The following is a 118,487-nucleotide window of genomic DNA, read 5'->3' as shown; positions in this document are numbered from 1 at the left end:
TTTACTGCTTTTGAAGCTTGTGGCAATCTATACCAATTTACCAGAATACCGTTTGGAGTTACAAATGGAGTAGCAGCATTCCAACGAGCTTTACATTTTATTATTAAAACTGAACGTTTAAAAGGTACATTTTGCTATTTAGATGATGTCTGTGGAACAGTATGTGGAATGAATAAAAGTGACCATGAACAAAACCTAAATTGTTTTATGGCTGCTGTTAAAAAGTATAATTTAACCTTAAATGAACAAAAATCTACATATGGTGTGAATTCTATTAATCTTCTTGGATACCATATCAAAGACAATACAGTCAAGCCGGATTTTGATAGATTAAAACCTTTATTAGACCTGCCACCTCCAAAGAATAACAATGAATTAAAACGAACACTTGGTTTATTTGCTCACTACGCAAAATGGATCAATAATTTTTCACAAAAAAATAAAACCATTGGTTGGCATTAAATCTTTCCCAATTAATGATACTAAAAAAACTAGCTTTGAGTCATTAAAGTCAGAAATAGAAAAATCAACTCTAACCGTTATTAATGATAATGAGATTCTTACTGTTGACACTGACGCATCAGAATTTGCGATTGCTGCATCTCTGTCTCAAAAGGGGCGACCTATATCTTTTTTTTCTAGAACACTTTCAGATTCAGAACAACGACAATCATCAATTGAAAAAGAAGCGTGCGCTATTGTCGAGAGTCTTCGCAAATGGCGGCATTATTTAATTGGTAAACATTTTTTTACTTTTAACAGATCAACGCTCTGTTACATTTCTGTTTAACCAAAAGTATTTTAGTAAAATAAAAAATGAGAAGCTTGAACGATGGCGTCTCGAATTACCTTGTTTTAAATACGAGATAATTTATCGACCGGGAAAAGAAAACATAGTCGCTGATGCTTTGTCAAGAGTGTGTGCTCATTTGAATATCGATAAATTACGGGACCTGCACAACTCCCTTTGTCACCCTGGCATTGTAAGAATGATGCATTGGGTGCGTATGAAAAATTTACCGTATTCGGTGAATGATATAAAATCAATTATACAGTCTTGCCAAATATGTGCCGAAATTAAGACTCGTTTTATGAAATCTAAAGGTCAATTAATAAAAGCAACAGCACCTTTTGAGCGACTAAACATTGACTTTAAAGGACCTTTACCATCGAATACACAAAATAAGTATTTATTGACAATAATCGATGAATACAGTAGATTTCCTTTTGCATACGCCTGTAAGGAAATAACAACTGCAACTGTTATAAGATGTTTAAAAGATTTATTTTACACTTTTGGAACGCCGCTTTATATTCATAGTGATAGAGGATCTGCTTTTATTTCTAAAGAGTTTACAGATTTTTTAAGTTCCTTGGGAATTTCATGTAGCAGAACAACGCCTTATAATCCACGTGGTAATGGTCAAGTCGAACGTCTCAATGGTACTTTGTGGAAAACATTACAACTTGCTCTTCGTACAAGAGAAATGTCAATTGAAAGCTGGGAGCATTTACTACCAATTTCCTTACACGCAATTCGTTCACTTCTTTGTATACCAATTAACACAACTCCACACGAACGACTATTTAATCATCCTCGTAGATCACCTCATGGAGAATCGTTACCCTATTGGTTAGTTCCTGGACCTGTGCTAATGAAAAAAAATATACGCAATAAAAACGATCCATATGTTGAAGAAGTTGAACTATTACAAAGTAATCCTTATTACTCTTTTGTGAAGGATAAAAATGGGAGGGAATCCTCTGTTTCAAATCGAAATTTAGCTCCACTCCCCACTCCAATGGAATATTACGGTGATCAAAATTTAGAAGAACAATTAAGTAATTCAACTTCAAAAACATACCAAAAACAAGAAGAGATTGTAGACGTTTTTTATGACTCAGAAGATCGAGCGATAAATGCTGAAAATAATGATGTACAAGATATACAATCTGCTACGCCAAGTACGTCTGCGGATCAAAACGTTAGGAGATCCCAAAGGACAAAACGAACTCCATATTATTTAAAGGATTATAGTTGCGTGATGAAAAAGTTAGAGGGGGTGAATGACGTATAATTTAAGAAGAAATTACAGTAATCTATTTTCTTGTCAAATATTATGCATTGTCACTTTAATATGTACAATTCTTTAAGTTAATTAAAGCCAAGTTTTCTTATGGTTTTGTCATTTATGTATCACTCACATATCACAAAATTTCGCAGTATCGGATTAGATGCAATAAATATCTAAATATAATAAATATGAGAATAAATCACAGCATTACAAAATTATTATGCAAATCTTAAAAGTCAAAGAACAATTTAATATTCTATTTGACAATCCATTTCTGTATTAATCTTCTATAGACCGGGAGATGACAATGACAAAATATTTGGTGTTGTCTTAAATTTTCGCGATTATTACACATTTAAATAAAACTAGTTATTACGGATTTTAATCGCGTATATTAATTATTTTGGACATCCCGACGTTTCGAGCACTTTACAGCGTTCGTGGTCACGGGTAGACGGGATGTCCAAAATAATTAATATACGCGATTAAAATCCGTAATAACTAGTTTTATTTAAAATATTTGGTCATTTGTACCAGTATAGCAGTTCTTCAGGGGTCTAATTACGTAAAGGCAAAAAAGAAAATGGTGGTCATAGAGCTCGCACCGGCGGCCCAATCGCGTTGGCATTAATCGAATGCGTAAGAAAAATAACGTGTCGAACGATTTGTTCCACAAAAATGCTTGTGTTTTCAGATATTCACGTGAAAATTAAAGCGTGGGAAGAAATTAGTACCCAGTATTCTCTTCGCTTTCTTTTTCTGCCGAGTCTCAAGAGTTCGCAGAGAACCACCGTCACTTTGAGTCGCAAATGGCACTTCGATTTCGAAAATGTTTTGTCACTGTCTCTATTAATGAGCGCATTCCACTTTGGAAACGTGACGTGACAGTGACAAACACTTTAAAGTCACCGTGACAAAAATCAGCAGTGCACGCTAGTTCGTAGAGTTACCATCGCCGTATTTTGTACTACAATACTGTACACCTTTTCAAAGTTTACAATACTGTAGTACTTTTTGGTCTTACTCGTAGGGTTTAGCCAGCGTTTGCAATTTAAACGCAAAAACTTATTTATTTACGACATCACTTTAATACCTCTAACATTATCAGTGTTTCTCTATTATTTGTATTGTAAATGTATTTGTAGTAATATTGAACCTTTTTACTTTATATTATTTTATAATTAATGTCATTATGTCACACTAAGAACTATGTACTATTTTATGTAGAATAAAGCCATTTATACGGTGTTGTCTTATTACAATTTATTCTACATAAAATTTTAAATGTATTTACAAAATGGATAAATACTTGAGACCTGATCGTTTGGATATTGATCCCTCCAATAGTTCCGCAGCGCAACATTGGGGACATTGGAAAAGAACATTTGAGAGCTTTCTTACGGCTTCTGATTTATCTCACGTGTCAGAAAAGGTACTTACATATAAAAAACTTGATTTACTTATAAATCATATATCTTCTAATGTATATACATATATCAGCGAATGTTCGACGTATGAAACAGCAATAGCTACATTGGATAAAATATTTATAAAACCTAAAAACATTATTTTAATAAGACATGCTCTAGCAACGAGAAAACAAGGAATTGAAGAGTCGATAGACAATTACTTACAGGCATTGAAACAATTAGCAAAAGAATGTAATTTTAGAAATGTTGACGCAGAAACAAATAAAAATGATAATATACGTGATGCATTGATATCTGGAATACAATCTAATAAAATAAGACAACGTCTCGTAGAATTTAGACATGTCACTAGATGACGCTTACAATCAAGCTTTATGTCTAGAAATAGCAGAAATTAGTTCACAGCAGTTTAACATTAGCGTAAATGCTATTCAAAATAATAAATCTAAGAAGAATAATATTTTAGTGTGTCCAGAATCATCTGAATATGAAAGTCATATGAGTACAAAAAGTTATTCAAGAGAATCTTTTAATAAACGGATATGCTTTTTCTGCGGTGATCGCATTCATATTCGCAAAAATTGTCCGGCAATAGACGCTACCTGCCAAATGTGTGGTAAGAAAGGCCATTTTGCTAACGTTTGACGCAGTAAAATAAATAATAATGAAGCAACAACTGAACAACACTAATCATCTGCTTGCATAGTAGCTGCATCTCCAAGCTCGCTAAAAAAAGCAACCCTGCCTGCCTATATAAAGGGAATTCAAGAACACGCGTCAATTGATACTGGAAGTTCTGTGAGCTTTATTAATGATTTTTTTTTAAGGTTTGTGGATTAAAGAGATTGCCTAGTAATCAAACTATTTCTATGGCATCGACTAATTTCACTTCACTAGTTGAAGGGAAAACTATTGTATCAGCAAAAATAGGAAATCACCAATATGACGGCTTAAATTTATTAATTGTAAAAAACCTTTGTGCTGATTTGATTATAGGTCACGATATACTTGACGAACATTCATTTTTGGAATTTTCTTTTGGGGGACCTAAAGAGCCGCTAATAGTTTGTAACGTAGCAAAAGCATCAGTTCCTGCCGTTCCTTTATTCGCAAATATGTCTTCTGACTGTAAGCCAATCGCAATAAAGTCTCGCCGATTTAGCGAAGACGACAAACAATTTATTACTCAAGAAATTAGAAAGCTTTTAGGTGATGGTATCATTGAATAAAGTACTTCGCCCTGGCGAGATCAGATTTTAATAACAAAAAATGAAAATCATAAGAAACGTCTTGTCATAGACTATTCACAAACAATAAATAAATATACGCAATTGGATGCTTATCCGCTTCCCAATATAGGAGAAATAATTTCTCAAATATCGAAATATTCTTTCTTCAGCACAATTGATTTACAAAGTGCTTATCACCAAATACCGATACTTACTAAAGAAAAACAATATACAGCTTTCGAAGCAAATGAGAATCTCTATCAATTCCGACGTATTCCCTTTGGAGTTACTAATGGTGTTTCCAGCTTTCAAAGAACCATTGACTGGGTGTTAAAAGAAGAAAAACTCAAAGACACATTTGCGTACTTAGATGACATAACTATTTGTGGTAAGACATTAACCGAACACAATGAAAATTTAGAAAAAAATATTAGCTGCAGCTAGAAAGTATGGTCTCACTATTAACAAGGACAAAAGTAAGTTCTGTCAAAAAGCTATAAATATTTTAGAATATAATATTAAAGACCAAGTTATAAGACCCGATGCTGATCGCCTTCGACCTCTGACGTCTTTACCACCACCGAAAGATTTACGATCCCAACGTCGGATCGTTGGAATGTTTGCACATTATAGTCGATCGATACCTAATTTTTCTGAAAGAATTCATGCTATATCTCACAATAAAATATTTCCATTTTCTGAAGATTTAGTACAAAGATTTCAATCATTAAAATCAGACATAATTGAATTAGCTGTTTACGCAATTGATTCTAGTCTTCCACTTACTGTCGAGACCGACGCCTCTGACCATTCTATCGCTGCTTTTTCTTTTCTAAAACATTAAATTTAACAGAACAAAATCATGCAGCCATTGAAAAAGAAGCTTATGCCATAGTAGAAGCTTTAAAAAAATGGAAACATTATCTTATTGGTATTTATAACCGATCAAAGATCCGTATCATTTATGTTCAATAATAAATTGACAAATAAAATTAAAAACGAAAAAATACAGAGATGGCGTTTAGAACTGGCACCATTTAAGTATGACATAATTTATAGACCAGGTAAGCAAAATGACGTCGCAGATGCATTGTCACGTATTTGTTCCTCAGCTCAAGCACAACATACAAAATTGATCTCATTACATGAAGCTTTATGTCACCCTGGAGTTACAAGAATGGCTCACTGGATAAAAATAAAGAATTTACCATATACTATAGAGGAAATTAGAAATATGATAAAATCTTGTCATGTTTGTTCAGAAATAAAGCCTAATTACGTACGCAATCCTATTCCTAGCCCAAACATAATCAAAGCTTCAACTCCATTTGAAAGATTAAGTCTAGACTTTAAAGGACCAATTCCTAGTAATACAAAGAACAAATATATACTAACTATAATTGAATTTTTACGTTTCCCATTCGCATTTCCATGTGCCGATGTCTCGTCAAAAACTGTAATTAAATATCAAAACGAAATATTTCTTATATTCGGTATGCCATCTTTCATACATTCTGATCGTGGTACAGCATTTGTCTTCTGATTTGAAAGAATTTCTATATAATCGTGGAATTGCAACGAGTCGAACGACGCCATACAGTCCTAGAGGTAATGGTCAAGTAGAACGCCTTAATGCCACTTTATGGAAAGCTGTACAATTAGCATTACGTTCTAAAAACATGCCCACTGAGAATTGGGAATTCGCTCTGCCTCAAGCATTAAATTCTATCCGCTCTCTTCTTTGTACTGCTACAAATTGCACGCCACACGAAAGAATGTTTATGCACACAAGAATATCTGCAAATGGTGTTTCTGTACCTAGTTGGTTGATAAATTCGGAGCATGCTTTAATGCGAAAATTTAATCGCACAAATAAATATCAACCCCTAATTGAAGAGGTAGAATTGCTTCACGTTAATCCTGATTATTCTCACATACGTCTATCGAATGGTAGAGAAACTACTGTTTCAAACCGAAACTTAGCACCTTTAGGCCAAAGTCAAAGAGAATTTAATGAATTAATTGAAAATGAAATACCGAGTGATGTCGAACAAAATTCACCCAGGGATGATGTATTATCCATCAGATTCTAATTACAAATCTACAGAAGAGCAATTACCTGAAGGAAACTGCTCCACATCTGTGGAAGAGGAAGCCAGTTTGCGTAGGTCAAACAGAGAGCGTAGACTTCCTACACGATTACAAGACTATGTTTTAAATTAAAGTGTGGGTGAATGTAGTAATATTGAACCTTTTTACTTTATATTATTTTATAACTAATGTCATTATGTCACACTAAGAACTATGTACTATTTTTATGTAGAATAAAGCCATTTATACGATGTTGTCTTATTACAGTATTATACATAAAAACGTACCTCTTAAATCAATTTATCTATTGAAAAAAAAATCGATTATGTAATATTAAAGATCTGAGCATACATAGGAACAGATAGCAGTAAGCGTCTTTGTTTTATCCTATGTAATAATAATGATTAACACTAATTTATACATGCAATACGACTAGCCCCAGCGAAGTCCAGCGAAGATCTGCTGATGTTCAGTAACAAAATAAAACTTTAAAACGCAATAATGTATTACACAGACAACTGTGTACAGAGTCGGATTTAAAGGTGTGGAGGCCCCGGGGCCACAAAGCAGTGAGGGCCCTAGACAAACAGAAGCGTGAACACCGTAATAATAATATTATTATAAATTAATTAATTTTTTTATGTTCAATCAGTAAACTATGAATTGTTTCGTATTTGTATCGGTAACTTTTAAAATATTAAATAGTAACATTATTATAATTTGACTATATCTCAGTATTTGTTAACTTGCTGAAAACCCACACACACAGGGGCCACACCCCCTCTCATGTGGAGGCCCCAGGGCAGTTGCCCCGGTTGCCCTCCCCTAAATACGGCCCTGACTGTGAGCCCGTGAATGTCGTCAATTCAAATTAAAAAAAAAGTGGTAAATATTAGCTAGACAAGATGAAGAAATCAAAAGTCGTAATTAAACATATTCCAACTTTATAATTTTGTAGATGCCACGAGTGAACTTTTTTATATGTACGCAGAACCATCAAATGTACAACTTTGTTTACAATGAACTCTTAAACCAACCCAGTACAAAGTCTCCCGCTAATGACTTATGAGTATATCTCAAGGCCTTCATGCTATTTTTCCTTCAATTTTTATACCGTTGTTTTTTTTATTGATTCACTCAAAGACGATACTTAAATAGTCGATAAATTTTTGTGAATAACGTTTTTTATTTATCATACTACAGGAAATATAATGTAATTCAGTTAACAAAAATATTTTATAGTACTTTTCTATTTCTTTTAATAGAAAAGCTGACATCTATCTCACCAGCTGACAGGTATGTCACCAATGAGAATCAATCATGGAACCTTTTCGAATATTGATACTGAGAAAAAAGGCTTTAATGCAATTGAAATATTGTATATATTTATTATATAAATTTGACGACCTCCGTGGTCGAGTGGTGTGTACACCGGTTTTCCTGGGTACGCCCCTCCGAGGTCCTGGGTTCGATTCTCGGTCGAGTCAATGTAGATTATCATTAGTTTTCTATGTTGTCTTGGGTCTGGGTGTTTGTGGTACCGTCGTTGCTTCTGATTTTCCATAACACAAGTGCTTTAGCTACTTATATTGGGATCAGAGTAATGTATGTGATGTTGTCTCAATGAATTGTCAAATTTATCCCACTTTACCTACGCATCAAACCGATATGCTAATATATATCCTAGGTCACGCATTGCGGGCGGCCTTCGGGGCTCACGGAAAAGAAACTGGTGTAGACTGTTTTTGCAATAACCAATAATTCTGCTTTTGATTTTCATACATTTCATAATCATAGTACAATTCTAAGATGCGGTTTTTATGATTGGAGATGGTCCATTTGACAGAGTACGTGGATCTTAAAGTGAGTTATAAAAAAGTTACATATTTTTTTATTACTTCTTATTAATTTTTTTTTTTAACTTGGTACGGAGTCAGTTAGAACAAAATTAATTAAGACAAAACAAAAAAATAAAGCAACAAAATAAATCAAGATTATAAATAAATCATAGACAATAATTGAAAAAATTCATATGAGTTTTATTTAAACTTTGAGAAAATTATAAATAGAAGGATTTAGAATAAAAATTGGTTAATTTATGCAGATTTTTTCGAAACATCGCCTAACATTTTTCTTCTTTGCTTCTGCATGTGACCGAAGAGAACTGGAAACAGCGGGATGTACAATAGCATGTAGAATACTAAGAAATAATAATAGTTAAAGATGAAGTTCCACTTGTTAGGCATAGATATGGTAAATAATTGTTTTTCTGATATTTCATCTAACGAGTGATACATGCATAGGAGTTCTCCGGTTATACCGAGAGGATACAGCACGAGAAACGTTGAATATCTGAAAGAAAGAAAAAACACACAATTTAGTCTATGGTAACCAATTTTTTTATAATAATGTTCCTATTGTGACAACTTGTGATACTAGTACGACGGTATCTAACATTCAGGCTACTTCCAGCATTCCTTGGTGCATATTTTAGTGACATAGGTATATAGGAGTCTTTATATCGTACTTTTCATTTAATAGCCTCAGCTATGGCATAAGATCTATAGCAATAAATTTAACAATTTTTACATATATTGTGGCATAATACGAAATTAATGAAGCTTAACAATTTGCTGTGTTGTTTTCAAACTGATTAGCATAAATTCAATCACGAATAATTAAAGCAAATTAATTAAATCTAATCTAATATTTAAAAGTGCTATATGATGGCGTGCGGCATTGTTTTAAGGAAATGAATCAAGCTTAATTAAATGATCTTTCCTAAAAAAAAGAGAGAGGTTACTTTGTCTTAAACGCCTCGTACAAACACACTAGTATGCCGATACATTGGCTTACTCACACCTAAATATACCAAGATTGGCCACAACCATCATCGTTTAAAGTGTAACCTAGCATTTTAAATTGAATCGTTGAATATTATACAACGTTTTAGTATTTACGATTAAAAATACAGTGATCCCCGATTTAACTTTATGTTAATGCAAGGTTAACTAGATGCAAATCAACAAGCACTTTAGTCTTCCTTCGTTAAACATTCAAAGTGAAAATCAGTATTGAATTTGGAAGCACGACATTCGTCAAAAATCTTTTACAATAACTGTTCAAAATACTCAGAAGTTTCTGGAAGGATGATTTTTTACGCGGCTTAAACTGTGTGTACTGACAGAAATCGTCTCGTAAGAAAAAAGCATTATGCTTCTGGCAACTCTTCGCAAAGCTGATTTTTTTTATTCACATCAGATTTATAATAATAATTTTACTATTTCTTGACATTTAATTATTTTCAATTATCTATTTATTTGATAGTTTCCGTTATTTAGTGGATACATAATTAATCGTTAATAAACGTCAGCATCTTCGTTACAACCATTTTCCGCCATTTCCACGAGTGTTCCGGAATTATCATTTTTTTTTTTCAATAATCTGTTTAATTTGACTTCGAAAACCTTACCCAATACACAATTATATCGTTTGTTAGAAATTATTTATATTAATTTATGACTATAAAAGTAATCTAAGCACACTTACCTGAAGAATAATAGCATTTGCGGTACGATGTTCAACAAATTAAAAGCGTAGTACGCGTAACGTATTATTTCTGTTATGGACCAAGCCAGCACACAGAGTGGCAAGCCGGGGCTGACTGTAGCGCCATTAGTGGCCAGCAACACTCCGAACACGAGGAATACCCGTGAATACACCTGCATCAAGACGACGATCACGCTGGACGGAACCAGTCTGATCGCGGCGTGGAATACCTAAAAAAAAAAATTTGAATGACACAATTGAAAAAGTCCATAAATGTGAAAGTAAATGAATAAAGGGAAAAATCTTAAATATTTTAAATGCATAAGTAAGCATGGCAACTATAGATCAAACTCTTTTAATGAACTCAATTAAGTCTGAACATAATTATAAAAACCACAAATTTCGGACGAATCCTTCTTTGTGAGAATTCAAGTACTATGGGAAAAAAAACTTCATTTAACTGTCTGTTAGCATGTGAATAATATGATTATACTAAGCGCGAGATACAAAATTATTTCGTAACATAATTTAATAAAAGTCATTTTATCATACATTTTAAACACTGGGAGTTATTCCTAGCGACTCCAATAGGTGAACCTATTAACCAGTCTCTAAAACCCAAGTGAAGCAGCGGGCGATAACTGGTAATGAAATAAATCTCAATGTTTATATAAGAGTCGAGATGGCCCAGTGGTCAGAATGCGTGCATCTTAACCGATGATTGCGGGTTCAAACACAGGCAAGCACCGCTGATTCATGTGCTTAATTCGTCTTTATAATTCATCTCGTGCTCAGCGGTGAAGGAAAACATCGTGAGGAAAACTGCATGTGACAAATTTCATAGAAATTCTGCCACATGTGAATTCCACCAACCCGCATTGGAACAGCGTGGTGGAATATGTTCCAAACCTTCTCCTCAAAGGGAGAGGAGGCCTTTAGTCCAGCAGTGAGATATTATGAAACTTGTTGTGCCTTCGTCTTTGTTTCTTTACGTACAGAGACATGCTTATCTGAGTGATAACTTTGAGATATCAAAACAGAAGGGCGATATATAAAAATCCTTTGTACTAATCAAATAAAAATTTATCTTAGTAGGTACACGTGAATATCACGATAAGTATATAATAAAATACTATACTCGACGACCTCCGTGGTCGAGTGGTGTGTACACCGGTTTTCAAGGGTACGCCACTCTGAGGTCCCGGGTTCGATTCCCGGCCGAGTCGATATAGATTATCATTAGTTTTCTATGTTGTCTTGGGTCTTGGTGTTTGTGGTACCTTCGTTACTTCTGATTTTCCAAAACACAAGTGCTTTAGCTACTTACATTGGGATCAGAGTAATGTATGTGATGTTGTCTCATATTCATTTATATTTATTTATACTATTTGAGCAAAAATTTTAATTACCGATAAAAATATATATTAATAACGTAAACCGATATATAGTGATTTATAGGACGATAGTTACACATAAAAAAAAAACAGTTATGGTCTCATTTTGAAGAGCCAGCTATATATAGGCAGAAAATAAAAGAGAATTCTTAGTTGCAATTCACTAAATTGTCATAATTGAACCTAAATTTTATTTTAGAGAGTGGAAACAAGTTACTGGTCGGTCCAGTAAACAGCGCTACGGCTGTAAAAAAAAATAAAAACAATTAAAAACGTGCGAAGCTACTTCGACATACGTTGTTCTTTGTTTTGTGGAATACCTATACGTTATCTGTGGTAAAGAATGAAGGTGTTATAGCCCTACGAGAGATTATGAATAGGTCAATCTATCTCGAAACCTGAAGGTATTATTTTTCGTTGCTGACGTAAAAACTTTATTATGAAAAAAATAATGACTATTAATTGTTATAATAAATCGTTGGAATAATTAATTATATACTAATTAACTATTCCACATACATGCCAAAAAGCGTTTTTATTACAGTCAGTGAAGATGATGTGACACAAAACATGTACACGCAGCGTCCTCAGTAACTTACAAACCTAAATAAATAATTTCTTATCCGGTTTACAAAATAGTCGTTTTTTAACGTACAAGTGTTAGATCTAATATAATACATAAAACTGGTTGGTTGTCGTTTTAAGGTAAATGTACATCTAGAACAGAGGCAAACTTTCGATAAACGCATTCATCGTATGTTGGCTGAAGTACGAACGCGCCTCTGAAACGCATTACACTTAGGCCCAGCACACACGGTGCAACGCAACTGCAACGTAACTGCAACGAAACCCTTCTGAAATTATTAGTTTGAAACTCGTTTCAATCGATTTCCACACACGCAGCAACGTCACGGCTCACAATCAGTTCGGTTTTCTGAGAGAATAGAAGTCTGCAAAATGTCTAGTTCAAGTGATGAAGAGGTTGTGGTTATGTATTTATATCTTCGACAAAGGAGAAGGCGTAAAAGAAAAACTATGTGGATAAGTACATCCCTACATTGATATTAATATCAACTGTCGTATGTTTGTGGATGCCAAAGCATTGCAAGAAACTGATAGAAAATTCATGGATTGTTATCGTATGAGCGAAACTACATACCTTTTTTTCTATCTAGGTAATGTGTTATTATATAAACAAGGATATTTTTCTACTTCTGACACAAATTCAATGCTTTGATTATCATCGTCAGCCATTTTGTTGATGAAAAAGGCGCGAAATCCGAAGAAACGCAAACACGAGTTTCCTGCACGCCGGTTTCAATGCAACTGGTTTGAAACGCGTTTCCAACCAGTTTCATACAGGTTGCGTCGTGTGCGGTCTCTCAAAGGAGTCTATGGCTTAAACTCAAAAGTAACTAGAAGTCGCAGTTTCGTTGCAAATGCGTTGCGCCGTGTGTGCTGGGCCTTAGTCAAACAACAGCAACTGATTCCTAACGCCATGTTGGAACAAAACGCGGGTAAGAACATCGACGTATAGTACGACACAACTTAGATGTCGCATCGGCAAAATTCGTAAAACCGATCACATCCAAATTAAGTACGCTATCCCAAATTATCATTATTTATTTCTCATGCGAATATGATCTTTGCACAAACGTAATTGCTTGTAATATCATATGACCTAATATATTCGTCAATTTGACGTGTCGATTTAAATGCACTTGCTTTCTCTGACGAGTGAATCTATAGCGACGAATAGCGTCGACTGACGCGATAGGGAGCTATTTCTATTGGTTATGTAAATCGGCAGTAATCGGTTTTATTTTCATTCCATTGCATTTTCCGATGCTACATCTAATTTGTCATGCTATACGCTCGTCACAAAAAGCGAAAACGTGTCGCGCGTAGTTCGTCTGTACGCACCTTAAGACAACTATTTCAAACGATATTTTATGTATGATAAATACAAAATACACGTCAATAAATACAAAGTACATAAGCGAAAAAGAGCAAAGGTCATTTTAATTTAACTTTTATGGAAAAAATGTGGAAGTATGTTTATGACACAGAGTGTGTAGTAGGTTTGTCACTTTATTATTATAATTTGTACTATAATAGCGACAAAAACTTCACGACAAGTTCAGAATATCTGGATTAAGAGGTACCTTGATATGCTATTAGAGATCATGTGTGGTAGTCTTTAAATTTTCTAAGCCTTTCTAAGCACTAGCGCACACTGGTAACTTTTGTCACGGTGACTGTTCGTCACTCTTGTCAAATCCGTGAATATGTACAGATGCAGACACAAATGTCACCCAATTGTCACATCGTAAAGTGCGCGCACCTCCATACATATTCATGGACTAGACAAGAGTGACGAAACAGTGACCGTGACAAAAGTTATCAGTGCGCGCTAGTTCTAAGACTTTCAATAAACTCCAATGAAAACTTACACTAAAAGGCTTGTGTTAACAAAAAAAATATAGAGGAGAAATAAACATAGTATCAAATAGATTACATAAATACTGCTTATCATCCTCATAACAGTTAAATCATAGTGATCGATGAGTGTCAGGCGTTAGTTATTTATATTTTATAGCAATTACTTATACGAGTGTTTTGTAAACAAAATGTTACGTGTACATATTCATTATGGAATATATGTAATAACTAAACTTCGTTTATTTTTAGGTCTCGAGAGAATATCAAACGGGCTGAGATCAGGCCAAAGAGCAGTGGACATTAGTTTGCCTACTACGTGTACTCAAGTAAATTATTAAGATGCTTGGTGATTGTCCAGCGTAGCTGTGAGCTCCAGAGTAATAAAGTCGTCTCATTATTAAACTTTTATAATACAACACTCTATCTAGATATAAACAAATAACTATACAGAAACAAACAGACAAATCCAAAATCATTCGGTGTCATTTTGTCCTGTTTGTCAATGATGAATTTACTTGGTGGTAGGGCATTGGGTACCACCCACTCATCAGCTTTTCTACCGCTAAACAATAGTAAGCAGTATTTTTGTGTTCCAGTTTGAAGGGTGAGTGAGCCAGTGTAACTACAGGCACAAGGGACATAGCATCTTAGTTCCTATGGTTGGTGGCGCATTAACGATGTAAGGAATGGTTAATATTTCTTACAGTGTCATTGTCTATCGGTGATGGTGACCACTTACCATCAGGTGGCCCATATGCTTGTCCGCCAATGTATTCCATAAAAAAAATGAATTTATATGCTAGATATGAGAATAGAGAAAAATCTGGACACATACAAATGTATCATAGACAAGAAGTTTTATTTGTATACTGATACTTGAATAATTACATCAGTACCTGAGTAAGAGAAAACAAACTGCATAAACTGTTTGCGACAAATACTCAAGTCATGCCTTATTATGCCTTTAAATCGTATGTATATGTTTAAAAATAAAATTTAAATATGTATTCAAATGTCTGATAATTATTTAAATATATACTTTTTCAAATTCAATTAAATAAATAAGTAACTGACATTGAAACAACATTAATGTTCACTTTAATTCTTCAAAACACAATAGCACCCAAAATTATAAACCTATTTATAAGCATGACTTCAAGCAAGCATGAGCTAGCTCAATATAACTAGTTCTTGTTAGCGGTTTTGTTTCAAACATACGACCTATTCATTAGAAAACAATCTCTAATTTGGTACTGACTAAAACGGCTCTAATTTTTTCATATATTTTCCGAAATGATAATCAACATTATTGTATACAAAATTTCAAACTCCCAAATTGAATATCTCAATCGCTCGTATAGTAAAAAGAGAGAGGAAAAAAGCAAGAAAAAAAAATACTTAAACAGTTATAATAGCGAATTGAAAATACGAAAAAAAGCGTGTGCACTTTCTATTTCCCCTCTCTCTCGTAATCCGATTGAGTGACAATGGATTGCTTCGTCGGCCTAGTGAGTACGTTATAAGTTATGAGTAAGTCATAAGACCGAACGTACCGAGATCTCATCCCGAGATCTGAAAGTTGACCGATAATATTATTGGATTATTAGTTACATATATTTTTCACTAGCAGTCGCCCGCGGTTATATACGTGTTCTAGAGTGTTGATTGTGTGTGTTGGTATGAAGCAAACTTGAACTCCAAAAAAGTAGCCTACGTCCTTTTTTGGAGTTCAAGTTTGCTTCATACCAAATTTCATCAAATTCTGTTCATCAAATGCTCGTAACAGTGACAGATAGAGTTCCTTTCACGTTCGTAATATTAATACAGATCTTTAATATTGAAAATATTTTTTTCACAACATTGTGTATAAAGAGTGAAGAAGATTTAGTGAGTAAAGTAGCTGAGAGTCGTGGAAGACTTTTTAAGCACTTTCTATCTAATAATATATTTTATTCGATCTATTAACGATAATAACTCACGTAGAGTTATCACTTATGGACAATTTAATGAGTAACTAAATTATTATATAAATATACAATTAGTCACAGGCTATAATAGAGAGAGAGAGAGAGAGAGAGAGAGAGAGAGAGAGTTTAGAGTGTGCATCTGAAACGATGACTGCAAACCGACGTGCTTAATTTGTATTTTGTATTTCAATGGTGAAGCAAAACTTCGTGAGGAAACCTGCATGCGTCTACTTCATAGAAATTCTGCCACATATGTATTCCATTTACCCGCATTGGAGCAGCGTGGTTGGATGTTCCAAAACCTTGTCCTCAAAGGAAGAGGAAGCCTTAGCAAAGCAGCGGGATATTTACAGGTTGTTGTTATTTCATTCGCAGACATACCGAGGGACATATCGATGTTACAAGGCCTTTTGTACGAGATTTCGTCTCGAAAAACTACGATTAATTGAGAATTGACGATAAAACCCGATTTGTAAGACAGTACATAGAGTTGTATTATTATGGAAAATTTCTGACGCACGTACGTCCGTATAATCTTGTCAGTTTAATGACGGTACTTTTCTTAATGGAAATATATCAACAATTATTAATTACGTCGATGAATGATATGTCTGTAGTATTGGCTTAAAACAATAATTATTAAAATACCGTCATTCGGTACACAAAAACACAATAGGCTATTTGACTGGTTTTTAAAATCCATTTTATATTATTTAGTAGAAGTTAAGGGACCCGGTAAAAGTTGTATTTTTTATTTCTAGTACATATTTGCTGAAAAATATCATATTAAAAATTCCATATTTAAATAACGCGCAAAAATGCTACTTGGACAATATGGCGCTGCAATGGGGTCGGTGACGTCACTTTTATGTATTTCAATTTGTGGTACATATAGTAGAAAAGCAAAGTTAACAAGAAAGTGATTCATCGTAAGCCCGACCAATCAGGAACGTTTTGTGTCACGTGACAAAAAGTGCATTTTTATTTATGGATTTTTGAATAAATTAAGTATTATTTTCAACTTTCGTTAGTAAATAACCATTTTTAAACTCATAATATACACTAATTACAATAATTCACAATTTATTTTTCGCATTGTCAAATAGCCTATTACGCTTCACCTGTCCATTATCTCATTCGGAGGTTTGTTGTGACACAGGTATACAAAGTCACAAGGTTTATTTAATTTAAGGTCGCCTAATAAGCCGATAGAAAAACGTGGCGTGAAAAAAAAGACCCAACAAATCCACGTGTACATCTTAAACGCCGACTTAACATTGTAAATTATTTATTTCATTTACACATGGAACATTTTCAATACACTTTTATTAACATATAATTTGCTCTTTTTTTATGACCAATTGTTTCGTTTTTTCATTAATTACTTCAAATACTCGAAATAACGTTATCATTTAATGAGAGTCCCGATTATATCAACGAAATTAAAAATGGCTGAATACATATCAACTTAAATAATATATTATGTTAATAAAATACTTATATTTATGGCGGGTTTTAAAATCATTACTTATTACATAGTATAAAATAATGTCGTTTACCGCTGTCTGTACCTATGTATGCTTAGATCTTTAAAATTACGCAACGAATTTTGATGCCTTTTTTTTTTAATAAATAAAGTGATTCAATAGGAAGGTCTTTGTATATAATACATTGACAATATAGTAAAAAAACACTGATAATTGTAGAAGTATCTAATGTGATGTGGTAAATAAACAAATTCCTGTAGCATATAAAGTATTAGCTATGTACCCGTGCGAAGCCATAGCTTACAGCCTTTTTCAATCGAAGGATATTAATTAACCTTGAATTTTCATATTTATTTTCGATTTGCTAATAGCTCAGCTGCATTATTCCACTATTAATTATTTATTAGGTCCAAAGGCAAATTCGACGATATTTAATACGCCATTTTTCGAATTCGAATCCGTAACTAATATCATATATCACTCAAGTTTTCGACCAATTTTGTCAATATTGTTTATGTGTACCTACATATATGCTCCTTGTGAGGTGGTAAAAGCCTATAGATATATTTAGTCGCTATCTTTGATGTGAAATAATTGTATAGTCTTATATAGTATGCATATTGCTGAATAATAAGAATTATAATGCATGTTGAAGTAAAATCAATATGGAGTATCGTCAGTATCGTCATATAATAAAATAAATGTAGATAATGATGGAAGAGCGTGTGCGTGAGCAATATGTGTGCTTGTGTGCGTGTGTGTGTGTGTGTGTGTGTGTGTGTGTGTGTGTGTGTGTGTGTGTGTGTGTGTGTGTGTTTGTAATTATTTTCTTATTTATCTAATTGTCGCACGTACCTCTAACAGTGCCCCCGTCTGGAATATGATTACTGTCCATTTCACTTCTTTCCAGTAATTATCCAATGTACCGCGGTTTAAAAAGTATGTTAACGACTGCAGTAACAAGTAGGACCACCTAAAAGTATAAAATACATTATTAAGCTATAAAAAATAAAACCGTTCTTGATATAAAATTTTAAATCACAGTAACGTCTTTTCCAGGTTCGAGGCTTGGGTCAGAGAAAACATGTACATAACACATCTCTTTTGTTTTTTCAATTTTTTATGCAGTTAGTTTGTGTTTGCCCGATATTGGATCGTAATATTATATTTCATATAATTTTAACCGTTGCTCGAAACATCTTAGTTCGACGTACGTTTCGACGTAACATTTTCGTTCCCAAATTCATGGCACATGGACGATGTAAGGAATAGTTAATATTTCTTACAGCGACATTGTCTATGGGTGATAGTGACCACTTACCATCAGGTGGCTTATATGCTCGTCCGCCGACCTATACAATAAAAAAAAACATTTATTATATTCCGATAGACCAATAAGAAGCATTATCACATTAAATAATTATAAAGGAATTTTGGTCTATGTCAGTTATTAGTTTATCACATGTACTTAGTAATACACTTCAGAACCGGTTTTAATAACGATTACATTTAAATTAGCGTTCGAAATTTGTTTAAGAAATACAAATAAATGTCAGTTTCTAAACTCAGAGTCGGATTTAAAGGTGTGGAGGCCCCGGGGCCACAAAGCAGTGAGGGCCCTAGACAAACAGAAGCGTGAACACCCTAATAATTATATTATTATGAATAAATTAGTTTTTTTTTATGTTCAATCAGTAAGCTATGAATTGTTTCGTATTTGTATCGGTAACTTTTAAAATATTAAATAGTAACATTATTATAATTTGACTATATCTCAGTATTTGTTAAATTGCTGAAAACTGTGGCCCCCTCTCATGTGGAGGCCCCCTCTCATATGGAGGCCCCAGGGCAATTGCCCCGGTTGCTCTCCCCTAAATACGGCCGTCTAAACTACATACATTTTCATGGTTACCTATGTTCTTTTAACAAATAAATGCAGACACTTATCTAATTATAGCCGTTCTAAATTATACGGTGAAAGCAACGTACCGTTTTTGATTTAGGTACGTTTAAGGTGAAATGGTTTTAGAAAATCGTGTTCGCGTACGTTGAAATTGTCTTTGGATTGAATTTTAAAATTACAATTGCTGTCGTGAAAATAATTATATGACAATGAAAAATTAATCATCAAATCCAGCCTTAATGCTTTTATAAAGTCAAATGCCTATAATTGACCTAGTGCTTTAGGAATCAGTTTTACAACACTTTTACACGCTTAGTATGCCTGAAGCGTAAAATAAAAACGTGTGATATAAGCTTAAATTGAGCAAATAAATATGTCTCATATGCCGGACAGTTCATCAAATAGTCTTCGCGACTTTTTTTTTTTTTTCATACGACGGAATCGCCTTACTTTAACATAGTTTAACTAAACACTTGTACTTGATTGGTTCAAAATAATGTTTCAGTATTGCTTTTAATTGAAGATTTGAGGGAAATTATAAAATCATGACAAGACCTGTAGCAATTTTACGATGTATTTATAACTGTTAAGATTTACTTTCTAATATTAGTCGTAAATTACTTGTCGTAGAGTTTTATACAAAAAACGATATAAAAACACAATTAAGAAACGATGACAGTATCGTTAAAATAATATATACCTTTAGAATTTTATTATTACGTTGTTATGAATACTCTAAAATCTTCTAATTGTACATTTTTAACTTGAGCGAAGATCGCTTTACGGTCATTGTCCGAGTTTTAAGATGACGGCTGGCGGTCTGTCCAGTTTTCTCTACCTCTAGACACGGTCAAATTACCATGACTTGGTCAAGTTTAAACTTTTAAAACCAAGTCGTTAAAGCATGACACATAGTAAAATACACTTTCTTTAATTTTTGATACAGCGTTTTTAAGTAGATACATATTCGATCTACTTTAAGGTTTAATATATATAAGACTAATTAAAACAAATATATTTTATATTATTCTTTAAAGTTTACCTAAAAATTCGTTTATATTAAAAAAAAAATTTTTTCACTAATTGTTGCCACTGGTACTTAATTTCTTCTAATTAAAAATAAGGTACAATAATTCATTATCATCACCCTCCTGCCTTATTCCAATTTTATATTTTGGGTCGGCGCAGCATGTGTTCTTAATGACGTAATTAATATAAATATTTGTAAGTAAGCTTAAGCTTTTCAATTATAAGTACATTAATAAATTATTTTATTGTAATAATTATACAGCGTTAAAATTTAAAATCCTTTATATTTTAATAGGTATATTAAACTTAAGAATTTTACTTACATAATTATTATTTTTAATTTTCTCTTAGAAAATATCAAAAAATTATGACTATAATAAACCATATTCATAGTAATTGTACTTACCCCACAGTTTGTATAGCATTGTAAGATATGAGGTAAATCTTCCCCAAAGCCGATGGCTCCGAATTTGTTTTCTTTATAGGTTTAGCGGACATAATTAATTTTTTTTATTTTAAATAATAATAATTATTTAAGTGTAAGCACACACTTAAATTGCTTTCGTCATCTAAATAAACGGCAAAAACAATTTGACGTCATCAATGCGATACCGCAATAATAGATACGGTTATACTACAAGACTGTCAAGTTATAACTGTGGATAATGTGGATTGTGGAATTCATATTACCAATTACCATACAATATAGATTGTATGTAGAATCAAGTTACAATGTAAATGAAAAAACAATCACTCTAATGTAACTCTGCGGTTACAAGAATTGTTTTAATTAAAATAACTCATAGAATTAATAAACATGTAAGACTACTCGTTCATCGTTGTACCTATTACTCTTGTATCTTTAATCTTTATCGTGGTCGCAGCCGTCACGCTGACGGCTATCGGAATGTCAAATTAAAATAATATTTTAGCAAATTTTATCTGTAATATATTTATTATCCCAATAATATTTAATATTTTTATTTTTATGCTTTTTTTTAGAATGAATAATAATAATAAATTTATTATGTTATTATTATTTTCCCTCAAAAAAAAATTATTATATGAATTCATTCGACTTACTTCATTCGTTCAAAGCATAGTTACATTTTTACTTATCTGTGTTCCTACAACAAGTCATTCTTTTTATTCAACCTAACGAAAGGAGAGGTACGTCTCGTGAAGTTTTTATTTATATTATTTTATAAAATTGTCTTAGATTATTAGATATAAATTTTTACAGTTTAAAATAAAATTATATTATCATTTCAGTGGTACTTGTTATCAATCGCCATCAAAATGGTTGCGGCTAAGAAACAAGTAAGTAACACGTGGTTATCTCAGCTCATCAGGACTTCTTGGCTTGATTATTTATTATATTTGTTATAAATAATCTCCAATTCTTAATTTCAAAGTCCTAAATTACGTGTCTCGCGATAGGCTAGCTAATTTAATAATTAGTGTGGTTGAGAATGATACATACATTTTTAGGTTATATCAATTATACTTAATTTTGTTTCAAGATATTGAAGACGTAGAAGTTGACATTTTAATTTAATTTTATGTAACAGAGAAATACAACATTCATTTTTTATTTTAGAAAAAGACCATCGAGTCAATCAACTCTCGGTTGGCTCTGGTGATGAAATCAGGAAAATACTGCCTGGGTTACAAGCAAACTCTCAAGACTTTACGTCAAGGCAAAGCTAAGCTGGTCATCATCGCCAAGAATGCTCCACCTCTAAGGTGAGACTACTGAGAAGTAGAGTTCCCTATTTCTTTTGTTATTGGAAAGCATATGGAGTCTTTGGACAAAGAAGTATGGTTTCCCTGAAAGTGATTCATTAATTTAACAGAGGCCCTAAGGGTAATTGTGCACTGTAACTTTTTTTAAATTAAATAATTGCTCTGAAAAATTAATTACTGAATCACACAATACATGGGAACCCTATGGAGTAGTCTAGATCCATTTGCTACATCTGAGGTGAGATTATAAATCATCCACAAATATTGCCCTTTCACAATTATTGTTGATTTGTTGTTACATACCTACTTCTTTGGCTAGTGAGGAAAAGGGGTTAAGATCTTTGCAATTGACATTTAACGTTAACTTCTACAGGCTTAAGTTAATTTTGTTCTACGTCAGATTTATGATTAAATTTTTTTTTCAAAAATCTCCCAATGTAAGCAATCATGTTTTAAGCTGACATACGTGTATATATTATATATTTTATTTTATAGTATTATACTATATTGATAACAACCAGAAGGATGTTATGCATAGTATAATGCAATGCCATTAATATGAATTAATTATAACTTAATAAATGAAGTAGAGCAACAAGTAAATGACAATTTTTTTTTTCTAGGAAATCTGAAATTGAATACTATGCTCTATTGGCCAAAACTGGAGTCCATCATTACAGTGGTAACAACATTGAATTGGGCACAGCATGCGGAAAGTACTACAGAGTATGCACACTCGCCATTACTGACCCTGGAGACTCTGACATTATCACAACACTGCCTGAGGCGACAGCGTAGATAATTAATAAATAATTTTAACACAAAAAATTATCTTTCCTTTTGGGTTTACCTTAATCACTTGCTGGAATATGATCATATCTACTACACATACCTGTTAGCATTACCCATTTTTTAAATAATTATTCCTTTTATAAATTAATAAATGTCCATAAAATATGACTGAATTTATAAATTTGCTTCTAAAACGAGATTTTAATTTTGTATTAAAAATAACCTATGGTTCTTCTGGTTATTTTTGTAAATTGAGTGGGTTTTTAACTTATTGTATTTCAAAATCACGAATCTAAAAAATTTTATTAATTGTTTCTTTTTTTACATTACAATAGCAGCTTGAGACTACATTAATGAGAAAGTATTATTGACCATAAGTGGAAAAATCCTTAATGATGAACCAAAGTCGCAGGCTATTGTGTTGTATTATACCACAATATTTATAGTAAATCTGATCAAATATAAAATGTATATAGTGATACTATCGGACATCGGTAGCCAGTCATTTTATAACTATAACTTATAAAATGAGAAGTCTAATTAAGTTTGCGCTATGAAAAAGAAATTTTTTTTACAAGCAAACAAATTTTATCTGTGGTACTCGTTAACTGAGCAAATATAAGCATTTTGCTACTGTCGAAATTTTGGTCTTCGATTTATGAAAAACATACACTTTAATGCTATGTTGCAGAACTATCGAAAGTTAACCTCGAAAACTATTCAGGATATCGATAGTATCGTTTTCATCAATACTGTCGATAGTATTGATAGCTGTAAGCAATAATAGTATCGATAGCGGCAATACTACGTTACTATCCATAGTATCGGTAAGTAATACTATTGGTAATAGCGGAACTATCGATAGTCGGAATGAATAACGACGAAGTCAAAATTTTCATTAATGTTTCTTGAATCGAGGATATTGAATATTGTTATTTCTTTGGACATCGACGGTCGTAGGTAATTATGGAATTTTTACACTTCTAAGAGGACACAATTTTGAAACTAGAGTATACTTTGATGATTTTTTATAAATAAAAGTAAGAAGTTCTAAATGTATAAATTCCTTTACTCTTTACTGGCGCAAATTAGTTACGATACTATAGGAGCCTCTATTTATTACGTAAGGAGATTTTGGAGGCGGGATGAGTTGCCCAGGTTATTTTCTTACAAAGGGGGTGCAAAGTAGTGTTGTATATCGATAGTTAACGTTTTAGCGATAGTATTGTCACGTGTGAATACTATCGATAATTGCCCATGCCTATTGATTGCCAGTTATTTTTCGATAGTATTACTCTCTCAAGAAAAGTTATTTAGCAGGCCTATTAAGATATAGTATTGTAATAAGTTAACAGAAGGTCATACCTTCGATGCCCTAAAAAGCGATTCAAAGAAATATCAATATTCAATAATAAAGAAGGGCTACGATCTAAGAAACATTAACGAAAATATTAACTTGTCATTATCCTTTTCTCAAAATTAATTCAAAGAATATCGATAGTATCAATAGTGATTGCTTACAGATATTTTCGATAGTATTGCCACTATAGCATTGGTCACGGAGAGCTATCGATAATATTAATCAAAACGATACTATCGATAATTTAGCAACACTGGTAGTTACCATTTTTAGATGAACTTACTTTTCATGTGAGACTGATCAAGAGTTCCAGTAAGGCGACCAGTATACATCTTTTACAGACTAAAAGTAAAACCATGGACGCTAGTGTCAATTATGAAGGTCGCACAGATTCTCAAAATTTCGCAATGTCGTCAAAGCGCATAAGATGCTTTATGAAGACAATGGCAGTGCTGAAGCTTCATTTTGAGACGAGTTGACCTCTGGATCAAGGACAATCAAAACTTAAATAATTCTAATTGCCACATAAATATGCCACGTATATATCTATTATGATAAAGCGTGAATATAAAGACATTAAGTAAATATATAATTAAAAAAATTCGATCGATTTGTTACTGGTCATCTTATTATTAATAAAGCTGGCGTACCTAATAACTAACCTTTTACACAATAAGTCATCATAGTCAAATCTAAGTTTAGTATTTATTAAGTAACTAACTGTAATTTGGCATATATACAATAGTTAAATTAATTAACTTCATATGAGAGTATAAACATCTGTATTACTTATCTAATTTGGAGACATGTATTAAATACAATGTGAAGAAGGAATAACTAAACAAATCTGGTATTTATTTATTACCAATAAAAAAAAACATCAGACATTTCGTTTGTCATGTCTATCACAACATCAAGTTGCTTTTGCTTACATTATCTAGTTTTACTCTCCACCATCTACATATTTGTTTTAACTATTAAGTGTCATCAGAATTAAGTTATTGATTACATTGTGTCCCAAAACGATTAAAGAATACAGTTTACTCAAAACAAACATAAACAGACAGCCATACTGATTTTACTGTGCTGTACCAAGATTCTTCCTGTCAATTTTTCTTTTGTAAAAATCATTAAAATGTGAATGTTATATACGTAGATACAATACCCATTTTCCTTTTTTGTCACAGCATAGAATATATTATCATGAAAAATATTGAGTATACCATGGAGTATTTTAATGTTCCAATTTATTATGTTAACATTGTTTATAAATAATTAAAACCATATTTTTAAATATTTATTTTAGGAATTATGAGATAACAAATTATATTCTTCGAAACTCTTGCGCCTGGAACCTGAAACAATATTTCCTATGAGTAATTTATACATTTTTCCATATGGTCTTTCAGTCATCTTTCTCAAGGGACTTTGATAAAAATTGTTATGAAGCAAGCTTAGATTAAAAGGAAGGACATATGTTGTTTTTTTCATGCCTAATACCCGACGACCACCCACGCGAGAGAACTGGCAGGCGACAATTAATTTATAATATAATGTTTTATTATGATTATTATTAAAAATCTGATTCGAATAGAAGAAGAAGAACATTAACATTTTCTACGTTAGCTTTAAAGGAAAAAAAGAATAATATTACAAATAAGTAATTTTCTTTATTAGTTTTATTACTACAGTGCAACAATCCTATATAAGATATAAATTTTGACTAAATGCAGAACCAAATTAGTGCTAGTGCGTAAACCTAAATCGTAGACTTGCTGTGCTGTGATTAAATTTCAAGATAAAAAAAATATCAAAACAACGGTTAAATATGTATTATGATAAGAAATACAAAATTAATCTCACCTGTCTGCCAATCTATCAGAACTAGAAGATGTGGAAATTGGTCAACGCATCTTTATCTTAGATGTTTATATAATCTTCATTGAACATTGGTTCAAGATAGTGTTATTTTCAACCTTTTCCTGAAAAATAGAACAAAAATGTAGATAATCATAATTTTATATTTAAAGACTAATCCGTATATATTTTAGTAAACAAATTACATAACATTTTATCTGTATCTTTTTAAATTTCTTAGTTACATATTATTTTTAATGTTACCTTCCTAAATGCCTTGCATAATTAAGGTTTCTGTGACCTTCAAAGAAATTTTTACCTAGTATTTCTGATAAACATTTGTATGTTCATGTCTGTTTCTATGACATTACCTACTTATTAGCTGGATCGTAAATCTATATGTGAATATAGCGATTGGTATGCTTTCTTACAATTGTCAGTCTCATAGACCTTGTTACTTATATAAAACTTCCTCAATACTTATGCTTTCCTTTATTATATAATAATTCATTGTGTGCATTAATTATGAATCATCACTGATTCTATATTTTAACAACTAGTATACATTTTAAATCCTGTTAATATTAATAACGGTAGCTATTTAATAAATTAGAAAATAATGATTACCTGTTATTCACAATATAATATTATCTTCAAACTCGTAGTATATACTACTCTCGTAAATTCTTTCTGGTGCTGCTCATGAAGTTTGTGCTAATTTAATATTACTAATACAAGTAATTATTTAAAGTCATATTTGTTCTATTCAAATTAAAACTTAATTGATTTGCGTTTTACTTTTCAAAACATTTTTATACATAGGGTAGACAGTTCTACTGTTAAGTTATATAACTGGCACCAATCAATAGAATATTTAACGTAAATCCTCTAATAATAATAAGCAATGTACATTACTCTGTACTTTCCTTAAATTACCTTAAATATTAAATTTAGTATAAAAAATAGTAACATCATCATCCTCCTAATGATTTATAGTTATTTTATTTATTTCATTGCTTACTCTTCAGATAATATAAAAAAATAGCAATGTATAATAAATTGAATTAAAATATAATCATTCATGGCTCGTTTTTTATATATTTACATTAACGAAGGTATAAAAGAGAAATAACTAATTATCATAAATAATTAGTTCATAGAATAATTCTACACATTTGAAAGTTACAAATTTATGTTTTCTTCAAATAAATAACCTGAAAATTAGAATTGTTTAAATTTTATTAAAATATTGTAATGAAAGCTACGGTCAATACATATACTCTTTACCTGTTTGTACTTTCATTATAAAAGAATATTTATTTGCTGTGATAAGATTTATGTATTAAAAATAAAGAGCACACATTTCCTCTTTTATAATTTTATTACGAATTATTTCCTTAATTTCTATACATGGTACCTACTGATACCATTGGTTACAAATTTGAATTGCTTTAATACATAATGTATTATTATTAATCTCATTAATTATATTGTGACTTAAAAACAGTATTTTCCAAAAGAGTCAGTAATTCATATGTTCATTATAAAATGTGACTTAAGTCATTTGTAACAATGGCCATATCATATTAATCTGAGTCAATATTTAAATATATCAACATTAAAACTTTTAAGTTTCTCCTAATTTATGACAAAATAAATTAAACCATAATTGATCCAAATTCAAAATAATCTTCAATTAATCGATCCAGCTACTAATATTTAGAGTTGCATATAGATGTTCAAACTTTTCTTAGTCAAACAGATCACCAACTGCCTGTAATACAAACAATAACAAAGATATTGATGCTATGCCAATTTTATCTGAATGTTAATAATTCTTTAGTGCAATAGTGCCCATTAAAACTTTATGTAATTATTTTGTAAGTATGTATTTCTTCTTATATAACTGTGATTTCATTAATAAAACATTTTTTTTTTCATATAGTGTAAGTATTGTAACTTTTTTTTATTGGCTAACTGGATTGAGAAATAATATATAATCCATAAAATAGGACCTCATTTATCCTCTGTAACTTTTTATATGATGTATAATGACATCAAGCTTTCAACGATAGTTCATGTTATAGTATTTTCCTAGGTAAAGTAAATTTAGTTTTTGTTTCAAACACCTATTACACTAAACAATATAGTAAAATAAAATATTAACTAATACACTATTATGTATTTTTTTACATTAGATTTTTAACAAGAGATTCATACATAAAAAATTTTTATTTTCCTTTCATTACCATGGTTTTTACATGCTTAAAAAAATGTAAATTGAAATTTTAACATTATTTTTATCTTAGGTATCTTATGGTTTTAATGCAATCAACTATACATATATTAGCGATAAACAAAACATTGTTCTCATTTTCTTTTGTAAATAAATATATTTAAAATGAATCTCACTAATCACATCCATCCATAGCAGCTGTTGCTATTACTATAAATAATAAATAGGTATAATTCTAAGATTCTGCAACTAACAAGATATTATTTTTGTCTTATTTAATATTGTTATAATAATACATGATAGATTTCAATCATTATTAATTATGACTCTAATACTGTAATTAATACTTTGCTTTATAAATAATAATTTTCTTAACATTGCTTTTAATTTTATACTTGTAATGGTTTTAAAAAGTATCTTTCAGGCCTTGATCTGTGATGATCACCATTTCCATAATTAACTTTGATTATCTTTGTTAAAATCCTAATTCATTTTTCAAATTAAGGTTATTTCTAAATTTATCTTAATGTGTATTTTATGATTACTAAAATAATATGTTGACTACTAACAATCATAATCGTCATTGTGACTAGATTCTTAATTATGAGATATGTTCAAAAAATTTTTTGCTTAACATTTCTTGTACTTACCATAATTGTTATTATATTGTGGTTGCGCTTGTTGGTAGGTGTTGTAAGAGGGCTGGGAATATGAATCATATGCTGGTGCGGGACCTCCATATACAGGCTCGGCAGGCCCATAGCCAGCATCACCGCCACCACCAGGGTTATTGCTATAGCAAATTAAAATAGATTTATTTTAAAAACAATTCCTAAATAAACAAATTTAAAAAGCAATGGCAAAACAGGACATATAAAATGTAACAATAAACTATTGCTGTAAGAAATAAAAATGTATAATAAGAAATGAAGTTATACTGATAAGTTCTAAATAGTTCTTCTAAATTACAAAATACTTTATTTATATTTAGGAGTTTGGTTTATAGGAACTATTATTTTAGTGAAATGAGTTATTTAAGGAAATTTATAATAATTTACTTACCCATACCCATCATTTTCATATCCTTGGCCTCCAGTTGAATATCCGTAATTGGAACCATACCCACTTGAGTTGTAGCCCGAGTTGGCTTGAGGTGGTGCTTGTGAAGAATAGTTGCTTTGATATGAACTAAAACAATGGTGTTTATTTAAAGAAGGAATAAATTTAAAAATATACATTGAAATATTGTAATTTCTCAGAATTTTTTGATTTCTGCATCTAAGTATAAGACGGCAATTCCTATCTTGTCAATGGTTTCATCATTTCGAATTAGCTGAAATTGTCCCCTACATACACAAACAGTAATAATGGAAAGATGATTTACCTTGAAGTATTATATGATTGCGGAGCATATTGATCTACTGCTGGCTGTTCATATGGCTGGTATCCAGTATGTCTAGAAATACAATGAATATGTAAGAAAAAGTACCAAAACATAGATATTTTTATTTTATTTGACAGTTAATTGTTCAGATATATTTTTAGCGTCATGTGTGTATCAGACGGCACATTCCTATCGTGTAAATGGATCATCATTATATTAATATTTTAATTTTAACTGCAACAACATTTTAATTTAAATTGAATATACATACGATGGCGGTCCATAACCATTGGAGGATTGAGTGTTGTGTGACGGTGCTGCTTGTTGATAACCACCGGTTGGTGGAGGTCGACCGCCATTGGATCCTCGTGGTCCTTCAAATCTGTACAATGAAATAACATTATATTAAGAAATAATACATTATTTTATTTTAATGTATACAAAATACTTTTTAAACATAAATACAGTAATAATTATAAGATTACCTTCCACGTTTTGGCGGACCACCAGGCCCACCATGTAGAGGTCCACCGCCGCGTTTAAACGGTGGTCCACCTTGAGGTGCACCTACGGGATGCGGTGCTGGGACAGCTCGTGGTGGAATATTTGGCCCGGATGATAGTGCCGGTCCATGAGGTCCAGGGCCTGGACCGCCAGGGAGCCCACTTGGTGGTGGACCGTGACCACCTCTGCCTCCGCGCCCTTTTAAAAACATAATTTAAATATTTTAAAGCTTGACAATAATAAAGTATATAGTATTTAGTCCAACATACAGCCTTTGTACAGATGAAATGAAAATGCAATTTGTTTGTACTTATATATAATATTTGAATTTATACCTCTCATGGGCATTCCTCGTCCACCTCTGTCATTGCGAGGTCCAAAGTCTCCTCTACCCCTGCCGCCTCTTCCTCTCATACCTCCTGGACCACCACGGTTGTTGTTAAATCCTCCTCCTTTAAAATTACAAATACAATTTAAACATTGAAGTAATAGGATGAAATAGACAAACAAAGTATTTAAATTAAATCCCAAAGTAGTAATTACTTTGAGGTGGACCTCGTGATTCAATTGTTGGCACTGGATGAGGTCCGGGACCTTGGGGACCCGGTGGAAAGCGGCCTCCTCTATCGCCGCCACGCATAGGTGCTCCTCGAAATCCGCGCGGTCCACCACGTGGCGGACCACCACCTCTCATAGGACCGCCGCGACCTCGCATTCCTGGTCCACCGCCCCTAAAAAAGTAAGATTCAAAGTTAGTACATAGTCACTTTTTTATAACCTATAATGTATATACCTACTGCGTGTTAACTAATATGTATAAATTAGAGACGGTATGGCTATTTTGAAAGTAACGTAATAAAATGTTGTGATTATATTGAAATAAAGAATTACCTTCCACGCATTTCAAAGCCGCCACGGCCTCGGAGACCCGGTGGCCCACCGCGTCCTCCACCGCGAAATCCACGATTTGGGCCATCCATTATAACTTACTATTAAGGACGACACAATATACTCGGAATGAAATAATTTCACTCAATATACTCAAAAAACTTATTCCATTTGTTAGTCAACACTTTTAGCTGTATTGAATTAAATTAAAATACAAGCGTTCAGTCACTTGGGTTAGGAAATCAAAATGGCGGGAGCATATGCTTAATGCTACGGGAGTGCGGCGTTACCGGTGACCGCGAACTTGAAGCGGTGAAGCCGCGAAAAATTTACAAGCGAGAGCGACTCAGCGTTGCCAACATACTGACGTCAACAGAAATATTAAATATTGCAATATAAATAAACCAAAAATACTACTATGAAAAAAAAAAAATAATAGAAAGAATGGTTTTTTTATGTTTTATAGAAAAAATGTTAACATTTTGTCATTACGGCTAACGGCCTATGCCTTGTGAAAAAGGTCTAAAAATAGACAAAATTTTTGTCTTAACCAAATTAATTGATTTGGAATTTTTTCATTATTAACATTTCACCTATTCCTATGACAGTTATGAGGTAAGTAAATGGTAACGCACTGTAAATATATATAAATGGTCTCAAAAATTATGAAATCAAAAAAATAAGTAATATCACAATCAGGGATTATTAATTGAGTAAGTTTAGACTTACTTAATAATAGTCCGTGTCCTGGGATCCCTGGTCCATTGAGTTGATTTCTATCAAGCTAATGTTTTATGAGTAGCTTCATTATGCAGAAACGCCCGAAAACTAACCTGTAGGAAAACTTAGCTAACGACCAGGGATCCCGAACTGTAACTAATATTAGGGGAATTACAATTATTTGAATCGATGAAAGAATTAATTTATTTTATTAAGTTAACATGCTTTTTTAAGTTATAATTATAGACTAACCCCTAAAATTGGTTTATTATCACAAACACAATAACTTAATTTCCATCTCCTTTTATTGATATATGTTTTGGTTGAGATTAATTTCTCATGTATTTTATTTCTTTGTGCGATAATTTATTTTTTGTTTTTCGCTAAGAACTCACGGAGCGGTTTTCAGCCCGCGCCCGCCGCGGTGGCGGAATGGAGTTTATTTTCAAAACTCACGAGACCGCAGTTTTGTGCGATAACGCAGCCGCCGCGGTTGCGATTATCACCCGCAAACGTAGCGGTTGATTATCGCAGGACGGGCGGTTGCAAGACGGGCGGTTAAACGATCAGTTCAGTTCCAGACCGTCATGGATACACACCAGAAACGAGCTGTTGCGTTATATTTACTTCACAGAAGAATTAAAAAAAGAAGGCCTAAAAGATTCTGGATACATCCACTAATTGCGGAAAGAAATCGTTATGGATTATTTGTTACTCTTATTAATGAGTTAAAGAAGGATGAGGAGAAGTTCTTTAATTATTTCCGAATGTCCATAAGTAGTTATTTAGAACTTAAAAAAAAAACAGAAACTGCTCTTCAAAAACAACATACTAATATGCGAGATCCCATATCACCAGAGGAAATGTTGGCAGTCACATTAAGGTATGTAAGTTTCTTTTAACAACTCGCACGCACGCACGCACATACGCACTCACACACGCACACACACACACATAAATGTTGTTCTTGGAAATCTTTACACAGCGCCATCTAGTCCCAAACTAAGCACGAGGCTTATACTATAGATACCAGACAACGGATACAACATACTTATATACTTTTTGCGTCAGGTGTTAATGAAACTAGTGGTAATATTTAAAAATTTTTTTTATTGAAAATACACATCATCTGACAAATTAGTATTGACTGAAGAAACTGATGGAATATTTTGTGGACTTTGGGTATTGCTTTCAGAAGTAGAATAGGTACGATAGCCGATATTTTCTTGACTGCCGATATTTTCTTGACTGTAATTATATGGTGGATATTGATAAGAAAATGCTGGAAGATTATTATCAAGATTATCAATAATTTGTAGAACTGCTATTTGAAATCGTCTTGTTTTTGCTTCATCAAAATTTTGCAATGAAGGCAGTATTCCTCGAAAAAATGACAAATGTCTATCTTCGCGTTGAGACAACATCTCTATTAATGCTTTGTCGGCGTCGTCTTTTCTTTTTCTTTTAACACCAGTTTGAGAAGATACTGAGGTGATAGGCGTAGCAAAAGCTTCTGATGTTGATGCAACAGTAGTAGTAGTGTTAGTAGTAGTAGTAGTTTGTTCAGTTGTAGCATCGCTCGTTAAGGTTGAGGAGGTATTTTCAATAGGTATATTTTTCTTCAAAAACTGTAACTGATCATCATAAATGTACTTTTTAGTTTTTTTAGCTCCCGATCCAGATTTTGTTTCCGTTTCAACTTTTTTGTTTGTTTTCATCCAGCAATCTTTAATATTTTTCCATTTTTTTATAATCATGTTACCTAAAAAAAAATATACGTAATTAAGTAAATTTATTTATTTCAGATACCTAGCAAGTGGGACTTCAATGCACGATTTGCACTACATATTCAGAATTGGGCACACAACTATATCAGCAATTATAAGAACGACATGTGAAAAATTATGGGAGGTGTTAATGTCTGAATGTTTTCCGGTAATCACTACAGAACTTTTAGAAGAAATCAGCCAAAAATTTTACAAGTACGCAAATTTTCCCCACTGTGTCGGAGCAATAGACGGCAAACATATAAGAATAACTAAACCAGATAACAGTGCTTCAATTTACTACAATTATAAGGATTTTTTTTCATTTGTATTAATGGCCGTAGTTGATGCGGATTACTGCTTCGTTTTTGTAGACATTGGAGCCCCGGGAAGTAATGCTGATTCAACCATTTTTAAAAATACTACTTTTTGCAATGCGCTTAATAGCAATTCTATCAAACTACCTAATGAAAAAATACTACCCGGATCTACTTTGCCACCTGTCCCGTATGTATTCGTAGCCGATGAGGCATTTGGTTTGCATCAACACATTATGAGACCTTATGGTGGTCAATTTTTGAGTGTACAAAAAAGGGTATTTAATTATCGCCTATCGAGAGCACGAAGATACGTAGAATGTGCATTTGGCATTTTATCAAACAAATGGCGAATTTTAAATCGTGCATTGGATGTATCAATACCTTTATCAATTAATATTGTGAAGGCATGTTGCATACTTCACAATTTTGTACGAAAACGAGACGGCCATCACATTAGAGAAGAAGATTTTACTCATAATCTTGAGAGTATACAAACACCTCCATCAATACGCAGTGGAAGACAAGCCAACAACATAAGAGATATTTTTCAACAATATTTTATGAGTGACAGCGGAGCTTTAAGCTGGCAATTGTCAAAAATTTAATAACGTTAATTATTATTCTTTTTACGACCCGCTACTACACAGCTCAATTATTAATTATTATTGTAGGTTAAAAATAAACTTATATAATACTAACCATATTTTTTTTTATTTGTCTCATCCAAATTTTCAAAATCTTTATTTAAAATACCGCAGATTTCTTCCCATGCTTTGAGTGTCAAGTTTTTGTACTTATATTCTTCTAAGCTCTTATCCCATATAACTGGCCTATCTTGAACCAAAGTAATTAGTAGATCGACTTCAATATCAGTATCCATTTTGTTGACAAACGTGCGCGTGCGTGCTTGAACGCGTCACTACGGAACAAGGAGTTATCACTGCCTACCAGCAAAATGGCGCGATTTCCCCCCCGCTGCCAACGCGGTCGCCCGCCAACCGACCGCAGAGCGCGCGGGTGCAAATCGCCGCGGCTGCGGGACCGCGACCCGCGCCCGCCGGTAGAAGATGAACCGCCAGTGCAGCGGGACCCGCAAACAACCGCGCACACCGCGGGCGTAAAACGCGTCGTGAAATGTGCTTTAATTTTTTACACATATATCTGCATTCTACAGAAGCTGCGGGCCCGCACCCGCGGCGGGTGCGGGTGAAAACCGCTCCGTGAGTTCTTAGCCTTTATGTGAATGTAATAACGGTTACAAAGGTGCACTGCACTATATTTACGTAAAATTTCAAAATTTTGTTATAGTATTTTTAAATAACTAACTTCCAAATAGTAGAGGACAATAATCATGCATTTATAGAAATGCCAAAGCTCTATAAAATTGAAAACCTGAACATAACATAAAATATTGTCAATGTCATAATGACAGTCATAGATAATACATATGGGCTGTGATGTGATGACAGTGGAGTGGTCACTGGTCTGTCATTTTTGTATATAATGCTGTCAATGAGAGTGAAATAATGTTTGGAAAATAAAAATGGATGATCAAGGCAAGATTTTGAAGTACCTTGTTGCAGTTGAAAAATTAGCTGAAGAAATAATAAATGATAAGCGAGAAATCATAATGTTAGATAAAAGAAGAAATCAGAATCGAGAAGCCATTAGAGATCTCTCCAAGTCTTCACAATTAAAATGTTGGGTGACTGTCGGCTCTATACTTGTAAAACATAATGTCGAGAGCACGATATCATTATTAGAGTCTGATCAAAAACAGTTAGATATAGATATAAATAAACTACGTAGTAACCTCAAAGTAAAAGTTAATAACTTAAGAGATTTGGAAATGCAGCCTCCAGTGCCAGGTTTGATGTTAGTCCCAATTACTAATAAGGAAACTGAAGGCTTATCAAGAGCTGGACTATTTTCATGTAAATCATAACAGAATTATGGTTTTTTGATTAAAATTATTAATTAATTCAAACAAACTATTAAACGGGTGCAACAACACATGGAAATCCAAATATTAACTTGAGATCCATATGAACTTTGTATTATATACATGTATCTACTACTAATAACTACCCCTACTTGTCGAACAAGAATAATTATGGAATTTGTTGTTTTAATTAAAAGCCATTACTTTAGATTTAATTTAGTAATTTTATTTGACTATCTAATGTTGCAACTTTAAGTGTGTTAATGCCAATTGCCTTTTGTCAATTTTTGCCCTAATTAAAGTTTATTTCATTGTGTATAATATGACAAATACTAATAATTAAGCCAATGATATAAAGAATCCTGATGCCATTACATTTTTATATGGAATTATTTTTAAAAATATAATTTTTTATACTACAAATTATATTTAATTACTGAAATAATAATATGATATGTACCAGGGATGTAGCTACCACCGTATCAATTATACGGCGCCCCCAGCATACGTAAGCAAGAAATAATATAATCTTCACATTTTATTTATTTTACAAAAGACAAAAATGCAATCTTATTTTGGTGATTACGATGAATAAATATTTATTTTAATTTCCCCTTCCCTTCCTTTAACACGTTCACTGCCACCTAAATTTTTCCTATGCTTATAGCGATGCCGGCATACACAATGCCGCGAACACGCTAAGCGTGTCCCCGGCATCGCAAGATAAATTGTATGGACAAGCGTAGCGTGTCCACTGGCACAGGTACAAAAAAATGATTATTTTTTTGTTAAAAAGGTCTTTGTTATTTAATATTTCTTGTGTTATGCAAGAATTAAGGTGTTTAGAATAACGTTATCAGTGTTTTATCCTGAAATTATGACAAAAAACCGCTTTTATGGTAAGTAAACATCATAATGTAATCAGTGGTTGTAAAACTTTTTAATAAATTCCCACATATCTTATTTATATTGGTGTCGAATTTGATATATACTTTTCATCGCGTTATGATTTAGTTCGTATTTCAATAAAAAAATTGTTCATGATATACATGTACAGAGTTATTGAAATTGTAAACCAAGTAACGAATTGAATTGTAAAGTCTCAAATTATTTTTTTTTGTCAAAGATTGGTACTGAATATTTTGTGTATTGGCAGGTTTTACCTGGTTTTACCTTTTGAAATACATTCAAAAACAAAGCTGTTTCAATTAATTGAATCTTTTCTCAACATTGGACTTCATCACTCATTTCAACAGAACAGAAGTCCAAAGAAATTCATCCCTTCCTCTTTTTTTATTGTACACCAGATGACGACATACTATAAAGTTAAGGGTAGTTAGCCAATGAGATGATGCCTATTATCTAGGCTTTTGTTTAACAGTCATAAAACTGGGTGCAAATTTTTAACATGCACTTAGATTGCATTACAATTAACTAAAAAAATACTTCATGATTTATTACACTTGTATTTTAAATGAATTTTAAACATATATAGAAATAATTATGCCTGACTGTGATAAAATATTTAGAAACAACAATTCAGTCATGAAAAATCATAGAGAACCTTTACTATAAATTATGTAAAACAATAAATATTGAGAATCAAATCTTGGTAGTGCTAAACATAATTTTTAATAATAATAATAATTTAAATATAGATTAAGCATAATAAGGTATTTTGGTCCTACCTACTGTTTTATCCCTGCAAAGGACGCGGGTCAGTTTGAAAGTAGCAAGGTATAATCAAATAAAATAAAATAGAACTTTCAATATAAATTAAAACAGAGTTTAAATTTCGCTTCATAAAGTGTCCATAAAAATACACCTTCTTTTTTTGTTTTCTCAAATACATACTTATTAATTTCTAAAATCAATTTTTATCGGCTTTTTGAATAGAAAAATCGCATCAAAGGAATAGATTTGTACAAAAAAAAATGTAACAAAGTTCCGCAAATTTGAGAAAACAATAACAAAATTAGTTCAATTGTCAATAAATTGGTAATAAGCCATAAATAAAATGTGGTTTGTTGAAAAAACAGTTTGACAATCTATGATTATCCTTAATAAGTGAACAAGCCTAGCGTGTCGCCGGCATTACAAAAGACATTTTTTTCTAAAATAAAAATAAATATTTTTAACGGGCCACTTAAAAACTCAATAGCTTATCGCTTGAAGATTGCACACAATTAGTTTGAATGAATAATTTAGCCTAGTTTTTAAGATATCACTGAAATTCTTAGAACAAGCCTAGCGTGTTCGCGGCGTGGCTATAGAAATTCGCATGAATACGCTAGGCTTGTCGCTGGCACTAAACGTGTTAAAGGAGAAATCCCTTTACCCTTCGTAAGGGCCTCCAAACAATATATATATATAAGCATACCTAATATCTACTACTAACAGCCCACATCTATAAAATATTATTATGCAATATTACTTACACAACTTTAACAAAAATTTTTGTATTTTATTAATTATTAAAAGTAAGCACCGTGAACACAGTCCAAAGACTCCAAAAAAGTTTTACTGCATTACGGCCACTTCATTTTGTTAATTAGATGAGAATTAGTATGACAATGATAAAGTAGTTTCGCTAGGAAAAATATAGTTCCAGAAATAATATTTTTTTACTAAATAGGAATAATTTTTACTCAAAGAGGTGGCATCACAATGGACAATCTATGGTATACAGCAATAAATAAGAAAAAAAAACGTCATATTTTGTGTTTTATTGGACTAAGGTATTTCAAATAAAAAGTCATCAAATATATAATTTTCAATATGCACAGTTACATCTTTATACATGTAAATAATATAGTACATAACAAATAAATAATAAATAGTACCAAATTTTTAGGATTTATCCATTAATAAAATTATTGCAGTTTGGTGTGATAATTACATACACAGTGACTTGAACTAAGTGCCGATTACTTAAGAGAACCTTATTGAATGAAGAGTAATTTACAGCATCTAGAGTTGAATAGTTTAATTTGTAAGTTTGTTATTAATAAATAGACATACCAATTTGTCTGACATGGCATTGATCTTTGTTAATGAACATAATCATGTATTCAATTATTATAATCATCACCCAACTAGCTTAACATTATAAACAATATAATATGGCATAATATGAATTGATAGTTCGATTTGAATTACATTTTCTTACAGAAATTAACATCTACAACATAAAACCTAAGCAATATTAACTTACTTATGAATAGTTGTCAATATCAAAACATTAATCCTATAGGTTATTGCTTAATAATATATAATCCTTAGTAGCTTGTATTGAAATTACAGTATTCAGTACAAAATGCCACGATTGTTAAAAGATAAGATTCTCGAATACGAAATTGTAAATTGTAATGTTTTGTGGATTGTCTTTTGAGCACATAATAATCTGTTACTATCACAAGTCTTTGAATTCTGAATGGCCAAAGCACATGATTGATTTTTTTTTATAAAATACTGGCATGTCCAAGGGGCAGTGTCGCATCACAGTAAAGGGGCGTTTATGTGCCCTCTATGCCCTGTCACTACCAATTGGCCATTCCGGGTTTATTCAGCGTCATAAAGTATATTTGACATGATGAACCACCCTTTGCGGACGAGAAGAAAACTTTGTCATTGCGCTCACATAAAAATTTAAGCCGTTGTGCTTTTTTGTGCATAAATACGCCGTCAAGATGTCCACTCTCTACGGAGCGAATTTCGATAGCTTTATTGCCCCAACCCATTATTTGACCAGTACCAATGTAGGCTACAGATGTAGGCATTTCACCCCACTGAAATAGAACAAATAATATACATTATACAAATTGTAAATATAATAAAAAAAAACTATTTATTATCCTAGTTGAATTACTAAGTTACATACCTGCAACACTATATTTTTGCTAACTCTACCATAAGTGTTGACGTAGACGCCTTCATTATCATAACATAACAGTAGCTGCACACCATTAGAATTAGGCAAGGGAACAATGCAATGTGGAATTATCGCTCCTTGTGTCTGAAATAAAAAAATACACATGCAATTCATCAAACATATTTTAGTGTTTTTTATAAATGGATGGTGGTTAATTGCTCGAAGGGTTGTCATAAGGCCAAAGTATTTTTTTAAGTCATAGACAAAAAAGAGGAAGAATTTTGTTCAAAAGTAAATTCCGACCGTATAGTTTACTAGTTATTATTATTATTTAATGCAACATCACTCACATGTTTCGGTATATAAATGTCATATACACTAGCAGTATCGAGATCGACAGCATGGAAACCATCCGCTGAACCATAGATTACTTTCAGTCTTGTACCTTCTTCAATAGTTAAATCAACTAATAAAGGCCTGGAAATATTTTTAAATTTCAACAAATTATCTTAACACTTTTCGATAAACCAATATATATATATATATATATATATCAAAATATGTAGATATAATTAGTATAGTGAGACACAAACTAGATGTAGCATCGGAAAATGCAATGGAATGAAATTAAAACCGATTACTGCCGATTCGTCGCTATAGATTCACGCGTCAGAGAAAGCAAGTGCATGTAAAACTACGCGTCAAATTGACGAATATATTAGGTCATATGATATTACATTATAATCACACACTGTCTTAAATCATCTGTAATAGATGAAAAGGCCAATGATGATGATGATATTACAAGTTATTACGTTTGTGCAAAGATCATATTCGCGTGAGAAATAAATATTGATAATTTGGGATAGCGTACTTAATTCGGATGTGATCGGTTATACGAATTTTGCCGATGCGACATCTAAGTTGTGTCGTACAATACAATTTTCAATTCGGAAAACCTAGTGTAATATTTTTAGTATACCTATGTTGTAATTCTCCAAAACTTTTGAAGGCCATAAATTTGTGATATGGTTTTGGAGCCCACGCGTAAATCTCGATAGAATCTTTAAGAGCAATGACGAGGAACTTGATCCGCTCATACTTGACTATACGGAAATGAACAGCACCCTGTAATTCTCCGACGTTGATCCAACCATTTCTCCTTTCGACTTGCTAAAAAAAATAAAAAAAAAATAAATTCCATTCGGTTCCTTTTGAAAAATTAAATACTTAAAAAAAAATCAAGAGTACTGACATCACTTAAGCCATCAGTGCGTAAAATCTTCGACTTCAACCAGCTCAAGTAGTAAACTCGTACGCGATTCTTCTTTCCAGATACAGTTATAAGAATATTTTGTCCTTCTAACACTTCCATTTGCTGGAAGCGGCGTCTTGAGATCAATTGATATACTTTCCCTTGACCCGAACGATCGAGTAACATCAAACCGTTTTCCGTTCCAATTAGCAAGTTGACTCCTGTAGTAGATACATATACAATGTAATAGGGTTGTTTCGGTGGTGAAATATAAATTATGAATGTTGATAAAACTTAAAGATTATATGGAAATATACTTAAAATTCTGATTTTGTGGCATAAAAGTACGTTATTAATTTATTATAATAAATTAAAAAGTCGTATTTTTTTATCTATATGTTACGTGACCTTAAACACAAGCCGCCATGGTGTGACGTAAGTGCGGCAAATACGGTCAGTTCAGTGTTAAGATATTAACAGCTAGTCGATAGATATAGTTATATCTATCGACTTTAACTTCAAGGATTTACTTGATTTGGATTTATTGGATTTGTAAAAACAGAATGGCGGTCGTATTTATGAATATGGACTGTTATTTATACACGTGTGACGTCACCAAAATGACTGACAGCGTAAATTTTAATATCATTTTCGGGAAATGAACGGTGTTTATTTCGCCAAAATATATTTTTGTGGCTTTTTATGAGGATATACAACATTTTAAAGTACTATTTTAGACACCGTAGAATGAAAGTCTATGGCCAATGAAAGTCAATGACATATTAAGATTGAACATATAAGTAAGTTTTGGGGCTTACCCCATAGCGCTGCGCATAGAATCTCAGAATTGAATCTCTTCTTGTATTTCCTTATTTCTGGCGTATCGGACGACAGATCGTGTCCCGTGGGAGTGACGTTGACGTTTACGTGACTCTCGCGACGGGAAGCGTTGCCCGAGCCGCCCGTCCCGCCGCTGCCCGTCGATCCCGCGCCGAAGCCGAACGTGAGGAACGAACGCTGCTTCTGTTGCAAGGGGAGGAACTGTTGATGGGAACCCACAGAGGAGTTCGAAGGAGAATGCTGAAGAGGATGTGGAGAAGCGGCACCCGATACGAAAGATTTCGAAGGAGTAGACTGGACAGAGGATGGGAGCGGGTGGTGATGATGGTGAGGAGCAGGCGTGCCTCCTGCAATGGCTTGCCTATACTGGAAGAGAAAATACATCGAATTAAAACTTATATAAGTAAAGCGAAATAATGATGGGTTTGCTTTTTGAAATTTACATATATTTTTTATTTTGTTTTTACATCTGAAATTTGATGTCTTTGGTTAGTCAAAAAATCCACCTCCCATTTATTAGTTGTCATCTCAATGATCGGAAAGTTATTTGCAGCGTTGCTAATATCTACAAAACATATTTGACGAATCAGACTGTAGGGGGTATAGTAGGTGTGTAGCAGGCAATGATTAAAATTGATCAGATAAAATATCAATGTGTTTACATTTAAAATGATTTTGATGTTGTGACACATTCAACAAGATTTTATAGCATTCAGAATGATCAGAAAATTATTTGAAAGAACAGAAACTACCATTTTTAGTTCCATAAACAAAATTAAATTCGAATAATTCTACTAGTAATTTTTTCGTTGATAAGTGGATAAGTTAATTGCTCTAATAAAATCTTATTAACTTTAATATTCATATTTAATACTGTGGTCATACTAGTAATCATTTAAGATTTATTTTAAGTTCCGACTAATAATAATATTTCTTTAATTCATCAACCGGGGCCCATCGTACCACTGCTCTCGCGGTTATTAAGCTGGCTTAATATTTCTTCGAACTACCTTCAAGGCTAAAGACATGATCTAGCAGATGAATACACATGGAAGCTTTCTATAGTATGCATACATAGAGAAGAAGTGAGATGTTTATTTTAACAACATTCTATGATATGCTGTTTGAAGCATTCTTGTTGCTATACGGTTCGTACTTACGTAGTGATAACAGCAGTCTGCAAACCGGTCGCGGACCGTAGCTCCAGGGTGTTTGCATGATTGACAACCATTATCACATTAATACTATATACTAAAAGCTTGGCACCACATGTTGCTAGGACAGGGACTCCTAACACTTATTTATTTATTTCGGATTTTTTAACTACGATTGATGTATTTTTTAACATTCAGATTTTTCTTGTAACTTTCGACTGTAAGTCGTGTTTAAGGTTAGTCTTATAAGGGATAATATTTATGATATTAGCGACATTTTATCAATGTTAATTCTTGTTAAGCAAGCACCTCTTACGAAATAATGTTGGGAGCCCCGTATCATAAATATATATGAAAATCGCGAGATGTTACACACAAAAACTTTAACATAAAAGCACAGATTTTTGTGAAATGGGTATCTGTTCTAAGTAGTGAATAAATGTGGCATAAATGTCCGCAATATACTAATATAATAATTTGCCTCTATATAAGGGTTTCAACTTTTAGGCAGTAATTTTATTATTATGAGGCTATTTCGAGATGGTATGCTAGATATATACGTAATTGTACAAATAGCTGGTCGGATGGTGTCGAGATATTACCTCTTCACTGGTGGATTTGTCGTGGCGAGGTGGAGTCGTTGGCTGACCCGCCTGGCTTAGTAGGTCGGGCAGTACAGAGCTGGTACGCGACCCATTCCCTTCGTTGTTGCCACTCGAACGACCCTGGGTGCATTTCAAATTCGCATCACGTAACTTATTAGTTTGTCCATCTTGTATTTAAGTAAATAATGTCATGAATTTAACAAGGAACCATTTGATGTCATAAGCGTTAAAAAGATAAGCCAATCATAATTTTTTATACAATTTCACGAGAGTACTATGGGCATTACTCTGTAATTACAATTAATCACGTTCCGATGCAGCTGCTTAATAGCGGCAAACTGTATTAATTTTAAATGTCGTGAGAATGAAAATGAAATATAAAACCATTGTTTATGTTTACATTTTTACATTTTAGTTAACGCTAGTATGAGATAATCATTGTTGCAATTTTCTACATTGATATCGCTTACTTACAGCACGACAGTATGATATAAATCCTATAATATATGTTTGAATTATTTCCATTGTAATATTTGCGACACGAACATGACACAAAGTCACATATATATCTTTTATGTATAATCTAAATTAACAAGTTAATATATTTTGACGAAACGGGACATCTCTTTTCTTCATCTTCTTTTCGGTTTTTAAAGTTCTTTTTTAAACACAATACCGATGGTGGCAAAATCTTGATATTTATTTAATAAATTATTAACATTTCGATTTACAATTTTATTTAACTATATTTATAATTGAATTGAGGACGCCACTAGTCTAAATTATGCAAATAAAAATAAGAATTATGAAGTTTTAGAATCACAAAATTGTAAGCCTAACAAAATTATAAGTCTATCAGGTTAGTATAGGGAAGACGCGATATTTTTATTTCTGTGTTTATTTTAAAGAACTCCGTATAGGATAGACCACAAGTATATTAAAAATCTAAAGCACTTTAATTTACTAAAAAATGCGGTTTCAAAATGTTAATTTAAATTTTCGCGCGAAAACGGAACTATATTTCGTATGACGTCACTTCTGTCTGTCACTGGCCCTCTGCTCGTACTTAAGCTTTCTAAGGCTTTCATACTTATGCATTTTTTCTCGACCTTTGAGATACATTTTTGTATAAATTGAAAACGGTCGGATCGATACACCGAATAAAAGCTTTGTTCGCGTAGGTTTTGTGCCAATGTCTTCATCTACTTCCACAAAGTTTTCAAATAAATTGTTTTTGACTGGACCTTCTGACACAATACTGAGATAAAAGTGGTTTCAAGCTGAAAAGAGGAATCTGGAGTCTGCCTTGACAAACCCAACTTCCATTTTAATTCGAACAACACAATTAATTTTCGTTTCAATGTTCACTTTTTTACAACTTTAACCTCAAATGAGTAGTCATAACAGGAGTGACGTCACTGGATGCTAATCAGTGTCTTGAAATACGTTCCGTTTCACGTTACTTTAATCCGTAATTATTGTTAAAAAACAAAATTATCTCATATAATAAAATGGGAGTGTCTGTTTGCAATATTAAAATAGACCTTTTTTACTCGATGCATATGTATGTATATGTCCGGTACATATACCAAAATAACATTTTTTACAATTTTTGTCTGTCTGTTTATTCCCGCTAATTTCTGCAACGGCTGGACCGATTATGACGGAACATTCACTCGCAGGTTACGTAACTTAGGCTATAATAATATTTATTTAAACGCGTACAAGATCGCGGGCACAGCTAGTATCAAATATAAACATTGCAGTGGTCTTTTTTTATATTTTTTTAACATTTTAATAGCAACAATTTCATAAATATTATATTTGCATTTTCTCTATTGGAAGGCGACATTATAAGTTGTAATTGAAAATTTCTGTAAGTCTAATATTGCAAAATTATATTTAAATTTTGTTGGCTTACTTATTAACGGAAATCGAAGTTGATCACGTAACATGTTGTTACAAAAAAACGTGTACCCATAATCAACTTCGCCATTTCTTAAGTAAAATAATTAAGATTATTATGTTAAAAAATATAATTGGTGAATCCCAATGTTATACTTACGCGTGATAATGACACCGCGACAATAGCGTTACACTCACAAAAATGTATATTTCCAACAGATTACTTATTCATAATATACTTAATATGTCAAAGTGATCCAGGCTAGTGTCACGGCGTCCGTGTATCTGCTAGTTATTGTTTTAACGTTGCAACAGCATAGCGTGACAAACACAAACACGGCAGCGTAAAACATGCATTTAAATAAAAACACATTCACAAAACAGACGTTGAATATTCTTGTCAGCTTCGGTGAGAAGTCGTTAGGCGGTCATTCCTGATATTGTTAAATTTAAACTGTTTATGGCACAATTGACTCAAATCATCGACTGAGGACGCTTTGCGTATCTTGGCAGGAAGTCGGTATTCGCGCACAGATGTTGATTAATTATTAGTTTGTGAGTACAAAATATCAATGTTAGTTAGTTTAGTCGGAAGAAACTAGCTACTTATCGAATATACGAATAAACAATCTATGTAACCATTGAGTATCTTTCTACAGCCAACGTACCTACATCTCATATTAAACTAAACTACTATAACAGATACGTAAAACAATCTGTCACGCCAAAATGTAAGACGTGTGAGCAAATAAACAGTAAATACTAAAATATTTTCATCAAACTATTATAAACATTCATAAATATATATTTTAGTATAGATATTTAATAACGCTTTCAGTTCAACCATTCCCACACAAATCATTCGATCCACCACAGTCCACACCGATAGCTACACAATGACTCAGGGAACTTTATGATACAATACAGCATCGACAGGTTAGTTCAATACAACTATGTTAGATAATCATAGATTAGAACCCTCATACCAAACGTAAGTAAAATATATATATTAATCAAACTATCCCGAGCAGTGTGAATTACCTGATCCTGTGCGATTACCGCTTCCTGCCCACTCGATATAATGTCCGTGTGCCGGTTTAATTGCGAATTCCTTCTGAATATGATATCGGATTCCGTCTTTTCTCTGCGCGGTTTGACGATGCTATTGGCGTCGGCGGTGAGGTCGAGCGTTCCCTTCTCGAACGACGCGCCGCTCGAGAAACAGATACTCGTGGCCGGCGAGTCGCTGTTCACGCTGCTCTGGCGACTAGTACTGTTCCTCTCGTTGTCCTGCCGGATGAGCACAGCGACGCTCTTGAGAGCTTCTATCGGGTTGTTAGCGGTAACCTTCTTCTCTGGTGATGCTTTATCGCATATCTTCGAGTGGTTCTGTTGGGCTCTCTTTAGGCTGTCGTTCATTTTAATGAAGTCCGTCAGAATCGGTTCCCCTGATGCCTGGGGTTTGTTGGTTTGTTTACGCGAGTGATTGAATATTCCACTTGATCTCAGTTGTTTGCTAGCTCCTATTTGAGCTTCATGTTTCGGATAGTAGATAGCAGAATGTCGTGTACTGGACAGCGGGAACAAGTCAGAATTCTCCCTTCTGAATCCTCTGAAGAACCTGTTTGGGGCATTCAGGTCTGCATCTTGCTCCTTCTTGTACTTTAGTATGTCAGATAACTTTTCTTGGGTAGTTTTATCGACCGGATTTTGGAATAACTGTTTATGGCGGGCGGGCGGGGTCGCGATGGCTTTGTACTTAACCCACGCATCTTCCATTTCAATGCGAGATTGGCGTTGGAGTTGCGCGCGTTTGAGTTCAGACTCCTTTGTCGGGTCTTGCTTCTCTTCTTTGACGTCAGTATTTTTCGAAGGAAAAAATCTGGCAAAGTCCCAGTCCTTGAGGAGAACTGCTTCATCGATGTCCGACTGTCTTTTATCGTTTTCATTCTCCCTCTGATGTTTTCCGAACATGTTCAGTATAAAAAGTGCACATAAATAATGAGAACAATGATAGGACATTACAAATTCTAATGGTACTCGTAATCGCTCACCAATCTTACTTTGGCGTGAGATATGGTAAATGCATGACCCCACCATCACTGAGGCTAACGCTCACACGTTAGTTTAGAATATTCATGGTCAGAAATTAAATGGGACCAAGCAATACATATTATTCAAACTAAAACAATAAAATATTGCAAAGATTAACATAACACATTGATCATTTACAAACCGTTACTGATTGATCCACGTGGTCCGAAACGAAAATGTTACTTTTCATGTTTCACGGGACTCGAGTCAACCGCAAGAATATACGGCTATGCAAGCACGAAATGAGCATTTTCGTTTCGGAGCGACGTATAGTACGACACAACTTAGATGTCGCATCGACAAAATTCGTAAAACCGATCACATCCGAATTGAGTACGCTATCCCAAATTATCAATATTTATTTTCTCACACGAATATGATCTTTGCACAAACGTAATAACTTGTAATATCATATGACCTAATATATTCGTCAATTTGACGCGTCGGTTTACATGCACTTGTTTTCTCTGACGCGTGAATCTATAGCGACGAATAGCGTCGTATGGCGCGATAGGGAGCTATTTCTATTGGTTGTGTAAATCGGCAGTAATCGGTTTTATTTTCATTCCATTGCATTTTCCGATGCTACATCTAATTTGTGTCGTACTATATATATATAACGTGGTGTGCAAGAGTTAACACAAGCGGCGTCACCCGGCACTCACCCGCTTGACGAGCGTGCGGTCGGCGTGCGGGTCGTCGTCGTCGGGCGTGGGCGGCAGCGGGCGCGTGGGCGCGCAGCCGCCGCAGCCGTCCTCCGACACCGCGCTCAGCCCCGGCCTGTAGCAGAACTCGGGACTGACGAGCAACCGAAACGAAGGGAGCGAACCAAGGGGATAGATGGAGGGCGAAACCAAAATAATGCGCAACGGAAAAGAAAAAAAAAAGGAAAACGTGAGATTAGTCGTCTGCTACTCTACTGATATAGGATGAATTTTCAAATTATGATTACGTCTTTAAACTTAAAACAAAAAATTACAGTTAAAGCGAAACGATGGTATTGATGAAAATCGTATTTTTTATCGTTTCCTCGATCTCGAAAAACTTTCGGTACCGTCGTGCCACTCGGACCGTCCAGTACCACAATGGAAAATGAGCCGGATGAGTCGGAGCCGAGCGACGCTAGGTCGTAAGCGGGGGGTGCTCACAGCGGCTTGGGCGGGTCGCTGGCCAGCAGCGTGCCGTCGTTGCGCACGCGGCCGCCGCTCTCCTCGGCGTCGCTGTCGCTGTCCGACTCCTCGAAGGGCGGCTCGGGCGCGGCGCGCTCCACGGCCGGGCCTGCGGGCGGACTCAGCTATACACATACGGACAGACATATCCAGTGCGCTGTACGCACGCACGCCATTCAGTGGCGTAGCTATCGTAGGGCCAGGAGGTGCAGTGCACCAGGGCCCCAGAGTTCAGGGGGCCCTCTAAACTAAACCTTAAACTTCTGTATTTATATATAGATTTCTTATTTGGTATCTATAATTTTAAAGGGTAATCATTAGTTAAAGAGAGATGGGAAAGAGGGAGTGAGGGCCCGATTCTTTTTCTATGCACCGGGGCCCTTCCTCACCTAGCTACGCCACTGGCCATTCCATCGTGATTAAAGTAAAGTATGGATACTGCAAAACGAGCTCAATGTATTATTTCACAGCTTGAAATAAAATTTATTTTTAAAGGTAAGTTGCATAGTATAATTTTATTAAATGAGCATGATTATCTGTGATAGAAATAATATGATGATATTATTATCATCAATGCTCAGGCATAAGGAGGTATACATACTTATATTTTTTTTTTATATTTACTATTTTTGCCTGAGCTTTGAATATCAAGCTAAAATGTCTTTTTTGAACGTTTACTTATGTGTTATATATATTCATGACCATATGCATACATAGCTATATTAATTAACGAAGGCGTGTCATTCCCCGTTAAATTACAATTTATATGTAACAAAAATATTATAGTATTTAGGTATATAACCAAACAATTTCACTGCCATCATTCATCATCATATCAGTTTTACAAAAGACTGACCTTGGCCGTTAGTTGGGGCTCGCGGGGGTCGATTCGGTGGTTCATTGCCCGAAACTACACCGAGCTCGTTTAGCTGCGCCGCTAACTTATCTAAGTCCTGAAAATACACCATAGAATCGTCATCATCGACTACGTCATCAATTACACAAATTTTTAAATTATTCGAAGCAGCAAATTTAAACCTACCTCTGGCCTTCGAGGTGGAAGCTGCAGTCAATTTATCGGATGTGCAAAGAAAAACAGCGTGACATGAAAACAAAAACACAAAGCTAATAAAATAAAAAGTTCACAATAAAATATAACAAAAATGCGATAGAACATGAACATGCATTACATTTCATTAATGATTTTCTTTTGTAATAAAAAAAAATACGTTTCTTCTAAACTCTTTTAAACTTTATCGACTTTTACAGAAAATAAATGCATATAATTAAGAAAACTCGAAAAATATTTTAATTAATTGTATTACTAGTGTAATTTTTCTTCGATAAAAAAAAAATAACAAAACAAAACAAGAAAACTTATGTCATATGCTGCAAAAGCAAAAATGAAATCTATATACCAACAAATTAAACATACATTTCAATGATGATTATATTTATGTTTAATTGTTTTAAACCAAATTATATCATCAAGGTCTTTGTGGTGAGATTCAAGCAGATTATAACAGGCAATATTCAAAAAATCAATATATTTATAATTCATGTAGGTCCATAAAAGCATCTTTGAATACTCATGCTGTAATGTTGTTTTTTAAGTCTACAGAATTAAATCTCATATGTTATTATCCCATATATTATATCATCTGAACTAAGGATGTTATTTCTTATATAAATAAATTTAGAATTAGTACAATCAGCGTCAAATATTTAGAGATACTCAGAGTATTCAAATAAATAGGCGCAACATAGACATCTGTGACCTTTTGCTTAAAGTGAAAAGGATTGCATCTTCATATGCAGTCTCTATCTCTTTCATATTATGCATAAATATTTCAATATTAATTGATGTGACAAATTGTATTTAAAAAATTAAGCAGTAAAGTATATTTTTCTAATGTGTTCCGTATTTTTAAACACTTAGAATGCTTGGATGCCATTGGCGAGATGACTGTAACCATATTTAGGGTTTGACTGTAACGATCTATATGACGTTTTAAACGTCTCGACTTTTTGAGCGCGTTTGTTGACAACAATAAGGAAACTTTGTTTGTACCGATATTATTGACTTTTTGGTTACGTCTAATTATTTGAATACCCTGAGTGTCTTTAATTATTTGACGCTGACTGTACAATCTAATTTGAAAATTTTCGAACAGGGCTATACATGTTCCACAAAGGATCATGATTTACTTTATTTTACTTCACGATACATGGTCAGATAGCACTAAATTTCGCCTTTGTAAATCTTATAATAACTTTCATAAATGCCAATCATTAAAATTTATTTAGAATATCAAATAACTAATAACTCGAATAGATGTCTACAAATGGTTACAGATGGTGATTAAATAAAAAAAAAAAAATTATGACTGATTGACAAGTTGTATGACTGGACGTACCATGGGCTTGAATATGTGGTGGGAGCCGCGCTGCGGAGGCTGCGGGCCGCCTGCGGGCGGGGTGCCGTTGTTGGAGCCCGAGCTGTTAGACGAGCCCGAGGACTTCGGCGTCGGCGGCAGTGGCCTGCGCGCCAGAGGTAATTCAACTCTTAACACTTCTAAGCAAAAACTTATAACTATTTTGCTGCTTTGATTGCAATGAATTACCAATAAAAAAATGTATATATGTTTTTTTTTTTTTAAACTTTGAATTGTTAATATAACCAAAGTAAATTTAAAATAACGTACATTGTTTTAATAATTACCTATATCTATTTGGCTGTTGTGCCTGTGGGTCTGGCACAACAATCAGTCTTTGTGGAATGGATGGCCGCGCTGGCGGGCCAGGTTCTATTGTGAAGTAAGAAAAAAAATGTGATTTGTCTTGTAGGTTGAATTTAATATATAAAATATATACAACAACAGCCTGTAAATTCCCACTGCTGGGCTAAAGGCCTCCTCTCCCTTAAAGGAGAAGGTTTAGATCATATTCCACCATGCTGTTCCAATGCGGGTTGGTGGAATACACATGTGGCAGAATTTCTATGAAATTTGTCACATGCAGGTTTCCTCACGATGTTTTCCTTCACCGCCGAGCACAAGATCTATTATAAAAACAAATTAAGCACATGAATCAGCGGTGCTTGCCTGGGTTTGAACCCGCAATCATCGGTTAAGATGCACGCGTTCTAACCACTGGGCTATCTCGACTTTATAAAATATATAGTATATCCTAATTGAAGGAGAAAAGATTCAACTCATTCATTCATTCAATTTGTGCATAAATTATTCTCAAAATATGAAAATTTTAGATAACATTTTTTTTATTATCATAACTATTTGATTGATATCAACACTTGATATAAAGTCGATTACAAAGATACTAAAAATCATGTCTAATGCCTTACTCTTGTAAATCACATAAAAGATATATCAAAGCTTTGTTTAGTTCTTATAATATTTCTCCTGCTATTGGAATAAATTTTGAAGTGATTTCTGGGTTAATATGGCATAAACAGTCTCCTATCGAGACCATGACACCTACCTGGTATCTCCTCACGATCTTCACGTTTGCTGTTGCGTTTTGGCGGCGGTTGGGGTTGCTGTGCTTCTGCAGCAGCGCTAGAAAATAATTAAAGCTGAGTATATATGGAAACATATTATTAAAAAAGATTTTATTATCAATTTATATGTATAGTATAGATCATTCGGATCTACACCTTTGCATTTAATTGAGCGACACTCAAACTTACAACACGTGCAAGTGTACGTGAATGATATGAATGGTGCAAGAAATAAGATACCAACACAAATATAAATTAGAATTTTTTTTAATGCACGGAGATGTCACTCTTGGTTTTTGACTCGGTGACATGTTATATATATCAAGGGATACTTGAAATGTACGCTTTATTCAGTTATGCGACTTTAAAAAGGATTTAATCACAAAATATTTACTATCTTGTCTCCTGTTATATATATCAAGGAATACTTGAAATGTACGCTTCAGTCAGTTATGCGACTTTAAAAAAGATTTCATCACAAAATATTTACTATCTTGTCTCCTGTTATATATATCAAGGAATACTTGAAATGTACGCTTTAGTCAGTTATGCGACTTTAAAAAAGATTTAATCACAAAATATTTACTATCTTGTCTCCTTTATATATATCAAGGAATACTTGAAATGTACGCTTTAGTCAGTTATGCGACTTTAAAAAAGATTTAATCACAAAATATTTACTATCTTGTCTCCTGTTATATAAGGAATACTTGAAATGTACGCTTTAGTCAGTTATGCGACTTTAAAAAAGATTTAATCACAAAATATTTACTATCTTGTCTCCTGTTATATATATCAAGGAATACTTGAAATGTACGCTTTATTCAGTTATGCGACTTTAAAAAAGATTTAATCACAAAATATTTACTATCTTGTCTTCTGTTATATATATCAAGGAATACTTGAAATGTACGCTTTAGTCAGTTATGCGACTTTAAAAAAGATTTAATCACAAAATATTTACTATCTTGTCTCCTGTTATATATATCAAGGAATACTTGAAATCTATGCTTTAGTCAGTTATGCGACTTTAAAAAAGATTTAATCACAAAATATTAACTCTCTTGTCTTTTTATGTGAGTTATCTTGGTTATCTTGGTGGTAGGGCTTTGTGCGAGCCCGTCTGGGTAGGTACCACCCACTCATCAGTTATTCTACCGCGAAATAACAGTAGTCAGTATTGTTGTGTTCCGGTTTGAAGGGTGAGTGAGCCAGTGTAACTTCAGGCACAAGGGACATAACATCTTAGTTCCCAAGGTTAGTGGCGCAGTGACGATGTAAGGAATAGTTAATATTTCTCACAGCGTCATTGTCTATGGGTGATGGTGACCATTTACCATCAGGTGGCCCATATGCTCGTCCGCCAACCTATACCATAAAAAAAAAAGTTAGTCATTCTATCATGCGGCACCGACCGTCCCTCCTGTATCTGCTGGAAGTTCCGACGCAGCGTGTCGCCGCCCTGGTGCGCGGCGGCGTTGTGCACGATGGACGAAGGCTCGCCCGCCACTGCATTGTCCTCCTCCTCCCCCTCCGAGCCCGAGTACTTGTAGTCCTCCCGCACTGAGTTGTCCTGCTTTCTCTTCTTGCATCTATCTATGTGGTCTTTCAGTTGTATCCTCACCTGCCTCTCGGTAGGTTGATCTCTGTGAGAAATAGAACAATTATTTATATTTATGAATTGTAAGATTTAGATGAGGAGTCTAATCCGCGCCGCTCCATTACAGATCGGTGAGTCTTTTCAAAGAGATTGTGACCTCAGGGTCACGTTGAAAATTTAATAAGATAAAAAAAATTAGATATATTATATAGACATTCAATATAGGTAGATAGAATATAAACAAACAAAAACTAATTAGCTATCACATAATTCATAACAGTGGTTATTTTATTATGTGATTAAATATTTGCTACTCACCTTATGAATGAATGCTTCAGGAGTTGCTCAGTGTAAGGACGCTGATGGTAGTCTTTTACAAGTACAGTCTCAATAAAACTATGAAATTTTTTTGCCCACTTCTTTGACTTTAAGCGTGGCGGAGGGTTTCTGTAAAAAGGAAATAATCTTGTTACAATTCACATTCAACCAACAAATATCTTATTACATAAAAAAACTAATTAAATTTTACGAATTATATAGGTAAACTATAAAAAAAACTACCGTGGAATGAGGAAAAGAGCTCTCATAGGATGAAGATCGCATAGAGGTGGTTGACTCTCGGCCATCTCAAGTGCAGTGATACCGAGAGACCAGAGGTCAGAGCGATTATCGTACGTAGCCTCGGGGTTCTCGTCACATGCGATCACTTCCGGCGCCATCCAATATGGAGTACCGATGAATGTATTTCTCCTGCCGATTGTCCTATCCAGTTGTGCAGATACTCCAAAGTCGACTATAAAAATAATTTGTTATTCATTATCACAAAAAAAAAAATTCAAACATTTCCTCTTACGGACAGTTTCAAATTAAAAACTTAGCACTGTTCATTAACAAAGAAATTGAGACGAAACTACCTTCAAGTTATGCTGAACTTAATCCCAAAAGAATAAATAAAAGTCATTCATAAACAAAAATAACAACAAACATACAAAAAAATGTAATAATATTGCAAATGGGAAAGTAGCTTTATGTGTCTGGGTAGACAACACAGTTAAACCACTGGAATTTGGTATCTGTCATGCTTTAACTCTAAGTTAGAACATAGGATACTTCAGTAGTCAAACCTGACAACCAGAAAGGTTTATGAAATTGGAACAATTTACGTAAAAAATAATGAAGTTTTGATGTATAGTACCCTACCCATACCCTAATAGAAGGTTTCTATTATAATGTAGGCGTTCAATTCAAAATAATTCTTGATTAATACATGTACTTTTTATATGGAGAAAGCTGAATTTTAATATACAAAAGATGATTTCTGTGGTACATAAATAATGTATACTGTAATATAAATATTTAAATGTCATAAAAAACAGTAATTTTTCATTCAACATTTTTAAAACCATTTGTATATGACAATAGATATATCAATGTTCAAATAGTTTGCTATCACAAATCCACATGAAATGAAACATAAATAAATTTTTTGTTCATATATTTTTAAATTACTATTCAATAATTGTTATCAGGAATGAGATCAGTTCGTATAGAAATGTCACAATTGCACAAGATACATATTCTGTTCATAAATTGCGTGATGTGCACTAATTAGCTGCAGTACTCAGACCAAAGATAAAATATTAAGTGAAGTAAAATGAAACATGAGTAAGCAATATTTTATATGAAGCTAAACAAAATGTAATCTAATAATGTAAAACCTTTATATTAGCCCAAAAAGTGAGAATTAAAAATAATCATGAAATTATTCATAATTTTATAACATTTATAAATTCTAAGTCATAGTCTAATTATTCATACTTTTTTTTTGGCTACATAGAGTTCTTATTTAATAATTTATACAATTTTTTTCAAACTGATGATTCATCTGGATTTAAGGAGCAAATTTTTATTTCAAAGTACATGGTATATAATTTACTTACCAAGCTTGACTTCAGCATTATCAGTGAGCAATACATTCTGTCCCTTTATGTCACGGTGTATCACTTTGTTGGAGTGCAGATAGCTTAGACCTCTTAGGATTTCTCTGCAAATATACGAAATCCATTCTTCTTTCAATGACTGCCCCTTGGTTGATTTGACTAAGTCTGTCACGGAACCTAAAATGACATCACAAGTCTTATTACAGTGAATGTAGATTCATATACAACTTAGTTTATATGCAAACCTTGCAAACAACAAATATAATTTGTAAAGAGAAAAAATCAGCAAATCTCTAGACAGTAATTTAAACCAATTAAAGTACTAAAAGGAATTAATGAATCACATTGAAATATGTTAATCTCCATTGTGGTACAATGTAAACTAATTGCAAATTAAAAAGCTTTTTTGTGACACAATTAAGTCCAACATTGATAATTTTTATATTTAAAGGACCATTTAAAGGAACTATCACAAAGAATAATTGTATCTATTGGGGTGTTATACAGTCATCTTATTAGTTTAGTTAGAGGTTGTTAACCAGGTCATATAATTAAAAGTAATAAAAACTGAATTGCCACTGTATAATTCCAAGCTGTTTCTCAATGAGCATGATAATTATCATTAACTTTATTAGATGTGATTATGGTTAAGAATAGAAACGAATTGAATGACAGAAATAGAAAAAGAGATTAATGAATAATAATAAAGCTCATATTGTACTTACCAGCACCACAATACTCCATTACCAGCCAAAGCTGATCATCCTTACCAGGAGGACTCTTTTTAATAAATGCACCATAATAAGTTGCAATGTTTCGGTGATTAGAATACTTTTTGAGGACATTGATCTCAAGTTTTATCTCTTCCTCTTCATCCTGTGTGACATCCATAACTTTGATGGCAGCAAGCTGTCCAGTTTTTGTGTGGCGACCCTATAATATACATATATGAAATGAAAAACTTGATGAACATAATGTAAATACATAAATACGAATAATAATACAAAATTGTAATTTATTTTTTAACTTATGTTTTAATTCATATTTCTTAAATGAAATATCATTATCATAATTATGTTTTAGTATCTAAACTGATAGCAGAAGTACATGATTACATTATTTTGAAGTAGATAGGTTTAAATGCAAACTTCATTTAAAGGCATATTTATTTAAAAATCTGCTTTGTATATTACAATTTCAGTAATACTAATTTTCATTAAAAACAATTCTACAACAAGGATGACATTTTGATGATGTACTTAGTAGATAAATTTTAGTCAGTGTGTAGTAATTTAAGAATATGTCAGTTTTATTGGAGGCTGGCAGATGAAAATTAATTCTGTTCATTGACACTAATAGCTCCTCTTAAATTGTAAAGTTCAAAGTATAAAAGTAACATAATTTTCATCATTAAGGTTCAATTTACGGATGATACTTATGTATTTAACTGATTTATATTTATAGGTCAGATAATTCTGAGAATTGTGGTCATTATATTAGTAAATAATCAATTTATTGAGATTAACATACATACCTTATATACTTGTCCATAGGTGCCATTTCCTACAACTTCTATAAGTTCAAATATACCAGCCGGGTCCTGAAACCAAGCATTCACAAGGAATGTATAGATAAAAGCTAATTATAATCCTTATTGAACCCTAACTATGATTCACGCCCTGTGAGATCATTGCTCCCTGATATATATTTTTTTAACCAAGAGTAGCCTTTTTACAGGCATTTATAGAGATGGCCAAAAATGTTAAAGTTCAAGAGTTTACCTTTAGCGCACTGAGGTCAATGTCGTCCAATGAACAATTTACAGACGGTGCCAGTTGATGCGCCATTTTGAGTATATTGTCACACACGAAGACAAAGCACGAGAACCTTACATCAATACAAAAAGTAAATAAGAACCCTTAGATTACAACATTGGGATAGAAACTGCCAGGATTTTATTATTTCACGTATGAATGATTTATAAAACACATTGTTTACAATTAAAATTACAGTAAATTACAGATACACAATTTATATGCCGCACACACACCCGGCAGGGATGCCAGTATATGAAATCACAATCTACCATTATTATCAGAATTCCTACTATAGATTATACAAAAAATATTTTGTGAAATATAGATTACCGAAAATAATTTTCTGAAAACTACTATTTCATTTCAAATGTTTTATAGGTATATTGAAAAACTAAAATTAACGTGTAACAAAGTTATGTACAACTTTTGTAATTACTTTTTGTTAACAAACTTAAATTTAATAGTCCAATTTGAAAAAAAACAAGTGTATCACGATATTGTCAACTCATTTAATACATTCCTAATAAAAATGATCTTGATCTTTGACAATAAAAAAAATTGTTAACATTTAATAAGATTTATATTATGTATATCGTTTGATATAATGATGAAATAGGTAGCAATAACTATAGGTAAAATATAGAGTGCAATTTAGTAATAATATATGTTTACATATATAATGAACTCGAAAAATACTTAAATAATATTCTTGTGAATATTTAACATATATTCTTGTATATATTTAACTTTTTATTACCAAAGTAAAATTCAACCTAAGAATAATTAATGTGAATTTTCTGTCTGTTAGCTTTTGGCGAATAAGACACTAAGCCGATTTTGATAAATTATGGCATGGATATAGCTTGAACCTATAAGGAGGGGAATGTGAAGGGCATAAGCTTTTTAAAAAGTCGTAAGTAGAAAATATAATTACAAAATAAAATTAAAACACCTATTTTATTATAAAATACATTTTGAAATGTCCATTGTGATAATCATGATTACATCCTCCCTACGGATCCTGATTAAGACTCTAAGACTCTAACTGAAAACATGACACATTATAGTTAACCAGTGTGTACGAGTACAGATGCACTCTCAATTATTTTACTTTCATAGTCCAATGTGAGAAAAATCTGTCACAAAAGGATCACGAGCTTGTACATTTTTTCTAAATTTGTTTGCTACTGATAATATCTTGGACAAAAACAAGAAATATGATAGGGCAAATTCTAGTTCAAAAACTCGGGTTTTCATGTTTTAAAACAAAGCAGTCTTACGAATAGATAAATAAAGCAGTTTGTTACTTAATGTATTTTGTTGTAGGAAAACTTTCCTAGAACGTAGCATTAGAACTTAATAATATTTAAGTTGCGAAAAACTATTATTTCCATGTATGGACGCAAAAAAAACCGTACTCATGGTTTAATCTGGGTTTGATTTGGTCCACATAAACATCAATCTTTTCATAAGGGGATCCCTTAGACGATTCTTCTTTGTTATAAAGCTTATAGCAATATACTATTAAGATACATTATCAAAAGCAACAGTCTCTTATGTACTTACATCTACATAATATACTAAACATATATTTCGAAAAATACAGACCTAGTCGAACACTAACTATATGTACGTATAGATTTCCAAGAACTGGTCTCATTACAATAACTTGCAAATGCCAATTCATGTTATAAATAATAGTAATAATATGTAAATTAAAATAAAATTTATTATATTTTATTGTGATTAATTGTGTTTGAAATTCATAATTTAAATAATTATTATTTTTACGAGAACCGATGACTTAGTAGAGCGAGTACATCTATTTGAGCGAAGGTCGTGGGTTTAAGCGCGATGAAGAAAATGTTGAGAAACCGGCTTGTGTTGGAAGAAATTTTGAGCCACGTATATGTACGTCAATCCAATAATAACATAGCAAATTGAGATCTGCATTTTTTCTTTTTTTGACATAATAACAACCTGACATTAAACAACAGTGGAAATTTTATGAGATTACTTCTATTTTGAGCAAAGTTCACTTCGATTTAAATACTGCAATAATAAAAATAATATTGATGTAATATATGTAAACAAAGTATAGAATGGAATTCTTAACACTAAATTATAACTTTATTTTTTGGGCTTTCAAGCCATCCCTGGCCCTAATTACGGGTTGGGTTGGGTTAGCAGCGTTGAATTTCCGCCATTTGAAAAGCATATCGGTCCGTCGCATAAACTATTTCTGAACTTTTCAGTGCTCCGTTTAAAATTGAGCGCTCGAAACAAAATAGTTTATATTATAATTTGTCCAAACAAATGAAGATTATTAAACCCTAAATTGCCGTATTCCATAAGTTTTACTTATAGCTCAGTTATATTGTGAACTACATTTATTTTTCATTGATATAATATATTTATTTATAATATTACTTCTTCACTTTACTTCTAAGTTTACGATAACATCTGCATCGAAGAATTATAGCATCCCTTAAGCATACCATACCTTATTAAAAATAAATATGGTAACATATACCAATGATATAAATGCGAAAGTAACTCTATCCCAGTATCTGTCTGTCGCTCTTCCACAGCCAAACTACTGAATCTGATATGGGTTGAATTTGATGAAATTTCGAATGAAGCTAGCTGATAAGCAAATCAAAGGAAATCCACAGGCTACTTTTTATACTTAATAGGTACCTGACAAGATACTCTGAAATGTGAGTGAAGTGAAAATATTAAGAAGTTATAAAAGAACAAAGTGTCCTAAAGATATGTGTTATGTAGGGGCCTTATTCGGCCCTGTGCATTATAGACAATGTTATAATTAGTACGGTCTTATCGCTCTTTCTAGGATATGTATATATATGGATAGATATATTAGGTCTCATTCTTCAATCATTAAAACATATCATTATTAGCTTGTGTCTAATGCGGACAATCGTATCACGTATACCATTAATTGAAACGTAATAATTAAAAAACCCTAAATCATTATTTTAAAATTATTGTTATTATTAATAGATAAATAAATATTAAACCGTTTATATTCTAACTGATAATAATTGACGTATTTAATATGCCTATAAGAATTTATTTAATTAGAGTATTACATTTCTGAGTGCAATAAATAAGTTTAACCTGCATTGGTGATCTAAATAGCATAGTAGACTTTGTAACGTTTGTTGCTACTTTGATTAATATAATAAAATAAAAACGATAAATAATTATTCGTATTTATGACATTATAAAATTTTAAATGTTCGTTTTACTTGTAATCAAATTGTTGTTTACAATTTTTCATACATTTTTATGTACATCAGAGAGATATAACCTCTTAAATTGGGTTACTTAGCCTTCATTCTACATCTGCAATAGGAGAGGCGATGGTCGGTCCTACAATATGTTAAATTATTTATTTTTTCATTTATAGTAAAAATTTCAAATTTTAGGTATATTTTATTAAAACGGTACATGGATCTGAAGTCTATTGTGTTTGTCGCAACCATCTAATTAAATTAGCCTCTCAATGAAATGCCTAGCCACTTTATTAAATGACGTCGTTCAATCGGCGGCCTAAATGACGTCAGCCAATTCATCTTCCGTTAATAGAATAGGGATGCTCCTGAAAATAAGGATCTTGCTTGTATGAAGTTTACACGATCAATTAGTGTATGCTAAAAACATTGAGTTGTTGGAGCTGGTTTCCATGCAGGATATTAACAATATTACATATAGGTACATCATCATCGTCATCCTCCTGCCCTTATCCCAAGGTACTTGTGGTCGGCGCAGCGTGTGTTCTTCTTTCATACTTCCCTATCTGTAAAGAAGTACGTATATGTAATATACAATATTACATATACTTACATGTTGGATATTTGTAATTTGATGGATGTAAACGAGTAACTTACCGAGTTTTTTTTACCGTTTCTTCTCGGTAGAATTTAATTGAATTACTCGGTAGTTTTTTATTGAATTTATCTTGTCAATTGATGATTTAAAAGCGTTTGTACTAAACTCTCTGAATAAACTTTTTTTTTTGTTATAATAAAATTGAAAGACGTTTGTGAGCTTACGTGATTACGGTCATATAAAATAAATAATAACTTACCTTCAACTAATAATTGAACGAACCAATAACTATTGTTTCGAGAATTCGATTGACTGAATGCAGACAAAGCCCAGTATTTCTATTTAATTCGGCCATATAATAATGTATTGTAATTTGCGCTTAAGAATATTTTTATAACTTGCAAGTTGCATAGCAATCTAAATGTTGAGAAACGGATTAATATCAGATGATATTAAAAAAATATTGAATAGTATGAGATTTGTCAACGTTAGCGGTTAATTTAACAAAAAAATTATATTCCTATGTAATAGACGTGGGTTTCTACCACTACAAGCTTTAAAGTTGCAAAACATGACTTGCAATTATCTGGATCTCTAGGATAACCTTAGTTGTCAATAGGCTAGTATAATAGCGGTGAATAGACGTGGTTCATCAGAATGTTATATCATGATTCATGACCTTATTGGACTATCTGTGTACGTGATCTAATTTCGGTAGGTGAAGGTTGTTAAACAAAAGGTTAGTTTAAACAATGAACAAGGTATACGAGACAAAATAATAGCCCAAAAATTATAGTGAAGATACGTAGTTAGAGCTAAGTCTAGACTCTGGCCTAGTTGCAGATCGCGCTGGGAGACGTGTGTTATTGCACAAACACCAAACTTAAATTATTGACTAGATATTATAGAAGTAAAATAAAGCCTCGGTACTACGTGCGGCAGCGCGGCCGTGCATACCGAATCGTAAGATCAAAGCACGCATAGGTACTTTACCAACTCCGACACCCACACGACTTTATCGGGTCGCGACTACGTATGTGTTCGTGTAATAGAACACACAGGCGCAGACGGCAACACTAATAAAAGTATAATAAAAGTTACCAAGACAGAAGTGCGGCGTACGGTACTATTTGTTTGGAGGGAGTTTGGAGGCACTCATACAAGCGAGGGAGAGGCTGTGTTGGCGCGGCCTGCTAGTTTACCGTTGCAAGGCGCGTTGTGCGGCCGGACGCTCGACCGTCACCCGCGCGCCGCCGGCACCCCGTAGCCCGGCCTTCGCAACTTCCAAGCCACCACCACCCTCGCCTTCCTGGACTTTACCCAGGACTTTATTATTTCAAGCTTTGTGTACTCCAAGGGGTGTTTATGGACTAATAACTACATGTCTTGTTCTCTAACTCAGAGACGAAGTGCTACTACTCGTGCTTATTACACTGAAGTGCTAATCCCAATTCTGGTTCTTTATTGGATCGCCTTTATATCGTCGAAGGTAAGTTTTTAGTTAAATATTACTTTATACATTTCACAGTAATTGTATTAATAAACCTGTCGCTCGCACATAACTTAGTAGAGTTAGTCGTGACTAATCTCAATAGTAATGTATCTGCATGATAATATTGTAATAAAAACAATAATTGTAAACTTATATGCCAGTATAAATATTCTGGCAGGTGACTTATCGTGAAGTATTAGTGCATAAACATTTCAAAGGAATATATTTATTTCTAACATACCAAAAATGATTTATTGAAAATGACTAAGATATTTTTAATCTCTAGATTGTAAAAATTTTGCAATTTTTTTTTCTACATCTGTTGTATTTAATACATATGAAATCCTTCATATCAACATATATATTTTTCTTTTTTTTATTACTAGTATATCAGGTTATAGAAATAGTGCTTAACTTTAAAAATTTCGTCGTCTACAAAACCACAGAACGAAACTAGTTACTAAAACTTGGAGATAATAAATACGTTTAGTAGAACAAAAACTTGTTTTACTTTATGCCATGTGGCTATATTATCTCTACACATTGGAATTTTATACAGCTATTAAATAAGTTGCAACGCACGTTTGGCAATCATTCTTTCCGCGTTTTCGGCAATGATTTTGACATTCTAACACACATATAATTGTGTATGTATTTGAATTATTTTAACATTATTGTAATACTTTAATGCTATATTAACTTAATTTGTATCTATTTGTTAATTTTGTTATTTATGGGAGGGTTAATGTTTAGTTGCCTATTAGTATTCTGTGTACAATCATAACCTCATACTTACATATCGATACCAAGAAAAGTCATCGACTGAATAAATACCCAGGGATTTGATTATTTCCATACAAACTTTAACACTACATATTTGAAGGTTTTTTAAATGGAAATTTTTGTAGGTGGGAAATTTCATAATGTGAGAAAATTAACTAGTTCAATGAAATTAAATATTCATTCCATATAATTACGTTCTATTTCTCGTTAAAATGAAGTATAAAACAGCATAATCATTTTTTTAAGCACATCAAAATTTCTAAATGTAAACATTTATGAAATTACAAATTGTGTTAAACAAATCTAGCACCATCCAGTTTAAATTGTCTTGTTTAATTATGATTCCTTCATCGAAACAAGACATCAAGGAAGTGATTCATGCCTATTTCAGGTTGATAATTGCCTTATTTGTTTTTAACTTGAACGGGGAAATTAACGTTTCATAGAAACTTTTTTGTCGATTCTTACTACTTCACTATTTCTTTTACAAATAAAAAATATGCTCTATTTATTGTGCGGTTGCGAACACAACGCAAGTAGAAATTATATCGGATTGATTTATATAAAATTTGTAATGCTAATACAAGCGTTATATTTAACTTATACATATAATATTTGCATTATATTATTTATATCTTTCTAGATTTATTGAGTTGATGTAAAGAGTTATCTAAATTTTTATAAATCTCTATATTAAGATTAATTTAAATTTGCTCGTAGTAAATTTGAAGAGCTAACTCCTTACTATATTCTTAAAATAAAAATAATATTAATTATAACTTAAGTAAGGTCTAACTAAAAACTTATTTATATATTATACAATTAATTAAACGCTATTTGATTAAACTTATACATAAGACAGGTAAAATAAAGATTCATAGATAAAAAAAACTACCGTAGAAAATAACCTCATGAAAATAGAAACAACATAAATTATCAGGAACAGAAAAGACGTTCGAAATTGATTCATTATTTAAGAAAAGATAGATTAATGTTGATACAAATAGAAAATCCAAAAAAAATTGCAAAGGAATATCATTTGTAATATAGGAGTTCCACTTTTTTTATCATTTTTCATTGAAAATCAAATCATTACAAATATAACAAATCTCGACAAATTAAATTCAAGAAAAAAAAGCATAATGAAAAGTATAAACATTTTCCGCCAGAAAAAAGTTTCGTTAACATAAGAAGTAGTGCGTCCATTATATTAATTCTATTGACCCTGTAGTTAATAATTTTTTTGAGTGCATGCAATCACAATTTCGGTCTATTTTCAATTGATATCGTTTATGATTTCATTAAATAAATATATATTTTTTTATAATAAATTAACTACTGCGTAAAAAAAGAACTATAACAGTTTAAGGTATATTAAAGTTGTGCTCAAATGGAAGTAATTTTTTAAATTTTTTTATTCGTTTAGCTTAATTATATTTTCAAGGATTTATTATTTTTACCGAAATATTGTGAATAAAATAATATTTAACACACATTTTATTCATTATTTAACTGCTATAAATTAACATTTCTGATTCAATTCTCCATGGAGATATGTCCTGTAGGCGTAGGATTTAAATGCCTCGATGACGTGAAGTTAGCTATTAACTGAGTAGGTAACTGTTGCATATTTATGCTTTTTAATCCGTTCGACATCAGTTCATACAAGCATTTTTATTATAATAAATGCAATAATGCTATATGGAAGTAATAAAGCACTTTATATCAGTGATTTATATATCCACGCTGCGTCACCGCTATGTGTGTAGGTACGTTTATTGTTTGGTGATATTTGCAAGAACTTTTATCATAAAATAATGTAATCGTGCACTAATAGTGCTCATTGCTGTTGCCTAGTGCAACTCGGTTAGATATAATCAATTTAAATTTTCAGCGAGATGAAAAATGTATTCGTGAGACAAAGACTTCAACGCGTGCCATGCTCGGTCTATGATTGCATAAACACTTATGAAATACTTTTGTGTTTAAAAAAAATCCTTAATAAGTTTAGTTATTAATTATAAGAGTGTTTGGTAAATATTAAATGTAATTTATATATTTAAAATAAATGTGAATACAATTCAGATATTTTATTTTAATATTGCAAACCATAGCAATTTATTAATAAGATAAAATGCGATAGTGTTTCGTGGAATAAGTAATAAGCAAATATTTTACTGACCACAAGAATATCAATATCAATATCCAATAAAATTAATCAATTTATATTGAAGCCCGATGAAAACACAAATTCAATCGTGACATATGACTGCTTATCTAACTTAGCTGCGTACAATATTGTAGTTTGCATTTCAGAAACATTACCAAGAATTCGCCTATGGCAGTAGAGAGATGGCATTAAAGTCGGCGGGCGCGGTAGGGGCGTAACTTGCATTGTTCGAAATCGCGGCGTGCAATAATATCTATTACCCTATGAGCATGAGCCGATGCGGTGGAACCATGCTCGCTTTACGTAACAGTGCTCCGTACAAAGGCTCGCGTTTGTCCCACGGTCCTGCTGCGGCTCGTTGAGAATCTCAAAGTATTGCTATTAAATAGATAAGAGATGTCTCATACTTAATTGCTGCATCTATTTTTATATTTTTTATTCAGAGTAGTATTAAGACGACAGTCAATTCCTTACCATATCGGCAAAACCACTGAATCGCATGTAATCAAATTTGACAGGTTAAGCATGCAACTTGGGGCTAAGGTCATACATGTATAAGTTATGACAAAAATGTTTTGGACGTGGATGGAGTAAGTGGTGAGAAATCTATCAAATTACGAATATAAAGTTATCAGTTTAAACAAAAAAAAATATTAGGATCTTTTCATAATGTTCAATTCAATCTTTTTAAGTCATTATAATAACTAATCATGTATAATATTTTGGTAATTACTATCAAATTGAATCTGGAAGTTCGAAAAAGTATTTATACTACTGACCCTTGTTTTCAAAAGTATAGTAGACAAGTTGTAATAGCAAAAACATTTTTTGTGACTGAAGCTAATATCGTACTCGCCTTACGTTTAATAACATTTAGTTTACCTACATTTTTTAAGATGTCAACAAAAGTCAGATCACTAAAAACTGTAATTGGTGTGGACAAGTTAAATCGGAGTGAAATGACCGGCCGCCTTGACCCTTGCGGGCGCAGACGCTAGGCGGAAGGTTGGTGCGCACCCGACCGCGACGTACTCCTGCGTAGAAATTGTTCGTCCTTGTAACAGCACAATGCTTAAACTTTGACCCTGAGTGAAAACGGCACATCTCTTGAAGAATATTCATTAAATTATTATGGATAAATTGATTTATGATTGATTACTTGAAACCCATTCATTATGATACCGGCTGTGTAATTAAAAATTTATCTCTTTTGCTTCAAAGAGATATTCACACACGTTTTAAAGTTTATGAAACTATTAGATATACTTAAATTAATAATGACATATTGACATTTGATAGCAAGAAGCGAGACGAATTGCTTTAACGATATCCTGTCTTTAATTTTTGTATAGGAAGTATGGTCTACATTTAACTTCCTTTAAATCACATACGACCAAATTATTTCCGTCCTCTTTTCTCTTTAAGAGAAATTTGTTTGTAAACCCCAATCTTAATAACTTTAATTTTGATTTTATCTGTCGCTATAAATTAAAACATACTTTAGCTTGGCGCCAAATAATTGGTAGGTATAAAAAGTGAGTTGTACCTACGTGAGACGAACTTTGATAAAACAATTAAAAGTACATATTGCTGATAATGTGATGACTAAAATAGAATAATGGATATATTTAAAGTGAAACATACAACTTCATGTTCGTAAAAAATATTGCGGGTCTGGTCACAGGCGTGACTAATATCCACATTAAGCTTTAATATGTCGAAATATGCTTAAAACAACATGCAAACATTTTTTGGCTATGCATACGCACACATACACACGGCTGTTTTTATCGAATATTAGAGGCAAAGAAACCGCCGAATACCGCTAGCACCGCAGTCGGTTATTGCTCTCGGATTCCGCAACAAATTAACATGTATTCGGTACAACTACATTTTATACTTAGTATCTATAGGATAATTGTTTTTTACTAGATACTTGTTTGGAAGCGCTTATGAAACGCTTTCTAACGCTTGTGTTCTATTGCCTTAATGGCATAGCCTATATAAAGTAATATTAAAATAATTAAGGATATAATGTTAACAGAATACTTACTTCATGCGAAATTACCTTACTTCTAGCTGAACATAATATGCCGCGTTTAACAAACATCTAGCGTAACGTTTGATACAGATAAATATATGAAAAATCAAACTCATGACCATATTATTTACAATAAAATCTGGTTGGATGTTTAGTTTGTATGTACATATCATTACGTTTACGATTTGTATCCAAACTTTTAAAGAAAATTTGAAGTTGGTGTAGCTAGCAATGCCTTCATTAAAAATGCCTAATGGAGTCATTAATAACTAAAATCTATTTAAAAGTCTTGCATAAAATATTTAATAAATATACATAATATATATATAATATACGCGCCTGTATGTTTTCCGTTCTATATGTTTATTTTGAGTATACAAGAGGACATCAACTCAAAGGCTTAGTTATCCAACATGAAATAAAATTACAGACATATTATTTAGTTGTGATTATAATTGATTTTTTTGTAATAAAAATAAAGTGTTAGCAAAATATTTCGTTTGTAAAATAAATTTTTTAATAACGTTATGCTATAATAACTTTTTCGATATACAATTTTAATACTAACAAAAAAGTTTCTCTGGAATGAGTTTAGCATGCATACGCGTATATACCTCTTAAAGTTTTTACAAATCAAATTACAAATTACTTCTGTACAAATTATGATGGCTTGATGGCACGCATTTCAAAATATGAAAAACAAATTACTGTTTTGATTAATTGATAGAACAGCCTACCTGTGCTGCAGTAATGATAAAATCAAGTTTGATTAAGACTTGTAAATAAAAATTAGTCATGTGAACTAATACTAGTTTCGTATATCACGGTCGGAATTTATTGTAGCTTCTTTGAAATGATTACGAAATAGAAGTTTTATATTATTTTTTTCGCAATAGCAAAGTATACTTTAATCCACATGTTCAATTTTAACTATATAAGCTAATTAGAAGATTGCAATATAATTATGATGAACACAGAAATATAACACATATTAACTCTTTTGTGTTTTTTGCTAAGTTTAATTGTTTTTTTGTTTTTAAAAGATGTAATTTAAACAAATTGACAAAAGATCAGTTTTTCAGAAAAAAGTTATTGACGTGCTGTATTTCAAATTCCAACTTAGTTCAAAAGTCCTGAACTTGATTTATTTTGCTGAAATGGGAACCATGCACGTGTAGATTGTCGATCATATTTATGATCAGTCAAAATTTAAGATTGAGACGGTGCCAAGCTCGAAATGAAAATGTTGTTCGTAATTTCCTCTACATATTGTAAAATGTAGTCGCTAAAATATTTTATTCTCATTTTATATATCTAATCCTAATACATAAATATATGGATGAACTTACAATATTACGATTACATTTTCACGTTTTTAATTTAACAAATTATAATTAGTTTTATTTCCATTTCTAAGAATTTCACATTCGAAAATATATGCGTTTGATTTTTCGTCGTATTATTATAATTTACAAAGTTGGCGAATTCAAAATATTTAAACTAAATTGTCTCTATATAGTGTGGAATTTAGCAATTTGCCTAAAGTAATTCCTCATATGAGTATATGTGTAGTTACGTAATAAAATGTCATCTGTGCTAATGCACGAGATATAAACGAAAAAATATAACTTAAATTATACTAATAATAAATATTTACAAAACAACAAAGCTGGTAATGAAATATGCAAACCAACAAATTGAAAACGAATCTTCATACAGTGTTGCCATTTTTTTATGTAATTATAGTCATGTGAAAAAATACATTCACACATACATTATAGGTGATTACTAATACTTAATAATTAATCAGAAATTATACCGCACTTCTAAATTGACTACCAGAAAGAGTTGTGCAATCAATAAAGTCAGCTATTAGCGTGATAGAGTTATGATTAACAAATGAATATTAGCTGTTACTGAATTTTATGCAAAACATATTTTATTTCACTAATTTTGAAAGCTAAAATAAATGTTAAAAAATATAAAAATTAATTTCGGTGACTTATTGTTACTCATGACGTAAAATCTTTCAATATTCAGTTTCTATTTTATTACTATTTTTTTATACGAGTTTTCATGTATCATTTCTATTCTATGATGTACACATAATTGATTTTATGTAAATATTAATATTCTTTTCATAAATATTTGACTCCTACCCGATGAGTTTATGTTCATAATAAATTTATACGGTTTGAAAATCTTAAGAACCATGGCAGATATCCTAACTAGTCGAATTAAGAACTGGTTTCTTGTCGAAATATTCAGTGATTGAGTGTAAGTGAAAGCTTTATGAACGTACATTTAAAAATAGTTCCGTTTGCTATATCTGTTAGTTAGCCTCCATTGATATCTACTCGAGAAATTAATATAAATATACTTTTATTACTCTCACTTATTTTTATTGAAATATATTTTTTTTATTTTAGAAAACTAGACAAGCAAATGGGACACCTGATATTAGTGCAATATAGAAGTGTAAAACCTTACACTCCCAATGACTTTAAATATTCTTTACGACATATAAGCAGTGTTCAACGCTTCAAATTGAAATGTAGTCATAAAAAGTCTTCATTTATTTTACCCTCACAGATTATAATTACAGGACAAAACTAATACGATAATGAGTGGTCTCGTAATAACAGAAATATGAAATAACATTTTTTTTTGCAATCTGATTGATTGTTTGCATAGGTTATCAAGTTAGTTTTACCTTACGTACCTATCTATTTAAGTTTGATGGTAGAATACCCGTCGAGTTGGTTGTACCTACCACGGTAAGCCTGCTTAAAGCCCTACCAAATACGTCTGAACTTACAATGATAATATAGCTATTAAATCCATTAAATAAAAACCACAATATAATTTGAAGCGATAAAATTAGTTTCTAACAATCAAGCGTCCTTCAACGACACTTTGATGCGGAAATTGATCGATAAAATGTACAATACTCACGAAAAAAATCGCGTCGTAGAGTTGAAAGATATCATTAGATTTTTAATATATTACAATATCGAATCATTTACATACGTTCAGTATATAGTTTACATATAATTACGATTATTTATCAAATATAGCACGCGATGTCGATTATTGTTGAGTTTACAAATTTTTTGTTGTTGTAGTATTTTTAAAACTACAACATAAATTGTATATTAATTGTTATTTTAGGTAATGTTAGCCATTCATTGAAACGATTATAACATTTGTTTTCTTTTTGATTGGTAGCGTTTATCGCTGTATTAATTACGAATACAGATAACGTTTTTGATGAGTACCTACGGCAACAATATTTAATCGTTGGGATATTTTCTTCCATGACCATTAACAAAAAAGAATCTAAAACAAGTTTAATAAAAATAAAAATAATCATGTAAGTAGAATAGTATAAAAGTTTGAGCTTCTTAATTCGAAGCTCTAAGCATTTTTCTGATTGATTAATTGTTATTAAAACTGCTATTATCGATTGGAATATTTTATACAATACAATTCGAATACATATTAAATGAATGTTAGCATTTATCAAACAAGGAATTATTGATGCCTTCTTGTAATCCTCATAATAAATATCGACTAGATTTACAATGATAAAAATCCAAACTCAATAGGAAAATAAACGCAGTTTTAAAATATATAGTTTCAAACAGTAATTAAAAATATACCAATAAAGGCAATATGTAGCAGTAATGTATTAGCGATTGATACAAACGCATTGTGCGGTGTACAATGTTTACTGGGATTTAATAAAAACTTGATTATTTCTTTAATCGGTCTCTCGAGCGTGGGATTACGATCGCAGATTTAGGTATAAACTTTATTCAACGTGTACTTTTCCAGTTGTTCGACTGACCTTCAACATTTAGCGTAGAGCCGGAACATTTGTCACAGAGACTTATTCAGATAAATATTTGCTCGTTGGAAGGACTGATATGGATTTATTTTATATTAATTTCCTCATTATTATTTATAGCCTATTATTTTATAGTCGTAATTTTATAGTCACAGATGTAAAAATATCAATTTTAACGTATGATTAATTTTATAACAACTGTGACATTAACAAATTTTAGTTCTATACTGTGTATGTCAATCAAGAAATTGTCCTTTATTTAATTATATAGATGAATCCTATGACAGCATACGATGATGCATAATATATGTATATCCTAGAGGAATATGTTTGAGGATTTATTTATTACCTATATGAAGACTTTAAAAACTGTATTTGACTATAACGGAAATAAAATATTATGATATCCAGCAAGAGTACAGTAATAAAAAAGATAAATCAACTACTATTTTATTATTTTGTAATTGTAAAAACCTCTAATTACCTACATCATAATGATCAGATGGCTTTGCTTGCATTATACTCTGCCCAAATATTTCTGAGATGAATCTGCAGAATGAATAAAACCGCAACAGTGGTATCCAATTAAGTAGATTGCTAATAAAAGTGAAATCGAATCGAGTGCAGTGGCCGCTCCGCGTTCGCGGCGGCGACGACGCGGCGTCCGCGACGCACCGCCGTCGAACCGCGTGACGCCTTCATGGCTCTGCACGTTGTGTACCGTGAGGGTCACTTACCTATTTAAAACCACGCTTTGGTCCATTATTACAATACTTCGCGAAGAAAGTTACATCATTTTTAACTGTAAATCTGTGGACTACGGCGTCTTTGTACAAATCCTTTTTCATTCATTTCGTTTCTATACAACGAGAAAACGCCAAAAGATTGAAATGCAATCTTTAGTGTTGCTCACGATTCGTTAACATAACCTGACTCGCCAAGCTACAATTATGAATAGAATATTAATACATTGGATTTCACACTATGTATTTCAAATATGCTATTAACTCAGTATTGATCGAAGCATAAACGAAATTGATTATTAAATGGCTTTTATAATATATTCATATTTAACTCCTACACCTTTTGTTTTAGAAATTGAATAATATTTAAATGAAACTTCTCCTGAGCAAAATACATGACTCTATGTAGATACTAGAATGTATTTTTATATACCGTGGAATTCATATAAATCCCATATTTTGATTAGGTAAAAAATTAATAATATTTATTAATATTTTTTATATGAATGTTGAATGAGTCATCCAGGATGGTAACGACAAGATTCGTATTCACTTTGAGTCGTATAACTGAACAGGACAACAAAGGGTAACGTGACTGGGCCACGCACGTAATAATAAGTAACAGACAATTTAGATAACCAAATTTGAGAATATAAATTGTGTCGGTTTTGGACAAGCGGCATTTGCTTTAAGCGTTCGGATATTTCTACTTATTTTGTATACCAAACGAAATTGAAGCACAAAACCTTATACAGTATCTATTAAATGTTTCCTAATTCTAAAATCAATTCAAATCAAGTGCTATATAACAATTCATTAGTCTATGGTCCATATATATATGTGTATATACACGTTCATTTTATTATTGGAAACCTATAAAATGTATTATTGTAAAGTTTGCTCCACTTTGCATGCGGATAAAGGATTATCTATTAAACGAGCCATTATCACAATCAGTTACTTCAATGAGTCAGCAAAGTTTGTTTTCAGAGTTTATGCCAATGTTCTAAGACATTAGATCTTGTAGTATCTCGAGTAATACAGGGGAGGTGTAGCGAGGTCCGATCGGTGAGCTCGTTTCGGTCCGGACATGATTTATCTCGGATTTAGATCCGGTTCGGTGTTTGGAGGCAGCACCCACGCCTGACTTACTATATTATCGCACTATAACGATCGACCGATACGTTACAATTAAACGCTCGCTTTTGTTTTATATTGACTTTAATTTATAGATACATTTTTGACTACTCTAGTCAAAAGATCGAAAGCACCATTTAATATTATTTACTGCAAACATTTCTTTAAAGTATTTCACACAAATTGAATAGTAATTTTGGAATTTAAGTATTTGGTATGTGTAAGTATACACATGTATACTTTTAGTGATATTTATTTTCTTAAGAAGTCACAGTTCTTTTTGTGTCAATAACATTTATCTTAGTCAAAGTGATGTTACTCCGAAAGTGATGTGCAGTTACGCGTTGATGGCAGAGTGTTTGATTTCATCATTGATTATATATGTATTTGATTTGATATTTTAAAAAATGTTGGTCAAGTACCTATTTGGTGCGATGGTTTCTTTGATCAAACAGTTATAATCTAAAATCAATGATTTTATTGGGTCCGATTTAATGTAGTTAGAATACCTTCGTTTCGAAATATCATTTAATCTTAGCTGACATAAAATTTCCGGTATGAGTTGATTTTTATTTTATGACAATTGTTTGTAACTGTTTTGGGGCAAGATGTGAAGATTTTGTTTTTGTCACATAAAATATTACCTGCTAAAAATTTTAAGAATCGATTTTGTCTCATTTTTATTTAAGCTTACACTCGATGAATGTTTAATATTATATTATCGTCCATTTAATAAGAGAATACACATAGTTTGCATAAATTATACGTGCGTATATTACGTGCTTTTTTTCGAATCTTTAGTATTATTACGGCGTTCTGTTCTTTAATGCCGCATAACTATACCAAATATGCGGAGTGAGATTATCTGTTTTACAGTAATGTGGTAATACGGTTATAACAAAGTTGGGCAAATGCCTTTTGATGCAAACATTAAAGGGAGCCTTTACTTTATTTTATAGGCTTATAAAAACGATGTCACAGAAATGGAAAGTCTGAATACACACATGACAAATCAACATGATTGCCCATAGATCATGCAAATGGAGCAGTACTTGTGCTATTATCTAGACACATCACGATCGCTTGACGTGACTCTCGCGTCGAGCCAACTCTCGTGACTCAGAGCGAGGCTGCGTGGCGCAGCGCTGGCGTGCCATCAGCGCCGTATTACGGTTACTGTTTGCATCACACGCATCTCGAACCCGAGTGAAGAACAACAGATAAAATCATGAGCCCCGCGTAACAATGAACTCGAGTCGGACCAATTAAAGTCGTCGATTGAATTGACCACTCTTATTTTTCAAATTGAATATGATATGTTCGTACATTTCATTTTCGGTGTGTCAATTAAACTCGCGCTGATTTGTGCACACTTTCTTCGCGTTGCCGTCGCCTGTCAATGCATCATCATTATTGATTGACCATTTGACCTCGAGTCATAATTTGTTTGCTGTGCTCATTGTGACGGAGATAATGAATAAAATGTTATTTACACTTGTTCATGCAACTTGTATTCGTCTTAGACGGTGTTAATCATAATTAGTTTGCTATTCAATTTTATAGTCAAAGAAGTCATCAATATACCAATGTCTAAATACATATTATCAACGTTTATGATAATCATTGCCGATGCTATTAATCAAATTTTAATTTTTTTTATTGAAAAAAAAGCACTTAAACACAAAAAACATTTTATTAAAGTAATCATTGTGGAAATAATTTTGTTGATTAGGATAATCTTCATGAAATATTATATGTATATAAAATATAATGCAACGTAATGAGACTTCGGCTAACATCCTCGAACTTTATGGGCGGTGCAGAAAATTAACTCAGAGCTATCATTAAGCGAGAAGATTCTCGCTAGAAATGAAATAAATCTTTTTCTTGTGGTGTAAAAAATCAAAGGCTGCGTTGCTGGTTGTGATGCTCAAGGCGGTGCAGGAAGCTTTGGGTCAGCGGCCATAGCGACGTGCAAAACTACTTTCATCGACGCCGCTCACGACTCACATTATCGGTGCATCATTCCATTAGCCGCGCCCGTAATCAGAAACACAATCTATACAAAATTTGCCCTAATATTATTGAAAATTAAAATATTACCTTTCAATATCCGTAATCGAGTAATTAAAAGTTGCGTTAATTTTCATTTAAAATACTTAACGGTTTAAGATTTCACATCTTGATCATAATATTCGAGTATTCTCAGAATCGAAATCGGCGTGCCCTTACTTTACGGTTGTTAAAAGTGTAGCATAAAATTCGAGGTTGAAAAAGTATTTTTTGTTCATTTTGTATCTGCAGTAACATAGATATCAATGAGTGTAATTATACATAGTCCAGCGTCTGCGGTATTTAGCAAATAGTGACAGTGTTTCTTGAACGTACGTCTTGTCTAGTTATTGTTTTGTTTAGAAATCTGCCGTTTACTTTTTAATAATTATTTCGTATAGATTTTTAAGTTAACAATTCATACAAAAAAGTTTTAATATATTCCTTATATATTAATATCTGACATAGACACTTATGGCCACCATTTCTACTAGGTATTAATTTATTTTGTAATACACAACAGTTTATGGATAACTTATCTTTTAAGTATCAGCTTAAAGGTTAACTTTCTAAGTGTGAAATATTACTTAACGAGCGATGAGTCTATTTCTATTAAATACTGCATTTAAACCTAAAAATATCATTAGTTTAAACGTTAATTAAATAACGAGATGGCAGACAGCGTCTGTCTGTCTGTCGGTTCCTAATTAGTGATTGCCATTTGAAGATTCAGTAATAAGACGCCGTAAGCAGGTCGCCGGTGCGTACTGGCGTATAGTACTGACAACATCAACGTAAATTACCTCGCCGAAAAGAAAAAGTGTACCGATTGAGCTGTGTAAGAGCTAGACGTAAATCAAATTGAAGATGCCCGATAAAGTGGATAATAATTAGTGGAAGATGTGAAAGCGTTGGGAGAAAAATTCGTGAGAGTTTGTGTTAGTGTGATTGTACATCTGGCGAGGGACATCCGGTTGCGGTTTGTGTGCAAACCTCCGCTTCTAAAATTTTTGCTATACAATTTTTTGACAATTTACTTCATTGTAATTTTTTACATCTATCGTTCTGCGTTTAAAATGAGTAGAACATAACTTTTTAATGTTTTTCGATGTTGTTTTAATCATGCGAATTGAAGGACCTTTAGATGTAGATTTTAATTGTTTTTGATTCGGGCAACATAACGTTTTTAATAAAAATACTTCTTTCTGTTAAGTTGTAAATGCGAGTAGGCTGCAAAAACCTTAATTTGTAGTTGTAAGTTGTTACACTATTTTTTTACGCGAATAGCAATATAGTTAGCTAGTTTTCTACTGCAACGCCAACGTTTACACTGTGATTACATGTATTAATTGCAGCATTGGCCATTTAGTTGGAATGTGGTGTTATAAACTGCCTCGAGATATGAGTTATGATGCCAAAGAGCAAACCAGAGTTAATATTGCTTGCATGTCGCTTGAAATCAGGAAGTATTTCTCAGGTACACAATAAATTATTATTTAGGTAGCTGTTACATAATATTGTATATAATTATAGCCAATTAATTTATCATCTTTCAACAGTATAGTATAGTAAAGTAACTAGTGATACCTTTTTATAGACTTATATAATTATGTTTAAATGAAAGATGTGCTGAAATGTAACTAACTGTAAGTAAACCGATTTAATGATTAATTGTTAGGAAATTTAATTCGAAATCACAATAATGCACATAAATTAATTCCATTTTTGGATTTAACTAAAATCACGACTTATAAATTAGAGACATGGTAGTATAAGTTGTGGTCTAATAAATGAATTTATAATCTTATATCGATACAAAAAACTGGTATAGCTCAGCCAAATATGTCCACCGTTTTCATTACAGAAGTGATTAATTATTTAATTATTTTTACTGGAAACGCGCTTGTTAATGTAAGAATGTATAATATATATCAGCTAAAATTAACTTTATAAAAACTAAATAATACGCCATAGTTAGAATTCCTTATAACTTGTCAGTTACCTGGGTAAACATGTTTCTATCACAAAATCGTTTTAAAATGTATATCAAAATAGTTTTTGCGTATAATAGTAATATAAATGAATAATTCTATATAATTAAAGTCACTGTAGTACCAAGAAATACTATGTAATGACAGGTACCGGTAGCGATTATGCAACGAGCCGGACCCAGGACAATGTTAATAATATTTATACCGCACGAGCTCCGTGACCAGATCTAGTTTTCATTCCACTTGATGCTCGAAGCATTATCTCGGTCTTCATACATTTTAAATCGAATCTTTGTCATCGTGAATTTATGTTCTTTTTGTTTGTTTAAAGGCTGTATCCTAAAAACGACTACATTATCAAAATTTAAATATTCGCCAGATGTATCCGTGTCTATCAATATATTGACGCAATGTTATTCACCCATAATAACGTTTTGTTTAGATTCACATATATAATTTATCTGTTGAGACTTATTTATTGCAAAGAATTTGCAACACAGATACACACACACAAACACACGCGTACAATACACACGGACAAAACGTTAAACTACTGAGTTTCTCTTCTATCGAAATACCTGCAGTCTAGACTTATAGAAAAGGTACTTTCGGTTAGACAAACACTTCAATCTGACTTAAAACACTTTTTAAAGAAGTTACAAAAACAGTTTGCAGTGCGGGCGTGAGTCATCCAAACACTTGAATATAAGCATATAGCATTAACAGTGACATTTAATTTCAACTTGAATAGAAACCTGTGCCGTGCAAGGGTGTGGTTGTAGTTTCGCTGGCCCTTTGTGACATATTTGACATCTTTGCTACTTTTCCCGAACATATTTAATTTATGCAGGTATAAATATTATAATTAAAATTTCGTATAAAAATACGCTTTTATTTTTGTATTTGATTTGCGATCCTTTTTATTAATAAATGTAACTGACAAAACACTAAATTTAACTATGCATATGTACGAATTACAAAACTATGTGAGTATTTATTGTATTAATCAATAAAGTTTAATTTACTTCTGGTACGTAAGAAGTTAAATATATTTGCGAATAACTGCTAAAAAACTTTATAAAAAATATGTTGTTGCAAATTTATTTATAGTAATATTCGATTTGGTTTTTTTTTTTTTGGAAATAACTTCGTGTACTACAGAAAAACAAGGTAGAATAACAACAAATTCTTTTTCAGAAGAGGAAATAATAAAACGGTTCTATTTAATATAATAAACAGCTTCGCATATTAATAAGACAGGGAAGTTTATTTTTTTTTATTGATTTTTTTAATTACAATGAATACTATTAATTGATTCCAATAATGGAACATAAAAGTGCCGTGTAACTGATCTTGGTCACCTCCTTCACGATGAGGTCGCGTTGTTTTGCGATCCTTGTTAAATAAAAACAATACTAAGAGACATTTAGCTGTGCATACTTTTCTCGTATAACTTAAAGATTTCTCTATGTTCATCAAACACTCGTTAGTGTCCTCCACAGGCTTCGTCTCATTAAGGAAGATGAGAAGTCAATGTACCGGGCTTATCCAGCGCGGGTTTGTGAGTGAACACCAACTAAATTTTCATCTTACTTACAATGACTTAATTTCTATAAATGATAAAATACAATTAAATTATTTTCATAATTGTTAACGTACAGCGGCTGTAGTTAGTTGCTATTTCAACTTTTTTCTTTTGTTATCCTTGGTTCAGAAATTTTATATGTTTTTCTCTTAATTGAGTGCTGTAACTATTATTAATTTTTAAAAACAAAATTAATTATTTATTGTGTTTACGGCGCGGATTATGAGAACGTATATGTTTAAATTATTCTTGTTACTTATTATGCTGTAGTACACAAGAAAAGTGTGGGTTGAAACTTTATTTATGTATAAGAAAGTGAAATTAATAAATAAAAAGTGATCTCAATGGTCAGTGCATCGTTTCTCTACGTGATGAACAAGACGACTCGATCTAGCTTTTCACTAGTCTTTAAGTTTTGCCGCCAAGCTAGTTAGATAAATATTAATGGATTATTTTCTTAACAGAATGTAAAGAAATAAAACTGTAACTCATTGCTTTTGTTAATACGGAGTTGACAGTAGTACATACTTTAAAAAGGCGTGGATTCTTTCGGGGTTTTCCAAAACACGAAAGTGTGATACTGCCAACTTCTTAACACAGTATTCGCTCATTGACTGATCTAGGCTTTGAACCCCAGACCTCGGCATTTGAACCATAATAAGTTATCCACTTTACCAACGAGACAGCATTATTGTTTTACCGTATAGTGAGGTCACGATTCATTATCGCTTTCTAATACTCAATTGCACTTCTTTTATATCCAAATTAGAACGTTCCTATCGTTCCAATCTGTGAGAACTCAATTGTAGATGTTATCTTCACAAGAATCCGTTTTGCATCTTTTCAATTTAAAGTTGTATATTACATAAAGTATTATATCCTCTTTAACAATAATCATGATTTTATCGATTGTGATTATATAAAACTATAATATTATAAATAGCTACATTCATAATGATGTTATACAATCAACAAAACTTATACGATGCAATAATAAAAATATATATCAGTAAATATAAGGAAAGATCTAAAGATGATTTTAGATTTAAAAAATTGACCCGTAATTGGGTAAACACAATTGATTCAAATTGTTGATCACCTCGATCTAGGTCATGTGAATGGCAAATAAGAGTATCATTGATTGTTTTAAAGACAGCAGTTTACAGCCTACTATAAAATTATAAATAAAAATTCATTCCCAAATATAATTGAGGTGAATAAATTTCTGTTGGAAATCATTTTTATGGACCATTACGTTGTATTGCTCTCGTAAGTCGGTAAATCATAAAATTTATTCAGACATTAAACGCTAGAAAGGACCCGCGAGGTGAAAGGCAGCGACGCTTTTTGATTTTGGTTAATTTCACGAGTTAAATAATTGACGTGTATTACTCTGAAAATATCGGGCGTACGGTCATTACATTTTGTAATTAATAGCTACGTACTAAAAACCCATAAGTAATTAAGGACAATACATAATATGTAACAAGAATCAAGATAGCAACTAACGATTAATCATTTTTTGTTATTTATAGTTAATTCTATTTAAATAATAGTTTATTGAATGTTATTTTTCTAAACGACTTCCATTAAAATAGACAACGGTGACTGTGGAATGTCGTGTGGTGTTATTTACATAGCAAATGCGCGTGCGGATCTCGTGACTCGCGACGATGATTATAGAGTTGCCTTTTATCGTGCCGATAATGCAATGCTGTAGCTGCGTAATGTTCAGACAATGGCTCGCTTCGTACAGTGAAAACAGAAGTAGAGATTAATGCGGAAAAGAAAGAACCTGCTCTAACATTAGAGGCGTTAGTGTTTTCTGATACGAGAGTGCGTCTCTAGAAATTATCGACATATACGCCAATGCGCTTGCGCGTAGGATCGGTAATTATAGCCGTAAAGCATTATAGTGTAACATGTCCACGATCGAAAGCACTCGGTCGTGAGGCTGCGCATGTAGTTGAGGCTATTGCGGTCGGTTTCTCTTCGCACTTGTATCTCGACATCTCGCGGCGGAGGCGTTTCGTGCACCTTTTTTGGAATAACTCGAGCAAATTTCGTCGGAAACTTTTATTTCGCTCCGCGCGAGTTGCACTCTTAAATCGGATTTTTATTTTAATGAGCCAGTTTCGCGACTCCGTCTCGCTCGCACCCGCCGCTGCACTGAATAAATAAATGAGTTGCTCTACTTTCTATGATATCGTTTCTTTGGGCGGCCCGATGAGACTCGCAAGCTCGCCTGTGACGCAGTCCTGCTTTGTTCGATTGTCGTTCGCTATCGTGCTTCCCGACCGCGTGCTCTTTGCCAACATTGTTCTTTTACTCTCTATATAACAATTCGCTTTACGTTTCTATCTAGATATTGTTTAGTCACGATTTTATTGTAAGAAATACCATTTAATAAAGGTTGATACACACTAATCGTAGTAACTGTAGACTCGAGCTCGCAAATAGGTTTTATTATGGAGCGGTATAACATACAAGCTTATAAAAGCTACAATATTATTTCTCACATATATCTTCATAGTTAAGATACATACGCCAACATTGCTAATTGGCATTTAAGCGTTAAAAATAAAGTGGAAAAGGTCTGAACCGAATAAAATTTAACTCGCAATATAAATCGCCACAGTAAATAAGCAACGTTGTAAATGTCTAAGCATTAGTTCCTTATGGAGTGCTGATTGATGATGATACGGCCTCAGAACTTGATTAACGTGCATACTGATAGCCCATGTAACTGGTATTGGATGTAGCTATTACTGCGATACAAATCTGAATTGTCTTTGAGAAATTTGTCTTTACTTTTAACAGAATAGTAGTATATTTGTTACCGGACATGGAACGGACTTATTATTAGTGCAATGCACTTGTATGCGTCACGAGAATGACACGAAGGACACGCTTTGTCTGGATCAGGTGGCCCCGCGGCGGCTGGTAGTGGAGGGGCGCGGGGGCCGAGGGGCCGAGTGGAGTGGGGAGAGTAGTGCAAGTGAGGCGGTAGGTGCGCGGAGGGCGGCGGGTCTCGAGGCCGCTTCCTGTCGCAGGACTGGTTCTGCGGTTTGCACCACTTCGCTTTGCACCAGTTTCCATCAAGTGCGCGAATAGCCTTCTTAACATTTAGATATTTACTCAACACATAAATTTGCAAGTTAAACGCACGGTAGCCGTGTAATCTGTAAAGTACATATTAACAATTTCAAGTAAACTATTTAATAATAAATCAACTGTATGCGATTTGATCTGAATGTATGCGAAATGAGTATCGTAGTTCTAATAAAATCAATTAAAATATCTTCCTGCTGTTCTTCATTTCCCTATGTTAATTGATTAACGAATGCATCACCTGCAATGCTGTATCTACTATTTGTAGTCATTATCCGTGAACTGACGTCGGTTCGCCCGCGTCGTGGTGATTACATCCATGTATGAAAGTGATCGTTAAAATTTCTGCTTACAATGTTGGAAGCTATCCTTAATTATCGAATATGTAGTTTACATTTATACATAGTGTATCCGTAAATAGAAAATTATTAAACGTTAAACACACGTAAGTGAGTATATCCTTTTGTGATTTTGCTCAAAATGCATATTTGTCTCTGATATTATAGGTACAGCTGACTATCAACAGCAAAAGGAAGCGTTTTTTTTAATACATTAAAAGTTTATAAAGTATATTACATATAGTTTAAAAGTGTTTATTACAGATCAATAGTAAATAAGACAAAATATGTTAAAATAACATATTTAAATGAAAAATATATTGACTCTACAATACTACTGCTATTGTAAAATGTGTATTTGCAAATCAATCGAAAACTAAAAATAAAAAACAACAATTTGTTACGATATATGTTGAAAGTTCATTTAGAAAAATCAAGCAATAACATGTTATATAAGTGAAACAAACAGATAGAGTAACTTGACCGTTTCGTTACTTTTCTTGATTGACACGTCGACAAGGCGTGTGGGCCACCCATGGCTGTATAACTACACGAATAGAATCAAATCATCTGCTTATGTAAAAAAAGTGTACCATTTGAAGTAGACGTCCATTAACGCTTTCTAAAAATAATCTGTATTTCTTTTTATTTATATATCGTGATTCAAATGTTTTTGGGAACTATTTTCTGAATTTGCACTTAACATACTATTCTTGTTTACATTCCCAAAAAAACAATTATGAAAAATTACGATTATAAATCATAGCTTAAAAATCAAATTGTGCTGGAATTGTCTCGAATTTCAAATGAAGTCATTTATAATTAAAAATTAAAATCTGGGCTTAAAAATTGTTTTACAAAAATATATTTCTTTTCTAATGGCTTATACATGTAACTATTTTTTTTTATTATAACTATTGGCATATATATATATATTCTGTAACCGCCAGTTTTAGAAGTTTTTTGATTATGGATGTTGTTTTCGTATTTAAAAATATATCGTTTATTTAATGAATTAAGGCAGTGATCTTATTACGGTCATATTTATAAGAGGTAAAAAACATACACAAGACGTGTATGTTTTTTTAATGTCAAAGAGCTAGAGTACAAAAACTTTGAAGTTATTCTTATAATTTTAATATTTAAGCTATGCACCGACCGTGATTCCAATCTTGGATACTTGGAAGCCAAGGGCATCTAGCGGTTTGCTATAGTCATCAACGTCTATCTAATAGTTGGAAAGGTTAGATCAAGTTTAGTTAGCAATTACATCGGTATCGAAATATTGGCATGGAACGGTATTTCCTTTTGTATTATTAAGATAAATTTAATCACTACAGAGTTGCTTGCATAATTTTATATTGTTTTTTATCAATGATAAATGTAAAATAACGAATTGAATCAGATATAATAATATATGTATGTTTCGAGTATTCGATATACGAATTCGATATTTATACGATACGCTTATGACGTCGATGTTGGCAAACTTGTTTCTAAATTTAGTTTCGCTTATTTTGTGTTAATAGTAATATAATAAATTTGATAAATGTCGAATTAATACATATTTTTAGGCCAATTATGTTTAAAAAAATATATTCATCGATAGTTCTTTGTATTCATAAATTACCAGTCGAATTCTGCTGAGAAACTGGTTCGCAGCACTTCCGCGTCACATTGCACTACACCCACTAACTTTTAGGCCTTGCACACACTAGTTAAGAGGTTATAAAATAAAACTCGACAAGTCTAACGTGTTTATTTTATGTGACAAGTCGTTTAATTGCACTTTTATGTCATAACTTACAGACAGTGTTTATTTTGTTTCAGAAATACAGATCTGTACAGACTTGTGTTCGAAATGTTATTTTATTTTTGCATTTTATTATTTCGTCAAATTTTGTGAAATGCGTTTTTTACTACATTGACACCCACGGTGTTCCGAATAAGTTGTTGGTTTTTTAATGTGCATTACTGGCGCCGATATACCGTGTCAAGCTGGGGGGTCACGACTTAACCACACTGGAAAGAATTTATTTGATTTTTATCGCTTCGCTCTCAATAAGACAGGGAAATACATCAAATCACCTTATCTTATTTAATTAATAAATATTTAATCATTTAAATGTATATAACGGAACAGTTAATAACGGATAGTACTAAAAAGATAAAATTTAAAATATTGGTCAATGATAGGTCATACAATTAATCAAACCGGTAACGTCGCCATTGATAATTAAAACATTTTTATTACAACAATTGAAAAACTTAAAAAATAAGCCATAATTAACTATACAGTTTTTATCAGCTGCAATCAATTATATTTACTTGGTGGTAGGGCTTTGTGCTAGTCCGTCTGGGTAGGTACCACCCACTCATCAGTTATTCTTCCGCCAAATAACAGTACTCAGTATTGTTGTGTTCCGGTTTGAAGGGTGAGTGAGCTAGTGTAACTACAGGCACACGGGACATAGCATCTTATTTCCCAAGGTTGGTGGCACATTGACGATGTAAAGAATATTTCTTACAGCGTCATTGTCTATGGGTGATGGTGATCACTTACCATCTGGTGGCCGTATCATTCTGACATCGAACATTTAAAAACTAGTAAAGCCCTTAATAAATAATCATACATGACAGTTGTAGGACATCCGGCATCAAAGCGTGAGATTTTGACAGTCGGCGTAATGCGCCTCAGTAAAATGATTGGGTAATAAATAGAAAGTCAATTTCATTGTGATTTTCGAAATGATGATCCGTAATGTTGTATCAATTTTAGCGATAATATATAATAATGATAAACGAACGGCAACATTTACTGAATTTCTATCCGTTTAAGGGCAAGTTATAAGTTATGAATCCAATTAGCGGTAAAACTTTGAAATATACATCAACGTTAGAGTTCGACTGTCGATTAACTGATATCTGATAATATATAGAAATAAAACATTATTATTAATATTAGATTTATTTCTATGATTATAATTTATATATAATGTAATTGAACATCGAATATTGTTGTAAATCTTTGTATTTATTTTTAAATAATATTATATGTTTCTACACAAAATCATGTATCCAAATCGTTTTCAGTTTCTTTTTTTGTATTGTATGTTTTTATTTGTAATTTTGATTAATAACAGTTACCTACGAAGTCATTATCATGAGAAAAGGGTGTTATATCGTATACCATTCAAACTGTATGCCTTAGTCAAAACTATAACTTAGATCACAAAAATAATTGTTAAATAGTATCGAAATCAAATTTGTGATAATTACATTTGGTAATACTAAGAAGAACTGGTAACATTATAAGAATTATATTTAATAGCGAAATAATACATAATTTGACTGATTCAACTCTTATTTTAAATATTGTATGCATTTCATAATAGATTTCCAACCTCTGTTTGAAGGAGAAATGTCTCATGAAGTCATATTAACATTAACAAGAAGTCTATATTATAATATTTAATAATGTCACACAAATGTTGAAAAATAGAATAATAGAATGATATTATTAACTAAAACACTATGTTAATAAATTGCAAAAAGGACGTTTAATATTAATTTCAATATTATTACAGGTGTTTTTTTCAATATATAATAAAAATCTCTTCAATGCTAATTATCTTATTTCTAAAAAATATTTTTTTAAACGTCATCATTTCAATATTATGTTTGGGAATTTGTTTACATAGCGTGTAGCAAAAAATACATACGCAAATGATTAATAATACGTAGTAATTTAATATACATCTTAAAGACTGTAAAGAAATAAGTAAAGTCTTTTGAAAATAACTATATTATTTTATGATTTTTTAATTATAAAATGTCATATCAGCATTTTATAATAAAGGAAGTACTTTTAATTAATAGTATAAGATATAATTAAAGATTATAAAATCAATTTACTACTACATTTGTAACGAGGCCATCGTTCAACTGGATCACAATTGTGTACATTTACTAATGAGAAAAGAATGTTTATAATGCAATTTGATTAAAAATAATTATAATACTTTTAAATCGAATTCATTTTAGTATTTTATTTTTATTTTGACGTAAACGTTGCATTGAAATTTAATTAAAGTCAGATGAGATATAATGTAATTGATAATGTGATACTTTTTAATAATATATTTACTGAAATTAAAAAATATATATATGTTAATTAATATACATATTTTAATAAACGTAATGTAGTTGGCTGGATATGCCACACCAACTGCTACACGTGATTAGTATTATATCGGCGAGTACGAAATAAAATCGACTCGTTGATGTCTTTTGTACTGTGAGAGCAACAGTTGACATTAATGTCGAAATCATACTGTTTAAACGCTATTCAAATTAACTCTGACACGGTACCGAATTATTTAATAATATTTTTTTACTTAAATATATTTTTTTATAGCCCTCTGGTTTATGAAATCGTATAAAATCAGTCCGCCAATACTAATAGTACGTGCGTAATGTTGTTTAATCGTATTTAATCTTTGATAACCTGTAAGGAATTACGAATGAGAACGAAATAATTTAGTGAGACATAAGCATAACATTATTTACATCCAGTGATTTGTTATTTAAAATTTCAAATTATAAATTAAAAGAATAACACTATGAGATATACATTTTTTACCCTTTTATAGAATTTGTAATTCATTTTATAAAAGTAATGCTATCCTTTTTTTAAGTAAATGACTTATAATAGCATATATAATAAACTTATAATAACATATGAAATCAGAAATGATACCTGACAACATTCATTTTGTATTTAATTAGTTTACGTATTGCCAAAATAGAAAAAGTAGTACAATATAAATCATTGTATTCGTGTATGAGCCAGCTAGGGTGAAATCATACAAAGATATTGGTTTATCCAAACATTTTAAAACATTGCAATGATTAATTATCTATGATTACGATACTATGGGATCATTACTGGATTTTTTTTTCTAATTCGGAAACTTTGTTAATAACACAGTGTTTGTAAAGTGGAACAAGGAACTCGTGGAGTGGCAACTGGTACGTTGAACCTCGCAGCAATGTGTGTGTAAACGCACACTACGATCCGCACCAACACTGTACCCTTGTCCACATCGCTGTCCCTGTCTGCGTACACAACACAAGCAAGCCTATTACTACTGAGGTAGATTAATCTGATTCACGGCTTGTATACACGTTCTTTGGGTTAGGCAAGATATTTGGGATTGAATACATTTTATACATATATTATCTTTTATCACTTTATAAAAATTGTGTTATTAATTAATACGACTCATATTTTAATGCGTTTGACACGTGCGTTGTTAACTTGATTACAAGTTGAGGTATCTATCCTTACTTTACTCTTTCCCGAATGTTTTATAATATTTTATCGGTTAGGTTACATATAAAAAGTATTATTACATTATTCCAAATAATAAGAAACTGTTACATAACTTTAAATAAAGTGTGTACTAGACACGATTCCAAAACTAATTTATCATATTAATGAAAACTTATCGTAACCAGTTCGAGTATTTTTTATGTATGTCGTGGACAGAGTCGAATAGATCGCTAGTAAAATAAGCTCCTATTCGAGCGATTGCTGCAATCACGAGTCGATCGACGTTCGTCCTTGCCGCTTGCGAAACCGATAATGCACAGCTAATACGCATCGTATTAAGAGCTTTAAAATAATAAAAATAACCAAAAAGTACGACAACTCGTTAAAAAGTGAAAGCAGCGGACTGTTAATGTCCTACTGTTAAGTAGAGACTATGCGTAGAACAGAATTACTTCCTATGCAGATTTCCGCACGATGTTTTTCTTCACCGATAGTATCGTTTACAAAATAAACCTTAAACACACATATTAGATATCAGTTGTACTTTAGTCTAATGTATCGGTTGTCAAATAATTAAGGATACGTTTTGTTTTTCATTATCTGTGGCGCTGATTTTTTTTCCTGACCTCAATGATACAATTTCGTAATTGCTATACGTTGAACACGTGAACCAATTGTTAACAAAGATCTAAGTCACAAGGTCGAGTATTGTAACAAATGTCATTACAGCCTCAATAAAGCGTAATAAGCGAATTCAATAACAAACGTTATTGAGATAATAATTCATCCGAAATTCCTTCGTTCTTGCTTTGAAATTCAATTTAAAAAAAGAATATGATTGCTACTACAATTTATTATAATGTGGTAGTTATATTAATTTGTGTTATTTTATATTTACGTTCATTATAATATTACCAACACACCTAAGACAATAACGATACCTATGTATTAATTTTTTCAAGACTTCAATTAATGCACGTGATAATAAAGTTATTACAATGTCTCTGACACGTGAAATCCGCCAATTTTGCTTTGATGGTTTAAGTGATATTTAATTAATATTTCCATAAGATTTACATGTTATGATAATTATCACATTTGTTTATTCAAACACGGTATATACGAAACACGATATCTTGATACTAACGAATATTGATTACCTGTAGCTATTTCAGTTACAAATCGGTAATGTGTATACAACACACATGCATAGACTATATGATATTCTATATTTAAAATTCAAATAAATATGTTTTTATATGATTAAAAGTTAATAGCATTATAGCAACAAGTAAGCAAAGTAAAGAGTAAGATATTCAATACACGGCCGGTGTATTTCTCGCTAGTCTATATTTGCGGCATTTATCTAACAAAATTCCGTAATATCCGTTAGGACTAATTCAATGCACGCACACGAGGCTTGCGATGGCGTGAGTGTGACGCACACATACACAAATAGGTAGGGTTATCAAAACATTTCTCTAACGAGATATTGTAGTGTAATCAAAAAAAAATTAAATTGTACTACTTAATACAATTGGAAAAGATAACACAAACAAATGAAAAGATCTTTAATTGGTATTTTTAAACGAGCAAAAACAGCTTGATTAGTACTCATGTCGTACAGATTTCCAATAAGATTATATATATTTTAAAAAACTGATCAAGATGAGAATGAAATGACGTCGCTATCAATAGTCAGCCCTAGCATATATCATCAATACCTTAACACACGTGTACGGAGGCGGTAACAGCGCAGAACGGGTTGAGAACGACCTGCCGCCAGCTGAGAAAGAACTCAGCCAAGGACGCCCGCGTAACGGGTCACCTACCTTCCAGGGAAAGAGGGAATACTATTACATCAGTAAACATAGTAAATAGATATATATTAGTAAATATAAACAAGTGAAATACCCAACCCTGTTATGTATTAGTACTACACACGTGTACAGTGCAACAATAGCACAGAACGGGTTGAGAGCGACCTGCTGCGGTAAGCCGAGAGAACTCAGCCAAGGACGCCCGCGTAACGGGACGCGCCTTCTGGGAGGAAGACTCCCGCTACATTAGTGGGAATTAGTGGACGTTAGGCCCCACTCATACGTACATGTGTATAAACATTTTTTAAATTTGTTTTTAAGTAAAGAATATAATAAAGAATTTATATAACATTAATAGAATGATCGAAATTATGACTAAAAATATTTCTAAAAAAAACTGTACCATATTAAAAATAGTTAAAATTTATAGCTGAGATCATAATCATGCATTATATTGTTGATATGATAAACTAAAATAAATACTGACTACACACCATATCCTGGATTATGAACATATTAAAATGAAAAATACTTTATATACCTATCTCAAACGTTTGTTTAATAATAATATTTATACATTTATCTTATTCAACCATAACCTTTAACGTGAGTCACTAACACGTAGTTAATATCTGTTTTATTATAAATTTTTTCCACTGCAATAAAACGTTAATTATTAGAAAAAACAATGTAGAATAAATGTGTACAAACCGATCGATGATTAAGTGTGGACGCGGCTTTACTGTTTACGGGAACCGAGGTTCAAAATTCGGAACGAAAAAAAAAGTCCTTAAGAACGTTGACCCTTTCAACAAAAACATCGTCATAAGCGTTGTACTCTTTACAAAACAAAGAATATTATATAAACTACAGACGACAGTACGTCTATACAGAATAATAGATATTCATATGCATGCTTGTAAATGTTAACTAAAACTATATGTTCATATTTATTGTATTAGAAAAACAATGTTGTCCTAGGTTTAAACATTTATAACTGGAAATACCTTATAATAATTTTCAAGGATGTATATTATATATAAGTTGATGAGAAATATTATTACACGGCAAGTACGGTAATTGAATTAGTATTCTTACTTTTATGAAATTGCGTTATTAAATTAATACCTGCAACCTTATAACGTGTATATGGAATGTAGAGAATTATATAAAGGTAATTCCGTTTATCTTTCCACAAACAGCTACCAAAACATCGGTCAATTATGATTGACATGTGTTAAATAAAACGTTATTCTTCAGAAAATCCAATTTTAAGTTCCTTCGTCCGGACATCGACCCAAAAACCTTAGTTTCTGTCTCGTTCATACACCTCTATATCGATAGTTTTGTCTCGCAATCACGAATACCGCTGCTCTGTCTTTATTTTGTTCCATTACGACCAAGAACAATGACTATTCGTCGATAGGTGTACATTCCTATATCTACTTCTCTCTCGCAGCTGAAATACTTGACGCCGCGAGCGAGACGAATATATTTTTCAAAGCGCCGACTAAACGTCGAATGTTTCGGATTCTTATTGGGCCGTCGTGAGTTTAAAGATGGCCACTCGAGGACCGTTTTCTTGGTACGATAACCTAATTTTATTCCATTACGTCGGTACTTGTTGCGCTTAAATTTCAATAAGGCAACTCCATTAAGATCGAATGTCAGGAGGTAATGCGAGTAAAAAGACAGCGACCTCGCGGCGTGCGAGCACGCTGCGGACCTCCCCCCTACTCCCCTCTGGCCACCTCTCGTCCCCTTGCCCCGCGACCGCTAGATTCAACTGTTTTGCTCGGAAATATCGAAGGTTTGCCGGACGTCAGCCGACACGGAACTACCTTCGATTCATGCGTGTTTCCAGGTATTATCAGTATAATTAATTTGTTCGATCACTTAACTGGAGCACCAATGATAATGGTTTATTTGGTTTGCTTGCAGTTTGGCTATTTATATTAAGTCTCTTTGTATTTTAACATAAATATATCGTTTGAAAATCTATACTACCTAAAGTATTCAATAGAAGACATTTTGCATATGTTTGTAGCAATACAACCTTTGTGCTTAATGTTGTAAAATTTCTTATCGCATCGACGTCGTGCTTGAAGAACACAAAGACTTCAACGCGCTGCCCGGTTCCATTGTTTATGCAGAGGTTTCCGCGTACTGCACTGGATCACGATATGTGGCCGAATCGCGTTCATATTTTTTGAATGAATACAACAACAGATGTATATTTATAACTTTAATTTGACTATAAACATAATTTTCTTTTATTGATTATAAATAAAAATATATATTTGGCATATAGTGGTCACGTCCGCGTCATATAATCTCAAGTTTACTTTCTTTGTTAATTTTCATTATATTTGGAACTTAAATATTGTATAAGAGCTACTGGTAAAAAATATAAGACTGTTAAAGAAAAAAAACTAAAATATGTAGGTCATTGATCAGCTCAAGCCCTAGTTTCGTTGCTTTTTGTTCGCATAGAAAACATTCTAGTTATTTCAAAGTAATCTGTACAAGAAAGTAACGGATAATAAATCGTTCCTTATTATTATTCAGAATAATATATTGCAACAAGGTTGATCCGTTTAAGTTATCGTATCACCTCTATACCGGACGAGCCGGCGAGATGTCAATGACGACGACACGACACATTTTTTGCTTACCAACTTGACTTTGAACTACGGCTCTATGTCTTTGTTATGCGGATTTACTATGAAATCCTGTTCAACTTTTTGCACAAACTACATATATACCGATTGAGTGACCTTAAAAGTTTTTACGACAACCGATTTCGTGTAACGATGAAAAAGCGATCGAGATCGATTTTCCAGTTAAGCGTTCGGCTTACGGAATACGGATTCCCCCACGCGTGCACGAGTTCGATAGAATTCTTTTCGATAGCCCGCGAAATCAACTAAACATTATTTTAATATTAAACATCGTGACAAAGTTAATCGAATATTTATAGCAAGCATTTTAATAACACGCTTGATGGAATATAAATATTTATACGACTACATGACCTTTGAGTTTTTGAGTCATTCAAAAACTAGCTTCATTAGTGAGGTTTTTTAAATGTTGTGAGTAATTTTTGCATATTTCTTATCTATCTCTTCCTGAACGTGACAAAAAATTCAATAATGCAGTCAAATAAAATCATGCTATTATTAGCGATTATTGATTATAATTTTTTCGTTTCCGTTTAATATAAATATAAAAATACATTTCAATTATAATTCTCTTTTTAAACTTTTGTGTGTTATATTTGATTTGTGTTATTTCTCTCTAACTTTATTAATTTATATTGTCATTGTTAATTATATTTTTATATACATATAATGGCATACCATACTGTCGTAACCTAACATTTCCGTTTTTTGTATAAATAAAATGACATTAATAAAACTTACTGCGTTTCTTTAGAACTGCTTAATAAAATATAATAAATAAAGTTTATCGATTAGTACTTACAAGATAACATAACGAATTTTGTTAAAATAGTTCAATAATTACTGTAACAAACGTCTACCCAGATGTTGAACTTTATAATAACAGAGAGTTATGAGAGATATATCATAGTCGGTAACACAACGTTCAATCTTCGTATTGGTCTTAAAAATAAATCATAAGTGAAATACCGGCAGGGAACTTATTTTTACGAGGTTCACTTAAACTCAGATAAGAGATCTTGTCTTGTCTCGCAATCTATCATTTGTCGGTCGTCGATCACTTACCACAACTTACTTATCGTACAGCCTTTATAAGTATGGGCTTGTATAGTACGTATGGACAAAAAACAAATCGCTCATTCGGTTTTTTGCGTTAACAATTGAAACAACAACAACAGCAGCCTGTAAATTCCCACTGGTGGGCTAAAGGCCTCCTCTCCCTTTGAGGAGAAGTTTTGGAACATATTCCACCAAGCTGCTCCAATGCGTATAAAAATAAAATTGTCAATGACATATTTATTAAAATATTACCTCTTCAATTACTAATGTATACATTTTAAATGTTTTCAAAGTTACTCTTTTTCAGGATATAAAATTATATTAATTTTGCTTGGAAGCCTTAGATGTTATGTGTATTTGGTTTGCTTTCACGTGTTTCAATTTGAAGAATTTATAATAATATTATAACGAGTACTTTTTTAGTCCTCTCGAAGTGCAATTTAAGTCTTTAAATAAAAAAAAAAACAGTAGCTAGAAATATCTATTGTATTATTATATATATAATATCTATTTAAAATAAATTTGACTATGTTTTGCATGTTTAACATATATTGTTTTTTTTTACAAATAACTGATTGTGGTAAAAATAATAACGTTTCATACATAAAGACTGAGTGATCGCTAAATGAAGATGATATACTTTACGATTTGTTTAGTAGCTGCCTGTTAATATACCACTGCTACGCTCAAGAGCTTCCTCTTCCATTGTGGTGACAATTTAGAACTGTTACCACAAGGTAAATCAAATGCAAAAGCATCTACTACATATTTGTACATCATTTCGACGATTAGTCCTAATTCAATATAAAATGAAAAGGAAATGATTATAAAAATGATTACAAACAACTTATACCAAATAAAATGTAATTGGCGAAATAACGAGCATTTCAAATAAAGAGCAACGTGTATCACAATGTTGATCGTTATTGACAGTTAAAATATGAAAGTAAGGGCCCTCTGTATTCTCACTAAAACACGACTATTACGGATCCATTTATATAATCGCCTTTATGTAGTTTGTTATTGGAAGAATCTTTGGAGAAATTAAATCAGTGCCCGACTAATTACACCAAAGCAATTTACTGTTTAAGCATGTGATTATAACTTTCACATAACTAACACGACGGCAACATTGATGTGGGGCCGTGCAAACATATTTGGCGCAGTCTGACGTTGTAACGACTCGGGGAGACGAGATGTGTTTCGTAAAACCGATTATGGGTCGAGATTGGTTCCAGCCGTATCTAATTTATCGTAATGCATCAACGTAACTATGACTGAACTGTGTGCCCGTTCAAAATTCATTGTGAACCGACGTGAGGTTTATCTAGCAATAACGACTATATGTCATTATATATTTTTTTGAGTATAATGATCATATTAACAGAGTATGAATTCAAATGAAACGAATTATTTCAAAAGAATTAACTTTCAATCTACCGCCCCTTGATCATAAACTTTTAATAGCGTACCGTAACTCTCATATAGATAATTTCATGGTGAATTTATCTATTTATTAGTGTTCGTTATTAAACAACGCAGCTCCAGCAATTATATTACTAGGATACCATAAATCATGAGATATATTAACTCGAGGTTGCAAATGTTAATATCGAAGCGTTAGTAATGGACGTGTCGTACACAACGCTTCGACCTCGCACGCATCGTATCAACTTGATTTCCAGGGAAAGCATCGTTATTATACACGGAATTATCATAATCTACGGTGTTGCTAAAACGCTTAAAGATGCATTAGAAATTCATTATTTCAAGAATAATTTCTCGTCGTGTTAAATTATACCACATTGAAAGAAGTAAATGTAATTAAAAGAAAAAAACAAACACGATGTGAGGCTAGTGCAATATTCGTTTGGTTGAGAAATTAAAACTAAAAATGCATGAAAATACGAGAACTAGGCTAAAGACGAAAGTGATAAATTAATCAAAGTCATGTTTGTAAAGGTGAAAAAGAAACATTTTACGATTTTGCCAGTATTATAGTCAATAAAAAGCTTTACAACGTTGTATAATCAATTTAATAATGCAATATCGATGTTTAGTTTTCAAATGTCACGAATGACCTTCCTGGTCACCTTAAACCATCATATATCGCTATCGTGTACGTGAATATTTAGCCTACGTCTACTTTAAGCGTATATAACAAACAAACAGACGGCTACCGAGCGCGATCTTACACGTTGCCTGACAAGCATATTAAGTTCACCCACTCATATAGTTTTCACGTATAATCTTGATCGTTCGAAACACTTAATACTGAGCTGTCGATCTCGTTTTGCACCAGTTAAAATTAAATATCAATATTTGGAGCACTCGAAGGAAAGTTTATAAATACAATGTTTTCACTTTATGCTTGGTGTAATTACCTTCAAAAAAGTTTTAAACCTTCGATTTATATGACATACCGGTTTCTCAATACCAACGTTCTTGTATTAATTGTAATTTGACTATATTACTGAACACGATTTTAAGTGTTACAGACAAATGACAATTGACATTCTGTCCTGCTATAAACGCGAGCTCTTAAAAATAAGATTTAATGAATATTAAAAAGGTTCATAGCATTTAGAAATTGTGTGTTACAGAAGTTGAACATTATTTAAAGTATATCTACGAATTTGGACAATGCAGCTATAATGTATAAACATTGATTAATCGTTTACTATTATGCTCTCCTGCTTCGATAAACATTGATCTATATTGCATTATTATGTAAATACACGGTATCGTTCATAAGTCGGGTTACGAATCCACGATTTTTTTTTAATTTTTTTTTACTCTGTTCAAAATATATTATGCCGTAAGTGTCGGCAATTTTATTTTAACACATTTTAATTATATCTAATAATCTACATTAATTTTATTTATTGCTTGAATATTTATTACATTAATTATATAATATTTTAGTTTATTATAAAAATAAATTATAATATTAATTTAATTTACCTATCATTTATTATAAAAGTTTTGTTATATTTGTAATAATAATAATAATCCATTCTAGATCTCATTCTCTGTGACCTCTTTGCTTATTGTAATATGATTTTTAATCTGAACTAGTATGTTAATTTATTTAAATATGTATTTTAAGATAATCACTTTTAGCATTAAATTCAAACAAAATATATAATGTTATGATAATTTATATCTCATTATATTTAACTATATCGTACAGCTTTAATTCATTTTGAAATCGAAAAATATTTTAATAAGATTTAATGAAATTATTTTTTATTAATATGTATATATTATATAACAATCGCGATTTCAATATATCATATAAGACGTAGTTATATATGAAATCTATATTAGTATAATATAAGCATTGTCTTCGAGAACATTCTTTTTATATATTTAAATGTTAGTTATAATACAGCTTTGGGTAATTTGGTTATTAGTTATTATGAATTGACGCTAATAGGCCTATTACTTTTAATACTTCTTTGTTATAATTTAAAAGAAAATATTTATAAGTAGCTTGTTACAAAAAGATTAAATGTAATAGCTCTACTTAATTCACAAAAAATGAGAATTGTTTTACGTCAGAGGTCAACAAATTGCTTTAGTGCATATAAAGAGAATATTTATTATTATCATTCGTTACAACCTACTTATTAATCTTTAAGAAAAAAAACAGAAGGCAATTAAAAGGACCATTGTCGATGAGAATAATGATCTCGTTTATTGATTTAAATTGCGAACAGGCGCTGGGTAATACCGGATTTGGTAGCGCATCGTTACTACGGAATTCATTGCTCAACGCGGCGATGATCTGTCATTTTATATTGCCCTAGGGCATGAAACTTCAAACCACGAACATTTGTCAAAAATTTGTGCAAGTTTAATGTTTTTTTGCTTTTTTTTTTATAAGATCTCAATAGTGACGAAAGTCACGGTTAGACTCGTACAAAAAATATTTATATTAGCTTAGCGTTTTTACTCGTTTTATCTTGAATTTAATAAACAAAGGACATATCCAAATAATTATCCACATGCTCGCAGTAAGAGGTGTATATGATTTTAACCGGAAATGTTTCGAAAGAGTATTTAATACCACGAAGAATTAAATGTAACGTACTAATTACATGTTACATTGTTTTCAGATTCCTTAAATAAATTATTTTTTGAAAATATTTTAATGGGCCTACGTAAAATCCCCAACCATTTTATCACGGACTCGAAAAACCCGCATTAAAAAAAGAAAGGGTCATTTTGACGGACGTCGGATTTTCCAAGGATGAATTATGAATAACTGAACTTAATGGGTATATAGGTGTCTCTATGAAAAGAGCCTTTAGTTGTTATTAATTTTCAATGTTAAATACCGATATATTATGTAGATCAAGGTATACCACGAAAGTGAAATTGAATTATAAGGAAAACGAAATTCATAAACAAAGTACCTAAGTCTTCTCATCGTCTACAAATTCTGATACGTCATTCTTATTAGGCGAAAGAAATGACCTTTAGCCGTGTCAGGTCAGTTAAATCTTACTGACCATACTTATAGTTTTAAAACATTTTAACATACATTTAATAGGTATATGAAACCTACATTGCAAAGGTTAATGAAAAAAAGCACTAAAATGATTAACTGTTCTTATAGCCATTGCATTATATAATAAAATTAAACATAAAAAAATTATAACCCTCTCGTTTTATACCTTTGTATTTACATCAAGATATTAAAAAAATAAGAACACGAGAAAAATCGCAATTTTAACCTACATTACTTTGTTTCTACTTCACGATAAATTGATTGTTATCAATTTTAATATTTAACAAGTTTCAATTTTGATAAATGGATGTATGAAATAGAATATTTAGGTACCAATATTCAAACGCGCACAAATCTTAATTAATGTAATCCGTAAATATGCCACATAATTCATTACGTACAAGAGTAGTAGTATGTTTAGGGAACAATGGACTCTGCTACAGTTTATTATTACATTTACGTAAATGGAACGAATTATAACATTTACCGTTATTTAGAAATAGAATGTAAACATAAGCGAATAAAATACAATTAGAACACGAGATGTTAGCGGCTGAATGCAGTATATCTTTTGGTACCGATCTATGTTAATCGTTTGCTGAGACATTAAAAGCGGTGCATCGGTAATGGTCAGCCGTCGAGCTGTTTGCCATCTCAAGGTTCTCAGTGAAAGGATACATGAATCTGGATCATCCCAGCATCCGAAGCTATGAAAATTATTGAATCGTAAAATCGAACGCAATCTTCAAATGTCCATGTCATTATCATTGCAAAAAGTTGTTTAAAGTTAAACGTATGTTAAGTTACTTAATTTTACGTGTTCAAAAATAGCTATATTTTCAATAATACTTACTTGACTTTGTTTAATGTTGCGTCTGAACAAAGTAACACAGTTTATTTAATAGTTTCGATTTAAGCATTCTGTGGGTGTCACTTGCAATCTATTGCAGCATTAAAACTTCAATTTGTTGATGGGGTATACAGTAAGTTCCTATAAGGCCGGCACAACATCGACACCATCACGGAATATGCAAATGGTACTAAACTGCTGTGTTACGAAATATCACCGGCCGATAGACGAGATAATACCTATAAATAAGGACAAACTCTTAATGGCGAAATAAGCTGATGGTGTGAGATCACGACTTGAAAATTATTAGGCGAAGCAATTTTCTTAACAAAAGTACTGTATTTGATTAGTTATTATGGTCGTATATAATAATAAAGCTTGCCTTTGTGTAAACTTCGAATTATTTACAAATACTGATGATGAATAATAACATGTTTTATATTAAAATAAACCTTGAAGTTGAATTCTAATCTAAATACTTCAAGTTTTTAAAATAAGTCAAAGTATCACTAATTCCAGCCGGTCTGACGGTTCGTGTGTCTTGTATGACTATTAATACATATTTATATTACAACGTTATAATTAACGCGCTATATAATTAATTAACTATAAATATGCTAATATCAGACTAATAATTACAAATAATAAACTGTTTCGTGCGAATTCTACCGTTTGGTAATAGATAATTTAATATATGTATAAGTATGTCTAGTTAATATCTTTGTTTTGAAATGTTTGTTTATTGTGGTTCATGTTTATTCCCTTTATTTCTCATTCACAATCATGTAAGAATGTTTCTATGTTTTAAATAATTTTTCGAATATAACGACTGTCAATATAATTTATTTTTTAGCTTGTCTCTATCTTTCTTTAAGTTAATCTTGACAAGTGAAATCTGGATTATGGAAATGCGTTTCTCTTAGCTAAGTGACGAGATATTTTTAGCATATTAACAATATTTTTTGCATATTACCAAAATAATCTAATCCGTATTCATTAAAATATATATCTACAATACGATTTTGAAATAACAATGCAATTTGACTGTACATCCGTTTTTTTATTACAGAAGGACAATGTTAACACAACTAACTTTAAAATAAAAATGCAATTGCTCATACTTATAATGAAACAGTTTGAAAACTTAATATTCTCCATTATTGTCTGCCCGTAGTTTCTATAAACATTGTATAACATTCATCTAGTTCGAATAAGTCGCTTTTAAGATATCAGATTATTTTTTCTTTGATATTTCTTTTTTGTATTTTATTAATGTGTTACTTTTTTTTGTTTTCTGTTTGTGGTGTGCAATAAAGTATAATTCATTAATTCATTCATTCCCTTCATTCATTCAAATTTTATACTCCGCAATAATATATACAATATGGTATAAAACAGTAAAATTTCGAATATCCAAGAACCACTTATAATTTTTTATGCGATAATCACACAGGGTCGTGTTAAAGATGTGCATATTAAACGAGCGTCTTCATATAAAACGTTAAACATGTTAAGATATTTATTGTTTTAGTAAATATATATTATTCTAAAATACAGCGTGTCAAATGGATACATGTAATATGCCATGCTAAACAGTTTATCTGTAAAGTTAAATCTTTAGATTTGTATCTGTAATTATTACTTAAAGTTTATATGTTTAATATTTTATACTTTACATGTCCGTCATGAATCAGATTCATAGTGTTTGAAATCGTATAAAAGCAAAACACACAAAATGATTATAGTAGGATTATACATTAATTGCTTTTTATAAAGAAGCATATTAAATAAAAAAATACATTGTTAAATTCATATTAAACCCTAAATGGTCATTTCGTTTTAAAATTCAATAATTAAATTGAAATCGTTATCGTCTCATTAAAACAAGAAACTGTTACGAGCTATGAAATTTTTAAGTAACGTAATCGTCTTTAAGATTACTGAAGTAATTAAAAATTTGTCAGCTAGTTGTACACATAGCACGTTACCACTTTCATTTTTGTTTTATCTTTAGCCGCATCATTATGCATTCTTCGATTGATCTCCTCACTTGTCAATGCTTGATGCCAATTTGCTTCTGTATTTATAATTTGCTAAACAACTCATCACAATTACAAGCTAATTAGCAATTAGAAATACTTTTATCTTCATAATAAATTGACGTTCGTGTCATAGCCGTATACGTAGCTCGTTTATGCCGAGTCATAAATATTGTGTTGTAAATAATATTTTTTTGGTGCCGATTGGTCTTTACATTGCTTTGTCCATTCGATTGTAATTGACCGGTTAAGTGAATTTCTATAGTGAATACTTTTAAACGTACGATTGAATAGGATTACTCGCCAACTTTTTCGCTGTCGATGCTTATTATCCATGTATTTTGACTTGATGAATTTAAAAATGATTTAAATATTTGCATTACCGATTAAATTTCACCTGTAAAATCTACAAGGAAAATAAAATTTTTAGAAACCACCTTTAAGAAATCGTTTATACAATTGATTGCCAAGCTTGGTTTTGTTCTTAATACGCTTTTGATGGTGTGCAGATAAAAAAAAAGTCTTTGGAACCATGTGTGCACTTTAAATTAACGTTACATTAACGCGGAAGTTTTGAGAAGCCGTAGTTGTAAACGAGTTGAGTTTTTTGTTGAAAGTACTAATGTCCTTGATGCAACAGGTAATGTTTCACGTAAAACTGTAATAAAATTTGCAACTTTTTTTACTTCTTACTGACCCTAATACAAATGAAAATGACCCTATAAAAACAATGTCAGAGTAATGGAAAAGTATGAAATTTAAAAATGACCTTTTGCAAAAGTAACATATGGAAGTATGGTCAACGACTCTACTGTCATGTTATGATTGATAGTTGTGATACTAGTTACTTGTACGTAGGGTTCCATGTAAGTTCCGAACTCCTAATCACTCAATACAATACTTTACCTGTTTGAAATACTCTCAATCGTTATTCATAGTATAAAAAACCTATTAATATTAAAACGAAAGATCAAAAAAGCTCTCAGTATAACACGTAATTTTGATTGTCCTTTAACCAAACATAAAGTAACTGAAAATATGATAAAATAACCTCACAGTATCCAATTACATATCGATATATTATAAGTATAAGGGTACACCAAATAACAGTGATTAAACACTAAGAGAGTGAAGGTAGGTTCGCACGAAACAAGAGCAAACCGGATCCAAATCGGGGGAGCGTTTTCTGTAACTGGAGCAGGCAGCCGTCTCGAATATCGCCCCTTATGTCGATAATAAGATTTTCTTTCCAACACCGCAAGTTTCTCTTTTTTGTAAGTGCACCTGCAATGTAGGACAATCTTTTCGACACAGCATCGTGATTGATCCTTATCGGTCTAATCGTACAATATAGATATTTCGTAAGAAGCTGAAAATTTACCGTTTCTGACTCCAACAACAAGCGACCTATCACAATTTGAAATTATTTGATATTGAAGTCTTAAATATTACAAAATAATATTCATTTCTTGAAAAAAATATTATACTTATAGTATTTTTATAATTTAAAATGATACGTTTGGCAACCTATATATATGTAGAAATGTATTAGGTACAAATAAATAATTTGATATAATATAAAATAAATACCTAGAAGAAATATGAAATAAGTACTTCGAAATACTATGAAATAAACAACTTTAGTAAATTAAGTTATAACTTGTAATAATGTAATGTCGTAAATATCAAAGGAAGTACATATAACGAGTCATAGTATGATATTCATTTATGTAGATACATACATAGGAGTGTAGTCATTGAATGCCAGTAGCAGACAAGCCGCTAGCCGCGTGGGAAACTCGAGCACCGATACTGTTAAATGTACTCAACCATATTTTACGTCAGAATTCGACGCACTCCAGTTACCGAACGATCGCGTAAGTAATCCACTAAAGACATTAAGGACTGAAATGGATTATACATCCTTGCATAGTCGTACCTAACTGTCCTGCTCTTACCTTAGTGGAAGCATTTCAATGTGCCGTGTTTGTTGTATTAATTAATTATACCATATATTCGATTCCTTAAATGCTATCTAGATTCTTAAATTGCTACGTCGCACTTTGATAAACAAACTGATACAAAGTACTATATAGTATTTTACTTACATTACGTTATGAATATTGGTTCTAGATTGTCTTCTAAATCGAATTTTGAAGGCATAAATTAATATCCATTTCGAATAAGACATTAATTGTAATTTATATTGTAACTTGTTCAAATCAGCACGATTTGAAGAAGCTATGTTTCTTTAATCCATGGGAATTTTACAGCTTAGCTTCTTATGCGAGTTTTATTTCGGTTCGCACCAATTTAAGATAATGACAAATAAAATAAAATTCTTTCGAAATACAACGTCGTCATACATTTATCGAAATGACGCATAAGGAAATCATCATCACCGTTTCACTTTTACTGCTATTGAACTTTAAAACATAACAATTGACATAAAATCGTAAGAAACACGTGTATAAGAAAGATCAAAGTTTAGCAAGCAAACGGTCATCTTCATTGAAATGTCAGAGGTGAGCAGTACGCTCAAGTGCGGCCGATCTCAACTGACGTGATGACGTTCTGGTATGCGCTAGCGTTCCATTTTAGTACAGCACCCGCTTGTTATCCACGGATCACTGGAACTATTTATGTTATTAATCACATTGTATAGTTTATAAATTACCAAATTAATTTTATCTGAAATAAAAGCATCGTTTTATATTATAAATCGAGATCGCGCATTTAAATATTCAGTACGATATTGCATTTGTTATAGCGCAATAAGTGCTTAATAACTCAAATAAATACTGGTAAACTGTGACTCTTACATAAATCACAGTGACAACTGAAAATTTACTTGCCAATCACGCTCTTCGTGGCGCACCTGCGCGTGTATTTCGATGTCCCGTTTTCGAAAACGAACAGCTTCTCAAGTCGATGTAAGACATGTCTATGTAAGAGCGCCAATTAAAACCGTCGCATTGTCGTTGAGAGCGTATCGTGGCTCGAAATCACCGTCCGCAGCGAGCCCGCAGCCGCGCAGGCGACACTATCGCTTCCATCGAGATTATACCATTAATTGTTGCTTATTTTTGCAGTAAATAAATACAATACAATTTGTAGACATCATTCGATCACTTTTGAAGATAAATTGGAGTATTGTAGTTACGATTGAGGTCGCAGCTCAATGTTAATTAAGATAAGAGATACCCCGCGTTCCTAATTTACCAATAGTTAGCCGAGTATTTTGTTTATAGGGAGATTGCGAGATAACTTATTACAAACTAGATTGTTAAAATTATAGTTAAATTTACGTACAAGCTCATTGGACTCATGTTACTGGTTTACGGATTTGATTACACTTGAGAAGTTATGTTTGATAAAATGATACTGTATCCATGAATTTATCGGTCTTAAATAATAATTTCAATTAATTGTAAGTAGCTTTAAGATTACATAACCTCCATGGTCGAGTGGTGTGTACACCGGTTTTCATGGGTACGCCACTCTGAGGTCCCGGGTTCGATTCCCGGCCGAGTCGATTTAGATTATCATTAGTTTTCTATGTTGTCTTGGGTCTGGGTGTTTGTGGTACCGTCGTTACTTCTGATTTCCATAACACAAGTGCTTCAGCTACTTACATTGGGATCAGAGTAATGTATGTGATGTTGTCTCATATATATATATATATATATATATATATATATATATATATATATATATATATATAATTATTAAGAATATGTACGCCATACATAAAACAAAATTATGTGAAGATTGTTTAACTTGCTATTAAATGAGTACTATGAACATGAAAATTTGGTTTCCATATTTTATTTTTTGGTCTTGATTTGTTTCAGTGTAATTTTCGATATACTTGAGTTTTTGTATTAACTAATAGGTAAAAATAGAGGAAATTTTATGGTAAACTGTACCTATACAAGTGAACTGTGTTCCATTGTTTTGGTATTAGTAATTTTAATCATCTTGATTAAAAGAAGTAGGAAATATATTTGTGACTGCATAAACTTTTCAAAGAACTAAATTATATAATTAAATCGAATCTATTAAAATATAATCGGTACTTAAATTTAAATATAAACGATCAGAAGTGTCGTAGTTGGTTGCGTGAACGTTGGATATAAAACTGTTTTGATTATCCTATGTTAACCAATGATCTTTCCTTGGGATAAAAATATACATAATTTTAACCAATAGCGGTACATCGTGCTTTTTTTTTAAATATACATTATAATTTTATTTTTATTTTGGCCAATGGATTCAGAATAATATGCGCTGAAGATACATTATTTAACTGATAACATTTGCTAGGAAAATCTATGTTTTCAAAAAATTGTTATTGCGTTTTTTTTTATTTCACAGAAGGTGAAAATTAAATTTAAACGCATGCTTCTTATTACAAATGTCAGAAGTAAAAGCTATTTCGCACCAGAATCGTTTCAATCCTTACACAGAACCAATGCAATCAAAATCTCCATAGAATTTGTTTCACAGCTAAGCACAGTAAAGTCACAGCATAAAGCAAAGTTTAACTTTAAAAAATATAAATATTGTGTTGGGTGTTGCCACATAACAAAATCGCTTTATTAATTCCGTTTCGCAACGTAAAAAAATAATTAACATCATCATCGACGAAAATCGTAAAATGGAAACGAGAAGCATTATCATTATGGTGATATTTTCATATCGATTGTGGCATAACAAAACGATTGTGTCGTGGTCCAATTGCTTGTGTTTGAGGCGCAGCGTGGCGACTGCGGAGCGGTGGCGCAATGCTCGTTAACCCACATGCGCTGAAGTAGGCATCAAACTCTCATCCCTTGCTACTATAAAATACTAAGACAAGATATTTATTTAAGCACAATCACAAAAATATCTAGAATAATAAAATCGAAATCAAAGTATACTTTATTCAATTAGACTTTTATATGCGCTTATGTATCGTGATTCGTGATTTAACAACTTTTTTATATTAAGTGAAGCTACCACCGGTTCGGAAAGTAGATTCTACCAAGAAGGACCAACAATAAATTCAGTAATTACTCTTTTTCAATATTTAAAAAATAATATAACAACACTTCACTAAAATTATTTGTAATGCTTTCTCGCTATCCAAATGACTCAAATGTGTCTTCAATGCTCGGATTAGTTACCAATGAGCCTGGAGCAGGAAAAGAAGAAGATATAATTATTGTAAAATTGAATATATTTCTTACTTTATAGCCTGTTTTAATAGTAGTAAAACGAATATTACTTGGACTATGAATCGACACCGTACTTAAAAGTAGCTTTATGTTCAATGAACAGATTAATGTATTTTCTCTCCAATACATGATTTTGTAATTTAAGTATATGTATACGACTCTATTTATGGTTTTATATATAACATTAAATAAATGAATTATGTTTTAGTCACGGAATAATTACTACTTTACTATTAATACTGGTAAGCCATTTAATTTGAAACATGAAACTAACTATTATAACAGTATCCCAACCAACAATGATTACGAGAATAAACTTACTATATACATATATGCATATGTGTTTGTGTAATAACTTTTTATGCTTGTTGTTTAATACTGGTCAAAGGTTACGAGAATACTTACTAAGTTTTGGACAAAAAATCATATTGTGTTTTCTCAAAGCATTGCCATATTTATTTATCATCATTTATGAACTGACGGCAATAACATTAATACGTAATACATTTTATATGACATTTCTCGTATGAGCAAATATCTTAGCTCCTTAGTCGTAACGCGCTAACGCGGTACACAATTTAGTTTTAAATACCTTTGTGATGCAATGACGTAAACTACTGATTGAATTCAGAGTTTTACGAGCTTTAACCCAATGTAATGTAAACGAGTATATAGATTAATTTACGATCCTCATTATACAAATTTACTCACTTCTCTTACTATGTAGCAATGTTAGTGGATAACAAAAATATATTAACCACTATTTGTGGTAAATTGAAGTTGCGACAACGAGTGATAATTAACCGTGGATAGTAATTTCATCTAGTAAAGAGCATGGGGTCAAATGATAAATAATAACATAGGAACATAAGCTCAGCACCGGCGTACGACGTTGAGGCATCTTACGATATTATACTGTATTATATGAAAACGTCTTTTATATCACTCTTCCTTGTTAAAATGTGCTTAAACTTTATTAACTATTCAAACAATAGATCGATATTAAATAATATCTAAGTTTCATTTATGACTACTCGTATAAGGAAAGCAACCACTAAATTATAAGAATATCTGTATAATAATTTCACGTAAAAGTGTAGGAACATAAAAAAATCCCATTGCTGGGCAAACGCTCTTAAGTTTTTCTATATAGATAAAAACGTATCGTTTAAATAACTCAGTACGTGAGGCATCGCTTCGTATAGATTTAATGATAAATTTACAATATTTCGCATATATATAAATTACGACGTATAATTGGATCAGTTAACAGATGTAATATTATACGACGTGTTTCGGTTCGCGGGCTTGCTCCAATTCATCGTGTCGTTTGACAGACCTTTCTCATTTTACGTGTAATAATGTATGCGCTTATATTTTAATACGCAAAATTTTTGATAAATTTTATTTATTAAAAGAAATTATTGTTATAAGATAAATTAGTTCAAGTCACATGTACACACGTACACGTTTACAATAATAAAAGTAAAAACATTGTCTATTGAAGCTACTAAATTATTTGATATAACGACTCGAAATAAGGAAAAGTCAAGTAAAATTTAGAATGTAGCAATCGCTTAGCCAACAATCAGAATAACGGAACGCAAAAAATCTCACTTCAAAACATATCTGTATATGTACACATGGTCAATATTTTTGTTTCTTTTATTCATAATAGTGCTTGCCGAGAGCCGCGGCGCGGGCGAAGGCGTTACGTGATGCCTGGTAGGCACCGCGCGTGACTCGCTCGCCCTGGTTTCATACAGGATCTAAACACACGAACCGACTGGCTTATTAATTAAACATTTAGATACGATTTATTTATATTTTAATATTGTCAACTTAAAATCAAGTTAATTCTTAATCGTGATCTTCGAATTTCGGTATTGACAAAAAACTAATTTATTATTTTCTTTCTTTTCAGATATATAAACATCGGACACCTTCGCTGGATTTCACCATCGTCTGATGATAATGGATATTGTTAATTACGTTACTACCCGTTCTGTGAATGTGATGAATTGAATCTTTCACGAGCAGTGTACGGGTTTGGGGTGAATAATGGGAAAAAGGAACGTTCGGATTAAGTTTGCACATTCCATTGGTCCGCCTGTTAATTTGGGTCCACTGGGCACTTTTGAGTAGCACCCCAAGCCGAGACTATAAACACTGTTAGTTACCGACGCGCTAGCGCTGCCAATAAAAGTACAAGTCATATCGGGTTAAATATAACTCACTTATTTAAACTTAGATTTACTTATTTTAGTACAAAAATAAAAGAAACACAGCAAGTGATTGCTTAATGTAATTGTATTGGATAAAAACCTATACCGAGTCATCGTTCTCGGTTGCATTATTGAAACGGTAGTCATGACGGCCACTGCACCAGAACTGTCAAAATCAGATTTTTTTGATTTTGTGACATCGAATGAAATAACTGACGCGCAATATAAGCAACAAATGCGATCAGTTAATGTATTCATGGAATCACCAGATTCGAGATCGAACCCTTTGCTGTCGGAAGAGCCTAAGGAACAAAACAACAACAATCTGTTGAGTGTAACGAACGTGCAATCATCGCCAACCAACAGCATGACAACAGCCACTAGCTCTAATCCGCTTCAAAGTTTTGATTCTATATGGAATGTCGACCGGGACAGGGATCGCTTAGAGACTGCTATGCTGGAAGATCTCAACAAATTTTACTGGAATCAAGATAACGAAATGAATGGGGCACACACGTGCACCGATACAGCTATTTCAAATAAATTAATTAGTAATAATACTGACGGGCAAATATATACACTGACTGTCCTTAATCAAGACATCAACGAAACCAGTACGAATCGTACATATAATTGGGGAAAAGAAGAGGACGTTTCAATGTCAAGTCCAACAGATTTGGAACAAAACTCTTCATTAGACCTTGAAACGATATTGAATATGAATGGATTTCCTAACGATTTCAGTCAAGATGCACTTAACTCAAATATTCTACCAAAAGTAGAAAGTTTTAACTATGAAGATGGAGACTCGGAACATCCAACCGTAGAATTAAGTACAAGGAATTTAGTAAAAGTGGAACCTTTCAGTTATGATGAAAATGAATTTCGAAGTAATGATAAAAAAGACGATTCATCACACAGCACTATCATTGGTGCGCCAACTTTGTTAGAAGTAGAATACAATAACAATAATAATGATTGGAAATTGACTGATCAAAATACTGAATCAAATGAATCTTTATTGCGAAGTGCCTTGCAAGGAAAAGCTTTTATAAGATATAGTACAATACAAAAAAACACTGTTACCAAACTTGACGCAGAAACAGAGCTAAAAAGGGTTATTATAAACAATAACAATAAAGCTGATGTACCATCAATGTATCCAGATAATAAAGACACCGAAGCGGAACTATTAATGGCAATGGGTCCACCAAACGGCAATGTCAATATATCTATACTGCTAGAAGAACCTACCGCAGCTGTGGTTGCTAACGGGGAGAATCCCACTTCAACGCAAAGTGTTGACGACATTATTCTTTCACAGTTGGATACCAGTTATCCAGACGATTACGAGAAGTTAAAACGGATAGCAACAGAATTGGGTGAATCAGTTCAGCCATTCTGCACCGTAGAACCAATTGACCCGACGCGCAGCGTGTACAATATTCACCACGTTAACGGCGAATTAGTAACTATGATTCCGGCGGGAGAAGTCCAGTTACCTCAACGCTTACAAATAGTTACGGCTTCGCCAACTGTCTCGAGCACGAAACCTCTTGGCAAAAAATACAGTAAAAGACCCCCAAACAAGACCTCGCCACCATCGACTCAAGTGCAGTCGGGTACGGCTGTTCAACCTGCGACATCCACGTCGAACGGAGTTAGAAAGGAGAGATCTCTACATTACTGTTCCATTTGTTCGAAAGGCTTTAAGGATAAATACTCCGTCAATGTTCACGTAAGGACACATACAGGCGAAAAACCTTTCACATGTTCTCTCTGTGGAAAAAGCTTTCGACAAAAGGCGCATCTCGCAAAACATTATCAGACTCATATTGCACAGAAAAACGCCGCTGCCAATGGCGCCTCGAAACCCACCAAACAGCGGTAACCGCTCATCCCGTCTTCATGTTTCCGTTCACGTTTGTAGTCAATTGAACTAAATGACTGATAGCGAGTGTATTTTTAAATCAAACACGTAAAGGCTGAAATATCACAGATGAATTTGGTAAGGTGCTAAATAAATTAATAATTTAAACGTTTAAGGCAAGAATATTACGTAAAGATTCTCAGCCGATATCATGCTTGTTAATTTGTATGTAATTCCGCCCGTTACCGATTACTCTTAGCTTTAGCTAGTTTTAGCTATATACATGTACAAGTAAGTGTTTTTAAATACAATATTGTTTAAACTTTACATTCCATTTAAATAAGTCATATTATATAGATTGCAAATCATCACATTATAGGCTATCTATATGCACTACTCGTTCGGTTCCTGATATCATAAAACTATCCATGAACTGTTTATGATTATATATATTTATAATGTATTTTTTTTTCATAGATAATACTTTAAAGTAATCAAATAAATAACCAACAATGATGAGCAAATTTAGGATTACCAATAGACTGCCCGCACTATAATTTCTCCGACGGCGCGACCGACCAAACTTTCTAAAAAATAATAATAAAAAAAAACAAAGTAAAAGAACGAACATTCAGTACCAACTATCTTTCACCGCCCGACTATCGTATCTCTATACCACCTTGCTCTCAGTTTAGTCATTTTTTCCTCATACTGACTCGTGAATTGAAGCTCTTTATCTTTACACTAGACATTAGATACTTTTTTATACCAATTTATATCGTAGTTTATTTGCAAAGAATTATATGATTTTATAAAGCGTTATTCGTAACATTTATCAATTTGGTAATCTTCTTTTGTTGTAAATTAAATATCGATTACATGGCTATACAATACATCGGAAAGTACGGTGAAGGGTAACTCATTCCTGAAATTAAATCTCTCGCCCGATATTGAGAGAGGCCTGATTGCACCCAGATTGCTATAAATTTCAAATACGAGTGATTCAATCGCTGTCTTTAAAATGGTGCTCCCTTTCTCGTCTAACAAATTGGTCTTTCTTTGTTCCTTTCGTGCAGCACCGCGCCCTACTATTTATAAGAGTACCTATTATAAATAACAAGAAATTTAGTTGATGTTTTTATTTCTTTAAAACAATCTTTTAACCATAAATTGCTTATAATTTAAACTATTAAATACTTTTTGATTGACCGAACAAATTTTATAGAATAAAACTTTCTCAATCACAAATATGAATATTTTATAAATAATAATCCACCTCGATATCATTATATATTGAATCGTTTATTAAGAGATTACGATGCATATTATGTAGAAAAATTTAATAAAAATCCGAACGACCTCTTTAACAGGAAACGTGGGTCTCTTATAATAGGTATCTATCGTGTCGTGACAGTGCAGTAATTGTGTATCGCAGCGGCGTCAAACTGCTAGCCTTATCGTATTACCTAGATTTGTTATTCAATTATTATTGTTCTAAATATTTGTATATTATAAAAAATAACTATATACATAAAAGTTATTCTTCCCGGTGTTTATATTTATATATGCGAATAATTTCTAATCCTCTAATGTAAAAATCAATAAAATAGAAACAAATCATTCTCCTAAGTCGATTATACGTACCGATTTTTTTTTGTTACATAAACTGATATTAGTTTTACTACCAGTCACGGGCTACATTTAAGATAATCAGACTTTATGTGGCGACGCGGAAGAAACTCGATGTCCGGGTGGTCAAATTGTGCAGCTTATAAACTTATAAATATTTTTTTTATTCTTTTGTATCGATACAGAGTCACAATTTCAGTATTATGTTAAGTGATGACCGCACAAGTAACGTTTAATTAAAATTATATCACAAAAATAAACCTTCGAATACTCATTAAATTCTCACTCGTTTCTCATTTTTATTTATATTAAAAAAAAATAGAATATGGTAGACGTAATTACTTCGATGTATGAGTCTATTTTCTTGCCAAGTAAATTCCGATAAAGTTATATGATCTTATTTTGTAAGTAACGGAACACTGCCTTTAAAAGTTTCTATGTAACTTAAAGACTATTTTCTACAAGCATTATAATTATTGCTTAGTCGTTTACATGACTTGTATTGAAGTGTAATATTTATGTGAACGTTTGTGATGACTAAAATGTTGCCTTTTCAAGCATGTTCGATGGGACTGGTTGATCTGTAAAACAATTAAGGTACTCAAAGTTTTCGAACATATTTATATGTAAAATAAATACTCTTGATACGACTTAATCTCTTTAAAATATATAATTTCATATTTCACTGGATATGTTTAAATTTAAAAGAATTTAGTGCATGGTATATATTGTCTGTTTTATTTTGTAAAATAGTTATAAGAACTTTAGAGAATTCCTTTAACAATACTCATTATTTGTATATATGTACGTTTAACCAAGAGGTTAAAAAGTGGGGAACTAATTTGTGACGTAAAAATTATTCTCTTGTATCTCATTAGACGATATTTGAAATGTTAGCGAATTTATAGATATTATATTGTAAGCATTAAGAAACATTTGAGAGATTTACCAATTAGATATAAGAAACTATGGCTACCTTAATATAATATGCGACTGCATAAATGGTTGTTAATATATTCATGTAATATATTAATTTATGTTGGTTTTTGAATACTTATTCGAAAAGGATTTTTTTTTTCAATTTAATCGATTATTATTGCATTTGTTCCTGAGTTGATTATTATATTTTATTAATAATTCTTTGTTTATAAGATTTCTATTATTATTGATCGAAATAAGAGTAATTTAATTTTAATATAGAAACTTAAATTCGAGGACGTCGAGGAAGTGTAATGGAGTGTTTGTTAAGGAAGTTGCCGACACCTTGTAAATATATTATTATTTATTTGGAATTTTCATTGTTGCTCAATACGTGGATTGCTAAATTATGACGTTTCACTTCATCGTTAAACTGAAGCCGTCCTGTACAATAATTTTATTATTTATTTATATAATTACGGTTAAGACGAAAATGGGAATACAAAAGTTAATTTTATTTCGATTAACCCGAGCTGTGATTTTTACTAATGTATATCTATTGATACAGTGTCAGTTGCAAGGTAATGCAGTGAAAATAGTACAGTCGCCAAGTTAAGGCTCTTCGCCGTATCACAGTTGGCTTAAGAGACAGTTTAGGGTACTTCCATACAAAACGAGATGTCATTGGGCGGCTGCCACCAACAGCGGATGTGATACAGCTTTAAAAGTTGAAGCTGGACAAAATTATTATGGTCTTCCAATGCTTCTATAATTGTACGTGCCTATCTTTTGCATTCTGCATCTCTCTCACACATACAGTTTGATTTTTAATGTATTGATTATTTACAAGGAATGTCAGTTTTTACGAATTATTACAAATATATGTACGTGTAAAAGATTAATGAAATATTTTTTACTTGTGAAGAATGCAAAAGTTTCACGTGAAATTAAAGCATTTGCCTATTTGATTGTTCGCTTAAATCTGGTCATCCATATCAGTATCAATATAAGCTCTATACGTAACGTAAACAAATTTGTAGCTACCATAATTTTTACACATTTACAGTTTTGTATTAAATTTCTTATATTTTTTACTTTCCTACTTAAGTTTGCTAATAAAATGTTTTTATAATATAAATAAACATCATCTTTTATTTCCTAATTCCATCCCTATAACAATAAAACCTCCTTTTTTAAATTTAGGAAGTCAAAGGATCAAATTTGCCTCCATTCAATGATCAGATTAACCCATAGATACTGATAAGAAGCAAGAAATATAAACAAACTTTGTGCATCAAAAAAATCACTTTCATAGCAATTCTTTTACCATAATAAAATATATTAAAATTCATATTTTTAAGCAATCAAGTAAAGAGATAAATATTACATTTTACATTTCAATAAAAAAAATAATTTTAAAGTAAATAAAATTGAATTAAATGAAGTATTAAAACGTTAAACTGTAAAAATAACTATGAATAATCGTCGATTTACGTTGACATTTAAGCTATACGGAACTGCAATATTTATCGAGAGACCTCTGCTATAAACCACATAAAGATGTATAACTAAGTACCGCACGAGTTCTCAGACAACGATAATTCTTAATTATTACATTAATACTAGAATAACAAAGAGTCAGTCCGACTTATTTAAAAAGTAGACGCACAGTCTTGGTCATTTTTTACTTGCTAGTTTGAAATATCATTTTAAGACCACAATTATAATTCCTAATCGTCAAAACGATTTAGAATACGTAATTTATTTAGTTTCTATATATTTTTTTATTCTGTTACATAATTTGTTACAGTATTAATAGTCTTTGTGATTTAAAAATAGAGTGAAAGTTTTAACTATTTAATAATGAATGCGTGATCAGCATACGAAATATATTTTAGCAAAAACTTACCAACGATGACTTTGCATGAAATTTATTACATTTTGCTAATTAGCTAAATACTATTGGAAGCCAATAGCGTCACGAACAAGTATTATAGTACCTACTTGATTTAGTACAAAACGTTAAAGTATATCACAAAAAATATATAATTATGGAAGTCATTTTCAAACCATTAACGGAATAAAACAATCTATCTATATGATATAACGGTAACAAATGCAAAATAATAACACAAAATTATACAGCTATGTATGGCTATAGCACACTAGTATGTGGATGGTATAAATAATTCGCTTAATCCTATTGTGATAAAAGTAAGACAAGTGAACAAAAGGCGCATATAAAGTCAGATAGCAGGTCTCGGCGCGGGCGGGCATTGTTTCGGCCGTGTTCCGGCCGCAGCGTCCACACGTCGTAATTAGCTCCATTGTGGGCAGAGCGATGCTATCGACAACGCTTCCGATGGATTTACCTATGTAAGTAACCGCTTTCCACTCATTGTTTCAAGCCTCAAGCTTATTCTATATCTTCGCCATAAGTGAGTAAATAACAAAAAAATATATGTAATCTTTTAACAAGTATTTAATTTGTTAAATGTAATAAAATGTAAATTAACTTTCATCAAATTGTACGACTAGACTAAAGTTTCACAACCGGTTTTCTTACTTTTGTTCAATTAAAATTAAATTATTATGTTACCTTAGGCCACTAAAGGAGTATCGTGTTAATTTAATGTGTCAATACTGATTTATGTTAATGATCAAGTTATTAGACACATAAGGTGACATCTTCAGGAGAGTATTCATAATCAAATGGCATTTTACTTCTTCGATCTTCGATCAGTTTAATTTTTCCAAGAGTATTTACTATATTAAAAATAAAATGATGAATTTATTGTTCGAAAGGGATAATCATTATATAACAAATTTTATCTTTCCTTTATATTTGTTGTCACCGTTGTGTCGACGGTCAGTCAAACAATATACCTATTCGTTTTATTTCTTACTTTTTATTTATTTTCATTTACACGAATACAATTTTGTAGTATATTAAAATTAAAAAAAAAACATTCTATGGGATATACCCTGCAGTTTAAAATGTATTAAATTGGATTAAGAAAATAACAGTTTCATATGCAAATCATATGAATAAAGACAAATGAACAAAGTTGTCACTGAATTGACATGATATCATTACTCAAGATTTTGAATAATCATTATGGACTCATGAAAAAATTGAATATTGAATATCAAAGAAGTTCCAATTGGAATTTTAGAAGTAGAATTATAATGAATGTAAGTAGTTAGGTAGAGATATATTAATCAAAATGGTTGTCGTGCATAATATATCTAGTAGCGCTATTAGCAAATTGTAAGAAATATGTTAATCAAGGTTTGTTTATCAACACTCCTGTGATTGGAATATGTTATTAGATTTGTTCACATTCAAGTTGCTACTCTTATAAGATGTGGCGACTTGTAAACTGGCTATTTGGATTTGGCACGGGTTGAAAAAGATTTTAAGTATTTAAAGTTTATATAGAAAAACAAACATACAAAACTGGTTAATTTGGAATAGGAAAATTATCATGCGTATAATAATTCATCATAATCGCATGAATGGATTAGTAATGTATATTCAGAGGAAAAGCATATAAAGATTCAATCAAAAATCATAATCAAAACATATTCTATACAAGTAGGTTCTACAAGCTTGGTTTGAAACGTCATTTTACAAAACTATATTAAGAAGAGCTAACACACAACATCCGGACTGAAGATTCTACCGAGGAGAACTAGCAAGAAACTCAGTAGTTAATCATTTACAACATTTCAGATTCATTATACATGTATTCATTACAGTTCAGTACAATAATGTGTTTAATATGGGATATATTGAATGATGAGATGGCTGAAAGACGAAAGTTAAGCTCCACTTTTTTTATTATCTTTATAATCTTGTTTTAAATATTATCCTTTAATTATTTTAAAAATTCAAATCATTTGTAAAGTTAAAAACATCTACTGTATTTTATTATAGAAACGAATACCTCGCCCCAAGAAGGATTTATTGACTCAGTAACTTGGAGTTATAAGCTTATCTTTATGTCTAGTGTAGAGATACATAACATTGTTGTAAAAATATTGTGTCGCGAATGTGAGATTTCTACTTTATTAAAAAATCCCGAAAGGGGTCTCGAATTCCAAGATTAAAAATAGACCCAGGAGTTATTTTTTGTAAAATAGTAACAGATTACATATCTTTAGCGTCACCCTAATGTAATATACAATATGACATAATACTACGAAAATAATCAAAATTATATGAGCGGTATCAAGATCATTAAGCTCTCTAACTTTTCTAATAGCATAAACTGCAGAGTTGTGTCTTTATTATAAACTTGTATCGATGACCTTACTCAACAATCCGTCCAAACATAAGACGAATATAATTATTTTAATCACACTGTCAAACAGTAAAATTATTTATTAAGTCGTAAGATGATGTTGTGTAGACTACAAATTTTCTAAATAAATGACTTATTGAAAGCTATAAAACTCCATTGAGTGGAACTGGTAGATAGACCCTGAGACTGACGTATACGAATAAACAAAGTTTAGCTTCATATATTTGTATGTATGTATATATTTAGATACAGATCAAACATTCTTTTATCAGTAGGTATTCTACCTCGGACCTTGGCGCAAGTACCAATAATTATATTGTAGTTTTATTCTGCAAGTGCTAACGTAACGCATTAGTTCAATCAACTGGAGGTGCTAAGGTATATCATTAAATACTATTCTAATTGATAATAACTTCCACATACTCTGAGGTACCAAGCTAATATTTGTAATAAATTGAAATAGCGTTGCTTGTTAAGAAATCTGATTTAAGACCTTGTAAACACATCAATGGATACTTGTCACTTAAATGCATACCGCGTAATGCATGAAAGCAAGTGGAAACGGAACCTTCATTTGTATTTATCTCCTTACGAAGACAGTAAATGTAAATAACAAACAAACAACACGCCGGACAAGCGAATCGAGCCACGCACACTGCATCTATAAGATATACAAACTTACGAATGCTTGTTAAAAGATGTAAACAGCCGTTTGTGATTATTATGAAGCACGCAAACTTTCTAAATACGATGGGTCGTCAATTTTATAGCAAGAGATTTTCCACTATGTAATCAGTAGTTATTAGTAAGGTCAGCTCCGGTTAAAGGAACATATTTTTTAAAGCATGCAAATGATGAATGATTATCGCATTTCGCATACAACGATGCTAATGGACTTAGGAAACTGATTGCTCCGACTCAGTAACTAACCGGCAAATTAATTACCTCTTAAATTTTTATGAAAGTCTATTCAGTTTCTAATTCATTGAC

General features: G+C 32.0%; 7 protein-coding genes and 1 pseudogene across 12 annotated transcripts; 5 read left to right on the top strand and 3 right to left on the bottom strand.

Moving 5' to 3' along the window:
• The first annotated feature begins 1,802 nt into the window (after positions 1 to 1,802).
• LOC124540348 lies at positions 1,803 to 4,734 on the top strand (annotated as a pseudogene).
• Positions 4,735 to 8,843: 4,109 nt separating this feature from the next.
• Positions 8,844 to 21,448, bottom strand: LOC124540224 (very-long-chain (3R)-3-hydroxyacyl-CoA dehydratase hpo-8). Its single transcript, XM_047117693.1, has 4 exons — positions 21,003 to 21,448; positions 18,520 to 18,637; positions 10,375 to 10,604; positions 8,844 to 9,177 (listed from the first exon to the last, which is right to left on the bottom strand). Exons 1-4 carry the CDS (start codon positions 21,092 to 21,094, stop codon positions 8,922 to 8,924), a joined length of 696 nt encoding a protein of 231 aa, XP_046973649.1. The 5' UTR covers positions 21,095 to 21,448; the 3' UTR covers positions 8,844 to 8,921.
• Positions 21,449 to 21,691: 243 nt separating this feature from the next.
• LOC124537194 (60S ribosomal protein L30) lies at positions 21,692 to 23,170 on the top strand. Its single transcript, XM_047113936.1, has 4 exons — positions 21,692 to 21,766; positions 21,869 to 21,916; positions 22,197 to 22,342; positions 22,966 to 23,170. The coding sequence occupies exons 2-4, from the start codon at positions 21,896 to 21,898 to the stop codon at positions 23,138 to 23,140; spliced, it is 342 nt and encodes a 113-aa protein (XP_046969892.1). The 5' UTR covers positions 21,692 to 21,766; positions 21,869 to 21,895; the 3' UTR covers positions 23,141 to 23,170.
• A 2,608-nt stretch (positions 23,171 to 25,778) lies between these two features.
• On the bottom strand, positions 25,779 to 31,687 carry LOC124536965 (collagen alpha-1(III) chain-like). Of its 3 annotated transcripts, none has more exons than XM_047113659.1 (11): positions 31,367 to 31,686; positions 31,019 to 31,206; positions 30,811 to 30,927; positions 30,457 to 30,673; positions 30,243 to 30,353; positions 29,972 to 30,043; positions 29,650 to 29,775; positions 29,238 to 29,380; positions 26,979 to 28,125; positions 26,358 to 26,476; positions 25,779 to 25,849 (listed from the first exon to the last, which is right to left on the bottom strand). In XM_047113659.1, exons 1-9 carry the CDS (start codon positions 31,453 to 31,455, stop codon positions 28,115 to 28,117), a joined length of 1,074 nt encoding a protein of 357 aa, XP_046969615.1. In that variant the 5' UTR covers positions 31,456 to 31,686; the 3' UTR covers positions 25,779 to 25,849; positions 26,358 to 26,476; positions 26,979 to 28,114. The 3 variants fall into 3 exon arrangements, with proteins under 3 accessions (XP_046969615.1, XP_046969631.1, XP_046969622.1); XM_047113675.1 differs by having other exon boundaries at positions 31,031 to 31,206; XM_047113666.1 differs by lacking the exon at positions 26,979 to 28,125 and having other exon boundaries at positions 31,367 to 31,687.
• A 783-nt stretch (positions 31,688 to 32,470) lies between these two features.
• LOC124538831 (protein ALP1-like) lies at positions 32,471 to 35,389 on the top strand. The gene is made up of 2 exons (XM_047116047.1): positions 32,471 to 32,966; positions 33,889 to 35,389. The coding sequence occupies exons 1-2, from the start codon at positions 32,671 to 32,673 to the stop codon at positions 34,772 to 34,774; spliced, it is 1,182 nt and encodes a 393-aa protein (XP_046972003.1). The 5' UTR covers positions 32,471 to 32,670; the 3' UTR covers positions 34,775 to 35,389.
• Positions 35,390 to 35,606: 217 nt separating this feature from the next.
• On the top strand, positions 35,607 to 36,326 carry LOC124537336 (p53 and DNA damage-regulated protein 1). Its single transcript, XM_047114163.1, has one exon. The coding sequence runs from the start codon at positions 35,713 to 35,715 to the stop codon at positions 36,112 to 36,114; it is 402 nt and encodes a 133-aa protein (XP_046970119.1). The 5' UTR covers positions 35,607 to 35,712; the 3' UTR covers positions 36,115 to 36,326.
• A 2,552-nt stretch (positions 36,327 to 38,878) lies between these two features.
• On the bottom strand, positions 38,879 to 58,137 carry LOC124542211 (serine/threonine-protein kinase mig-15). 4 transcript variants are annotated; one of them, XM_047120160.1, is made up of 22 exons: positions 57,846 to 58,137; positions 57,599 to 57,664; positions 56,790 to 56,997; positions 56,065 to 56,241; positions 54,686 to 54,917; positions 54,443 to 54,571; positions 53,940 to 54,170; positions 52,506 to 52,582; positions 51,727 to 51,811; positions 51,422 to 51,545; positions 50,047 to 50,067; positions 49,861 to 49,957; positions 48,984 to 49,113; positions 48,501 to 48,615; positions 46,783 to 47,697; positions 43,834 to 43,956; positions 42,056 to 42,443; positions 41,238 to 41,458; positions 40,965 to 41,155; positions 40,333 to 40,459; positions 39,992 to 40,126; positions 38,879 to 39,899 (listed from the first exon to the last, which is right to left on the bottom strand). In XM_047120160.1, the coding sequence occupies exons 1-22, from the start codon at positions 57,909 to 57,911 to the stop codon at positions 39,651 to 39,653; spliced, it is 4,107 nt and encodes a 1,368-aa protein (XP_046976116.1). In that variant the 5' UTR covers positions 57,912 to 58,137; the 3' UTR covers positions 38,879 to 39,650. The 4 variants fall into 4 exon arrangements, with proteins under 4 accessions (XP_046976116.1, XP_046976123.1, XP_046976131.1 ...); XM_047120167.1 differs by having other exon boundaries at positions 42,056 to 42,260; XM_047120175.1 differs by lacking the exon at positions 46,783 to 47,697.
• A 4,756-nt stretch (positions 58,138 to 62,893) lies between these two features.
• On the top strand, positions 62,894 to 111,833 carry LOC124538703 (zinc finger and BTB domain-containing protein 5). Its single transcript, XM_047115856.1, has 2 exons — positions 62,894 to 63,225; positions 108,473 to 111,833. The coding sequence occupies exon 2, from the start codon at positions 108,919 to 108,921 to the stop codon at positions 110,662 to 110,664; it is 1,746 nt and encodes a 581-aa protein (XP_046971812.1). The 5' UTR covers positions 62,894 to 63,225; positions 108,473 to 108,918; the 3' UTR covers positions 110,665 to 111,833.
• Positions 111,834 to 118,487: the final 6,654 nt, after the last annotated feature.

The sequence above is a fragment of the Vanessa cardui genome, chromosome 2 (genome assembly GCF_905220365.1).
Source record: "Vanessa cardui chromosome 2, ilVanCard2.1, whole genome shotgun sequence".
NCBI classification, from domain to species: domain Eukaryota; kingdom Metazoa; phylum Arthropoda; class Insecta; order Lepidoptera; family Nymphalidae; genus Vanessa; species Vanessa cardui.
Note: the sequence above shows the minus strand (reverse complement) of the source record. Positions and strands in the feature narration are given on the sequence as shown.

Excerpts from the sequence above, each read along its gene's own strand:
- LOC124537336 (XM_047114163.1), top strand. The coding sequence starts at position 35,713 with ATGGATGATCAAGGCAAGATTTTGAAGTACCTTGTTGCAGTTGAAAAA.
- LOC124538703 (XM_047115856.1), top strand. The coding sequence starts at position 108,919 with ATGACGGCCACTGCACCAGAACTGTCAAAATCAGATTTTTTTGATTTT.
- LOC124538831 (XM_047116047.1), top strand. The coding sequence starts at position 32,671 with ATGGATACACACCAGAAACGAGCTGTTGCGTTATATTTACTTCACAGA. Across the intron at positions 32,967-33,888 it reads ATGTTGGCAGTCACATTAAG|ATACCTAGCAAGTGGGACTT; the intron begins GTATGTAAGTTT and ends TATTTATTTCAG.
- LOC124540224 (XM_047117693.1), bottom strand. The coding sequence starts at position 21,094 with ATGTCCGCTAAACCTATAAAGAAAACAAATTCGGAGCCATCGGCTTTG. Across the intron at positions 18,638-21,002 it reads AATGCTATACAAACTGTGGG|GTGGTCCTACTTGTTACTGC; the intron begins GTAAGTACAATT and ends TTATACTTTTAG. Across the intron at positions 9,178-10,374 it reads CAAATGCTATTATTCTTCAG|ATATTCAACGTTTCTCGTGC; the intron begins GTAAGTGTGCTT and ends TCTTTCTTTCAG.
- LOC124537194 (XM_047113936.1), top strand. The coding sequence starts at position 21,896 with ATGGTTGCGGCTAAGAAACAA. Across the intron at positions 21,917-22,196 it reads TGGTTGCGGCTAAGAAACAA|AAAAAGACCATCGAGTCAAT; the intron begins GTAAGTAACACG and ends TTTTTATTTTAG. Across the intron at positions 22,343-22,965 it reads AAGAATGCTCCACCTCTAAG|GAAATCTGAAATTGAATACT; the intron begins GTGAGACTACTG and ends TTTTTTTTCTAG.
- LOC124536965 (XM_047113666.1), bottom strand. The coding sequence starts at position 31,455 with ATGGATGGCCCAAATCGTGGATTTCGCGGTGGAGGACGCGGTGGGCCA. Across the intron at positions 30,674-30,810 it reads ACGAGGAATGCCCATGAGAG|GGCGCGGAGGCAGAGGTGGT; the intron begins GTATAAATTCAA and ends TGTTTTTAAAAG. Across the intron at positions 29,776-29,971 it reads CAATCATATAATACTTCAAG|TTCATATCAAAGCAACTATT; the intron begins GTAAATCATCTT and ends CCATTGTTTTAG.
- LOC124542211 (XM_047120160.1), bottom strand. The coding sequence starts at position 57,911 with ATGGCGCATCAACTGGCACCGTCTGTAAATTGTTCATTGGACGACATT. Across the intron at positions 56,998-57,598 it reads CCTATGGACAAGTATATAAG|GGTCGCCACACAAAAACTGG; the intron begins GTATGTATGTTA and ends TGTATATTATAG. Across the intron at positions 39,900-39,991 it reads GCAAAAATATAGTGTTGCAG|TGGGGTGAAATGCCTACATC; the intron begins GTATGTAACTTA and ends GTTCTATTTCAG.